Below are 144,179 nucleotides of genomic sequence, written 5' to 3'. Positions count from 1 at the left end.
CTCATTATAATTAGGTCCAACAGCCAGATAAAACTATTGCACTTAAGCCTGACAACTGAAGGTCATGTTCAAAGTTGGAGGGTGGACATAGCAGAACACATGAGATGGAGTTCCTATAAAAGCTTTCCCTTACCCTTTAGTGTTTTAACACCCACAATCCATGTTTTGGAACTGGTTATTTGTCTTAGTCCTAAAGATGCTGAAGCAAAATCAGCCCAGCCTGGGCTATTCTCACATTAGAAAGAAAAATGAGCATTTAAAAATTAAAAAAATAATTATAATTATTACACTTTATTGAATACCTACAAGTAGTGTAGTCTAAAAACATTTATAGGCAGTAGGGAAGCTTCCCCCTGAGAACTCAAACCTTCATTATAGCAAAGATATTAAAACATATTAAAAACTCTCAATAAATCTAATTTTTGAATTTTGAAAGGGATTTGCTCATTTTTTATCACAATACTCTTTTCCAGATAAGTCTATGGAAAGCTTAAAGTCTGTGAGCACTGAGCCTAAACTACTTAATGAATAAAGTGCCCTGTCTATATCAGGTGATTTGCCAAAGTTGCCCCTTTACAATACCCTATAAGGAAGAAAGCATCTCATTAATTTTAGAAATGAATAAACTATGCTGAAAGAGCCTAAGGAACATTCCCAGGGTCATCATATTAGTAGAGCAGAGTCAAGATCCAACTTAATCTGCCCTCAGAACCTTGATCTTCTACCTTTCAAGGAAATGTGGGTCTTCACACACCTCCTTAACCTATATGGGAACCTGAACATCTAACCAACATTTATTGCCCATAATTCAATAGTAAATTAGTCTGGGTATCTGAATTTTGATGGAGTTGTCATATCTTCTCCTAAGTTCACTTTAAACATTTGGGCACATGGAGTAGTTTTCTCAACCTTACACCCCCCTCTCCAGCATGTGGCCTGCATGCTTTGTTAAGGGAAGGCATAATGACATAAGCAACACAGAACTTTTGCTAACCTTAAATGCAAAGTTCCTAGGCAAGAGTCAAGTGGAGCCCCATATTTCTGTAAATATAATTCTACTAAGTTAAACGTAAAATTTTTATGTGAAAAATCATCATATGTATCATAAATTGAACCGTACAATTATAATCATGGTGCTATAAAGCTACAAAACAGACTACCCTGGGTGGAAGGAAGTAATCCCACTTACCTCTGAAGAGAGATGCATTTGAACATAGAGGGGTAAGAGGAAGATGACCGTTTATCTGAGGAAGAGAATCATTCCCCAGCAGGTGAGAAAATGTTAATTCAAAGAGACTATGTCTCTAAAAGACTTTAGCAGAATAAGATATGTAATATCTATGTTTCCTTTTAAATTGTTAGCTATAATTTCAGATTTCAAGTAAAATATTGCAAGAACAGTACAAAAAAAATTCCATAGAGCCTTGACCCAGATTAACCAAATGCAAACATTTTATTTTATCCCTCTCTCTCATTCCTTCCACCTCTCTTTACACACACACACTTTTCTCCCTCTGAATTTGAGATTCTGTGGGCAAGAGATCCCTTTGCCCCTACATATACTAGTGAATATTTCCTAAAACAGGGACATCTCTTAGATAACCACAATACAATGATCGAAATCAGGAAATTAACATTGATGCATACCATTATCTAACTAACAAATGTTATTTATATTTTGCCATTTAAATCCTTCGTAGGAAAAGACAGTCCCAGATCATGAGTTGTCTTCAGTTATGTCTTTTTAATCCTAGAATAGCTTACCTGTATTTCTCAGGTTTTATGACATTGATATATTTTGAAGAGCATAGGTCAGCTCTGTTTTAAGATTTGGTTCAGGTTTACACTTCTGGCAGGAATCAGTGATGTTGTGTTTGTCTCCATGCACTGTACCAGGAGGCACTTGATGGCAATTTGTTCCATTAATGGTGAATGTTTAACTTTGATCATGTGTTAAAGTGGCAATTGCCAGTTTTCCCTACTATAAAGCTAATCTTTTTCCATTTATAATTAGAAAGCATCTTGAGGGGGAGATATAAAGCCACTTTAAAAATAGTACTTTAAATCCCAGAAATTATATATCAAACATGCCCCCTTTTTGTTCTCAGTAGGATAGTATAAGCTATCTATATCTTGAATGTTCAAGTTAAGAAAAATTCATTATATCTGGAACACTGATGTGCCTTACATGATATTAAGTTAGTACATACCTATTCTATCTAAAATATAAACTTTTCCCTTACATTAAGAACAAAAATGACCCTAAAATAGTTGCTTAATGAAGGATAAAACATTTCCACTTTTATAGTCGTTGTTTTTGAAACTATTATCCTGCTCATCTACAACAATTTAGATGGCAACTGATTGTAATTCAATATGTAAGGCAAGATCTGGTAGTATTTTCTAAGAAATGTTTATCTTGAAAAAGTGCCCATTGGCACATCTTATCCTACAGCATTAAATATAAGCTAATTGCCTGCAGAAAAATTCAACATTGGAGATGGTTCAGAATGTGACCTCCTGTTGGATAAAGTAGCAAAACATTTGCTCACAGACATGTTTATAGTTAGACCCCTTCAGAAATCTCATTACTAAAGAAATCTATAAATTTTGCAAAGATAACTCCGTTCCATGGAAAATGGGTTAGAGGGGGGAATAGACCATATAGGGGGCTGTTGCAGTAATCCTGAGAAGAGATGATAACACCAATTCAAGATATCATTTAGAGGATGCATCAATAGGAATTGGTGATTGTTTTGATATAAGAAGAGTAGGATTCAGAGAGCTGTCAAGACAATCCTATGGATTCAATTTGAACTGTGTGGACAAGTTGCTATTTACTAAAAGGGGGAGAGACTAGGGAAGTAGTTTTGCACATGTTGCTTTTGAGGTGCCTTTGAGGCAATCCAGTGGATATGTTCAGGAGTTCTTGAATGTACAGGTGTGGAGCACAGAAAAGAGCTCAGGCTGGACCCATTGAGCTAAGTGCCCCTGTGTGCTGACATTAATCTGGTACTTTTTCTTTTTTCAATTTGCTTATACCAAATGGAAGTTTTTTATACTAACAACCATCATGCGAAACAGATGAAGTGAGCATGAACCAGTTTTACGGTACAATGCAATACTACTCAGCAATTAAAGGAAATATTACGTTCAGCATATGTTTCATATGAATTTGATATGCATTATGACAAGTGAAAGAAACCAGAGTCAAAGGTTACATACTGTATCATTCCATTTATGGCTTCCTGGAAAAGGCAAAAATAGAGATGAAGAACAGATCAGTAGTTGTCAAGGGTTAGGATTGGGGGGAGGATTTGACAACAAAGGGGCAGCATGAGGAAACTGTTTTGAAGGGAAGGTTAATTGTTCTGTATCCTGACTGTGGTTTTGGCTACAAAGCTCCATGCATTTGTCAAAACTCACAGAACTGTACAAGTAAAAAGTGAATTTTAATGTGTGCATGTTTTTAAGTGTCTATTAAAAGGATTGGAAGCCAAGGAGTGTGCTTTAGAAAGATCACTCTGGCTCCAGTGTGAAGTATGAATCAGACACATCAAACACTGGGGGCATGAGATCAGTTTGGGGAGCTGGTGGATTAATCTGGTAAGATATAGCTACGGCCTACACTCGGGTAGTAACGGTGAGGATGAAGGGAAGCAGATAGCTTTGAGAGACACTATGAGGTGAGAAATGAGATAATGTTCATGTTTTTAACTTGAGCAAGTGGCTAGTGAGGTCATTCACCAGGAGACAGCTGGATATGAAAAAAAAGACTGTAGAGGAAGGGCAGTAGCTCAGTTTGGGATATGTTAAGGTTTGCAGTGTAATTTTAAGTTTCTAGGCAGATAGTCACATGGTGTCACGGCTAAGGGAAAATACTTGTATTCTAGCCAAGTAATGGTGCCGAACAGTGACATAATCCAACCATATTTATATAACTGACATTTCCAGGAACCCAAAGCAGTTCATAAAAAATGCAAAGTGTATATTTTCAACTCCCTTAATTATTCCTCCTGGAGACATTTCCAGTTTGGGACCTGAAGCCTTTGTACTAGTACATTAATCTGTTGTCCACACTGAGGTGCAAAACTGATGACTAGCGTATGCATAACAAGGGCGATGACTGCATTCCCTACAGTAGCTTGAATCTCTCTTTCACTTGAGCCAGTTATCAACTTCACCAAGAGCAGGCTCTTCTGCCTACAGCAAAATAATTAAAAAGCCAAGTAGGACATATGTTTCCCGAAGTCCTTGAAAGCCCTTCTCCAATCATGGGAGCTAAAGGTAACCTTTAATTTTACAGCTCAAGGACAATGAGGAAAAACATATCTACCTATGTCACATATTTCTCAGTAGGCTTAATTATGTTTATGCTACTTACTACTTAAAATGACTGGTTGGATTTTTGTTCTCATTAGTGCTGGAAGAATTGACATTGATCCTGCCCTTAAGAGCTAAAAATACTAATTTTCCTTGCTATCTCCTCCAACAAAGCAAAAATAAGACAGGAAATCCTAGAGATTCTCAAAGCCACAGATGACAATACTTTCTCCTATGTTGTTTTGAATCCTTTTAATTGTTTCACTTGTAGAGATCTGATCTTTAAGAACATCATGTTCCTTGAAACGTGTGTCTCCTGTTTCTGTAGAGTTCTTCCCTATCCTGGACACACATTCAGAATACAAAAAATAGCAATTTATTGTGATGTACAGTAATGAATATTAAAAGGTTCTTGGGTTTGATTTACTTTGAGTCAATATTTAAATATCCTTTTCTCCTCTTATGGTCTGCTCCATTCTTCACCCTAACCCACACACAAATCATTTTCTTTACTTTGGTGTCTTTTTCTCTCCCTCCTTGACATGTTCCTAAAGGCAGGAGGGACCTGCTATAAATGCTAGAGGATGAATTAAATTCTTCATGGCAGGTGTTTTCAGCATGTCTGGGGGATCCATCTGAGTCTAAGAGGGATTCAGAGTCTGCCTGAATGTGATGAATTGGTGGTTTTACTGACCCTTCTGGAAAGCAGTTCTTTGTGAGGAAGTGTGGAAAAGGGAACATGATGCAGAGGAGACGATTTTGTGTGCAGATAGGCTTATGGCAGAGGGGAGAAGTGCAGTAATTGCAAGAATAGGATGATATCAGGTGCCTAGCACAGACCCCAGGATTCAATCTGATTCCCGGGAAGAAGGAAAGTTGTGCAGCAAATTCATAGTGTACTGAATTCTTGAATGTTTTTATGAGACATAGGACCTAAGCAGGGCTACTTTGCAGCCAAGGTAACCAAGTTTATACCTTGACTTAATACCCTAACAGCTTTTTAAAAACATCACCAAACAGAATTTCAGAATATTATTCTAGGGACTCCATTCTCATTTTTTATAATTTTTAAAGATATATATTTTATTGATGTCAGAGAGGAAAGGAGGAGGAATAAAATACAGAAAGATCAGTGATGAGAGAGAATCATTGATTGGCTGCCTCCTGCATGCCCAACACTGGGAATCAAGCCTACAACCTGGGTATGTGCCCTAACTGGCAATGGAACCATGACCACCTGGTTCCTAGGTCAATGCTCAACCACTGAGCCAGGCCAGCTGGGCTCCATTCTCATTAAAAAAACAAATAAATAAAACTAGATGGTTGAGTAACATTTAACCAGGTGAAGACTTGAAAAGGTGGGAGGATATTTCAGGCAAAACACATGGGCTGAGTAAATGCTTAAGAAAGTGCTCAATGTTTGGTAGAATCTCAAGTAATTCATTACTATTATACTTTGAAGTGTGAAGACACTGAGCAGCAAGGTGTGAATGGGCAGGTCTTATTTGCTGTCTAAAAGCTGGAATTCCACTTTGTAAACCAAGGATTGCCAATTCCTGTCCACTAACTGTGGCTTTCTGAAGAGCTGTATAGAGGAGGAGTCTGGGTTTTGTTGGACTCATCAGGAATGGCATGATCAGAGGTAAAAAAGAGAGTGATGGTACATAGGCCAAGTTCTGATGTTCCTGCTTTGGCTATGAGAAGCTATTGAAAGTTCTTTGTCTCTGGCAGATATGGCCTCAAATACATGCATTTTATACCAACAGTATATTTATTAAATCTGTCCCATTTTTCTATATCCTGAGAAATCACTGATTAATATTAGGTATTATGTTTACAGCATTAGTTTTGTCCTCCTGGTTCTGTTGAAGATTCTACAGAGGCTGAAATATACTGAGTGGCCAGATTATTATGATCTCTGAACGCATAATAACCTGGCCACTCAGAGTGTGTGTGTGTGTAGGGTGTGTGTGTGTGTGTGTGTGTGTGTGTGTGTGTTCAGGCCTGGTGCATGAATTCGTGCATGGGTGGGGTCCAGCCAGCCTGGCCAGGGGGAGGGGACATAGGCGGTTGGCCGGCCTGCCTGTTGGTCGAACTTCTGGTCAAGGGGACAATTGCATATTAGCCTTTTATTATATAGGATATAAACTGAGTGGCCAGATTATTATGTGTTCAGAGATCATAATAATCTGGCCACTCTGTGTATATGTTGATTTAGCCAGTAACATTGGTCAATTTATTGGTACAAGGTTTAACTAATGCACAACCATCTATACTCCTTAATCATCTCATCTCAATATGATCTATAGCTTAATGAGTCTCTCAATGGCTGAGTTGATATTGACCTACCAATTAGCAAGTCACATTATCACCTTAGGAGCTAACCTCTGATTCTTTGTAATTCAAGTCATCTAGACTTGACTTCTTTTTTTATGATTTTTCTTGGGCTTTCCTGAGATTTTTAAGCCAAAGAAATATCTGTACTTATATATATTCAATAATAAATTAGCCAAATTTAAAAAGAGAGAGAAATTTACATTATATTATAAAAAAGAATTACCTTCAATGCTATTATACAATGCAGATGCCAGATAATCAATAAACATGACTTTGAGGTATAGAGCCTGGGTAGTGAGTTGAGCAATGGCATATTGAAATATAATAAAATTTAAGAGAAAAATAACTGATTTAGATTAGAAATACCTGGATATTAAATGTAAAACCTTAGTTTACTTATATCATCATCAACACATATACTAAGAACTGATCAAAAACCCATTTAGAATAAATCTCTTCATAATTACATAATTAAACTTTTATGATTTTAGTATTTAATAAATAAGTGCAAATTTTTCAATGTTTTAGTAGCCTTTCCTTTCCAGCCATTTAATTACATTTATGGCTCTCCATTAAGTCATCTGTTTCTCTTACATTTTGGTGCACAAAATTGAATATAATATGACTGCCTAGGCTGGCAAAATTTTGATATTTTAACTTTTAAATTTTCCTCCATTCTTCAGATACACTTATATTGCCAATAGCTTTCAAGAATCTTGAATTTGGGAACTGTATAGACAGTTCCCCATTCTTTTGGTTCACCATTCTTATCACATTTGCTTTCATTCTAAGCTTTTCTCCAGCAGTATCAAGATAGCGGTCACTGCCCAAGCATCATGTTCTCACATGACAGTATGCCAAAGAGGGAAAAAAATGGACAATGACAAAGTGTATCTTTCTCCAGTTTTATCAAGGAAGAAGCACTCTCCAGGACAATCCCCAGATAACTTATTTTACTTCTTATTGGCCCCTAATGAGTCACTTGATTACTGGTAGGTTCAGAAAAGAATGTGTAAATGAGTACCTGGCAAAATGAATCGGTTTGCCAAGACTAAAATAACCAATCCATATCTCATCCCTTTAATCTAAACACATGGCTAATCCAAACAAAGTCAGGGTTCTCTTATCAAGAAAAAATTCAGGAATAACTTTTAAGTAGGCAACCAACAGTTTCTGACACACTTCCCTTCAAGAAGGGGGAGAAGAATATGGATGTGATGGGTTTTCTTTATTTAGAAATTTGGTAGATAATACACAGTACTGGAATATGAGCAAGTTGGAATTGGGGAGAGAGATGATTTTCATCCTTGGACATATACACTTTGAAATGCTTGTGGTGCAGTGAGGTGGATGCATCCACACAGAGAGGGGGAAATATGAACTAGCTTTCAGGGAAAAGTTGTGTGCTGGAGAACAACGTGAAAGCCATCGGTGTATTTGATGGCAGTGAAAATCATGGATTTGAATGTGATCATCTGGGGAAGTGCAAAGAGAGAAAAGAGAAGGGAAACTAGTGTGGGATACCAGTATTAAAAGGATGAAAAGAGAAATTTAGACCCTAGAAGGTAGCTCAGAAAGTGAAGTCAGAAAGATAAGAGGAAAACCAGGTCACTGTAACCTCATGAAAATCCAGAAAATATTTGAAGAAAATATTGAAAAAGAGTGCCAAATACTATGGAAAAGTCAAATGAGATGAAGGTGGAAAATTTAAGTGATACACTTGGATAGTTAGAATATTATTGTTTGGCAGTAGCATTTTCAATAAAATGATTAAGATAAAGCCAAATTAAGTGTGTCTAAGAATAAATGAGACCAAGGAAAAGGATAAAAGTGTTTAATAAGTTATACATATAAACAGAGATACATAAACAGAAAATGTGGTTATCCCTAAGGTTTTTAATCCTATATAATAAAACCCTAATATGCTAAGTGTCTGGTCATCCGGTGGTCCATTCAACCAATCAAAGCATAATATGCTAATGATATGCTAAGGCCACTCAACCACTTGCTATTATGTGCACTGACCACCAGGGGGCAGACGCTCCAACCGGTAGGTTAGCTTGCTGCTGGGGTCCGGTCAATCAGGACTGAGTGAGCCCTCCCACAGTCCCTCTCCAGCTGGCCAACTTCCCATGTCCCTCCCTGGCCCCGATCATGCACTGGTGGAGTCCCTCAGCCTGGCATGCACCCTCTTGCAATCCAGGACCCCTCAGGGAATATTGGAGAGCCAGTTTCAGCCGGATCCCGCAGGCCAGGCTGAGGGGCCCCACTGGTGCATGAATTTGTGCACCGGGCCTCTAGTATATTAATAAAAAATAATGAAAACTGTAGAAATTTTAGGCAATGTGATCATTTTCTATGTCTTTTCAGACACCTCTTAAATTATCTGTGGTGTCTAATCTTTCTATGTGGACATATGCATGTATTTAATATGAATTCTTTAATCTCATAAATTTAATCTGGAATTTAATCTTTTTTTTAAACTCTGTGTTTTTGTTTTGTTTTAAATATATATTTTTATTGATTTTAGAGAGGAAAGGAGAGGAAGAGAAAGAGAATACATCAATGATAAGAGAGAATCATTGATCAGCAGCCTCCTGCATGCCCTAACCTTGGCATGTGCCTAACCAGGAATCAAACCATGACCTCCTGGTTCATAGGTCAGCACTCAACCACTGAGCATCACCAGCTGGGCCTGGAATTTAGTCTTAATTACAATCTTACTATCTTCTTGGCCTTGGGTTTTACAGTATGTCCAAGGTCACACATCTAGTTTGTAAGGTAATTGGACTTCAAATTCAGGTCTGACTCCAAAGCCCACATTCTTCATCTTTGTGACTTCTGATATGAATCAGCTCCCACTTTTATCAATGTCAGCTTGACTTCAGTTTTTCCACATGAATCTACCTACCCTCCCTTCCATAGCACCAAGACCGAATAAAGAACATATGAGAGGAGATTGGATAGAGGTCCTTGGGTCAAGAATTCTTCCAAGAGGTAGGAGTAAAAGGGTTAGTGCCCATATTCCTTAGGATGAGAGGTCCATCCCTTCCTCCTATTCAAGCATGCCCCTTCTGGAATTTCTAGCCAACTGTAGCTGAAAAAGAGATAACCTAATATACAGAGAAGTTCTCTAGCAAAGGGCTGTAGGAAAGAGGAGTGCAATTAAGTGGTGCCAGTAATATAAACCAACCATATGCAAATTGTACAGGCCATGCTATATTCCTTGTGGAGGCCCTGCAAATAGCCTCATCTGTGATAATAAGCAGTATATCAATTATGTTATCATCAGAATGAAAAATTTGGGGACAGAAATCTTTAAATATTCATTTGAAGTCAACCACTCATATTTTAAATGGTCTAGATGTGTAATGCATGGAACTGTTTTGAATGGAAACAGCAAATAAATTATTACAAAGCATTTCAAAAGAAAAGGGATTGCGATCTTAAATTTCAGCTATTTTTTATAGGTTTTCCACAGCCATAGGCTTGTCTCTTTTGCATTCTACTTTCCCTCTTCTGCTAGTGAAGAAACAAAACTGACAGCAGCGAATGCCAGGTCCTTTGAGCTATTGCTTTATAACAAAGCAATTTAGGGAGGCAGACAGAGGATGGAGTCAACTTTTATGAGAAAGTTGCTCATGTTTTCCTCCAATACAACTTTTCCATTCAGATGTTTTATGACAACTACCGTCTCTGAGGACTGACTGACTACGCAAAATTAAGACTGGTATTTTATAAGACTTCCCCTATTACTTAATCACTGCAATCTGACAGTAAAACCATCTGCCTACAACAGGCCAACTCCACAAACTGCTCAAGTCCAGAAGCCCAAAGTCTAAAAGGACTCGCTGTTTTATCCTGGGATGCCAAATTTTCTTTTCAGACAGACTCTGTGTCTGAATTTTCTTTTGTCATCAATGACATGAAACTTTTGGCTATTCTTTTCTCCACTATGGGCATCTAAATTTTTTTAATCTGATTGGTTTGATATTAAATAATGGAATAATCATCAGAACTGCTTAGTATGACATTGGTCTCACACTTGGTCACCTGTTGTTCTATAGTCACAATAACAAGAATTCTCAAGATTAATTGAGCTGTTATGCTAGACAGTGTGCTTTCTATGCAATTTATCTTCAAATGTGCACAAGAACCTTACCAGTAAGAACTATTATGGTCTCCATTTTACAGAGGAAAAAACTAAGGCATAAAGCCATCCATTAAGCTTCCAAAGTCACACCGTTATTAATGGCAGTGGTGGGACTCAAATTTAGGAGACTTGAGATCAGATTTCAATACTCCTAACCCTTATTACAAGGAAAACGGAAGGTATCAGTTACAATAATGAATGAGAACCCTCACCTAGAAGACCATTAGAATGGTTAATGAGTTAATGCAACAGCAAGAAAGGGGGCTAGTGAATATTTATTTATTCTCTTAAATATATATATAAGAGACAGCCATTTTTTCACTTTCATTTTTGGTAAAAGTCAGCATTTTGGGGGGGGGGAAATAAAATTAAATGGTTGACTTTACGTCAGAACTATTTTAAGAAGACTAAATCTTGGTAAGTAGAGTCTGTTATGCTAAGCACTTAGAAAATTTTCCAATACTTTACAAAGGAGAAGTGTCTGTGCCCAACTCATTTGGTTTTTAAAGACTGGACAGAAAAACATATATGCATTTTGTTTCCAATGACACAGTTCATAATTATGACATCTGTTTCCCAAACTGAGGCATCATAACCTGGTTAACAGGCTCTTCGTGTCACATTGTTATGAACTAATCCATTGAAGGCCCATCACTGACCCACTGACCCGATTGTTCCAGGATGGAACAACTGAATGAGCTGAGAGCTATGGTCTCTGAGGTGCCCAAGCTTCATCAGTCTGTTTCTGTTTCAATGGAGGCACTTTTGAGAATGGAATGGACACTATTAATGATTATGACGAGTCGACAGATACAAAGCTCTGGACATTCGGTTACCCTAGCTAAAGCCCACTCTCTGACCATCACTTGGTGCTGCCACTGTCTGTTGTGGTGGGAGAGTAAGCCCTTTCTGGACCTGGGCTGCTAGCAAAGGAGCTTTGGATAAGAGTGGGTGGGGATAAAGTGCTGAGTTTCATTAAAGAGATAAGATGAAAATTCCTATTGGGACCATTTTTCTTTAAATGCAAAACCACTCCAAAACTGGACTGGCAGGTCATGGTTTATGAGTTTTCCTGCAGTTTGTACATAAATCCACAGAATACATATGGACATAATCAGAGTGAGGCTGGTAGAAGCTGAAGGGATGAAATCTGTGTAAAAACAAGAATGAGAAAGTAAAAAGAAACATGGAAATTCCTGCAGAAGGGAAGAGACGGAGCAGTTTAAATTATAAAGAACAGATTTAGGTTTCTGCTGTAGTAAGTTTATTTTAATATGGTACATGTGGAAATGAGAATGACGAGACTAATCACTCAGTGCTGTGGGCTTACAAATCCCAATAAATAGCCATGCATATTGGCTTCACCTGGAAAGAAACATAATTCAGAAATTGGAAGCTTGTTTGGAATTCAGCCTAACTCTAGACACTGCGTTGTTCCCTCCCATGGGCAACAGGATCTCCTTGCTTCCTGCTCTGTCATGATCAAAACTCACCTACCCTCTCTGCCTTTGTTCCCTTCTGTAAGTCATTGGCTCTGCCCTTCCCTGCTTCTGTGGGTCTGGCATTCCGCATCTCCAATGCACAGGATCCAATTTGTTCATTAATCCACCATCCAGTAGAAAGCTCCCGCTGGGAGGAGTATTTGTGTCAGAAAACCTAATATGTTTCCGGTTAGCCTGCAGACCAGCTGTCTTTAGTTCAATGTCTACCCTTTGGCCAATAGCCATGACCAGACTAATGGGATCACTGCAAACAGAACGCAGTTACCCATGGTGCTGAACACCACACTCTCCTGCATGTCCTACCACCTCTCTGGCTGCTCCTTGGGTTCTTTTTCAAGCCTATGCTCCTCTGTCTAGGCATTAAAGGTGGGAATTCCTTGGGGCTGAGCATTAGGCCTCTTTCTCTTTTCCCACTCCTTTTTCCTTATATAATCTCTATCATGCCTATGGCTTCAGTTCACATACATGTGCCAAAAATTTCCAAATGTGTATCACTTGCCCAGATCTGCTTTTTTAGCTCCATATTTGATATTTAACTATCAACTTGATATTTCCACTTTTATGTCCAGAGGCAACTCAGTTGGGACACATTCTGGACTTAACTTATGCTCTTCTGCCTCAAACTTGTCTGTCTTCCAGTCTACCGTTTCTTCCAGGGCACATCATTCTCCATTCAGCTGCAAAAGCCATAAACTTAAGAGTCATCCATGACATATCCTTCTAACTCAAAACAATTTTAAACCTGTTCTGTCAATCCCACTTCCTCAACATCTCCTAAAGCCATCACTTTCCATGCTCTTCACAGCCACCACCCTAGTTCATTCTACTATCATCGCTCTCCTGGACCACTACATAGCTCTCACATTGGTTCCTCTCATCTACTCGAGCCCCTTTCAATCGACTATGGCCACTACAGTTATAGTGAACTTTATAAAACGCAACTCTTATGATGTGATCCTACAACTTTAAAACCCTTCGGTAATCACCTATAGCTCTTGGATTTGAAATCAACATGATATTGAATGAGAAAAACTAAGTTGGAGGACTAACACTACCCTTCCTACTTCAAGACTTACTATAAAGCTGCAGTAATCAAGACAGCATGGTATCGGTGAAAGAATGGACAAATCAAGGGAATAGAACAGAATGTCCAAAAATAGACCCACATACATACAGTCAACTGATCTTTAACAAAAGAGCAATGGCAATGTAATGAAGCAAAAGTAATCTTTTCAACAAATGGTACTGGAACAATTGGACATCCACATGTAAAAATAATATTAAATTTAGACACAGACCTTACACCCTTGAGTTAATGAATAAGAATTAAGTCAAAACTGATTACAAGTACAAATGTAAAATGTAAAACCCTTAAAAGATAAAATAGGAGAAAATCGAGGTGACTTTGGGTATGGTGATAACCTTTTAGATATAACACCAAAGGCATAATCCATGAAAGAAGTACTTGATAAGCTAGAAATGAGCTATTAAACCATGAAAAGACATGGAGAAACATAAATGCATAGTACTCAGTAAAAGAAGCCAGTCTGAAAAGGCTACACACTGTATGATTCCAGCTATAAGACATTCTGGAGAAGGCAAAATGTGAATACAGTAAAAAGATCAGTAGTCCCTAGGTATTGGGGCAGTGGGGAGGAATAAAATAGGCAGAGCACAGACAATATTTTGGGCAGTGAAAATAATCTCTATATGATACTCTAATGATAAATACACATTATACATGTGTCCAACCCATGGAATGTATAATACCAAGAGTGAACCCTAATGCAAATGATGAACTTTGGGTGATTATATTGTGTCAATGTAGGTGCATCAATTGTAACAAATGTAACACTTTAAAGGCATATATTGATAACGGAAGAGAATATGCATATGAGGGTAGGGTATATATGGAAAATCTCTATATCTTTCTCTCAATTTTGCTATGGACCTAAAACTGCTTTTAAAAAATTAAGTCTTTAAAATAAACTTATTGAAAAAAGGCAAATATCTCCAAGAAATAATCAGCTGATCATACACAGTATGTGATTAAAAAAAAACAACACAACTATAAATGGCAAAAAAAATGTATAATCTCACTAGAAAAATTTTTAAATCTGTTAAATAAAACAATAGGATATAACTTTTTCCCTCTTCTATTGAAAAATACTTAAAAGAATAAGAATACCTAGTGTTAACATAAGTGTTAGAGAAATGGCTTCTCAAGAACACTCTACAATAATGGCAATAAATTGGTATAATAATTCTGGTAAGCAATCTGACAGTATATGTGTCAATATTGTAAGATGTGTGTCATTTGACCTATAAATTTAATTTGAGAAAATAGTCAAAAAAGTATTTTAAAAATTATCTATATATATATATAAAAGCCAAGCAACCAGAATTCTGGAACCACCAGAATGACCAGTCGCTATGATGCATATTGCGGCAGGCCAACAAGCCCAATCCGGAGTAGGGGAGGGAGGAAGGAGTGGCCAACTGCCTGTGGCCCCTCCCCCCAGCTGGCCCGGCCCCTGATCCCCCCCACATCAGGGGAGGGACCAACCAGAAAACCTCCCGTGTCTCCTCCCTTCCGCCAGCCCGGCCCAATTGGCCCCCATCGGGGTGGGCTGGCCGGACCCCACCCATGCACGAATTCATGCACCGGGCCTCTAGTTAGGAATAAGGATGTTTATTTAGCATTGTTGACAACAGTCAAAATTCTAAAACAATCTGAGGTTACAATAATCTATTTATATAAAAGCCTAAGCGACTATTATGTCCGAACGACTGAAACGACTAGTCGACCAGTCGCTATGACGCACACTGACCACCAGGGGGCAGATGCTCAATGTAGGAACTGCTCCCTGGTGGTCAGTGTGCTCCCACAGCCAACCTTTCACAGCCGGCCAGCGACATTGCCATCTGGCATCCGTTTCTTCTGTGCCCAGCCTGGCAACCGTCACCTCCTCTCCTGACCCCACTGGGGCCTTCAGGCCCCAGCCTGGGATGGGGAACTAGGGGTGGGTGGCAGTGGACGTGGCCCCTTTCCCAGAGGGGCCAAGGGCTGGCTCCCTTCTTGGGGCCAGCGGCCAACCTCCCACACCCCTTCCCTCCCCACAGCCGGCAGGCCCCAATCGGTCCAGCCCTGATTGGCCCTGAACACCGGCCAGGCCTAGGGACCCCATCCATGCACGAATTCATGCACCGGGCCTCTAATAGAATAAATAAATAAGGCAAAACTAGTCTATGGAAAATTCTGTAAACCATAACTTTTTAATGTTGAGTCTAATTAGTGACATGAAAGATATCTGTGTTTTATTTGGTAAAATGCATATTAAAGAATATAATTTTCTATACATCTGTATCTACCTGTCTATAAATGTTTATATATGCATCAAAATCTCAAGAACATTTACCAAACCCTTAATTAACAGTAGAAATTTGGAGGTAATGGAATTATGAGTAACTTTCACTTTTATTTTCTATACTATTTAAATTTTTAAATAAGCATTATTACTTTTATAATAAAGCTGAAAAAAGTCAGACTATACACTCAGTTAATAGTTTTTAAAAGCATAGAGATGTCCCACTTGCACTTATATCAAAGCTATATTGTCCTACTTGTGTTATCTACTGTTCTCAAAACTAAACATTTCTATGCTTTGGAGTAGACTTCCCTTTCCAAGAATAGAATGATAACTCTACCATGCCATCTAGTGTTAAGAACTTGTGATATCTTGAGAAAATTTTGCAACTCAAACAGATTATGTATTTCAAATTTATAATTCTATAGGCAATTTGAGCCAAACAAGTACTTTTTTTTAAAGGACACAGATTTATCTTGAGTATATAGTTAGTCCAAAGTCCACATTGCAAACTTAGAGCTATGTCCTTTTAATTAAGTTGTAATTGAAGACCTCACAAAAGAATATTGAAGAGCCAATATTATTAAATATTTAAACTGGTAAAAGAGGGGAGTGACTCTCTGCCCTGGTTCTCATCCCTGCCAACCGCCCTCCATATACACACACCTACCACTACTAGCATCACCACCATTCCCTACAAAGGTTTAGGATCAACCAGTTTCTTTAAAAGGCCACAAAAACAGGGATTTTATTTGCATATATACTCACTACCTATTTATTTTTGCTAAAAGGGTAGAAAATAAACAAAAAAGATAAATAGCAAGATCATTTTCTTTGGTGTTATGGACACAAATCAGTACTCAAAGGAAGTTGATATTCTGTTGATAGCTTGGCTCATGACTCATCTATAATAATAAAAGCATAATATGCTAATTAGACCAGATGTCCTTCCAGACATCCTTCTGGACAACCTTCTGGATGAAGCCGGAGCTGCGAGGGAAGCCCGGGTCCCGGGTGCTAGAGGGAAGCTGGTGCCAGAAGGCGTGAGAAGGAAGGCCTACCCTTTCACGAATTTCATGCATCGGGCCTCTAGTTTGGGAATAATTCAATTAATAAAACCCTAAGTAGGGCTATATGTAATCACACAAAATTATTTTAGAGTACTTATATTCCAGACTGTTTTAAGTGTTAGGAAACTATACTAGGTGTGTGAAAACAATACTCTTAAAAGATAAAATCTCTGATATCAGGGAAATTTTGGATTTGTAATTTTCTTAATTCAACAAGACTTTTTTTCAATTTGAGACCATGTGCCGAGTACCTTAAAATGTTTCTATCCTATGATGAATAATTTTGACTTCTGGGAGTTTACACTAAAAATATATACAAGAAACTTATCTAAGCAATTTGTAATAATGGGAAGTTGGAGACAACCTAAATGACCAAAAATGAAAGGTTGGTTATGAACCATTCATGCAATGGAATACTATGCACCCATTTAAAATGAAATATCAAAGCATTTTTAATAGCTTTTGCAAATATCTATAATGTCAAATTAATAGGAAACTCTTTAGATAATTCCAGTGCTTCCAGAAAGATAATGTGATACATTTTAATGTGAACTATTAACTGGACAGCCAAAAATTCAATATTTCATAGTGAAAGTTTCTAAAAAAATGTATTATTCTCCTATGTAATCACTTGTAACCTACTGGGAAATTGTCTTTAAAAATACTTTATTTTGTTTTCATGCCTTAAATGTAAGTGAATTTGATCAGTTCTATTGAGTTGGCCTCTTTTCAGATCATTTCACCTTAGGATAATTGCCACTGTGTTAAGAAACTATTTAAAAAGATCAACATATCAACAATGTGAACACTCCTTTAATAAAAGAGTTATGCATTATTCCTTTAAATGATCTCAACTATGTCAGAAGAAAAATGAACTTATTATTGGGTGATCAATGTGAATATTAACTGTAGCAGTTTAATAAATTCTGCCATAATTAGAGTCCATAATATATATTTATTAACCTGGACCTGTGACAGATAATGAAAACAACTGGAATTAGGAAATTGTTGAGCATTCAAATAATGTCTGGTGTTGTAGCATGTTGGGAATTGATTGGCTGTTTAAAACCCAGGGATTTCCTTGGGCATTTAACTCCAGGATGAAAAAAAAAATCTAAATTGAAATGTTAGGAGGAAAGTGCAGAGCTATAACTGCTACTTAAAAAAGAATTCAATAGCCTAAAAGTCCATACTGTAACATCTAAGTCAAATAGTTTTGAAAAATTTATAATAAAAATAGTTTAATTCCTTTAAATATTAATTTTATACCATCTATAACACTTAATTATTAAACATGTAAATTTTAAATATGTTGTAAATATATTAATATATAAATACATTCATTATTCTTTTCTATATCTAAATATATTGCATCATTTCTATTATGAAATATCAGTGTTAAAAAAGAAGGAAATTCTGCCATTTGCAACAAAATGGATAAACCCAGAGAACATTATGCTAAGTAGAATAAGCCAGACAGAGAAAGACAAATACCACATGGATGCATGGTATCCTTTACATGAGGAATCTTTTTTAAAAAAAAGCCAAAAATCACAAAAAAAACAGAGAGTAGAATGGTGGTTGTCAGGGGATGGGGAAAAAAAGGAGAGACTGGTTGAAGGGCACCAAATCTCAGTTATAAGATGAATAAGGTCTCAGGATTTAATGTATAACATGGGGACTACAGTGGATAATATTGTATGAGATAATTAAAATTTCCTAAGAAAGTATAACTTAAGTGTTCTCACCAAAACAAAGTGTCAGGTGATGAATGTGTTAATTAACAGTGGGATTCTTTTCACAATGTATGCATATATCCAGTTATTACATTGTGCCCTTTAAATATATTACTATTTTATTTATCCACTAGAGGCCTGATGCACAAAATTTGTGCAAGGGGCTCGGCCCTCGCAGGCCCGGCTTTGTCCGGAAGGTCATCCGGATGGTCGTTTTGCTGTTCGGTCTAATTAGCATATTAGCTCTTTATTATATAGGATTATATTCAGATAAACCTGAAAAAACTTAAAAGAGTTCAATATTGCTAAGCCTTATTCAATTTCTCTATGGAGAACCATTTTAAATCTTGGTTTTAAAATAATATTTAATTTTTAAATGTATACTGCTAATTAATTCATAATGATTTATTTGAGAAAAAATAACAGTGCATTTTAAAGTTTCTATCAGAAGTTGTGAGGGAAGTTGAGAAAGAAAAATGACTGAGCCCACATTTTTGGTAGTTTTCTTGAGAAAACATCCAAAACATTTTTAAAGTTTCATTACAAGCCATATGTCAGTACAAACCAATCTTTTAAGGAAGATGTGAAGCTATCCATTAAGGTCATTCTAGTTGCAGATAACAGTCTCCAAAAACTCTCCAAAGGAGACAACTTAAAAGTAAGTAGGTGAGCCCTGGCTGGTTTTGCTCAGTGGATAGAGCATCGGCCTGTGGACTGAAGGGTCCCAGGTTCGGTTCCGGTCAAGGGTATGTACCCTGGTTGCGGGCACATCCCTAGTAGGGGGCGTGCAAGAGGCAGCTAATCGATGTTTCTCTCTCATTGGTGTTTCTAGCTCTCTATCCCTCTCCCTTCCTCTATGTAAAAAATCAATAAAATATATTTTAAAAAAAATAAGTAGGTGACTTTGCTGGCTTTGCTATTCAGTGTAATGATAATTTATACTTTGAAATATAATTTTATAAAACAGTGTGAAAGAACAGAGGTGCTGCCACCCCAACAATTAATAATGGCTCCACAAACACACACAAATACACTAAAAGGCAGCCCTTAGCTACAATACTACACATGCTATGTTATTTCTCGCTACTAAGATTGACCAAATATTTACCTAAGTTCATGACTCTGCCTATCAAAATACCTTTTAATTTTTAACTTTAAAAAAAAACAAAAACTATTAGCAAACTGAAAAGAACTTAATGGAGATTTCCAGAAAGGAGAGGAATCTGAATCATGGGGTATTTCTGTTACTGCTGCTATTGCTACTTTTTGAGAACAGAGTTCACTTTTTTAAAAAAGTGTCCCATTGCCCTGGGTGGTATGGCTCAGTTGGGTGAGTGTCACCCCATGCACCAAGAGGTCGATGGTTCCATTCCTGGTCAGGGCACAGGCCTGGGTTGCAGACTGGATCCTGGATAGGGGCATGCAGGAGGCAGCCAATTGATGGTTCTCCATCATCGATGTTTCTCTCTCTTTCTCTCTCTTCCTTCCTCTCTTTCTCTAAAACAAATAAATAAATTAGATAGATAGATAGATAGATAGATAGATAGATAGATAGATGATAGATAGATAATGTAAAATAAAGAAAATCCTTTATCGCCCTGACCGGTTTGGCTCAGTGGATAGAGTGTCGGCCTGTGGACTCAAGGGTCCCAGGTTCGATTCCGGTCAAGGCCATATACCTTGGTTGCGGGCACATACCCAGTAGGGAGTGTGCAGGAGGCAGCTGATAGATGTTTCTCTCTCGTCGATGTTTCTAGCTCTCTAAACCTCTCCCTTCCTCTCTGTAAAAAATCAATAAAATATATTTTTTAAAAAAAGAAAATCCTTTATCAAAGGTCTTTGTTTTAAAAAACTTTTAAATATTAAAAAGTACCTATTCCCCTGTTTTTTTTTTTAGGGATTAATAAAGTTCAAAAATCATTAGTTATACCCATTAAAAATAAACAGTGAAATCCCAATATATAAAAACCCTGGGTCCGTCACATCCACAACAACCGGAGGCTTGACCAACCGGAAGTCAGTCCTGTAGTCAGTGCTGGGTTGTTGTGGTGACCCAGCACTGACTGCTGCGGCTGCAGGCGCGGTGACCCAGCACTGACTGATGAGGGGGCTGTGAATCAGGCCCGGAGAGAGGCCTGAAGAGAGAAGCAAGGTCTGATCCATAGCCTCTGTGGCAGCTGTTGATCAGCACTTGCCTCTCTCTCTCCCAGTCTGGCCAGTAGCTGTGCCTCCATTTCTCTCCAGGCCTCCACCGGGGCTGCTGATCAGCCTCACCTTTATGATCAGGCCCCATTGATAGGCCCAGAGATGCTGACTGGCATAGAAACTGACCAATCAGAACCAAATCTCGGTGAACTGTAAGGAGCCAATGGCTGCCTATGAGGCAGAGCTTTTGACACTGACTGGCATAGAAACTGACCAATCAGAACCAAATTGGCCAGCAGAGGAGGGCAGTTGGGGACGAGATCAGGCTGGCAGGAGAGGGCAGTTAGGGGTGATCAGGCCGGCAGGGAAGGGCAGTTGGGGGCGAGATCAGGCTGGCAGGGGAGGGCAGTTGGGGGTGATCAGTTTGACAGGGGAAAGCAGTTGGGGGCAAGATCAGGCTGGCAGGGGAGGGCCGTTGGGAACGATTGGGCTGGCAGAGGAGCAGTTAGGTGTTAATCAGGCCAGCAGGGGAGCAGTTAGGGGTGATCAGGCTGGCCGGCAGAAGCAGTTGGGGCAATCAGGCAGGCATGCAGGCAGGCAAGCGGTTAGGAGCCAGCAGTCCCGCATTGTGAGAGGGATGTCCAACTGCCGGTTTAGACATCCGGCAGTCAGACATCCCCTGAGGGGTCCCAGATTGGAGAGTGTGCAGGCTGGGCTGAGGGACACCCCCCCCACCCCGTGCACGAATTTTGTGCACCGGGCCTCTAGTAGGAAAATAAAGAGTGAAAAATATGAACAGCCAATTCACACACACACAAAAGAATTCAATCAACATAGCAATCAATTTTAGCCTCATTCATAATTAGAGAAACATGATTCTAACCAGCTGTATGCATACAAATTGGCAAATATTTAAGTAGTATATTATATAGGATATGGGAAACCAAGTACTCTCATATGCTATTGATAAGAATATATAATTAGTGGAGTCACTTTGGAGGACAGATTTTTGGATCTGGTAATTTCACTTTATTCGAAATTTCCTTTTGGAAATACCACAAAATTATGCCAAGATATATATTTATACACAAGGATATTTATTGAAACACTGCATGTGCTGGAGAAACTAGATATATCCTGAAAGCTCCATGAGAGGGAACTGGTTTATAGTTTAGTGTCCATCCATCCATCCAATGTACTAGTTTATAGCCATGGAATTGATGTCCCTGGGAAAAATCACCCTTTTGTGGGACCTAAGCCTCTTCAAACAAATGTGTACTTTATAACAAGATGAGTTTGGTCAACAGGCTACTCCCTATATTAGTGAGTCTTTCAGAGGAAGTTGAAATTCAGTGATAATTCAGTTGTTTAAATATTTAGGCAGATGCCATACTCACAATGAAACTGCGCATGGGAAGATAGTTGGTTAACTGGTCTAAGGTCATGAAGGTAAAAAAGGATGAGGAAATCTCCAATCACAGTACAGGGTTTACTTTCTCTGTTACATCTGAATAGAGAGAAACTGAGGAAAATCCGATAGTGCTGGAGGCAGCTTTGCCACTGCTAAAAATAAAATAAAATAAAATAAAATAAAATAAAATAAAATAAAAAGCCACAATTGTGTAATTGTCTTGGTCGAAATGAACTCTTTCCTACTTAGGGGGTCACTGCATCTGTTTCAATAGAGGTGACAGCAATGGTGAAAATAGACCCAGAGGAGCTGCGTCCTGGAAGATGTAGTTTGTGTCTGCATGGTTCTAACATAAATGTTAAATTTATCTTTGAGACTCTTAGTTGGTTGAATTCAAACTAGAAAAGACTAAGAAACCAATTGTGAAGTGTTTTTTTTTTAAATATTTTTGTTGTTTGTTTTTACTTAATTTAGGATTTATCTGGTCCTAAACTTGAACTTGAATCTTTACTCCCAACATCCATACCCATCCATTTTCCATATGTAATATGGCAGCATGTGGGATGACCAAGCTTTCCATCACCAGGACACAGGACTTTCAGTATGAAAACCACGATAATCCTAGGCAAACCAGGACAGTTGGTCACACTAGCTGCTTATTGTTCATTAAAAAAAAGTTCACAGACCAAGGTCTGCCACCCAGGAAGCCGGATGCTTGGTCTCATTGCTGTGCTTGGTCTCATTGCTGAGAACTGAGTAGAAAAAACTGCAGGAAAAAGCCAGGAAGAGAAAAGGACAAGGGAAAGTGCCTGGCTCCCTGATGGTTTCCTGATTTCTGATTTCGGTGATAAACGAGGACCAGCTGCGATCTATTCTTTTAGTTACATAAAATACTCCTGTAGAACAGATTGTCTGGGCTTTATTTATTTATTTCTTGTTTTGGTTTAAATTAGTGGTGGCAGGTTCCTGTTAATATAATATCCATCACCACCACTGATTAATATAATATCTATCACCACCCCTGGCCAAATAAGTTTTTTAAAAAATTTAAATCTCATGCCCTACTGATGGAGGGTCAGTAGTATCATATTTGAGCACCGAAGGGAGCATTATTAATAGTTTCTGGAGCAGTAGCAAGGCCTCTCCATTAATGCTTCAGCAGGCACGGCACTAATGGAAAAGTGCTGCCTAGTTTCCAATTTTCTTTGTTAATGAGTACACTTCATTCTCAGGCCAACAATGACTCGTTCAGATTCCCTGGTGCTGGGAAAGTTCTAATCTAAGTGCTATCTTGGTTGGTCTTGAAATCACAGTGCAGATACATGCTTAGATGTCCAGGGTTGAAAACAGATTAATAAACTAAAACTACAAAAAAAAAAAAGTACACAAATGTTTAAGAAAGTGTTATCCCTAAAGTCTCAAGTACAGGGTACAGTGATATGTGAGGCAAGATAAGAAAATGACAACTTATGAAAATCTCAGAGTCTGCCTGAGCCCTGAGTTGCCTCAGACTCATAAGGGATGAGGGAAGTTCTCATCCTTGTCCCTATTTCCCGAGTTGGACTAGCTGGGCACCTGCTTTGGTCTCTCTCATGGGGTCTGAGGATAGTGAAGTATGAGTCAGAGACAGTCCACGAGAAGGCCCCAAGAGGCTGAGAGAGCTCCCCTCTTCCTGGAATATGGAGAGCAGCACGGTTTTGCAGTAATGATCAATCATGAATCACACCACTTGTCACCACTTTCCAAGACCAACCCAGTTTACACCACTATCTCCTCTAACGCTCACAGCCAAGTGCCTCCCAATAGTCCCCGTTTCCTCTCTGGTCTCCCTACAATCAGCTCCTCACCAAATAGCCAGAGTATCACCTGCTGAAACCACAAGTCAGACTGTTATTCTACACTTTAAACATTCTTGATTCTCCATTAGATTCAGAATAAAACCCAAACTCCTTACATTGGTTTACAAAGCCCAACGTACTCTGGTCCCCGTCTCTCTTTCTCCAACCTCAACTCCTACCACTTTCCCCCTCGCTCATTCTGCCTTACCACTCTAGCTCTGACTGTCCTTGAACACACTACATTTATTTTTTTAGGGATTTTGCAGGAGCTGTTCCTTCTGCCTAAATTGTTCTTACTCCAAATCTTTGCAAAGATCTTCAAAGAGGTCTCAACTGCCATGTCCTCAGAGAGAACTTTCCTGCTATCCTATCTAAATTGGCATCTCTGCCCTGACCCACTCTATTCCCCTTACCTGCTTATATTTTTATATATAGCGTGTATTTTCCTGACAACTTATACGTGTGTGTGTGTGTGTGTGTGTGTGTGTGTGTGTGTGTGTGTGTGTGTGTGTGTACCATCTATGATACACACACATATTCTCTGGGTCTGACAAAATAAGTCACTATTCTAGGTAAAGGGGAGAAAGCAGAGTGTCAAAAAGATGTCAGTTTGAATTTAAGTTGTTGCTGATATTGTCTTTCTTCCTCACTAGAATAGAAAGTCCATGAGGGCAAAACCTTATCTTCCCAAACACTGCCGTCTCCCCAGTTGCTGGCACATAGTAAGGCAGTAAGTTAGTGAGTGGGTGAGTGAATGAATAGATGAATGAAGTAAGGAAGAAAAGAGACCTAGGTTCAATTCCCAGCTCTTCCACTTCTAGGCTGTGTTACCTCTAACAAGTTGTCTAACTTCCCTGAACCCTAATTTTGTTCCTCTCTAAAGTGAGCATGTTTACCACCTCCTCTAATAATATCATGAGGAATAATTGAGATAATTTAGGTAAATCTGCTAGATAGGAGACTAGAACTTAGTAGATATTTAACAAATGTTTCTTTGCCCTCAGTCATTCCTCTACCTTTCCAGAGATACCAAAAGCAGTGTAAAGTGAGGCTTTACAAGTCATCAGAGAAGCTACTGGTTATGCGCCAGGAATTCATGAGTCCACCCAAGCATTGAAAGTCTACTGTTTTTTCAGTTAAGAGTTCTCTGTCTCTGTATGATCCTTAAAAATGCAAATGTTCCTGGAAGAGAATATTCATAATGTCATCTTTGTCTTCATAAAAATAATTTTTCAATGACTTCTCTATGACTAAACCCCTATAGAAGCACAGAAACTAGCAATGCCAAAGATCAGCTTCACAGATGTCTAGAGGCTTTGCTTAATCTAAAATCATGGCCTGAATAAAATCAGAATCACAGCTGAATTGTCAGAGCTAAACCAACTGGTTGTTGAACAGGAATGACTAAGGAGATTTGTCTTAAGCATGGACACACTCAAGGTTGGCAGATTTGTTGCTACCAGATCAATAGGTATCAATGGCGAGAAATTCCCTACTGGCTAAGCCAGAAACAAACTGAATTATCTCATTGGCAAGAGGAATGATCATATTCAATTAAGCTAGTGTTGTTTCATTTGAAAAGACCTTCAGATTCCTTTAAATTTAGCTAAGTCCCACTATGATTTGGCCTGTTACCTATGCCTTTCATTTTTCTTTTACTCCTAAAGATAGAAGAGAGAAACTGGCTACAAATAGCTACCCTCTTCTTTCCACCATCCCTTTCACAAAGAAAGCACTGAGACAAGCTCATCTAAGCTGTTCACCAACCAACCTGCTATAGTCTGAGTCTCTACTGTTGGTACCCTCTCATTTCACAAGTCTTTAGTGACCCTGAAATACCTCACTAGCCCTGTCTGTTCTGGCCCCACAGAGTCTGTAGCTTAAAAATGCCAGGGCTTCCTGGATCACAGAGAATTTAAAATCAAGAAAAAGTCCCTGGAAGCCTGTTAGCTTGTGGATCTGTAACACTGAAGAATTTCAAAGCCTTTCCTTTTATTCATTTAATCTTCCTCAATGATATGCTTCCCTTCCTCACCCCCATCTGCTACTCCCAACCCAGATAAGCTTTTCAAGTTGAAAGCCCTTTTGAGAAGAAATAAAATTCTATCCTTTTATAAAATGTATTCTCTTCTGGTTGCCAACATATATTTTAATAGTCTATCATTCCCAAGTGTGTGCAATCATGGGTAGATTTTTACTAATCAACCTGATTTGGCTGAGATATTGTAGATTTTATTCCCTTACACATTCTCTGGGGCAGTTTTAGGCCCACATTCCTAAAATGAATGGCTCTTGATTCAATAAACACACATAAATAAGACTGATCTTTAGATAAACATAAACTATTATTTTTAGAGAGCATAACGCTCATTTTTTACACACCCATACCTGAAGTCCAGCCAAAACTGTCTTCTTTCTTACAGAAATCGGTGCTGCTAATATTTATTAAAGAATTCTAAATCAGGGAGGGAGGAATGACCTAAAATCTCATCAGTGTCCTAAATTCTGCAGTAATTTTAGAACCATAATTTTAGAATATGAGATCGCATTGAGGAGCTAATAATACAACTAAAACTTGTTGCTATATTTCCTAAGCCTAGATTAAGGGTTTCATAAGCAAAGAACATCAGAGCTCTAGAAAGAACTAATTATTACTACACCATTTGCAGGACAACCCAGATTAATCTTCTGTTTTCAGGGGCCACCTTGTCCTCTCTATATCCTAAAGGTAGAAGAAGTGGGAACGAACAGTAAAGTCTTGTTTAATATCAGCTTACTTCAATGGTTTAACATAAAGGGGTCTATTTTAATTATTTAATAGTTTTTAAATGTTTAAGTCATTCTACACTAAACAGCTAGATTTATGTCCCCCGTTTTCTATTTTTATCATTCTCTTGATGGGGAAGAAAAGCATTTTGTATCAATGACACCTAGAAGCTCAAAATATAATGGTCAAGATATTCCTCATCTCTGGTGGATTTGCATGTCTTATACACCAAGGCTATTCACAGCGATGATTCCCTCTTAATTGTGTCCTAGAATTGAAACAGAAATCTATCAGACCTGGGAGTCCTAGAATGGCCCCAAACCTTAAATATATCATAGAATCTTCTCTGGGGAATGTCCTTACCTGCTTATAGGGAGATGCCTGAGTGTCAGAATCAAAGGGTTGATCTTGCTGTTCTGGTTCTGTGTGTAGAAAAATGGGACTGCCAAAGGCCAAACCCATTTCTCCCTATTTTTCTGTCCCAAACACTTAAATGGAAAGAAATTCTGTGTGTGTGTGTGTGTGTGTGTGTGTGTGTGTGTGTGTTTGTGTGTGTTCCTACATTATTCGTTTAGAGCAGCATTTTCCATCTAGTCTCATACAATGCTTGGTTTATGTGGCTAGAGGGGCTGCATCCCTTGTGCTTTTTTCATGGTTCATATCAGCATATTCAAGGCTCTGAGAAGTTCTGCAATGAAAGCCTTGTTTGTTTAAAAATTTCCAGGTAGATAGTACCTGACCTGTGTCTTAACATTTTCAAAAGATCTCCTTTGCTGATGATGAAGAAGAGGAGAAAAAAACATGAGATAGCTCCTGGGGTCATCATTTATTTAAAGGTCTTCTAGAGAACTCTTGTGATGCCTCAGGGATAACCATACTCCATTCATTGTTTTCTCTAGTTTCAATTAATGTTTTTAAACTAATGAGTGCTTGCTAGAGGCCAAGCACTTTGCTAGGATTTGAGGGTAAAAAGTCAACTTCATTTCTACTTTCAAAACAATAGCTCAGTCTGAATGCTCACTTGTCCGGTAAGGGCCCTTATTTAGAATGATGAAGTTATCCTTGTTTGTTTCTGGAAACCCTCATTTTCCCCCCTTTAAGTGCTTTGCTATCTCCCAAGGCTCTGCCCTATAATGTCACTTGAAAAATAATTCATATTGATGTACATAATGACTAACCCTCTTTCCTTCTCTTTGCCTTTACCTACAATTTGTCTTTCCCAATAGACTAAGAATGTACCATTATAGAAGATACACAATGATATATGTAAGTATTGCCTTTTAAGATATAATATTTTTTAAAGAGGATGGGAAACGATAATGTTTAGCTTAAGATATGAAGCCTGCAGCAATGATGGCTCAGGCTATCAGACATCTTAACTACCTAATGTCTTATATTTATTTTGATTACAGAAGCAGAAATATGCTAACAGCAATACAAAGTAGGTATAATGATAAAAGTACAGGTATGTCCTGGACCAGGACAGAAAGTGAGAATAGAAAGTGTTCAGTGTCATTTAATTGGAAACCAGAATGATCAAAGACAGTTCTTATTCTGCATGCCTCACTCTCTCTTTCAGGGACTACAAGAGTTCTAACTTCTGGTCCTTTCTCTGAGTTTGGTCCATCTCCCTTTCTCAGACAGCTTTTTCTCTTAATTGACCTTGCACATGGCTTAGTATGCTCAGCAGTCCTAACTCTATATCATAGTTTCAGCCCTCTACATATCCCCAACGAGTATCATTCTTAGTTCTTTAGTTCAAATATGAGGAAGGGAAATGGAGAGAGAGGATGTGAGTCAAAGTCAGTTCATCTTTTTAAACTAAGCCATAAAATTTGCTGACAAATCAATGCACAGGCAGGTACTGGGTAAGGCATTTACTCTGAGCCCAATTATTTGGGCCCAGAAAGTGCTTAAATCTCAGGGTACATAGGGCTGTCAATATGGGATCTGGATAAGACAGAATGTTCAAAAAGACTCTGAATAAAGGCAGTGATGAAACATTTTTAGTGGACCCAGCTTATGTATTCTTACCACGAAATATCTATAGGTTGTAGTATGATCAACCCTTTCTCTCTTCCTTCTTTCCAATCATTACAGATTTTCTTAGCCCAACTTCCTTCCATTTTTGGCTTGCCTCTCCCAGATCATGTTTATTCTCTTTTACTTTAAGCCCTCAACCTTTAGAACCTAATTAGTAATGAAACAAAATAAAATCCACATGGATCATCTCATGACTATGATTGCCCACTTCTATAGCAATCATGGTAAGAGGGTGCTCAGACAATCTCCATCTGCCATGGCACACCGTGACCTTAACATTAAGTACCATAGAGACAAGTGGGCAAAGAGGATGGGCTATTCATAAACACCCTTCACAACAGATCCAGAGAGGAGCCAAGGGGCCACTACACAGCCCTCTTTTCAACTAATAAGATTGAACTGGCCCTGACTCATAAAAATGTAATTTGTTTTCTTCTCTACACCTACCTCATCTCTTTAAAATCTCTATCTCCCTTTATCTTTCTCTCTCTCTCCCTCCTCCCAGTATATTAGCCCTAACCTCAGCTATTGACAAAGAAACAAATCATTTTACTACTGATGGCAAATTGTCGATTTGTACACGACAGACAGTATTTCAAGAAACTATGCTATGGAAGATAGAAACTAACATCTCCCCTGTTATAAAATTCCCTTATGAAACACTCCACTATTCCACAGATCCAACTATCCTATGGTTACATCCCAGACCTCATATAATAGTGATGTAGTTGATGACATGGAAAACTTGCAAAATAAATATTACATTTTGCCCTTCAGAAACAACTTTTTGATGAATAGAAACCTATTGAAATATTAGAAACATGGTAAACAAGAGTGGAAGAAGCACTCAACTAGGTCTGCTGGCTCTATTATTGAGTCTGGCATTGACTGATCTTGTGACTTTGGACAAATTGCTTAACCCTGCTGGGACTCAGTTTTCTCAAAAGTCAAGTGCTGACTTATATGCTTAAACAAACACTCTTGGTTGCCAGGAGTCATTCTCTCTCCTCCTTCCATGCTTGCAGAGCTTATTTTCCAGCATAGATGCTGAAAATGACCATTCTCACTTCTCCAGCCCCTTATGTAGCTAGGACCTGGGCCCCTGCCAGTCTTGGCCAATGGAAACTGCCTGGCGTCTTCAGGGAAATGTTTTCATCACTAATGAAAATAAATTTTCCTCCTATGCACCTTTGGAGTGGTGGTAGCTATCATGCAACTTTGACATGGGAGCCTCGAGGATTATAGAGAGTCTGACCCAGAGCCCTGGCACTTTTGAGCTGCTGAATTACCAACCCTAGAAGTCCTTAAACAATTTCTCATTCCCTAATTCATTTTTATTTGGGTATTCCATCATTTATAGCCAAAAATGTCCTTATTGAATAGATGCCATTATCTATCTCTAAGGTTCCTCCCAGCTTTAAGAATATATAATCCAATAAGAAGGGGAAAAGAGAGAAAAGAGAGGAAAGTTTTCCAAATTGCAAATATTGATTTGAAGGATCAATAGTTAAGAGACTTCAAAAAAGAGATACTCCAATAGGTCTGACTTATATAATTAGTGAGAGTAGAGAGCTTCTGATACAATGTGATATGACTTGGAAAGCACAGAGATGAACCTATTCCAACCATCTCCACTGCCTTTATGCCTGATTAGGAAAAGGAGTGTCTATACTACAAACCTCTCATTGACTGCCCATCATTTGAGCACCCTTCCTATTTTAGGAATCTACTTTCCACTATAGATGTCAAAGGGAGATTTGCCCTCTTCCTAGCCCTGCCAGACAGAGTAAGGGAAGATGCTAAAGCCTGACCAGTTGAATGCTCCTACCCAGGATTTTAAATCTTGGGGTGTGGAGATGAGGGATGCTAAGGTAATGCTCAAGTTATTGGTGGCAGAATCCTTTGCCTTGACAGGGCAGTGAAGACATTACCAATGGTGGGTCCCCTTCAGACTATTTCCATGGTGTGAATTTGCATAATAATTCCTGTTACTTTCTTTATTTTCCCCATTCAGATCAATATGATCGTTTGATTTCTTTTTATCTTTCATCTATTTGAATCTTGTATTTTTCCAGTCTCCCTTGGTGCTGCCTATATTTTGAGCCTGGTTCTCCCACCTTCCAAAAACTTCTGGGAGCGACCCCCAAGATATTTCAAATAAATTGTTTTATGGTTTTGGTAAATCAGAGCTTGTTTTTGTTTGTCACACCCACAAAACCTGACTGAAGAGTCAAAGTCATTAATGTGAAGAAATGTGTCCTCAAAATTCTACATTTCATACGAAATTGTGAAAATAAAATTCAGAAGGCTAGCTGAAGCTTTGGAAGAACATCTGGAGCTTTACGATACCCTCTGGCCCCACCCAGGAGAGGAGTATCAGTCTTGGGAGGCACTGAGGGAAGCGAGTTCATCCTCCCAGGAGCAACCCCAAGCATCTCTGCGATTCCCCTTCCTGCAAACAGCTTCCCCCAAAGACTTTTGAACAAGTGGCCATTCTGGGCATCAGCAAACACTCTCATTCCTCACTTCCATCTTTCAAGGAGAGCTGTGGTTGTCCCTCAGAAGTGTTTCTGACGTCTAATTGGACAGGTGGGTGTTTGAGAAACATGGAGTAGAATAGGATTTTTATTAAAAGTAACACCTGAAAATTGGCTAAAAGAAAGAGGCCTACCCATTTTCCATTTATGGTGGAGTTGTTTTCCTATCCTCCAAAGACCAGACTTCCTGCTGCAGTTATAAAAACAAGCAACAAAATTAAAATAAATAAAATGAAAGGAAAACACAAATGAGAGTAACATCAAAACAAAGATAATGTGTTCATTACAGGCTAATACTGTTGGTTAAAAACCACACACAATGAACAAAATAAGAGGAAAAAATGTTGTTAAAAAGAAAACGGGAATCAGGACAGTGAAATTATAAGATAGTGAAAGAAAAATACAAGAATCAAATAGATGAAAGATAAAAAGAAATCAAACGATCATATTGATCTGAATGGAAAAAATAAAGAAAGTAACAGATAAAAATAAAAAGATAATATGAATCCCAAAGGAAACACTATTTTGAAAAACTAATTCAAAATAAGAAAGTCTAACAACTGTTGCAACACTCTACATGGTGTGCTTATGTATGTATGTGCGTTAGTGTGTATGTGTTTTAAATAAAACTCCATTCTTAGCTAAGATAAAGAAAAAATAAACAACTGACGCAGGCAGCAAATATCAAACCAGTCATGAGCAGAGGACAAGGGGACAGAGAGCAAAGCCAAGACCATCTATAACTCCCCGGGATAATTATCTTTTTCAATCTTATCCAATTAAGATGATACATTGGCTCAGAAAACACAGACTCAGCAATCTGGCAAGCGTATAACTGTCTTCATGTTTGCTTTTGTTGCCTTTGGAAACCACTCTCCATATGTCGCTAAGAAGCCAGTCACTTCCGTATTAATTATCTTATTTAATTCCCTCAACAACTCTGGGGAGGTTCAGTGATTCTCAAACATCATCCATATACTGTGAGTTAGTTTCCTGTGGCTTCTGTAACAGATTTTCACAAACTTAGTGGCTTAAAATAATACAAATTCATTCTTAAAGGCTTAGAGACCAGACCCCAAAATGAGTCTCAGAGGGACAAAAATCAAGGTGTTGGTTGGGGCTGGCTGGTTCTTTCTGGGGGCTCTAGGAAAGAATTGTCTCCTTGCCTTTCCAGATTCTAGAAGCTGTCCTCATTCCCTGGCTCAGGGCCCTGCATCCAAATGCTTTTTCTCCCTCTGCTTCCATCAGCACATTTCTTTCTTCCCTAATTCTTATTTTTTTTCCTGGTTCCTTATGATTAGAAGGACCCTTATGATTACATAAGCTCCATCTAGATAATTCAAGACAATCTCCACATTTCAAGATACCTAAACTAGTCATATCTACAAAGTCCCTTTTGCCACATAAGAAACATTCACAGGTTCTGGACATTAGCAGGGGGACATCTTTGGGACTTATTATTCAGCCTACCACAGACTGGTTATGTCTGACTTTCCTGCGGGGTGGGTAGTTAATAGTATTATGCCAACATTCATTCCCCAGTTTTATGATTCTATTAAGATTCTGTCATCTATTCACATCAGGAGAAGTCAAATGAGGGGTATATGTGAACTCCTTGATTTTGGCAATATTTCTGTAAGTCTAAAATTAGTGGGGAAAAAAACAAGACAGTATTATTAAGGATGTAAACACCACCAACAAAAAGTTTTCTGGGGGGATTTTATTAAAAATAGAGAGTCCCAGAATTATAGAATCACATTCTCTAAAGACAGTGTGGCCCTGTTTCACAGGCCATTTTGAGAACTGCTAACTTGAGACTATGCCAGTACTATTCAAAATGGGGTCCACTATCAGCCCCATGACCTGAAGTCTTTCAGAAATACAAATTCTCAGGCCTACTCCAGACCTACCTACTGGTTATTCTCCCAGGCATGGGGCCTAGGAATCTTGTGTTTTAACAAATTCTTCAGGTGATTCTTTAGCACAACATACTTTGATAAGTACTGGGTTGCACACTTTTAAACCATGGGCTGTAACTGTTATTATCTCCAGTTACCTCCAGCTGGAGATAACTAAGGATCAGTTAAATGAGAAACTCAAAGGCAGATAGCTACTAGTGCCAAAACTGGAACAAAATTCCAGGTTCTGTTGAAATATTCACCAAATTGGCATTTAATGCTGATATTTCACCTTTTAAATTGATGGCACTAAAGTCTTTCCAAAAATGAAAATATACTATTCCACATGGATCAATCATTAAGATGAGCAAACTATATTTATTTAACATGAATGAAGTAGCCTATTACTATCAGAGGCTTGTAGGAATGAGAGAAAAGCCAGCTTGATGGTCAAGGGAAATCTGTTATCATAGCTCTTGGATACACTGACCCACCATATATTTCAAAAATTCCAATCCAAATAGTCCTCCCTTGAATTTTCTTATACCTGAAAGCATATTCTTTTCAGAAATAACTTCCCAATAATGAGACCCAGAAAATATGATTATCTCGCTTAGCCAGTAATAGCCAAGGAGGCAGGGTCACGTGTGTGCTGGAAGGTAGAACCCGTTTCCAATCTGAACCCACCACCTGCTTCTTGGGGCCCAGGACATTCAAAAAGACTTAGAGAACAAAGGGCAATTGGTAATGCAACTCAAAGTGAAGGAAGAATATGCCACGCAGAAAGCTCCCTAAGAGGCTGACCATCAGGCAGCATCCGAATGTCATGTCGATGTCACACCTGAAGGATCTGAGCATCTTCTTCAGTACCCCCTCCATCCTGGTCCACACTGGGTGGAAGAAATGGAACTGCATGATTGACACCCACACCAGAAAAGAGGCAGGGCCTAAAGAGAGAGAGTACAACAGGTAGAAATTTAAAAGCATCCTCAAGCCCTGCCGACGAGGCTCAGAGGTTGAGCATGAACCAGGAAGGAGGTCATGGTTTGATTCCCAGTCAGAGCACATGCGCAGGTTGCAGGCTGGATCCCCAATGTGGGGCATGCAGGAGGCAGCTGATCAATGATTCTTTCTCAGCATTGATATTTCCATCTCTCCCTCCCTCTCCCTTCCTTTCTGAAATCAATCAAAATATATTAAAAAATAAAATAGAATCATCCTCAGAAAGAAAGAATTCTCCCCCAGTGACCTTAAGAAGAGTAGTTAACAACGAGGGCTCGTGGGGTGGGAGCTGCGAGGGCCTTCACTTGCTGGGGAGGGTGTGTGGAGAGAGCAGCAAAGCCACTTACACACTCTACCCCACCTGCGGATTCCATGTAAGTTATAAAATACAAACCCAACCTGGGTTATGTTTTTCTGGACTCGGGTGTGCATGCCCAGCTGTTAGTAAGGATGTGTAATAATGAGCTGAACCCTCTTCCTATCCACAGGCAGGGACAGAACTCTGAGTGAACAGGGGAGTGGGGCTGAAGTCCTGAGCAAGGTTTGGCACGAGAAAAATATTAATTTCACCTAAGCCAGAGGGGGCTCATGGAATGAGCCCAAAGCCACCATGTGGCCTCAGTGCCAGGCCATCTTCTTTCTCCAGACACCAGAAGTTGGCTCTGTATATTGTGTGTGAAGCTGGTCTACCGCTGGCTCCAAGCACTTCCAAATGCTAGGGACCCTTTAAGGCTTGCTTATTTCAGATGCACATTTTCCCAGCCCATGAAACTTCTGGCTACAGAGAAAGCCAATTGATTTTTGAAGGGACAGAGGTGAGGGAAATAAATCCGAGAAATGATTCTGGGTCCTTGTTGACTCTGGTTCAGCAACTTCCATCATAACCACCTACATAGCCTGATTGGAATTAATTTCAAAGTGCTTTGTAAAGCACTCAAGTACTTAGCGGCTCTTGCTGAGGAATGGAGGCTAAAAGCCTCCGAGCAGATTGCTAGGAAGGGAGAGGCATACTCTGGCCGCTATCTGAGCTGGCCTGCCGTGCTGGCTGCCTTCCAGACTCCCTGCTTAGATCAGGACCTAAATTTGTCGGTGACCTGTTTTTGAATCGCTGGTAGAAGCAGTTAATGTAAGCCCAGTGCTCTTAAGATTTTTAGTGTGAAACTTGCCTTTAGCCTATTGTGTTTCTCATATCTGTATTTTCTAAAAATTAGCCTGTGTTCCTACCTATTGTCAGAAGTGGGTAATAGTGTGGGGGCAAAAGAAGCCTGGGAGAAATCCAAGCAAAGAACACGAAATGCAGTTCCCTGAATGAGCTCAGGCATGTGCTACTATCCGACTCCTGCGGATAGTAGGGCACATAAGCAAGGGAACATCAGAAATCATTGAACTGGTCTGATTTCATTCAACACTTTGTAAGCCATAGCTCTGCACTGATATTGAGAACAAATCTCCCCCGCCCCCCCCCCCCCATGATTGAGACACTCTTTGGTGAGGTGTTCAATGCCTACAATTCTAGAACAGGGTATACAAAAATAAAATACACAGCAACTGCCCCCCACCCCCCGCCAATGCACAGTCTAGTGGAGGAAAGGCAAGTAAACATATTTACAAGCCAGTGTGATAAATGCCACAATGGAGCTAAACCCTTGTGCTGTAGAAGCAAAGAAGATGGGCAGCCAATCCAGAATGACAAGAGCTGGGAGGAAGGTCAGGGGTGGAAGGGTACTTGGAAAGAGTGGAGAGGAGAGAAGAAGGGAGGGGAGGAGAGAAAAGGATAGAAATCCTAAACTACTAAGGCACTGATTTCCACACTCCAATGGGCAGAAAAATCACCACAGAGCTTTTGATACCATGCACATTCCCAGGCCACTCCTCTTTACACACACACACACCCCACCTGAGTTTATTAGTAACTGGGACCTAGGTGGGTCCCAGGAATCTGATTCTTCACAAGCATCCCCAGATGATTCTATTTCAAGTGATCCGAAACCCCATTTTGAGAAACTCTTTACCCAAGCCAACCCAAGATCACCCCAAAGTGGGCTACTCCTGACCTGAAGTGGACAACCTTGCCAAGTCATGACTTTGTCTATCTTTTCTGCCCCCTTTCAGCTGCAATCCTCTCAAATCTGGCTCCTCTGCTCCCGGTCACTCGCACATCCTCCTGCAGGGAGACATGCTCTCTGGAAAGTGCACCCTGTGCAGCCCAATGTGAGGTGAGGGTCTTGAGTTACCATTCTGGGATGAATTTGCTTTTTAGCCTGCCCTCTGAAGAACAAAATCCTTTGTCTTTAATTGAAGGAAAGTGAAGCATCTTCAGGGAGGCAGGGTTATTTGTGGAAGTGCCAGGAATCTTTCCCAGTGATCACCTTGAAGGTGGCCATTTATTCAGCTTATGAGAACTTGAAACCCAGAGCTCAGGACAGACTTACTCTTTGGAGTGCTCACTCTCTCCACACTTCCTGTCTCTTACTAGCACATGAGATGCACAATGAATGCGTCTTCATTTTTTTGTGGCCCAATGAGTTGTATGCTTTACTCCATATTTTCAGGAGGTCTAAGAATAACTTCTGATAATGAATGCCCCAGGTTTTCTCACCAAATCCAGGGTCCTTGAGAAGGCCTGTCTGACCCTGAGGCATTTAAGAGGGAAAAGGGAGCTTTAAAGAGATGGTGGCGACAGGAGCATTTTGTAAGAGAGTTTACATTTACCACCAAACACCAAAGGAAAAACAACTTGGAACACACAACTAACTGGGCACTACTTATCCAACTGGATTAATCCTTTTTCTTTGGAACCTCCAGTGACCCTTTTCTTTTTTGCTTCCCTCCAATCCCTAATGTGTTCCCTGACTCTAATGTGTCCATCTTCCCAACCTCTTCCACTTCCATCTTTTTCCTTCTGCTCTTGCTTGCACAACACTGCCCAGATCCTCCTTATAGCTCTCCTGGTGGTCCAAAGTAACTGGCTCAGAACTAGCCTACTGACTCTGACCCATCCCACAGTGAGTGTCTGCAAAACATGGCTCTGTCAGGTGACTCCTCTGCTCAGTGGCTCCCCAACACCTGCATGAAAAATCTTCTCCAACGTTGGGACATAACTTCACTGTATGCAACAGCCAAACAGATCCCTATGCTGTTTTATTTCCAGGCCTGACTCAAATATTCTTCTCTTTAGGGGGTGGGTGATGCTGCTTTTGACATTATTTTCAAAAATGTTACAAGTGCACATGGTAAGTATTCAAACAGGACAAAAATATGAGGAGATATATCTGTGTATATATACTCCTCCCTTGTTTAAATAAATAATAGCATATTATACCACTTGCACTGGGCTTTTGTCATCTAATAATATCTTCAAGGTTGATGTTTAATAATATCTTCAAGGTATATCAGCTCTATAGATAGATCTCCCTCATCCTTTTTAGCAGCTGCATAACATTCCATTATAAAATATGTCAATTTATTTAACGAGTACTCTACTAATGAATGATTTGATTGGCTCAGACTTTTGCTACCAAAACTGCTGCTAGATTATTCATTCTAGCTCTAGTCAGAGGCAGATTCACAATGACACTCATGAAGCTGAAAGTGTTCCTCATTTGCATGAGCCCTTTGGTATATTGTTTCTCACAAAAAGGGAACCAAAAGATTACACGTTTCAAGAGCCTCAGAACTTGGATCATCACATGGAGGTAGGACATATTTTCTATGACAGCAGAGTCAAAGTGCATATGTATTTTACATTTTGAATATGGTGGCTGAATTCCAAAATCAAGTCTGTAATCCATGCTGACGAAAACTCTTCCCACCTCCATTTCCATGAGCTTCTATGGACACAGCTGGTGAGATCTATCCCTTTGTAACTTGCTTTAGTTATTCAGGTTATTGTGTTACCTTCTTCCTAGGGCTGCAAGCACCTTGGAGTCAGAACTTAAAAGTCTTCCATCTCTGTTCTGCCAGCACCTAGCATATGGCCTCCACACAGCAGACACTCAAAAATTTGTTGAACCTGCTTGAAGCCTCTTTTGGATGTGATGTATATCACAGTCAGTCAATTAAATACTTACTGAATGAGTAATAAAATGCTTCTGCATCACCTTAAATACAATTTGATTTTAGATTCCATTCATGAAATACCAACTCTGCCAACTTTGCACATTTAATTTATATGCTCTCCTTTCCATCATTTAAGTCATGTGAAAATAATATACAGAGGTATCCTAAGGCCAAAGGCCTTATAAATATTACCTTATATGTTCTCTTCCCCCTCTTTAATATTAATATGAAGCCACTGATACCAGAGTCTAAATAAAACCTTCAAAGAATTCAACTCTCAAATATGAAAAAAAAAATCAAAAGTTTATTAAAGCCAAAACACATGCTGGATACTGCTTTCTCATTATTTTCAGAAAGGGTCTACTGCTTCGCCAGAGAGACAAATTGGGTTTGGTAGACACAGTTGGTTCTTCATAAAACAGCACTGGGTACTAGAAGTTTTCTATTTCTTCACAGTGCTTGACAAACAGTCCCAAGGCATTCAAGTTATGCTGACCAGAGAACATGCAGGCATTAAATTGGATGGGGTCTGTAATTTCTCATTTTCAGCAATATAAAGTTTGGCAATGTTGGAATCAGTGCTGAAGGCATCATTTTTTTTTCTTGATCTAATTAAAACTTATAACAGAGAATCCCAAAACTCCATTTAAACATTACCATACATTAATCTTAGCCTCTTTGACTGTCATTAGATATTCACTTGATGCCAGCTCAGCTAGTTCCTCCATGCTTCCTAAAATCTGTTTTTCTTCTTTCATTAACCTCAGAAGCTCTCCAACTTTGATACGCATCATAATCACCTGGGGAGTTTATGTAAAGCACAGCTCCTTAATACCATCTCTACTGTGTCTGACTCAATCACTTCTCTAGGCCTTGCTCCTCAAAAGTTAGTCCCTGCAACATAGCCTTGACATTACCTGTGTTTAATTTTCACATGTGCTATGCTAAAATATCCTCACCCCACTTTCTCTGACATAGAGAAACCATTTATGGCAAATAGAAATGGTCAAGTACAAGAATATTCTGACAATGATTCTGAAATACCATACATGTTTGTTCCAAGAAAGTATTTTACAACTATGCCCATATTTAAATATGACAACTGCGAATATATTCCTGTTGGTGAAAATACATACCAGAAAATTTGATGCTTATTGAATCTGGTAATGGGAAGAGATTTGTGTTTCAACAATAGTACTAAGCTATAAAAGTGCACCTTGCATGGGGGAAAAGTTCCTTGACACTATTAGTTTAAAACAAAGAGGGAAAAAAGCTTTGTAGTGAATACTGTGTGGTTGCCTTTCAACATTTGTCTCACCTTTTCCAATAATATACCACAGCCCATGTGGTTTTTCAACTTGACCCTGGTTAATCTTAATCATGAGAATGTACATGGCTTAGGAAACCACACTTAACCAAGCAGTGCATAGCATTTTTCTGCAGACAGAGGTTAATTGAAGAATGGGCTCTTTAAGATATTTCTCTTTCTCTGGATGCTGCTGTAAGAATATGAGGCCTGAGCCCACCTAAGCATGAGGCTGACATATTAAATCAAGAGTATTAAAAAATGAAGCCCAAATCTCTAGAACAAACCTAAAGCCTGTGCTACCTGAGGACATCCAGTTGCCATATTTTATGAAATTTAACATGCTATCCATTGTGACACATGGCATTATTTTAGGCACCACTCAGCATAGAACAATACAGTCCCTACGACATAATGCTTTCTTATCAATTAGCTTTTGTTCAAAAAAATTCTAATTAAAATAGTACTTTTAGACGTATTTAGGCAATAAGTTTTATTATACCTCCTCCTTATACATCATAATAAAGGATGCATGGAAAACAAATTTAAGTTCATCTCAAAACTTCTTCACACTCTGCCTGGCTCAGTCACACTCAGTAGAGCAGACAGGTCCAGGTTTTTTTATACACTCTCCGCTGTGCCAATAAGACCACCAACGATGCATTTTTAAAAAGAATGGTCAACAATTGTCTTCAGGATTTCCTTCCAACCCGATGGCATCCATTCTTCAACTATTGATGTGCAAGTGGAGGCAATGACAATATCACACCCACAGTCTGGCCAACAGTGATTGTAAGATATAGTGGCAATTAAAACATGGAAAATGTACACCTTAAAATCACTAAGATATAGTATTTGTGCCAATGTCCTTGCTGCTGCAGTGGATCCTGTCAACGTGAGATTATGTCCCCTCAGAGGCGATCCTGCCTCCTGCTATCACTGACTGCTAATTGCATCGTTAGAATCAGGTCAAACAACTGAAGAGGTGCAGCCAAGTCAAAGTCTGAGTTGAAGGATTTCGTGAGGCAACGGTGATTTATTGTAAGAATGGTGAAGCATTGGTGAAACTTTACACAGTGCTAGAAAGCAGTTCTTAAAGGGCCTGGAGACTGGCTGGCAGTAGGTATTACAGCCTCATTATAATTCATTGTCCAACACATCCAACCTGACCCAGTCGTGTTTGACATTGTTTATCATAATGCAAGGGGAGCTTAGTATCATTGGTTTAGAAAAAGGCAAAGTTCTAAGAAAGTTCAATACGTTAATGCTCTGTGCTCAGGGTCATTAGAAAGGATGGGCATGTGTCTTGCAGAGAGTATGAGGCATGGCAGTTGAAGAGAGCCGGTGAGCTATCTTTATAAATTAGAATACAACTGAAGAATAAATATAGTCAAGTCAATAATACTTTTGCAAGAAAAATAGAGCCTCATCTTGACACTAAATATTCTCCAAAATCAGTCATGTACAGTTAATGAGTTCTCAGCTTGAGTCTTTGTATTTCCATGTTAGTCCTCCTTTAAAATAAAACACTTTAAAAACCCTCAAATATATTTTGATCTCTAGAGAAGAAACAACAACAACAATAATGAAAATAAAATAACACCTATCATGTATTGAGTTTTTTGTATGTGACAGGCACACTATTTTATACTTAATATACATTGTCCCATTTCATCTTCACTTATAGAGAAGACACTTTTAATATCACCATTTTTAGAAGCTTGGAAATGCTAGGGAACTTGACAGAGATCTCCAGCTGGGAAATGCAGGAGCCATGAGTTAAACCTGGTCTTTCGATTGCTCCCTTAAGCCTGTTGCTTTCCATTATTACCTCACTGCCCCTCCTCACTAATTTGTAAGGTGACAAAATAAAGCCAGGAGTCTGTGCTGAGAATTTCCATGCAGATCAGAATGGTCCTTTATTCAATTTTCACCAGTATATTGGATTAACCTATGTTGATTTAAATATATAGCTTATTCAAATTTTGAAATTACTCTTGCAGACTGGGGATATGTGAGAAATGGATGGAAGATGTATAATTTAGCCATTGAGTAAAGGATTGGAAATTTTTAGATATTTTCTTCAAATTTATACTGATATTTTCATTTAATTTTCAATAATTGATAATATCTGATTGCATCTAAGTTTGGATAAAGAGAAAGAATCAGAGAATAGTAATATCGGTGATTATAGACACATAGATATAACCTTATAATTGACTTTTGAGGACCTTTAACATATCTCTCAATAGCAATATTCGGGGCTGCCTATGTGCATAAAGTCAGGCAATCTTGGGTTCAAGTTCTCACTACTGATTGTGTGACTGACCTTGGTCACATTACTCAACTTCTCGGACTTTAACTCCTCTATCTATAAAACAGGGAATAATAATGCTTCCCTTTCGGTGTTGTTTTGAAGTGTAGAAATGGTGTAGGTGATGTGCCTTACCCAGTGTGTAAAACACCCTTTTATTTGTGTATTTACCCACTGAATATTTATTGAGCACCTACTATATTTCAGTCACACGTCTAAGTATTAAGGATCCAGTAGTAAATAATCAAATAAAATAAGACACATATCCTGCCCCCATAAAATTTATAACTTTGTGAGGAAAACTACATAAAATTTAAAAATCATACAAATATCTGTAAACTTACAACTGAAAGTCTGCTTGGACAGAACAACTTAATTGAAAGAATTCCCAACAGCCAAAGCTCGAACAAGTTGAGAAAAAAAAAAGTCATATGGTAGTCTAATCCAATGTATAAAATAAATATCCATGAATTCTTACTGATTTAAATAAATGATTAAATAATAATTAAATAGTTCAATAGGATAGAAGAGACAACTTTCCCATGTAGAAGAATTCCAAATTAATTATGTAGATACTATACCCTAAAGCAAGGGGACCATAAATTCCCACTCCTTCAGTGTATGCTGTGCATAGTAACTTCCTTCCAAAGAGTGCAGCATGGTAAGGAGAAAATAAAGAGTAACTTCACAGTAGAGAAATCTTATAAACACTACTTCAGCCAGAGGATCAAGGTCAACATCAACAGTCATAATCATATTGACAGTATGCACCCTTGATGTGATGTGATTAAAACTTTACCACTTTACCACTGTCATCTTAGAAAAAATCCACAACCCCAATCTAATATCATGAGAAAAACACCAGAGAAGTCCCAATTCAGGGACATTCTACAAACACTTGATTAGTACTCACAATTATCAAGGTCATCAAAACAAGCAAAGTTTGAAAAACGATCACAGCCAAGAAGAACATAATGACCAAATATAATATGGTATCCTGGATAAGATCCTGTGATAGAGAGAGACTATTAAGAAGTAAAATTCAAAGAAATCTGAATGAAGTAAGTAATTTAGTTAGAAATAATGTACCCATTTTGGTTCATTAATTGCAATCAATGTACCATACTTATATAAGTCTAGAGCGACCCACAGGTTGAGAACTGCTAGCACGGTCACCTAAGACCATCAGAAAACACAGATATTTACATTACGATTCATTAACAGTAGCAAAATTACAGTTATGAAGTAGCAACGAAAATAATTTTATGGTTGGGGGTCACCACAACATGAGGAACTGTATTAAAGGGTCGCGGCATTAGAAAGGTTGAGAACCACTAGTCTAGAGGCCTGGTGCACGGGATTCGTGCACTGGTGGGGGGGGGGTGGTCTGTGGGGATCAGCCCGCTGTGGGAGTGCCACTCATTCTGGTCAGATGAGTGGCTGTGGACCTGTCCTCTGAGTGATGGAGTAGGCCTCAGTCCCGTGACAGCCACAAACTCACTTCCCAGCCTCCAGGGTCAGCTCTGCAGCCTACAGGCATCTGGAGGAGGCAGCAGGGAACAAGGAGGCAACAATTGCATCCTGGATTCCTGCCCATTGCCCTGGGGTTTGCAGCAGGAGCAGCCACTCATCCTGGTCAGCTAAGCAGCGCTCCCACTGTGGTAGTGCACTGACCACCGGAACAGCTCCTGCGTTGGGCATCTGCCCCCTGGTGGTCAGTTCGCATCATGGCACTGGTCGACCAGTCGTTCTGGTCATTCTGCCACTCGGTCCGTGGGCTTTTATTATATAGGATATTAATAATAAGGGAAACCTGGTGCTGGACACATGGAACTCTATGCATTGTCTTCACAATTTTTCTATAGATTTAAAAGTGTTCTAAAAATAAATTTTATTTTAAAGGAACACTTGTAAAAGAAATATAGAAAGTATTTGTTCTAAACTTTGATAAGTATTCTTTTAAATCTTTTTAAATGCTCCTAAAGAGAGGCATATGGACTGGATAGAACAGGCAATTGCTAGATTTGACTTTTTTAAAAAAAAAATGTATTGATCAATTGATTTTTATTTATTTGTTGGTTTTTTTAGAAGTGGGGGGGGGGCAGGGAGAGAGAGAAACATTGGCTTGATATTTATGCATTCATTGTTGCTTCTTGTAGTTACCCTGACTGGGATTGAATCAATAACCTTGGTGTATAAAGATGATTCTCTAACCAACTGAGCTACCCAGCCAAGGTCTAGATTTGACTTCTGACTTTGTATGTATGTAAATGGTTTTCCTGAGGCAGGACTGGAAGAACTAAGTTTTGACTCATTAAAAGAGTTGCTATGTTTCTATTCTGATAAATTGTGCCTGTTTTTAGGGAAAACAAAAAAGGATCTCCCTTCTTAGCCAGAAATGTATACTACTAGATTGACTAATAAGGGTTAGGCTGGCCAAGGGCCAATTGCCCTCTAGCCTGAGAAGGAAACTAACAGGTATTAAATGTTTGTGTTCTCAGCACAGTAGCACACCTTTTAAACAGAGAATCCACCTCACTTATCTTCATAGCATTTTAGAAGATGAGTATGAAAACTCCATTTCCCAGATGATGAAACTAAAGTTCAGAAGTTATGTGGCAGACCTGTCAGAACTCAGAATTAATTAGAAAGCTTTCTGGCTCCCTGCTTTTTCTATCTGACCTGGAACAATAGCTTATTTTGTATGATAGCTCTAATGAGATGAAATCATTTAGAAGGCCTGCCCTAGCCACAGTTATATGAGAATGTATAAAGTTCACAGAATGGTGAAAATGTCAATCTACTTCCCTGCTAATAATTTTTAAAAAAGAAAAACAAATCCTCTGGCATAAAGTCAACAATCAGATGTCTGAACTCAAAAGAACTCAGGGAAGTAAATCTTGCTGAATTAAGTGTGTCTTTAATTGGTGTTTTGGTTGAGTGTCCCTTTTGCAATAAACAAATCCACAATAACTGCCATTAACATGGAGCTCGTTTTTCAACCCAGTGAACAGAACTGGGTGAGGCTGTGGAGTCTGGTTGTTTTCTTTTCAGTGGTGCTCTGTTGTGAGAAGGTAATGGGTTAAAAGTAATTTGTGTAGACAGGCCAGACATTTCCAGAAACAAAATCCAGAAATATTTTAGTTGGCCAAAGCAAACACAACCTGGGATGCCTTTTATATCACGAGCTGCCTTCCTCTCCAATTCTCTCACCCTAGGATTCAGGCATAACAGTGCAACCCTGAGCCCAAGCACACGTTTTAATCCATGTTTTGACACAAACTGAATATACTATGAGCTCTTACACTCTCTCCTTTATATTTCTGTCAAATAACAACATAAAGGAACCTCCATCCCCTTTATTAGTAAATCTTCTGGATATTGAACTGATCATTGGAACTTATGTTTACTTCAATAACCTATTGAACATTCATTGAATACTTAGTGTGTGCCAGACAATGGGCTAAGCACTTTAAATTCCATTACTGAGAGAAGGAAATTAAGCATCAAGAATTTAAATAATTGGCCCAGTCGGTGTGGCTCAGTGGTTGAGTGTTGGCCTATGAACCAGGAGGTCAGGGTTCGATTCCCCATCAGGATTCATGCCTGGGTTGCAGGCTCCATTCCCAGTAAGGGGCGCACAGGAGACAGCCAATCACTGATTCTCTCTCATCACTGATGCTTCTATCCCTCTCCCTTACCCTTCCTAACTCTGAAATCAATAAAAACATTTTTTAAAGCATTTAAATAATTGCGCCAAGATGTCACAGCTAGTGAGTAGGGGAACTAGAATTTAATTAAGCGGGAACTGCAGCTTGAGATCCCAAATGCTTAGCCACTGCACCATCCTCTAGACATGGCTACTGACCTATATCATCTCCATGAAGTCCAGGACTGACCCCACAGTTCAAACCTAGAACCAAGTTCAAAAGTCAGAATTCAAGTTTGGGCATACCCCAAATCTAAAACTTCTCCTCTAAACTGAACCTTTCACTGGCCTTGCACGGGTTGCTTTCTGGGACTCAGTTTCTTCAATTATAAAATGAGAGGGTCAGACTAAAGGCTTTTACTACTCTCATATTCTCTTTTTCTTCCTTCCTGCTCATGGGAGCTTCTGATGTGGGTCCACATGAAAGCCACTCTGAGCTTCCTGCTGGCCAAGAGCTACAGCCCCAACAGTGCACTTAACTTTCAGGAGCTTATATTACAAAAGAACCACAGTTTTACTGCTGGAAGGAAGTTAATGCTTAAAAGATGCTTATGATCATCCAGGGGGGGTCAAGGGCAACAGCCTTCTTCAAAGTCTTTTTTATAGTATAACTGCCATTTATATGACAGGAATGAAATTTAAAGTGCCCCCCCCCCCCTCTAGCTGCCTTCTCTTTTCTTGACTTATCCCTATTCCAACATATCAACTTCTGTTTTATTGAATATCTCTTTACCAATAAATTTATTTAGGACACTCTTTATCAATAATAGTATATAAATTTTAAAATAATTAGTATTATAAATAATACCTACATAAATTCTTATTGTTAAAATTCAAATAGTGAAGTGAATACTTGTAGTTGCTCCACATTCTTTTTTAATAGCATTCTCTTTTATGAATTTGAATGTCTATCAAATATCTCTGAGGCTAATAATCCTATATAATAAAAGCCTAATATGCTAAGTGTCCGGTCATCTGGTGGTCCATTCAACCAATCAAAGCATAATATGCTAATGATATGCTAAGGCCACTCAACTGCTCACTATGACGTGCACTGACCACCAGGGGGCAGACACTCTGACTGGTAGGTTAGCTTGCTGCTGGGGTCAGGCTGATCAGGACTTAGCGACACAGGCCAGACATGCCCTGGAGCCCTCCTGTGGTCCCTCCCCAGCTGGCCAATCTCCTATGTTCCTCCCTGGCCCCAATCATGCACCGGTGAGGTCACTTGGCCTGGCCTGCACCCTCTTGCAATCCGGGACCTCTCAGGGGATGTTGGAGAGCCAATTCCAGCCTGATCCTGCAGGGCAGATCAAGGGACCCCACTGGTGCACGAATTCATGCACTGGGCCTCTAGTTCTTAGATATTATCTGTTCTGAATTTGTTGCTTCTATTTTGCAGAGTTGCCTTTCCTCAAATGTTACTGACCTTGATGTCTGTTCATTTCTCAATTTTATCTTTTTTGTTTGATTATTACCAAATTTCTAATGTTGGTTTCATAGTGCCCTGCTTCTGGCTACTATAAATCTGCTCTATTCAAAGTCTACTGACTTAAATGTTAATCTCATCTAAAACATATACTTTCTTAGAAATATCTAGAATAATGTGTCACCAAATATCTGGGTACCATGGCCTAACCAAGTTGACAGATAAAATTAAACCATCACAAAGGCCCCTAATTGGATGCAAAAAATCAGAGACATAAAATTTTCTCCCTAATAATTAAGTTATTATGTATATGAGAACATCTCATTCTAGAGATAAAAGCCTCATGAGAGCAGAGATGATGACTGCTGGCTCCAATAATCCCAGTATCAAATGTGATTCATGTATTCAATGAAAAATGTTTCTTTAGCTGAAGCCCTTGACCAACTTCTTGTAGTGGAAAGGACTAGTAGCCCACTCCAACTCTGTTCTCATAGTAAAAGAATTCTGATCTTATTTGGGGAAGCCCTGGAAGAATAACTCCCCTAACTAGTATATAAGTAAGGCCATGTGACCAAATTTTGGCCAATAAATTGTAAGCAGAAGTGTTGAGTGGGATTTAGAGGAGAATTTCCATAAACAGAAGGGCATAGCTTCTAAAACCCATTTACGCATCCTGCAGTCTGGATTTCAGGTGTGATGTTGAGTTCAATCAGGGTCCAGATACAGGAAGAAGCGGGTAACAATATAGCTGAGGGCAGGAAGGAGCCCAGGTCCCAGATAAAATCCTATAGCCACCAAGCCAGACCTCACTGCGTCCTTTGGATTTATTTTACATAAGAAAGAAATAAACCTATATCTTGTTTAAATCACTGCTATTTTGGGTTCCCTTTTTATATGAATTCAAACCTAATTTAAATATATATAATTTCCATGAAAAGACCAAGACATGTGCATAGAACATAGTACATTCATATACAGGCATAGCTGATCTCACAAGAAGGAATAGAAATCCAAAGGGGGTAAAAATAATAAGGAAAACAAAAACTGGCAGGTGCTGATATTAGTAACCAAGTAGAGTGGACCTCAGTAACCATGTGGGGATCTTGGACCTGAAAGAAGCCTGGCATTGGTACTGGCATTTGTTTTGGTATTTATTGGTATTGGTATTGGTATTGGTATTGGTATTGGTATTGGTATTGGTATTGGTATTGGCATTGGCATTGGTGTTGAGCCCCTTCATAAAGTCAGGTTTCTTCAATGGAACTGGCACCACCCAAAATGAAATCTAGCTCAGAAAATATTTGCCAACTGGAAAAGGGAAATGAAAACGGAATTTGTCTCAATCTTAAATCTTGATGAGATAGATATTTATAACCTGATATTTATAACCACTGAAATTACCTTATGCAAGTTTTAATGTGTGTGCATATATATACCATATATATACCATTTATGATATAAATATATACATATCTTATATGATGTGTGTACATATGTGTATATACGTATATATGTATGTTTATATATGTATATATATGTGTATATATATGTATATATACTAGAGGCCCGATGCACAAAATTTGTGCAAGAGTAGGCCTTCCTTCCCCCGGCTTCTGGCACCAGCTTCCCTCTGGCACCTGGGACCTGAGCTTCCCTCGCAGCCCCAGCTCTGTCTGGAAGGATGTCCAGTCTAATTAGCATATTATGCTTTTATTATTATAGATATACATATATACATATATATACACACACATATATATATACCAATATATACATATATTGGTATATATATATTGGTGTATATATATATGTGTGTATATATATATATATGTTCACATATATAGATATAAATATACATATCCTATCTAATAAAGGAGTAATATGAAAATTGACAGTCACCTCAACACACAAGATGGCTGCCCCCATGTAGTCAAAAATGGCTTCCCCCATGTGGACACAAGATAGCTGCCACAAGATGGCCAGCAGGGGAGGGCAGTTGGGAGGGACCAGGCCTGCAAATGAGGGCAGTTGGGGGTGATCAAGCCTGCAGGGGAGGGCAGTTAGGGGTGACCAAGCTGGCAGAGGAGGGTAGTTGGGGGTGACCGGGCCTGCAGGGAAGGGCAGTTGTGGGGGACCAGGCCTGCAGGGGAGGACAGTTAGGGGTGACCAGGCCTGCAGGGGAGGGCAGTTAGGGGCAATCAGGCTGGCAGGGGAGCAGTTAGGCATCAATCAGGCTGGCTGGGGTGTGGTTAGGGGGTGATCAGGCTGGCAGGCAGAAGCAGTTAGGGGCAATCAGGAAGGCAGGCAGGCGAGCAGTTGGGAGCCAGCAGTCCTGGATTGTGAGAGGGATATCCCAGATTGGAGAGGGTGCAGGCTGGGCTGAGGGACACCCCCCTGCCCCTGTGCATGAATTTCGTGCACTGGGCCTCTAGTATATATATATATATATATATATATATATATATATATATATATATATATATATATATATGTGTGTGTGTGTGTGTGTGTGTGTGTATCCTGCATAACCTTATAAATCCCAAGATACAAAATAATATAGAAAGGTATCCAGAGGAAGCAAATTAAAAATCTCTCTAGAGACACACTCCCCTCAATCCAGTTAGCAAACTCAAGTAGTCCAGGATTCCCACATATAAAAGTATCATTAATTGAAACCTCACAGCCTAAAATGACAAATCTACAAGGATATAAAAAAGCTTGAGAGAGAGTTGACAAACAACAAAGAAAAATTTGACCACCAATTATTTCAGATATAGTGATTATAATATACATACTATAAAAAAATTGTGGCATGATTCATGAAATAAAAGGTAGAACTGAAAGAAAAATAAACAAAAATGTACATACAGTCCTGTTAAAAAATAAAACTTCTAATACATATATGTACATTTACATATATATGTGTTCATTTTAATATAAATATATATATATACATATATATTTTTGGTGAAATTTAAGAACTTAATAGGTGGGTTCAAATGGGCTAAACAGTAAATTACACAGTATTGAAAGGGAAATTAGTGAACTGGAAGATATATCTCAAGAAATTGCCAAAATGTATATAACTAGAGAGGTAAAGAGATTAAAGAGAATGGTTTCAGGTGCAACAATTGAAGAAATGATGACAAAGAATATTAGAGAACCGATGACAGACATGTCTTTAGATTCAAAAAGCAGAAAGCCTATTAGAAAGTCTACATTTTAAAAACACAGATTTCTTAGTGGGAGAACCAGGATAAGAAGCCTGTTTACTCTGGATGGATCGTAATGTGATAGAAAGAGACCTGGGGATGAGACAGAAACTTACGATGTGCTAGGCACAGCACAAACACGTTTAATCCTAACAAAATATAATAAATTAGAGATTATCAGTCTCATTTTACAGAGGAGAATATTGATGTTCAAAGACATTACAAAACCTCAAATTACAGCGGTAAGGTTAGGGAGAGGTGGGGGAAATAAGAGATCAACCGAAGGACTTATATGCATGCATATAAGAATAACCAACAGATGCAAAACATTGGGGGGTGAGGGCATGTATGGGAGTGGGGTCGGGGGGGCAATGGTAAGATATGTACACATATAATACCTTAATAAAAAATATTTTTAAAAAAAGACATTACAAAACCTTCTAAGGTCTCTCAGAAAGTAAAAGGCCAAAGCCTACACTCTGTTCCACCTCTGTGCTGTTTCCTGCTATCAGGCCACTTTGCACAAATATTTAATCTCTTATTTCATCTTCACCTTTCAGTTCTATAGTGATCCATGATTCTTCAAGCACGTTCACATTTTGTACTGCCCCTCCCCTCCCCCCAATGTAAATGGGTGGTGGTGGTGAGCAAACCCTGCAGATGATCTTGGTTGGACCTTCCGACAGGCTAAAGTAGTTTCCAGATAAGTATATTTTAAGACCACATGGAACTAGTTTTCTCTTCGCTGGGATAATGGAAGAAGGAGAGCTACTAGTAAGCTTCAAGATTCCTTTTAAAACTGGTTAATATAAAATTAATATAGGTAAATATTCACTAAGAATTGGGCTAAGCACTTTCCATGCCTTCTCTCCTTTGAGTCTCCTGGGACATCTGTGGGGTAGGTATTGTCATTATCTTCATTTCCAAATGTGCGGAGAGCGGTTAGAAGACTTGTCTGATGTTAGGTAGCTAGTGAGTGGTTAGATGAGATTTCAATCCAAGCAATTGAACTTCAAAACCCTAGTGTTAGACATTATACCCTATCAACTACTAATACCAATATGGCTGTTGTGTTTTGGAAACTGCAAAGCACATTGGAAAGGTAAATTTCCACTTTGTGTAAGCCACAATGGACCCAAATTAGGAAGTGGGCCCATTAAGCAGCAGCCTCAGTTTTATATGAAAGTTAATGTTTTCTTCACAACAATCTTAGCATTATTTTCAGCTTCCTTTTTTTCATTTTAAAATGGCCCTGGCCAGTGTGGCTCAATTGGTTGGAGCATTGCCTCATACACCAAAAGGTGGAATACTTGATTCCCAGTCAGGGCACATACCTATGTTGCAGGTTCGATCCTCTGTCAGTGAGCTTACAGAAAGCAACCCATCGATGTTTCTCTCTCACATAGATGTTTATCTCTCTCTAAAATCAATTTTAACAAATAAATAAGTAAATAAAATGTATTCATGTATGCAATTAGCATTTTATTATTCTATTATTCTTAACACCCAAGTTATTTTAGCATTTATTAAGAAAATTAAAAGGATTGCCCTAATTTTTAGTTCATTGATAAATGGTTCCTTACTTGGTTGTAGAAAGTTTGAATTTGCTAACTTAGACCTGATTTGATTTCAGGCTATTGTAGTGGCCAGATCTAGTTTTACTGGAAAAAAATTAAGATGCTGCTTACATTGCTAGAAATTGCTAACTTCTCAGATTCTTTATTTAACCTGAATAATTCAAAATATCAATTGGTCATGAAGAGTTATGTAATTGTGCGAGAGGCAGAAAAGATTATGGTAATGCCACAGTTTTATTGTGTGTGTGTGGTGTATACAGTCAGGCATATGTATTTATGTGTTTTAACTTTGATTCCTCCAAAATGCCTCCTATCTTCTGAAAGGAAGATAACTACTTTTGTCAAAATTTAGTAAAATTACCTCAAGGAAATAAATAATGATACGATGATTAAAAGAGAGATTATGTAATAACAATTTCAAGAAATTATCTGAAAGTTAGTAGAAATTTTTCTGTGGGGATTATTCTCTTTACAAAATAGAGCACAGTACAGATTAAACACCTAATTATATGCGTTTTCTAATATTTATAAGGGAGAAAACTGGATGTGGCAACTCTAACTAAAATTGTTCTTTTTCAAAAATCAATATTTTCTTTTGGGTTGGTTAAGCTAAATAATATCGCTTTTAAAATACAAGAAGACATTTAAAAACTCTGATTTCAAAAACATTCATGAAACACAGGCATGACTATTCTATATAATAAAAGGCTAATATGCAAATAGACCGAACAGCGGAACAAACAAACAACCGGTCACTATGACATGTGCTGACCACCAGGGAGTGCCCACAGAACATGGCGGGTGCTGGCAGCAGGTGGCAGAGCACAGAATATGGCAGGCATCAGCTGCAGCAAGATGGTAGAGCAGGTGAGTGGGAGCACCAGACCAAGACAGGGTGCCAGACGCTGTCATCAGGGAAAGCCTCTGGTGGTTAATAAAAATTCTTTGCTCCTGTGCACCACAGTCCCACCTGGTGATCACACCTGCTGCCGATGCCGGCCCCAATCTCTCTGTGCCATCAGTGGGTGCAAGCAGCAGCTGCCAGCCCTGACCACCTCTGAGGGCTTCTCCACCTCCCCCTGCTCCTGAGGGGCAATCGGGGCAGCAGCCGCTGCTCACACCCGCTGACAGTGCCAGCACCAATCGCTCTGCGCCATTAGCAGGTGCGAGCAGGGCCAGTGCCGCCAGCGTGCGGGAGAGGCTGCCAGCAGACAGGGAACTGGGGGCCATGGCGGGAGGGGCTGGGTGGGCGTGCAGAGGATGGGCTGAGACCCGCCCCTGTGCCCACCGCAGCCTTGCAGCCCACAGTTCCTTTCAAGGTGCACAAATTGGTGCACTGGGAACCTAAGTGAAAAATAAAACGGAATGAGAAGTAAAAGATACTCAACTCATGTTTAAAGGGCAGGCCTGAGGGGTGGAGGGATATCTCACTAGCTGCCATCGTTTTTAGTCTAGACCAGTGGTCGGCAAACTCATTAGTCAACAGAGCCAAATATCAACAGTACAACGATTGAAATTTCTTTTGAGAGCCAAATTTTTAAAACTTAAACTTCTTCTAACGCCACTTCTTCAAAATGGACTCGCCCAGATCGTGGTATTTTGTGGAAGAGCCATACTCAAGGGGCCAAAGAGCCGCATGTGGCTCTCGAGCTTCGGTTTGCCCACCACGGGTCTAGACTTCAGGTAAATTCTCAAGTACTCATTTAATCCTACAATTGTGTGATATTGAAAATGTTATTCAGGAGAACCAAATGCAATTTTCTAAAGCACAAATAGCAAAGGGGTGTGTGTATGTGTGTGTGTGTGTGTGTGTGTGTGTGTATGTGTGTGTTTTGATCAGTTCAACACTAGATGGCTCTAGTTACAAAACTTTTTAAAAGTCTAAAATCCTAGGCTATGACATTATGAGAACAGATGGATTCTAACCCACAGACTCAAATTCTGCTATCTTTCAGAGTCTTGTAGGCATTAAGAATAGCATCCAGCTTTTAGGTTTGAAATGCTGTGAATCTCTAAAGAGCAGGCATAAATCCTAGAAGTCCTCATTCACAGAGTAAAGCAAGAAGCATCACGGACATAGACTGAAGCATGTAGATTTAATTTGCTCTGTAATGAATGATTCTACTCTGTGCTCTTATGGAACTATGATTTATTTTTTCAAATTATTTTCATATGCATACATAAATTCATTTGGCCATCTCAGTAGTCAATGAGGTAGAAAAGGGAGGGAGATGTTTTCCTCATAAAAGGCAACAACACTGAGACTCAGAGAAGAGGCAGAAGTGCGCTCAAGGTTACATAGCTCATAAGTGAGGCCATTAAGACTAGGTTCCTCAGGTGCCAGATTCAGTATCAAAGCTCTTTCTACACAATAGACAAGGAAAGAGAATTGGGCTTTTGCCCTACGTAGTGTGTCTGATTTGGCCCTTTCATTCTTTAGAATGTTTCCTTCAAGTTAATTAAATACCCAAATCCAACCACCCAACATCAAAAATGAATTTTGAATTCCTAAGAAATTGAAAATAGTAAATAAACCTTTTATTAAGTTAGGTGAGGAGGAGGATGGTTGGGAGGGACATTTTTTACATTTGGTCATCTCTGGCTTTGAATTGTATTTTAGTTTATTTTAAGCTTTATGTTTTACCTAAGCCAGCAATAATCAATGATTTTTTAAATAATTTATATACTAGAGACCCGGTGCATGAAATTTGTGCATGGGGGGATGTCCCTCAGCCTGGCCTGCACCCTCTCCAATCCGGGACCCCTGTAGGATCAGGCCTAAACTGGCAGTGGGACATCCCTCTCACAATCCGGGACCGCTGGCTCCTAACCACTCACTTGCCTGCCTGCCTGATCACCCTAACCCCTCGGCCTGCCAGCCTGATCACCCCTAACTGCTCCCCTGCTGGCTTGATCACCCCTAACTGCCTCTGCCTTGGCCCCTGCCACTGTGGCTTTGTCCGTAAGGAGGACTGAACGACCGGAAGATGTCCGGTCTATCCAGTCTAATTAGCATATTACCCTTTATTATTAGTATAGATTTTATTTTTTATATTTTTATTGATTTCAGAGAGGAAGGGAAATGGAGAGATAGAAACATCAATGATGACAGAGAATAATTGATTTGCTGCCTCCTGCATGCCCCCTACTAGAGATTGAGCTGCAACTGGAACATTTGCCCTGACCAGGAATCAAACCCTTACCTCCTGGTTCATAGATTTAAATGCATACATTAAAAAAATAATTCTAACCTAAGCATATTTTGATTTTATAAAAAGAAGTAACTAATAGAATGTTGTATGTCAATTATAACTCAATAAACAAAGGAGGACAGGCATTGTCATCTTACGACAAGTTATTCTCAACTCTACACCCAGAATACACACAAGCAAATCATGTGGCTCACCTTCTTAAAATAGTGACTTCCTATTACCCCAGGATAACACTGAAAACTATGTGTGGGCCTCCACCACTTTCCCCTCTGCCCCTCACAACTTGACTTCTCTGCCAGTTAATTAAATGTGCCAAACTCACTCAAACTCAGGGCGTCCACATGTGCTACTTCCATCTACTAGATTGTCCACCCTCCCATCCCTGACATCCCTCAGTCCTCAGTTGAAATAACTGACTTTCTAGAAGACTTTTATCAACACCCCCCGTCACCCCCACCCCCCAGTTTCATAGTAGATTAGGTCCATGTATCTTATGTTGTTTAGCTTCCTGTACTTCTTTGTAATACTTGTTACAACTAAGTTAATCATTGGGGGAGTATTTGCTTAATACATATACCCCATATCTGGCTTGTCAACCACTAAATCCCTAAAGATTAACAGAGTATTTTGTAAGTTTTTCAAATTGTGTTCCCTGCCTGGCCGGTGTGGCTCAGTGATTGAGCATCGACCTATGAAACAGGAGGTCAGGGTACTATTCCAGGTCAGGGCACACTCCCGGATTGCAGGCTCATCCCCTAGTGGAGGATGACATGCAGGAGACAGAGAATCAATGATTCTCTCTCATCACTGATGTTTCTCTCTCTCCTCCCTTCCTCTCTGAAATCAATAAAAATATATTTTTTAAATAATAAATAAAATTATGTTCCCCAATAAATAAAATTTACAACCAGTACACACATACAGGTAACTGAAATAGAAGTTTCATGAACACTTCATACACTTTCTAGATGCAATTCACTTGACATTTTCTATTCTGTTTTGGTTTTAATATGTTGTACACCAGAGCTCTTCCCAGCAAATGTAGAATGTAGACTTTATATCTTTAAACGTAGCATTTCTCTATTCTTTAAGAAACAGTTACTACTGGGATTCAAGCTATCAACAATGGCCTTGGCTCTTGTATAATCCAGAACGTAACTGATTATTATGCTTTCACAGTTGCTCATTCTCTTAAAATCTGAATGAGCAACTTGTATAAAAAGCATGCTTGTCCAACCTGATCTGACCCTATTTGCTTGGTTATGTAAATGCTTTGTGTATTTTAGTTTTGTGAGCTACCATTTAGCTACATACTTGACCTGAAAATCCACACTTTACTCCATGTAATACAGCGATATAAAAAGTGTGAAAAATAACATTCTCCTAAATTCCCTTAATCTTAATATCATTTTGGCATAAGCAGAAAACTGGGAACTAATGTAAGAAAAAAAGCTTAGGTAGCCAAATTGCCATGAGTTCTACTTTTCAAATATATGTCACTGAGACAGCTTCAAAATATTATTCATATCAAAGTGTTTAATACAAAATTCATTTTCATTTTATACACAAACGACAGCAGTAGTTTTGTAGATTCTGTTTGAGCTGTAGTGACCCAGTTATCTGGTCAAAGGGCTGCATGGATGCAAGAGACAGGGTGAGTTAAAGTTTAACTCCCAAGAATTGTAAACCAAACCCAAAGCCACTGAACCTTTGGAGTTTGATATGATGATTAGAGCATAACAGAGTGACACGTTGAATTCGCCATAATCAAGGAAACCTTTTCCGGGCGGGGATCTCTGAAATCACTCAGGTATGGTCCATGTGTTTTTGCTTTTTCTATTTCAAATCTGTCAAATTGTACAGTGTGGATCAGTGCAACGCGGTGAAAACAGCTTTTACCCTCTTCTACTACAGAGCCTAATTCAGGGATTTTTCTAGTTTGTTTGTATACTATGAAGCAACCTGAAAACAAAAGAAAATATTGGGGTGATCATATCATCTCAAAATGAGATGGCGGCCAGCTTTTGCTCCTTAATTTAATCATTGTCTGAGGCTAAAAAATGTAGATTTACCACTCCGGGTTCAAGAGTGGGACTAATGCTTCCGAAATGTTTATTTAGCAATAACCAGACAGCAGAGAGTTGTGGCTGACTAAAGAGAAATAGTATTAATGTCACTGGCCAATTCTGAGTTCTCTGTATGGGTCATAATTCCTATCATACTTAAAGTCCATATATTCGGTTATCTCTTTTTTCTCCTTTATCCTGTACACCCAAACAAACAAACAAAACCACCTTGATGAATTCTTGCTATTTCCTATGCCATTATTGTACTAACCAAAGGAATGCCTTATGCTTTCACTTTTCATTTTAGCAAAAAAAAAAACAAAAAACAATCAAATAGTCATAGAAAATGGTCGGGATATTTTTGTTTGTTTTTTTTTAAGTATATTTTTATTGATTTTAGAGAAGAAGGGAGAGGGAAAGAAAGATAGAAACATCGATGATGAGAGAGAATCATCGAACGGCTGCCTCTTGCACACCCCCCACTGGGGATCAAGCCCACAACCTGGGCATGTGCCCTTGACTGGAATCAAACCCGCACCCTTCAGTCTGCAGGCCAACATTCTATCCACTGAGCCAAACCGGCCAGGGTGAGAATGGTCGGCTTTGAGTGTGTTAAATCTCAGCCCTGTGATGGCTGATTATTAGATCCTTTCCTCTCAGAGTGGTTGGGGTACCTGTGCTGCTGTGGATATATTTTCCCATGATCTTTTTGTTCACTCCAAAGAAAAGATGATTCACAACCAGAATATGCTGGTATTTTATCTAAAAAATAAATCAATCAGGGCCCTTATCAGTATTATCCCATTCCTACCAGAAATCTCCAAAAAAAAAAAATGATTGAAATACTTTTGTTCCATGATTACCAAAGGAAGTTCCAAGGAGAATGGGTTTCAAGTTAAACAACTTTATCTACTACAGAACTTTTCTGTTGTGTGCTGTGTGTCTCCAAGAAGATGAAGAACATGTTATTTGTGCAGGATTAGTGTTTTGCAAAACATACATCAGCAAATTCAACTCTAGTTATAATTTAGGAGGAAAGATGTATTGGTCTGGTCTGAAACATTCTTTATCGTATGTGCTGAGATGCATACCATAGGCCTGAAAATGAAAGTGATCTCACCTATTTGTCAAACCACGGAGGCCTCCCCTGCCAAATACAGAGTAAGAGACAAATGACTTACAGGTTCATTGGAAAGAGCCATGTTTTCTGGAATCATGTTAATACTGCCCATCTGAGACAATTCTCACATTTTACTGTTCCAATTTATTATTCATCAAGTGTAAGGGCAGGGGGGAAATAGTCAGCAAGAAAAAAAAATTGGTTGTTAAAGGCAAATATAAAATGACATAATGGATATAAAAACACTGAATATTCCATTATTATTTCCAGCCAATACCACATTGGTTTGGTGTCATTTCAAATACATTTCTTATACTATATTCAAAGGACACTAATAAATGAGGCTCCAAAAAAAAAAAAAGTGACTCTATTGTCAACTAAGTTGATAAAACAGTGGCTACACCAGGTCTTGTTCCTACATGAGTGTTTTGAGTAGGAATAATAATGACAGGCATGTATTAAGCACCATATTGCCAAGTGCATTTCTCAGTACTTTCCATGCACGTCTTCCATGTTACTCTTAGAAAAGCTATGTAAGGTGGATACTATTATAATACTAGAGGCCCAGTGCATGGAATTTGTGCACAGGGGTGTGTGTCCCTCAGCCCAGCCTGCACCCTCTCCAATCTGGGACCCCTCTCACAATCCAGGACTGCTGGCTCCCAACTGTTTGCCTGCCTGCCTTCCTGATTGCCCCTAACCATTTCTGCCTGCCAGCCTGATCACCCCCTAACCACTCCCCTGACAGCCTGATTGATGCCTAACTGCTCCCCTGCCAGCCTATTTGCCCATAATTGCCCTCCCCTGCCAGCCTGGTCACTTCTAACTGCCCTCCCCTGCAGGCCTGGGTTTCCCCCAACTGCCCTTCCCTACAGGCTTGGTCACCCCCAACTACCCTCCCTTGCAGGCCTGGTCCCTCCCAACTGCCCTCCCCTGCTGGCCATCTTGTGGCGGCCACGTTGTGTCCACATGGGGGCAGCCATCTTTGACCACATGGGAGCAGCCATCTTGTGTGTTGGAGTGATGATCAATTTGCATATTACTCTTTTATTAGATAGGATAGAGGCCTGGTGCATGGGTGGGGGCCAGCAGGTTTGCCCTAAAGGGTGTCCCGGATCAGGTGGGGGTTCCCTTGGGGCGTGGGGTGGCCTGGGCAAGGAGCTTGTGGTGGTTTGCAGGCCAGCCATGCCCCCGGCGACCCACGTGAAGGCCCTGGTATCTGGGATTTATGTATCTTCTATAATTGAAACTTTGTAGCCTTGAGCAAGGCCAAGGCAGGCCAGGGCTCCGGAAGGTTGGCTTCCTCCATTGCCAGGGGAAACTCAAGCCTCCTGCTCTTTCCAGCTCCGTGGCTGCTGCCATATTTGTTGGGATTTATTTGTCTTCTATAATTGAAACTTTGTAGCCTTGAGTGGAGGCCTGGGCTGGCCAGGGTGTGCGGAAAGCTTGGCTTCCTCCATTACTGGGGAAACCCAAGCCTCCTGCTCACTCCTTGGCCGCAGCCATCTTGGTTGGGTTAATTTGAATACTCTCTCCTGATTGGCTGGTGGGTGTGGCTTGTGGGTGTAGCAGAGTGATGGTTAATTTGCATATTGCTCTTTTATTAGATAGGATTTTACAAGTGAGAACATTGAGGCTCTAACAGGTTTGACATCACCCGGTTCGGGAGTGGCAGAGCCAGGCTCCCCAGCCAGATGGTCTGACTCCAGAGCCCTAAGCAAGTAACCACTGTACTGTATTCACAATGACTGGGCATTTACACTGTGTGTAAATATGTTCATTCATTGTAAATATCTAGGAGAGTAGGCAATGTTTGGTTTCCCAAGCTTAATTTACAACAGAACATCCTCCAGGAACACCTATAAACGTCTCTCAGAAATGATATTCCTCAGAACACAGATTAAGAAAGAACAAATTATTTTTATAGCCCATATCCAACATTCACAACAACAATTGATTAAACCATCACTGTTGAAATCATCACAATTAAAAAGGGACCTTACAGTCTAGCCTTCCCATCACACGGGACCAAACCTATCTTCAAGACGTTCAAAATTAATTATGGCATAAACACTGGACTGTTTTCCTGACAGAGCTGAGTTGGGATGCCTGTACCAAAACTGCCTAGGTTTACAGCCTTGGCCATAATATTAAACTTCTCTGGATCCCAGACTCCTCACATATAAAACAGAGGTAAAATCCACCCCATGGAATTTAGTGAAAATTAAATGAGATGATATAGCAAAGCAGATAGCACAGTACCTAGCACACAAGAAATTCAGCAAAACTCTCTTCCCTTTCCATCCCTCTATTTGTAACAACCTCCAGAAAATGTCCTAAAAATTTCTGAACCTACCCATTAGTTTCTCTTTGTCAAAACATTGCTAATAAAAATTTAAAAGTTGATCTTTATGATACATAAATAATGAAGCTTTGATTAGCCACAAGTACTAACTCTATTCCATTTATTAGGAGAAAGAAACAACCTATACTTTTTTTTATTCTAAACAAAACAAGAGAACAATATCCTTTAGAGAATGTTGCTCAAGAAAAGTCTTAGTTAAAATCCCAATTCCCTTCACACTGAAACCCGCGAGTCACCCTGTCACTGTGCGTGTTCATTTCATCACACAGTCAGTTGGTGTTAAAAATCTGTTTCAATAACTCATTTAAAATATTGCCATCTCTCAAAAAGCTGGGTAGTGCACTGGGTACTATTGCACAATGGTTTTCATTACCTTATGCGCCTCTAAATGACTCAATAAGTTCAAACAAGACAATATTGACTGACAGAGGATAAACACCATTTTATCTCGCTCATGGAAACAGTAACCAGGCTCCTCTCAAGTGCAGTTCTGCCCGTCTGAACGCCCCCCGGGAAGCATCTGGGAAAGGAGCTCACGGCTGCAGTGGCGCTCTGCATTCGCAGTCACAGGCCCATCTGCTCCTGGCCCAGTGCGGTCCAATCCAGGCCGCTATGAAGAAATGTTTTCTGCTCATTGGATCAGGAAAGCTCCTTTATCGTCTTATTCCATCAAACCCAACCCAACTAGGTTATCAGCATTTAAAAACTAGATAGCCTTTTTAATACAAAATTTTATGTTCGGTATTTTTGATTGACCCAAAGCAAAAATTAAAATATTTTCTTCATAAAAATGCTTGTCTTGACTAAAATATGCTGGTATCTTGAGCTCTCTAATGTGAATTTTTTAAAGGTACATAAACTAAGATTTTTTTTTCCCCTCATACAAATATGTGTGTGTAATTTTATATATGTAGGTATTAAAGATCAGATGGAAAACATTTTTCAGGTTTTGCTTATTTCAATAGGGTTTGGTCCCTGATAATATCTAGAGGGAAGTAATGATAAGGATTAAGATAGCTCCCTCTAGTTTGCAAGGTTATGTACAATGTTCTGCCCAGTCAATAATATAGCTGAAGAGAATTAGTACCTTATGATTTGTCCAGATGAAATGACTAAGTGAACAAATTGGTTTACAATTCCATAAAATACCACTTTCAGTGATGTGGTAATGTCTTCTCTTCCCCCAGCAGTTCAAAAATGATCCCTGTTTTGGGATGCCCAGTTGGCTTAAAGAACATCAGATTTACACCGCAGAATTAACTACAATAGTACCTTGTTTCTATAGAATATTCTAGTTTGCAAAGTATTTTACACCGAAGAATTTGTTTAGATTTTTTTAATGCCAACGTTTTTCATAGTCAATTTAATATGCCTAATTTCTTCAAGGGAATTGATTCCTTATTCATCATTCCACTTGTACTAAGTTAGTTAACTGAAAGATGTTCTCAGCTAGAGTACATTAGCCGAGCTCTTTTTATGTAGCAAAGTGCTAATTATTTAGGGAACCTTCAACTACTGTTCTAGACATTAACCAATTTGTTAATAAATTAAGAGATTAGATGAAACTCTGAAGAGAGGTCCTAAGGATCCACATGGAAGGCGAGCAGAAAACCAGTCCCATGCAGGTCTCAGAAGAAAACAACCCTAAGAAGGTTTAAGCCAGTACAGATGCTGTATCTAACATAAAGAAGTGAAGGAAATGAGGATTCTACAGTATCTCCCAAGAGACTGGCAATGTATTGTGTATAAAGGCAACTGCTGCTCGCTCCTGTTAACTCACCTTTAGTATTCTATCCAACTCTTCTATTAGGATTGTGTTTAGGACTTATCTTTTCAGCTGGGGCCTTCTGCACAAAGCAGATTGGCTTATTAAATGTACTTAATGTCTCCAGTTACTTGCAGTTGAAGTCAGAAATCAGAACCTGAGACCACAAAGGGGGAACTGTTGGCACATATAAATGCTTATCTCAGCAATCCCCTTTCTCGAAGATCTATAACAGTGACTCACAACTCAGGCATCTACTTTGAACCAATTAAAATTGGCACCTACGATGATGATAACAATGGTGTTAATAATAGCTCTTACATCCTTGAGTAGCTCCTGCCATGTGCCCGGCACAGAGATCAACTTGTTTAATCCTGTGGAAACCGATGGAACAGGACCATTGCTATACCAATTTTCCAATAAAGAGGTTAAGACTTAGGGACATGGAGAAGCTTTCTAAAGTGACAGTTAATAAGTGGGAGAAATAGGAGTGAACTCCAGCAGCCTGGCACATACCACCCTGGAAACAGGGTATAAATGGAACACTGAGCAGCACCGAGTCTTAGACCGAGAAAGAAACTTTCAGGTCCTTTATTTAACAGAGAAAAGCTAAATGCCTCCCCCAAGGGTGAAAGAGACTTTTTGTTAGGGTGGGAGCTCTAGTGCAGGACTCCAACCCTCAGGCAGGCCCTTTCCATCATACCACCTCCCGCTGACCCGCATTTCTAACTCAGGCTGCATTACACAGTTCCGGGGAACATGGACAGGCCCTCCATGGTTAAGAGGAATAGTCCCTTCACTCTGAGTCCCACCCTTTGGCTATGCCAAGACTCACAGACAGACACAGACAGAGACTTGGTTAAAGGAGACCCGTTTGGTGACTTTGAGAGCCTGCCAGGTCCAGATCACAGAGGAAGCATGTATAGGCACAGACACCGTGAACATAGCGAAGGCATCTCCGAAAATACACAGCAATTGCCATGAATGACTTGGCAGCCCGACACCAAAATCCTGCTGGTGTCTGAGGAGGACACAGCACCTCCCACTTGCAGGACACACCCTACTCCCCAGGGAAAGAATAAATGGGCTGCTAGGTCTCTGAATGCTGAGGGAGCCCCATATTTAAACTGACCTAATTTGGAGCTTTAAATTTAGACCCAAAGGCTCTGAAATAGGAGCTCTGCCAGCCTCAGTAGAGCTATTCACTTAGGATAGTAAGAGTATGTTTTCAGAAGTTCCTTGTTACAATACATTGATTAGTGGGGATGCGGATATGAGTGGTAGGGGTACTCAGGAACACTTTAGCCCAAAGTCACTTAGCAGGAGAGCCTGGGAAAGCCTTGTGGCAATGGTACATGGGACAAGTAAAGTTTTGATGGTGGCAAAGAGAGATGTAGAGAAGAGGTGGCCCGGTGTGGAAGTGTCATCGGTAACCCGAGAATATAAGGTATTTGAATAGTAGATATTTGTCTGATCTTTGAGGAAGGATTTATTTAACTTATTAAATAATTTTGATTTATTACTAACGTCATTTGAGCGCCACACTTATCAGATATTAATTCTCCCATGTCTCTGACACATTATGTAAATTACTTAAGACAGGTGCATTAACAAATTGGAATCATCCAGAAAATGCCACTGTATGGCTCCTTAGGATATTTGAAGATACGAGGAAAATCCTATAATGTCTAGAAACTCTTATTATTACTTGCCTTTCAAATAAGCCATGAAGCCAAATATTTCCCATAATGCTTATTCCTATCTTAAGATTTCAAAGGATTTCCTAAAGCCCAATGAACCAGAGCTCTGATTCATAGTGTTAGTATGGCCAAGAGGGAGATCATTCCAATGTTAAATCAGGAAGCTGTGGCCCAGAATGGCTGGGCTGAAATCCTGGCTCCACTACTTCCTAGCTATGTGACCTTCATCAAATTATTTAACTTCTCTGCTTTCCCTTCTGTAAAATCAAAGTTGTGAGAATCAGATCACAAGTTACACATGAAGTGCTTACAACAACACCGAGTAAGTAAGTGTGCATAAACCTTAGCTATTGCAGCTATAATCCTCATCTTATTTCTGTAATGATTACATGATGCTTTACCAGAAGAAAGAGAGGCTCTGAGGTCAACATGTAGAAAGTGTTTTTTAGACTGGAAGTCAGGTGGCTAAGAAATTCACTATCTCCACCATTGGCTTGTGGTGAAAAGTTGGAACAATTTCTCCTTGACTGTGTTGCTGTCTTTCCAAGGCAGAGATGTTCTCTATCACAGACAGAGCCTCCTAATTAAGTTGGTCTAGAATGATTTAAAGGAACCTGGGTAATTTGTAAGGGAAGCAGAACAGAAATCAGAATCCTCACATTAGGATGCAAATCTCTCCAGCTCTGCTAGTTTGCTAGTTTCAGCAAAAACCATCCAAGTACTCAGAGCCACTTATAAAGATGCAGACAGTTGAAGAATAGCATGAAGTCATATCACCTGTCCCCAAACCAGTCCCCTGCACAAGCATGGCACCAGACCTCTGAGGAGAGACTTATGTGGAGAGAAGCTAAATGGGGCATCAGAAGGGGCTGGTGTCAGTGTCCATTTCAAGGGAAGTGATTAGAGGAAAGGGCACCAAGAAGATCCCTTGGAATTATAATGTTAATTTACCTATTAAAATTTAACTTATTGACTCCCAGCTTAAGTTCAACATTGTCCTAGCTGCTGTGCTGGATACAAAGATATATTGTACATTTGTCCCTAAAATCAAGAAACCTTCAAAGGGTTCCCCCGAGCTGCCATCACAGTCCCAGAATAACTGGCCATGCTCTTCTCCAAGGATGCTTACTTTGCTAGAAAATTGATCTTATTTCCAATACTAAATTAGGAGCTCCTGAAGGGCAAGAAAGTGATCCTATTTATTTGTCAACTCTCAGACCAAACAGTGTTATGCATATAACCGATGACAATACTACTTGTTAAATGAAAGAACCACCTAAATGGAAAACAAAGGGGAGAGGTAAAAGATAAACATTATTGAGTACCATGTACCAGACTCCGTGCACTGATTCTATCTTTTTGGATAACTATAACAACTCTGTTATCCCCAATTTCAAAACGAAAAAAACTGGGATATGATTATATAACTTGACCCAAGTTTGCAAAGTTCTTATGGGTTGGAACCCCAACATTTGAGCCTATGTCAGTTTGAATCACGATCCCATGGTTTTCCTATGGATACCTTACTACTTGTGAATCAATAATGAACAACACAGAGAAAAATATTGTGTATTTTAATATTATTCAGTGAAACTAGAAAATTAGGGCCAAAAATGTCTGTAGTAGTCAGAGAGGCTATATGAAATTTCCGTTCTGTTCAGCAAATACAAATGAAGTGTCTACTAAGCACGAGGCTCAGTAATAAAAGCTAGAGCTAAAAAGATGAGTGTATGTCCTTGGGGAGGCTATGGCCCTATCTCTCTTCATCCTCATCATTACAATCATAGTTCTGCCCTTCTTTCCCCCCAACTATCATTAAACAAGGATTTCTGCTTCTAAACTACTCTTAACAAAAGTCATGGAGTCATCTTTTTAAAGTACACCAGGTCCTATTAGCATTTTTCCATGCCGATTTCAGTGACTTCATAATAAAGTAAGAATATTCTATCATGACAATACTAATTTAATTCTTGCCTACCTAACAAGCCATATCTGTTGTCACTTCCTCCTGATCCCCCCTCCCAACTTTCATTCAACATTCTAATTATACTCAACTTGTCAACCATCCAAGCTCTTTTCACTTCCTCCTCTGTCTCCTAGAGTCCCTTCCTTCTCCCTTCTTTTCTTAACTCCTCACCATCTTTCAAACTGTCTGTAGAGATAAGGTATACACTGAAAATTAATATAGGGTACAAAGTTGGGTAATTTTGGTAGGGGATGAAATAGAAAGTTGACATTTGATAGTTATGAAATATGGAGTCACTAAAATTCTCTTAGTAGAAAAGTAATATCAAATTAATATTTTAAAAATTAACCAGTGTTATATATATATATGGTCTTAGAATTAGAAAAGATTAGAGGTTGAATAAAGATAACAATCTAGGTATTAAATGATAGTTGCATAGACCACAATTAATGGCAGTGGGAATTTGAAGAAGGGCAAAGCATCAGGACTTAGTGGCTGACTGGAAATAAGGAGCAAGAATTTAGTAAGGCAGTTTATGCCAATGCATGTAAATTAGCATAAGATCAGTAGCATATAACTGACATTTTTAAAGGAAACATAATAAGGCTGCCTGCCTTTCACTGCAAGTCTCAGATTGCTTCAGGGTCACTGCAATATAGAGCTTTAGATCACTGAATTTAGAAAACTTCATTCAATGATCAAATATGTTTATTAATTAGTGATTGGCAGTCTTGGTGAGAATGGAGTTTTCAATTTAATTTTTTGAAACGGATCAGTGTAAACCATATCCAAGGACAATCTCAATGAGGAAAATAAGTTCCAAAGGACAATCTCAATGAGGAAAAAAAGAGAGACATAATAACATGAGACCAAGAATTACTGAAATACAAGACATCAGGTTTCTATAATCTGTCACATAAATGATTGGTTTCAAGATTATTGCACAAACGTCTGCATTGGAGCTGAAGGATATCTAAATTGCATGCTGTGATTACCACTTTCAAATCTGTACTTCAACTTAGGAATTAAATATATATACAAAGATTCCCTGGCTGGGTAGCTCAGTTGGTTAGAGTGTCATCCCTATAAGCCAAGGTTGTGGGTTCAATCCCCGGGTAGGGCACATACAAGAATCAACCCTGCATAAATAAGTAAACATGTATGCAAAGAAATTTTCCTCTCATGAGGCTATGCCATTCTAGAATTTCTAAGCTCTGACAGTTCTCTTTCCCAGGTATCTTTAAGAAAGGCAGGCATAATGGGAAGAGTTGGGTATCATAACTGAGTGAAGATAACACAACAGCCATCTGTAGCCTGGTCAGTGCAAACCAGATCCAGCAACTATCTGTCTGTCTGTCTGTCTGTCTATCTGTCTGTCTATCTATCTATCTATCTATCTATCTATCTATCTATCAAAAGAGATTTGTTATAAGAAGTTGGCTTATTTGATTATAGAGGCTGAGAAGTGCAAAATTCTTCAGTCAGCAAGCTGGAGACTCAGGAAAGCCAACAAAAGACCCAAGAAGAGCCCCTATTTCAGTTCAAGTCTGAAGGCCAGAAAAGAGTGATGTCCCAGGGCAGGTGGAGCTCCCTCTTACTCAACATGTTTGTTCTAATCGTTTCTTCAACTGATGGGATGAGGCCCACCCACATTCGGGAGGGCAATCTGCTTTACTCCGTCTATCAATTCAAATGTTACTCTCATCCTGATCTCCCTCATGGACAGTCAGAATAATGTTTGGCCAAATGTCTGGACACCCTGTGGCCCAGTCAAGTTGACACATAAAATGAATCATTACAGCATAACTCTAAGGGAGTAGAAAGCTCCTCATGTTTTCTAATTTTAAGGCTTTCCATTTCCTCCCCATCACACACTTCCTAACACATGCATGGTTTCCATCTGCTACTAAAATTTTCCAAAATCCCTTTTTGGATTAAAAAACTGTCAGTATTCATCTCCCAATCTTCAAAGTCACCAAGAACAGGTCATTTATGAGAGTTTCTGTTTCAGAGTTTCTGATATTCTTATCCAAGTTGAGAGCAGAGGCTGAAGGATTTGTAGAGGAGTGGTGGTGTCAGAGCGGGTTACAGAAAGAAAGGGGTGCATAGGGAAGTCTTGTGTGATATGCTGCCAACACTGGCCACCAGGAGTGTATTCACCCTGTGTATATGTGCACATTCATATCCACTCATGTATGCCTGAGCATCCATGCATACACATCCACATAACCACACACACCCTGATGGAGCATGCGTGAATTTTTCTCAGCCAGGCAGATTATAGAAAGAAGAATGGAACTCTAGTTACAGGACAAATGGGAAACAAGAACAAGGGAACCCAAGACTGTCTGGGAGACCAGATGGGCTCAGGCACAGAACAGCTCTAGACTTGCACTGAGAGATAATCAGGAAAGCAGAGTTAGGGCCAGATCATGGCAGGCACTGAATGTCAGACTAAGGGAATGGACTCTTTCTTTATAGTTAGTGATGAGCTCAATGAAGGTTTCTGAGCAGAATATTAGAAGGGACATTTTAGGGAGACTGAACAGCAATGGTATGCAAAACAGAGAGGCAGTGCCCCCAGGTAGTAAGCAGTGAGGTTTCATTGGCACCTTGGCTGAGCTCAGATTAAGTCCAGTAATGGAAGAGGGGGTGAGGGATGGAGGTAGGGCTGTGAGAGGAGCAACAAGCAAGTATACATATGTAGGGGAAGCAGGAAAAGGTCCAGATCCAGACTTCAGGGGGAGCTCTACTGGAGTTTGTTTGGATAGGCAGTGAGGACTTCAGCAGTAGGGATATAGATTTGCTCAGACACTTCTCTGTTACCTTGACCTAAGTATCAGTTCTTCCCTCTTCTAAAAGCTATCCTTACTTTTTACTCTAAATACTTTCTCTACCTCACAGCTTCTGCTTCCCCTTCATACACAAAACCAAGGTAAGTCATAGTTTTATGCCTACAGGAGTAATATGAGTATCTTATTGGTTGGTCCTCGTGGACACTGAGTTGAAAACAAATCACTTCAGCCAGAATCTAGGAAAGATGTATAACCTTTTTATTGTTGTTATTTCAAGGTCGGTATTTCTAAATACTAGCAATTAGGAAAAATTTATTCATTAGAAATGATGAAAAACTAAACAATTATTAGAAATTTTTTATATATTTTATTATTCCCCCTTTTCTCCTATAATCTACCTTCCTTTTATAGACTTTTGTTAAAATTTACTAAAATTTTCTAAAAAATTTTATGGATCCATCCAATAGATGGCAGGTAGAATAAATTCAATTACTCTCCATTGTTTTGTTTTGCTTGACATGTAACATGCACAGGCTAGAGCTTCATTCAGCCGTTCTGCACTCAGCTGCATTCTATCTATCACCTGCAGAGGTGATAACATACCATTTCCTGGGCCCCACTCCAAACCAGTTAAATCGGAATCTCTCTAGGGGTGGGGAGGGTGATGCCCAAGTACAGGAGATAATAATGGGAGGCCAGGTAGGGAGGGAATCTGTTCTTTCTCCATAGGTCCTGCATCTCATTCCAGTTGGCAGCTGGCTTTGACTGAAACTATTCTTAATCCTTTAGTGCCAGTTTGAAGTATGTTTTGACAGGGGTACAATATTTTGAGGATAAAGCCCTCTCTAACACATGCACGGTTAGCAAGGTATTGCAAGTCACAGGAATTCACGCAAACTGAACACACTCTGAGCAGATTGCAGTGAACTTGTTTCTCAGAGCATGATAAAAATAGAGGAAGGAGAGATTTAATAGAGTGAATATTACTTGCTAAAATTTAGCAATGTTTTCAGTTCAGTCTCAAAGTCCTATTTTGACAAGACCTGCATAGGTTAATGCTTCTCTCCTGTCTTTTCTTGTATAATTTCCTGTGTCAAGCTAAATTCCAGGGATTTAAAGGCTACTTGTTGACATTTAAAGGCAAATAAATGATAAAATGTCTTCTGAGGCAGGTAAAATGTACCTCTATAATACTTACTTAATGAGACCATGCTAAAAATCTGGAGGCATTTCTACTAGACCATAAATGCTGCAATATTTTTAGCAGACTTTTAAAATAATAATTTTTTATTCTATTTGAAATTACTTATTCCTCAAAACAGAGACTTCTAGCTGTCAGAATTATTTTGCAAGAATGATGATCTGTGGGCCAGATGAATGTGCTTAACTTTCCCAAGAGTGTGTATATCTTTCTTTTAAAATGAGATTGTGTGTGCTTCCTGATATTGAATCATAAAAATTAAAAATTTTTTTAAAAGTTGGGAGAACATGGCTCTTCACCACCTGCATGTTTATAATGCCCTGATTTAATCCAGATGTGTGTTGTGTGTGTACATGCAAGTACATAGACAAGGACCTAGCCTATATTACCAAGTGTTCAGTATATGTTAGCTACATCTTGTTATTTGAAATCTTTTCAAAATTTGCCACAAAAGACACAAAAATCAAAATATCTTTGTTTTAATTTGCCTTTTCTAATCACTGAAGATGATGACCATACATATTTAAATGACACATTTACAAACTATATTTTTTGTGTGTGAATTTACTGCTCATGTTCTTTGCTCTTTTGTTCACTGATTTGTGAGTCTCTATTTTTTATTTTAAAGTACTCTTTGCATATTACAAATAATTCTCTGTATCTGTGTAAATAGCAATCACTTTCTCCCAGTCCTCAGCTTCTTTTTATCTTTATTTGCCATTACAAATGTTTGTAACTTTTATGTAGTCAAATGTGTTCATCTTTTTTATTTATGGCTCTTGATATGCTTGGATAGGAAGGCCTTCTGCTTCACAGGACTACAAAAATATTCTCCCACATTATCTCCTAGTAGTTACACAATGTTTTTAAAGGTTAATTCTTCAATGCACTTAGAATTTTGGGGTATGTTGTAAGACAGTATGCCAACTTTATCTTTTTATCAAATTGTGTAAGATATATGATTTAAAATACCACCTATGGGAAAATTCCAATATAAACAAAACAATGGGTCCAGATTTTTTTTCTATCACATTAATCTATTTGTCCATTTCTGTGCCTGTTTTAGTTTTAACTTTTGATTAGGCTGGTTCCAAATAATTATGTATTTTTAATACATTTTGTGGCATTTAATCCACATTTTTTTCTCCCAAGTGAACTTTAAATTAAAAAAAACAAACAACTTTATTGTTGAAAGCATTACATATGTCCCCTTTTTTCCTCCATTGACCTAATCTAGCCCGCCCCTGCCGCCCACCCCAGGCCTTCACCACCCTATTGTATGTGTCCATGGATTATGCATATATGCATACAAGTTCTTTGGTTGATCTCCTCCCACCCACCCACCCAACCTCCCTCACATTCCCCTGAGGTTCCACAATCTGTTCCACGCTTCTATGTCTCTGGATCTATTTTGAACTTCAGAATCAACTTTTCTAATTTCAAAATAATTTTATTAGAACTTAAATTGGTATTGCATTAGATTAATAATTTGGGAAGAACTAATATATTTCCAACATTTATCCAGGCTTTCAGATCCTTGAGTAGAATTTTATCATTTTCTTCATATAGATTTTGGATGTTTTGCATTAAGTTTATTCATATTTATTTTATTTATACTGTTCAGATTTTTTATTACGTTTGTTATTTCAGTTTAAATAGGGAACATTTATTTTATAACTGTCTTTTTGTAGTATTCTTTTATTAATTCTAATAGTTTTGTATAGTTGAGTTTTTAATGAAAATGCATGATTGCAATGTTTGACTATTAAGCATAATATTTGCTTCATAATCCTGATAGATGTTCTTTATCAATATAAAAATGTTTTATTTCTAAATTACTATGAGTTTGGGCTTCTTAAACCAATAGTGGGGGTTGAATTTTGTTAAGTGCCACTTTTACATTTACTGGGATGTTCATATATATTTTCTTCCATATCAATGAAGTAAATTAAACTAATAGAATTACTAATATTGAATAATCTTTATATCCTTGTAATAAACCCATCATGTTATTGTATTTTAGTATTTTGCTACTTTGTTCTATACAGGTCATATCTATAGTTATATGTGATGTTGGTTGACAGTTTCAGGTTTGTGATGTGTGTGTCTGGCCTTGTATCAGACATACGATAAATAAGCCTACAGATAATTTCATACATTTTCCATTTATCCTATGCTTCAAAAGGCTTTATGTAACAAAAGAAGTATTTGTATTTGTTTCTTAAATGATTTATACAATTTGCCTAATAAAACCATCTGGACCTTGTATTATTTGAGAGGAGAGCATTGAATTTTTCAATATAGTTTATTATTCAAATTTTTAACTTACCCTTGAGGTAATTTTGAGAATTCACACTTTAGATAATTGTCTACTATATCTGTATTTTTCAATTTATTGATAAAAATACTTTTCTTTAAAAGTCTATCAATCTGTGCTTATATTCATTTCTTTTTTTTTTTTCATTTTAAAAGTTCTCCTTCATACCTTGTCGAGATTGCCAGAGGAGAAGCGTGCTAAGTTGCCAATCTTTTCAACAAGCTCTTACATTTATCAAGTCTACAGATTTTTCTGTTTTTTTTTTAACTTTATCTTTGACTTATTCTAATTTCTTTAGCTTATTTTGTTCTTTTCCTAGCTTCTTTAGTTTAATGCTTAGTTATATTATATTCAGCATTTTTGTTTTGTCTTCTAATAAATGATACAGTTTCCTCATAAAAGAATCTTGGCCACATCACATCATTTTTTATATGACTTGTTATCATAGACATTCATTTATTAAAGTAATTTAACTTATCTTTTAATGACTAGAGTAAGAGTTATATATTTTAGAAAGCTGAAAGTAGCCAAATAAGAATAACTATAATTTGTTAATCCATCACCTAGATACAACTAGTTAGCCTTTTATAATCAAAGTCTTTATGAATATAAAAATTAACACCAATGAAATCAGACTATGCCTTCTGTTTTGTAGCCTTCCTTTTCTACTTGATTATATTTCACAAATTATCTAAATCATTACGTATTCTACTATAACATTTTTTAAATATTTTTATTGATTTCAGAGAGGAAAGGAAAGGGAGAGAAACATTAATGATGAGAATCATTGATCAGCTGCCTCTTGCACACCCCCTACTGGGGATGCCCTGCAACCTGGGCATGCACTCTGACCAGGAATCAAACAGTGACCTCCTGGTTCATAGGTCGACACTCAACCACTGAGCCACACTGGCTGGCCATAACATCATTTTTATTGGCTGCAATATACCACTACTTATTCAAATATTTCTTCAGCATTGAATATTTATGTTGTGTCTATTTTACATTACAAGCTCCATGAGAGACAAACACACACAGGATCTTAAGGATTTTTCCAATAAAAAAATGAAAACAGATATAACTAACTAGATTAATTATTAAAGCCATATGAAAGAGGTTAAGATAATGCATTCAAAACTATATCTCTCTTCATCTCAGACAATTGCTAGAAGTGAGAATAACCATTCATTCAGAGAACCACAGATGATGGCTAAGATGAGTCAACCACAGAAAGAGATAAGGAACAAAAAAGGAATATTTATTGAGCACCTTTGGTATACCAAGCATTATGCTAGGTGCTCTCATATCCAATATCCATGATCTTATTTATTTAATCCTTTGTTTAAAACAAAATAAAACTTCAAGTTAGGTGTTAGTGTCCCTATTCTTTTCTTAAAATAGGAAACGGGATCTCACAAAAGTACAAATTCTGGTGGCAGAACTAAAATTTAAATGCAAGCCTGTCCTTCCCTAAAACTGTGGAACCTTCTAATGTAAGATAAATATATCTGCTGTGAATTTAGTTTATTTTGGGCCTTAACTAGGCCCAAATTGTCCAGGACCAAATTAATTCATGATTCATTACTAATGCTTTAATAACACAAAAGGATTCTGGTTAATTTTTTTGCTGATATATATTGCTTTGAAAAATAAGATAGCACATATTGGGACTTTGTGTAATGTTTTTATGGCTACATTTTGGAATTTTATGTATGCATATATTTTGTTAATTATGCTATGGTTCATGATGCATGGCCAAATAAAGAACTATCACATTAATTTACTTCCAAAATAAGATCAAGACCAATTGCAAACATTTTTCTAAAGAGAATAATAGAGCTAACTAATACTTCTTTATCAAGTAATGCAAAGTAATATTTTCTCAGCACCATTTAGGCAAGTGTGTAACTTAGGTAATAAATCCTTCACAAACCATTTCAATACAATCTGGAACTCCTTCCATGTAAAATTGCCAAGAGATACCAGAAGGCTCAAATTCATGATAAAACCACTTGTTGGTTTTATGCATATTGCATAAGAGTTATGTCCAGCCTACATCATGCAACGTCAGTGAAGAATAACACATTGGGAAAGACTGGGTTTGGTTTGGAGAGGTCCCAATGGCAAACATCAATTTGCAGTGTATATGGGGCACATTGCTAGTGCAAGCCCTAACTTCTCCCTGCTCAATTACAAAGGAACACCTCTCCTCTGCTTACAGCGTCAGAAACGGTCTTTCTGCCCTAGCCAGTGTGGCTAAGTTGGTTGAGCATCATCCTGCGCACTGAAAGGTTGCTGGTTCGATTCCCATCAGCTCACATAATCAGGTTGTGATTTCAATCCCTGGACTGATCAATGTTTCTCTCTCACATTAAGGTTTCTCTTCTTTCTCTCTCCCTCTCCCTTCCTCTCTCTCTAAAATCAATAAAAACATATTTTTAAAAAGAAAAGAAACAGTCTTTCTTCCCATTCAGTTTCCCTATTTATCCTCTGTAGAAAAAATAATCAAATGAAATAAATAAGATAGAAACTATAATATTAACAAAATTACTTCACTTTCTAACTCTAAATTATCTTGTGCAGTACCTGAGATGTAGTGGATATTAAATTAATGTGTGTGACCTTTTGGTTAAAGTTAAGAATAATTACTTCATTTAATTTTTAACCACGAGATCTAACTTCAGCTCTCCGTCTTTATCCTTCAGCTTCTTTGTGTTCTTCTCTGTCATTCACGATTACCATTTCTGCTTGGCTTTTCCAAACAATTCTTTCTTCACTCTTTAATTGTGCTTTTGCATCATGGACTTCTCTTATCTTTGTCCCATGTCTTGCCCAATTTACTATGTTGAGAGATGTTTTTTAAAAAAAAAAATACAAAAACTTGTTTTCCCACTTTTTCTATTTCCCTAGCTGCCAACTTGGGTTCCACTAGGGCAGTGGTCGGCAAACTGCGGCTCGCGAGCCACATGCGGCTTGCGAACCGCAGTTTGTCACTCTGTTGACTAATGAGTTTGCCGACCACTGACCTAGGACATGAAAATCTGCCAGCATTGCCATAACTTCAGGCAAATCTACATAACAAATGTCACTCAAAATCCTCTCCCCTTTCCCTTCTACAACTTAGTTCTCTGTGTAGGACCAATTTTTATGGACAAAAAAGTGCTTTTCTTCTTCAGAGATCAGGGTTATAATTAAAGAGCAGCACATGGTATCCCCCTGATGGGTCCAGATTTGGAAATGTTGGATTTAAAAAGCCTCCCACCTGATTCTTCCAGCTTTCTTATCTCTGTTTCCCTGACTCCCTGAGCCAGGACCCACTGGTCCCTGAGGGCCTCAGGGTCAAAAGTCAGCAACAGTAGCTCTGACCTTGCCCAACAGTGAACTCTGGAAATTTCTATTGAGCATTCTCAATCAGGTGCCGAGGTGAGCTGCTCATTCCGTTCCACCTGTGATTTCAGGAAGGTAGAAATCATGAGCCCCCGACAACTTCTAGCTCCTTTTTCTTGACCACATAGGCACTAAAGTTGCAACTATAAAACCAAAAACATGTTAAGAAGAAAAAAAGGGAATGCAAATGTCAACTCTATTTTTCAATCTCTTTGCTTTCCTGAAATTTTACTCTTCTGTCTCTCACACAAAAGTGGTAACATATTCGTAAAGGCAGAGCAACCTTTCAAATCACTTTCTCACATAAAGCAAGTTCATTCCAGGACAGGATTTCCCGGAAGTGACTACAATTAGAATACTAAGTATTAGGAGATCGGATGCAGATTCATTTTACTGTAATTTCTAAAATGCTGATCCAGAGTCTCCTTTTTCTTCCACAAATATTTACTGAGCACTTAACATATGTCAGACTAAGCCTTCTGGGCAAACAAAGATCAGTATAGTAAGTCCTCACTTCACATCATGGATAGTTTCTTGGAAACTGTGACTTTACACAAAATGACTTACAATGGAACCAATTTTACCACAGGCTAATGGATATAAAGAAGAGCTGTAAATTCCCACAGCATATTTCTAGTCACAAAAGCAACCAAACTTCTAAATAAATTCCCAAGCCTTCTAATAGTAAACATAGAAATAAATGTAAGTTACATTGCAATCAAGTCTAGAAGAATCAGCAGGGCTACTGCAGTGGAGGGAGGAGATGTGAGAAAGGAAGGGAAGGTCATCCCCAGGAGAGAGCCCTAAGTGATCAGAAAGGATGGTAATCCCCAGGGCATATGAATGACACTGGATGGGATTCTCAGATCTAGCCCTGAAGAAACAGTGTATCACTCCAAGGACTTGGGACTTGATCCTCCTTTCCCTGCAAGTAATTCTACACCTTGAAATTAGAGATTAAATAGAATCATAATTAAAATAATAGCCAACACTTATTGGGAGTTATTAAATACCAGGAACCACTTTAAGTATTTTAAATGTATGCATATTTAATCCTCATACTAACCCTGTGAAGTAGACACTATTATCACCCTAATTTTATATATAAGGAAACTGAGGCTCAGAGAGTTTCCCTTGGGATAGATGCAGAAGAACAAAAGATGGGAACATTTTTATATAGCACCCATGGTGGTGAGTATAGATTTGAACAAAATATTCCTTTGCTAAGAAAAAAACCACTGTCTTAGAGGACTGGGGAGACATTGATCACAGATTAATGAAAATTATTAGAGCTGAAGAGGACCCCCCAGGTTTTTTATATCATTAGCCCTGCCCTCAGGCCATTTTCAGAGTGAACATAAGGAAGAAGAAGAAAGAAAATTATACAAGGAGACGCTGTCATCTCCTGCAGGCCCTTTCTGGGATCACCTTGATATTCCTCCACTGCTTTTCTCCTCCATCATTTTAGTAGTAACAATAGTAAGTCATGTCATGTCAACATGCTTGTGTAGGCTAGTCCTAAAGTAAACACTCCATGGATGTTTTCTCATTTGATCTTCACAGCAGCATTGTTCACAGCCTGCTTGTTAGCCAAGTTACAAGTGAGGAAACTGATGCTTGGTTAGGGGTGGGGTGGTGTCCTGATTATTTTCTGTAATATTGCCTGTGATCTTACTCCATCCAACTTTCATTCCTTTGCCCCTTTCTTCTCTCAGCCACTCCCACCTAGACAACAGTACTGTTCCACCCATCAGTGGAATTTTTTACTGAAGAACCTCTGAATTGAGAAGCTGAGGTGCTTGATGATCAATCATATTGCCTCTCTATTTTTCCTTTTTATATTTTACATGCCTATGCTGATCACTATATACCTATGCCTAGCACTTACTATATACTAGGAAATCTTCCAAAGTCCATTCAATATATTTACTCATGCAATACAATGACCCTCCGAGAAATACCGTTACCTCCTCAGCCAAGGACACTGAGACACCAAGAGGGGAAGGAACTTTCCCAGAATACACAGTAAGAGTCAGAATGAGGATATGAACCCAGAATGTCCTGCTCTGGGATCTATGTTCCTATTCAGGCTTCATCTTACGTGACTTAGCAGGACTAGCACACCTGATCACTCAATTGTTCCCCCAAATCCTTTCATCACTTGGCTTCCAATGCACCTTTCTCACCTGGTTCTTGTCCTACCTTTCTGGCTGTTCCATCCCATTCTCCTTTGCTAGTTCCTCCTTATCTCCCTGACTTCCAAAAGCTGGAGTGCCCCCGAAGATCAGTCCTTGGACCTGTTTTCTACACTCAGTCCTTAGATGACTTCATCCAATTTTACAGCCGAAATAGCTCTATGTAAATAGCTTACAAATCAATATGGCCTGTCTGGAACTCTCCCGTAAAATTCAGACTCATATATCTAACTGTCCACTCAACAACTACTAATGGCTATCTAATGGCATCTCAAAATCAACGTGCCTATAGCTGATTCCTGCTCTTCTTCCATGAACTTGCTGCTCCCAAACTCAGTTAATGACAACTCTGTTCTTCCAGTTGTCTAGGCCAAAAATTGGGATGTCAACCGTGACTCCTCATTTTTTCTCACAACGCATTCATTTGTAAACTATATCCAAGATTTGACCATTTTTCATCACCTCTCCCCACTATCACCACTCTAGTTCAAGCCATTATTATCTTGCCTAGATGTTGCAATAATTTTTAACTGGTCTCCATGCTTCTTCCCTTCACTCCCCTGCCAACTTGAGTGAGAGGAGTGAGGCACCACCTGGAATGTAAAATTTAAGAAATATCAAAACTCAGTAATCAAGACAAATGGCATTTTAATGTAATATTTTAAAAATGTGTTTGTATTGATTTCAGAGAGGAAGACAGAGGGAAAGAGAGATAGAAACATCAATGATGAGAGAATCATTGATCAGCTGCCTCCTGCAAACCCCACACTGGGGATCGAGCCCACAAACTGGGCATGAGACCTGACCAGGAATCAAACCGTGACCTCCTAGTTCATAGATTGATGCTCAACCACTGAGCCATGCTGCCAAGCTGTAATATTTTTTTAAAAACTCATAATTTAAACTAGCAAACTTTTAAATAAAAACAGGACCAGACCCTGTGTTTGCATTACTCACCTCCTTTTCCTTACCTTAGCCCCAGTGCCACTTGACTCCCTTCAATGTTCTCTCAACAGTTACAGTGATTCTGTTAAAACTTAAGTAAAATCTTGTCGATTGTCTGGCTTCACTTCTCAGAGCAAAATCCAAAGCCCTTCTCATGATGCAGAAGGTCCTACGTGACCTGGTCCACCATTATCTCCCAAACCCCAACTCCCACTTCTCTCCTCACTCACTCAGCTTCATCACCTCCACATAGGCCTCCTCACTATTTCACCAGCAAGCCCCTGCTCTTGCCAGGCCCACTGCCTTGAATGCTCTCTCCCAACTATATCCCTCACTTCACCCAGTTCTCTTCCCAAATTCACTCTTTCTAGACCACACTATCTAAAAATGTCATCCCCCCCACTTCATATTTCACTTATTTTTTTGTCCACAGAAATTATCGTAAGCACACTGTATATATCATTATTTTGTTTATTGTCATAACCACTTTACAACTCCATCAACTACTATAAAGCTGAGATTTTAGGAGAGAGGGGTTTGTGTTGTTCTCTGTTATATCCCTGTGTCTCAAAAAATTCTTGGATAATAGTAAGTATTCAGTAAATAATTTTTGAATGAATAGTGACAAATAGTCATGAATGTTTTCCTTTAGCTCCAATGGTCTTAAAGCCTGCTATATATAGGCTTTGGATCTATTGCCTCAATAAATTACGTCAGGAACTATCTGTAAAATGCAGTTGCCTGAGATCTGAAGAATTCACAAGGTGCTAAATTAGATAACATATTGCAAAACCTTTGTTTCAAATTGACCAATTTTTGAAACAAAAGTTTGACTTGCCTAAAAAAATATTTATCTGGGATTCAGGTTCAATGTTGGGAGAGCGAGCTGTTTTTGAAGATCAAGTTTCTCTTACGGCAAATTCTGAATTTTATTTCAATGTTCTGATTTCCAATGACTTGACATTATATTAAGATGCCATAGAGATTTTCTTAGTAGTTTCAGAGTGAATCTATTATGTAATCAAAAGGCCTTTCTGATGTAAAATATCTTTGATCCCCTTTGCTAATTATTAACCAAAACTAAAGATAGGTGTTGTAAATAAAATTTGTTTCTCCATGAACTGTTATCTTTTGATAGAAAAGATGAAGTTCAGCAAAGGAAAAATCTACAACTTGGCCAAAAAACAACAGACTTTGCCTGCTAACATCTGTAAGACACTCATGACTAACCTCATCAGACCCCAAGTCCATTTATGGCCTCCTTGCTTTTGCAGGTTAAATTCAGCACTGTGGGAGAGTTTGAGTGTGTCCCGATGGAAAAAAAAACACAATTTTAGTAACATTTGGGAACAGGGCAAGCATTAGATTTTGTCTTAAAGGCTAATTTTCTTTATAAATCTTCAAAATCCTTTTTGTAGTTTTATGTTTTTAAGATGATTTATATTTTTTGTAGAGGTTTTATGACTGTATTCACCAGCAGGTTGGGATTATAGAGTGAAAACAGGTCTTGTTTCCCCCTATCTTGTAGTGTCCAGAGAAAGAGCATTTATACTAAACTGTGTCTATAAAGCTACGTGTCCCTCCCTGGATTGCTACACATATACCAAATCACCACTTCATTCATAAAGATTCCCTTCAATTTGTCATAGCCAAGGTATGAAGTCAGGATTTCTTTTTCTTTTTAAATCACTACATTTTGCAAAGTACAGATACAGAAACGGGTATGTTAGCCTACTGCCCATAAAACTCAATGCCCTAAAACTGGTCAGGGGATGGGGCTGACATACAGACAGCACTAAGGAAATACGCCTAAAGAGAGTGAATGAGTGAAGACTGAATTAATTGACCTGGGTCAGAAGCAAGCAAGAATTATTAGAAAGGGCAAGGGCAAGCATGGCCATGCTTCTGTGAAGAGCATAAAACTGTCTGTCCCTATAACAGCTAATAGGTATTATCTCTCTGGAATCTTGTTATTTCTTTCCTTTGGTTTTCTTAACTTTATTGAAAATGTTGCTTTCTAAATGATGCTCGTCTATTAGTTTGGGCATTTTTTAATTCTATTATTTTGATATATTTTAATTCTACATTTTACTGAAATGATCACCTCAGGTTCTGCATCTTTTTTTGTCACCTAATTTTTGGCCCAGTTTTCTCTATCATTAATGGTTCGTTCATTCTGAATCTTTATTTTATTCTTTTTGCATTCGGAATTTTTCAATGACAATCAAAATCAGCACAGATTATCTCAATATGCAGGACAAAAAAAAAGTTTAAAGGACCTAAAGTCAAACACATTAGATTTGCATTTAATTCAAACCATCATAAAACATGTTTCCACTGTCTGGGTTGGCAGAGCACATTAAGCAGAGTGGAAACCCAGCACAGAACCTTCACTGAGCCATTCATGCTCTAACCCAGCAGGTGCACTCCGATTGTGCACATGGGAGACTTCAGAACCTCACACCACTATAGCAGGGACCTTCAGCATGGCCATATCCTTGCCTTGGAAACCTGTGAATTGCAACAACCATCACATTTGAAATGGGTTCAAATCTGTACCCAAACAGAAAGCATAGACAATAAAATGCTCAAATTGCACCTTCATATCTACATAAACCCGGACATATATAAACTTTCATAGTTTCTTAGATTTTTACAAAGGGCTTTATGTCCTCTACTGAGTGGTCTGTGTAGTACATGATCCAGATGTTAGCAAGCCCTTTCAACATCACTCAAAAGAATCTATTATTCCTCTTTTGTTAAAACCCAGGTGACATTTTTATTACATAAAGTAGTTTGCAAGAGGACTTCTGTATTTGCCCCCAGTGCATTCTGTTCTGCAATTTATCTTTGGAGAATCTATATACATACACTGAGTGGCCAGATTATTATGTTCTCTGAACGCATAATAATCTGGCCACTCAGTATACTTCTCTTGAGTACCTCATTTATTTGATATCAAAGGTACTATAAATCGTGCACCTGATCGGTTTTCCCCTTTGCACTGGCTGATAGAAAGCTCAGGGCAAATAGGTGGTTGATCTCCAACAAAAGTCTAGAATACTTTTGGTACCCATTTGAGATACAAATACACTGAGTGGCCAGATTATTATGCGTTCAGAGATCATCATAATCTGGCCAGTCAGTATATAAAAGCCTAAGTGACCATTACGACCAGTCCACCAAACAACCAGTCAACTGGTTGACCAGTCGCTATGACAATGCACTGACCATCAGGGGGCAGACGCTCAATGCAGGAGCTGCTCCCTAGTAATCAGTGCGCTCCCACAGCCAACCTCCCGCAGTCTCTCCCCTCAGCTGGCCAACCTCCTGAGGTCCCTCCCCCTGGCCAGCTGGCCCTTATGGGCCCCGATTGGCCTGATTGCTGGCCAGGACGAGGGACCACACCCGTGCACAAATTTGTGCACTGGGCCTCTAGTAAGTAGATAAATGTCTTAAACACACAGAATAGATAAATGAAGCTAACACTCTCAGGATCCTGATACCTTATTCTGGTTGACTGATTGAGTAATAGTGTCCTCCTTCCCACATCTGTAAGGACTATTCTGCATATTCTTTTAATTGACAAGAGCTAATTTGTATCTGAGCATTTGGTGACATTCCCAGGTCACTGGATTGAGAATTACTGATCTGCATTCTAATTGGAGACAGGATACTACTCATTTTTGAATTCTAAATTTCAGCTAAAATTGAACATTTTTAAAATCTCTTCCTTAATGAGGATATGTAACTGGCCTTGTTTGTGTCTGGCTGTTAGTTGCTCTAACCTGATGTCTCATTTGCAGAGAATGTTTCCTAAAGATGTCCTTCATGAGAAGGGCAAGTTTGGACTTGGCAACAGCAATTTACTTAATTTATCTTAAATTTGGTTTCAGTGAGCAACCCTAATTAACCTGATTTTTTGCTGATAATCACTCTCAATGGAATCAAATCACAAATCCGGGGATGGATTGAGCGGCACCCAGAAGGAAGCAGCCCTTCGCGCACTGGTCCAGCGCACAGGATATAGCCTGGTCCAGGTAGGAACTTCTTATGACGTCTGCTGAGACCCACAGAATTCAGTGCTGAGACATGGTACTCACAGTGGGAATGTGAGTGGTCCCGAGATGCAAAATGGGAACAGTCAGTCATATAACTCTTTAGGTGGGGGAGGAAGTTGCATCATTTCAGTTTTGTAGGTGACCCTGCAGGTGGTGTTCTCTCTACGCTGGGTTATCAACTCAACCTTAACTTATCATTTGAAAGCAGAATCAGTGTCCACAGTCATAGAGACGATCACAGTTTTTAAAGGGAGTATTAGTATATGAAAAGGCAGCTGGAATTTGCCACCCAAAGCTGTCGGTGAAGTAGAACCAGACCAGTGTTTCAAGAATCATCAGAAAACAGACAACCTAGGCACTAACCTTCGTTTCCAGAGAGATCATTGCAAATATAGAAGGACTTATAGGTGTGGGATAGAAGGACTGACTGTCTGGTCAGCCTAACTATTCCAGTTATTTCTCTTAACATCTACTCAATAGTTTAGGACAATATAGTAATTTTTCTCCATGTTCATCATTTTTTTAAAAATCCTAAATTGTCTATTCATAGATGTTAAGAATTACCTGTATATAATTAACTTTATGATAACCTCCTTTAGAGAGCTTTTGCTACCTTAAAAAGCAAGCTAGTATTAAATGTAAATGATCTTATTTGAAGAAATAATGTTCCTCTTTTTACAGTCAGGCAAAGTATTGTAATTCTCAGCGATTCAATTGTCGTTCACACCCACATAATTTTCCAACTGAATCCAATCCGTGTGTTGTTATAAGTACCAGTGTCTACGTGGATAACAATAAAATAGTCAACAGTGTCCCTTTATGGTCCTTTGTCAGATTATCGCAAAATGTACTACATTTAGTTTTCAATTAATCTTATAAGTACTGGCATGTTTTGTTCTAGATAATATAATGCTCAACGTTGTTTCTAATTCTTCATCCTAATGAGAAGTGTTTAGTTAGGCTTAAGATTTCAGAATATATTATTTCATGGTAGACTTTTCAAAGTTTCATTTAAGTCAAGGGCAAGGGAGATACTAATGTATTACTAGGGTTTTTTTCATTCATTCAAAAATATATATTATATACTTACTCTATATTCTAGACATCGTGGATACAGAATTAAATAAAACAAAAATCATTGTCCTTAGGTGCTTAAATAGCTAGCTAGCACTTACTAAATGTGAGACATTGTGCTTACTGCTATATGTATATTAACTCAATATTCATAGTAATTCTATACCAGTATTATCCTCATTTCACAGAAAGCACAAAGAGGTTAAACATCCCACTTAAGGATCTGCAGTCACAAGCTGGGTTCTTAGCCTCCAAACTGTTCTGCTAAATTGCATTTCCACTAGACCAGTAGAGAGGAGCTGACTGGGCAGGGCCGACCATGCCACCTAAGGGCATTCAGAATTTATCCTTTGTGCAAATGAATGTTTTTAAAGGGCCCCAAGCAGGGAATAACTTATAAGGATTCCTCTGGCTGGTTGAGGAGAATGGGTCACTGGGCATCCAGAATTCAAACAGGAAACCAGTTAGGGATTCAGATGGTATTCCAGATCAGGCCTGGGCTAGGGGCATTCTTTCATTTAATCTTTTCAGTTCTGTGAGGTGGAGATTGGTGGTCATGTTTTATAGATGAGGGGAAGGATGGATATCTGGAAGCTTTGAAGACCTCAAAGCAAGTACCATTTCTGTCCAACATCTGATTCAGCTGAACTTCTAAATCCAGGTCTTACATTTGGTTATTTAATGGTACCTCAAATGCATATATTCTCTCACCGTGAAGTAGAGAATATCCTATTTTACAAATGAAGTAACCAAGGCTTAGAGGCCACGACTTGGTCTGTTCAACCCCACCCTTCCCTGAGTTTCTGCAGGCGCCCATGTGCCCCCTGCTCCCCACACATCTCTCTGACTGAGGCCTTTCTAAAACACATTTGACTGTGTGGCTCAGAGGCTGGAAACATTTTTTTTTTTAATCCTCACCATGGATATTTTTTTCCATTGATTTTTAGATAGAGTGGAAGGAAGGAGGGGAGAGAGAAATATCTATGTAAGAGTGACACATCTATCGGTTGCCCCTCACCCATGTCCCAGCAAGGATGGGGATTGAACCTGTAATCGAGGTACATGCCCTTGACTGGAGATCAAACCCATGACCCTTCAGTCCGCAGGCCTACACTCTAACCACTGAGAAAAACCAGCCAGGGCTCAAAAACCTTTCAGTGGCACATTACCATTCAGATAATTCATGCTCCATGGCCCTGAATCTAGAGTCTTCTGATCCCCAAACTGTCTGTACTCCATGCTTGATCCCTCAGTCTACCTGGGACACTTCTACTCATTTTTTTAAGACCAAACTGGTGTTGCCCATCCGATCCTTTCCTATCTAGCAAGCCAAGTGCTGTCCTGTCAGTGTTCCACAGAATCTTTCAGCATGGCTTGAGCAGACTGTAACTGACAGAGCACCTATGGCCCTTCTCCCGAGTGGGGAAGGCTCACTGTGGCAGAGGGTTCCCTTGGTCAGCATTCTGCCTGGATGCACTGGCCGCTGGAGGGCTCCCTGGGGTTGGCCAAGCTCTGGAGAGAGGGAACGAGCCTCTAGTCCAGCTCTGTTGACTATGGTCTGCCATCCACACCCTTGGCCTGGGCACGAATATGTCTTGTACTTTAAAAAACTCTGGAACTTCTTCCTTCCTTGCTGTTTTTTCAGGTCCAAGAGGATCCCTGCTGTTTTCTGTTTTGTGTTTATACATTGTATCTAACAATAAAGCAAGAGGGAAAATATCCTGTTGCATGGCATGGGGGCAGGGCGTAGGGTGTGTCTGAGCCCTCTGGGACTAAGGACACCACTGCAACTCTGGGTGGTGCTGATTCTGTCCACTAGCTGGGAGGCCCAATCCACACCTGCAGTTACGTGTGCAAGACTCCACCTCTGTCTGGTTCAGTGATGCTCACTAGGTCCCAGGCCCTTCCCCAGGGCACAGGAGCTGTAAGCAGAAAGGTGACGGATGGTTAAGAGGTCCCTCCTCCCATCCTGGCTCCCTTCGGGACTACAATTGAGGAAAAGGAAAGTAGCGTCCCGTGTCACTGATCCTCTCCCAGCTGCCCTGGCCCGGATGCAACAATACGTGGCATTTACCAAAGCATGTCTAAGTAACAGTCAGGAGGACAGCAAACTGCTCATCAGAAGGAGGAGTCCTAAATTCTGGTAAATGTATGTAGTAAGTATAAAACCGTAGCCTGAAAATGAATAACCTAGAACCACTAGAATGTAAGTCAAAAACAAATGGTGGAGTAAAATAAAGAAAACCATATAAAATATACACAGTGTGACACCAATTGTATAAAGTTTAAAAAATGCAAAATATGTTACAGTCCATAGAGATGTGAGCAGTTGGGTATAAACTAATAAAGAGAAGCAAGAAACATACAAAAAAGGAAAAGGAAAATTCCCTGCCATCAGGAACCCACAAGAGCCTGCTTCTCTCTCTTGTGTCTCCATTTGAGTTGGCTGCTCCCCACGGGGCCCACCGTGGGGGCGCAGCTCCTTGACCTTGCCCCTTGCCTGCACATCTCAGTGTATTAAAAGTATATTCACAGGAGCTCATGCCTGGTGAGATCATGGCAATCCATGGCTTGGCGCCGGCTGGAAAGAGCTGTTCATTTTTTAATACTTAAAACAAATTAGTCTAGATGTTTTTATCTCCAAATTTAATGTGCTTTAAAACTGACTGATTGAAACATTTCTGTGCCGACTTCTCCCACATAAAGTGGTATTTTATAATTCATAGAGAAAATTCCATAGAGTTTACAGTCTACAAAACGGATACCCTCAGAATAATTTTTTAACATCTGATTAGTACAGTTGAATAGGAGGGATTTTCTCCTTTTATAGTCAACCCTTCCATAGATGTTATAAAATCAAATATTGTTCTTAAGTATTTTTTTTAAACTTCTTTGTATCTGAAACATTCATGCAAAGACAGTAGTGGAAAGCATCTAAACCCTTTTGAAAAGCAACTTGCCAATATTGACATATGAGTATTCCCCTTCTGTAAGCAAATCTCTAATGATCCAAAACATAATGATAGAAATGTATATAAGGCTAGTCTGACATTATTTATAATGCCTCAGCAATCAAACCTAAATGTATAAAAGGAAGGAAATTAATAAGGTCTGAATATATAATCAGTACCTTCAACAAGCAGACTTTTATGAGAAATAATCCTAAAACAATATAAATTGTCCATTTAATTTTATTCTGGTCGCTGGTGCTTCCTTTTCCCCCAGATAAAACTTGAGGCACATCTCATTCCTTTCCTGGCAACTTTCGAGTAATAAAAGAATCTCCACTAAATAACTAGGTCTAGTCCAGTATAAAAAAAAAAAACAACAACTTTATTCAAAGTTACAGCCACTTCCCTTTCACAATGATGTTGAGGTGCGGTGCGATTTCTTTTCTGTTTTCCTCCTTTATGCTTTCAGAAGCATAGTTTCCTACGCCCGTTTGCTAACTATAATTCCTGACTCAGAGCCGAAGCAGAAGAGAGCGATGAAAGCAAAGGGGAAGGGACAGAAAAGTTTTGAACTTGACTGATACTGACATTGGGCTCTCTGGGCCTGGCAGGCATGTAAAGCTCATGGGATACTTTATAGGATCCCCAGAGACATTCTTAATTCCATGGTCGGGGATCTCTCACCTGGCTACACTCTCCTCTGGCTGGCCACTGTCCTAAGCCTCAGCCTGCTGCTGCAGAGCTTTTGAAACTCTAAGCAGCTCTCTAGGAGATGGAAAACAACTCCAGATTCCAACATAGGGCCAAATCCAGTCCCTGGAAACACACACACTCTCTGACCCAGCAAACTCTGGAAGTGTGAATGACACAAGGACCCAGCTCTCCTTCTCGCCAAAATCACAGCAGCAGGCCAGCCCACTGCCCACCAGTAGCTAACTCAGCAGGCAGTTAGACCCTCCAGCCGGTGTGTGCCCAGAAGCAGAGAATACCCACCAAGCTCTCAGACCCCTTTTCCCTGCCTTAGGTAAGTTGAGTATCACCTTGCAATTCCTTCCAGTTAGGGGTAACTAGGCTTCACAACATACCAGCAGTGGTCTCCAAATATCTTTGAATAAGTTCCAAAACTCCTCTCAAACTCTTCAATTTCTTTTCTAAACCGCAGCGTAGAAGGAGGCCGTGAGGTGTTCAGTTAAGAATGAAAAACAGTTAAATAGTTTTCTCTACATCTTTGCCCTGTTCAGTGGTCAGTGACCTGGCTTCCTATCCAAATCAGAGGCCAAAGGAGACCCACTTTATCTGAATATTCTGTCACAAATGAACTTGTATTCAGTCATTATGTGATCATTTAAAACAGTCTGCAGAACAGAAAATTCTAACATTATTACAGCCATGTAAAAAGCTTACAAATAATAGTAATTTTTTAAAAAGAGACTCAAGCAGCCCTGGAGATCATTTTACAAACCTCATGTTATGATTTAAGAACACCTGCATTACAGCCCTAGCTGGCAATGCTCAATGATTAGGTGCGGTGCATCAGCCAGGTCAAGGGCAGGTACCTGGGTTGCAGGTTCAATCCCCACTCCCCAGTCAGGGTGCTGTGGGAGACAAACAATCCGTGTATCTCTCTCACATCAATGGTTCTCTTTCTCTCCTCCTCTCCCCTCTCCCTTCCACTCTCTTTTAAAATCAATGGGAAAGCCCTAACTGGTTTGGCTTAGTAGATAGGGCATCAGCCTATGGACTCAAGGGTCCCAGGTTCAATTCCGGTCAAGGGCATGTACCTTGGTTGTGGGCACATCCCCAGTAGGGGGTGTGCAGGAGGCAGCTGATTGATGTTTCTCTCTCATCGATGTTTCTAACTCTCTCTCCTTCTCCCTTCCTCTCTGAAAAAAATCAATAAAATATATATTTTTTAAAATCAATGGGAAAAAATATCCTCAGGTGCGGTATAAAAAACAAAAAAGAGCATCTGCATTATAAAGGAAAAGGCTTTATCACTTAAAATGTTTTCAAATAAAATACCCCTAAAAAATACAGGGTCAATCTGCATATTACTTTGATCTTACACATATATTCAATTACATTGAGAAAATGTTAATAAGGATTTAGACCACACATTAATAACAGTAACAAAATAATAGTCAACATTTATTGGGCACATATTCTAACTGCTTCATGTATATTAATTCAGTTAATCCTTAATACCAATTGATCATCTTCAATTTCCAGATAAGGAAAACAAGGCACAAGGAGGTTAGGCAACTTGTTCAAGGTTTAAAGGCTATAATTCCAGTGCTACTGGCCCACATTTCTGACCAGACTTACAAAACTAAGAGCTGCTATAATATTTTCTTTAAAGTTGCAATTTTAGAGGTGAGCCTATTAGGGCATTCTAAAAATATTTTGTTGAGCCTAAACGTTGTAACATGATTCACTTTAAACAATACTTATTTGTTGGCAGAATGACTATTACATCAGAAATTCTCCAATAATGTAGAAAGCTAAAATTCTAAAACCTAGTTATCTAGATAATTGGGTTTTAAATAATTCTTTATTGTTGAAAGTATTACATATGTCTCCTGTTTTTCCCCCCCATTACCCCTTCAGGCATCCCCTTCGCCCCGACCCCCCGCCCCTCGCTTTAGGGTGCTGAAGGCCAGGTTCAAGCATTTTTAACAAACTGAAAAGTCTCTGCTATTTTTGGCTGCAAAGTATTGAAAACCACCCAAGACTTCAAATCAGAGACTGACAGAGACTGGTCTCTATCACACATCCAAATTATGTGGTCTTGAACATGTCCTTTAACCACTCCACAGCTTAATTTCCCACCAGACTGGCTGGGCCACACCCCCACTCCATAAGCCATGATTTTGTAATTCTAGTATCTGCTCAGTCTAATCATTAGTCAGCAAACTGCACTGACTGATTGGAAGAGGAGACCAACAGGTATTGAAACACAGCCTCAACCTCTTTGTAATTTAGGAAACATCTTTTAGCCTTCTCTATATTTCATTCTTCCTACTCTGGATTGGAGGAAAGATTAATATTAGTATCAAAAAAGGGGGGCAACATCAGGTTTATTTTTTTTTAATCTCTGTACAAAAATGAAAATAAACATCTTAAGTCAATTCAAGGAGCATACCCATAAAGTGATCTTTTCAAATTTTATGGTATTCACTAAGCTAGGGTTTGAAAGTACATTACAGTCTGATATTGAATGTTGAATACTTGCAAAACAAGAATTAAAAAAAAAACAGAGGTGATTAATTTGTGCTTGCTTATCACTAGCAAGACAAATACAGCTGTCAAAAATAGAATTTTGCAGGTTACTTAATAACATGAACCAGTCTGATACAATACCTACTTGTTTAAAAATATACTTTGTGATATCATCTTTAAATAATTGGATCACTGTGGACAATGATAGCTGAAAATTACTTCAGAGAGTAAAATAAACAATGCAATTCCCTGCGAGTAGTAGACATTTAATAAATATTATTGATACAAATTGTGTGGCCCTGGCCAGCATGGCTCAGCTGGTTGAGAGTCATCCCCTGCACTGGAAGGCTGCCTGCTCAATTCCTGGTCAGGGCACATGGCAAGGTTGCAGACTTGATCCCCAGTAGGGGGCATGCAGGAGGCAGCAATGGATGTTTCATTCTCACATTGGCATTTCTCTCACTCTCCCTCTCTAAAAAAAAAAAAAAAAAAAAAAAAAAAAGTCAGTGAAAAAAAAAAAAATCTTAAAAAAAAGAATGTGATGTTGACAAGTTAGCTTTCAACTTCATAGCTTGCCTTATGCCACATGGAAATATTTTGGAAGTAAGAGTGCTGCAGTGCTAACTTGTAAAAAGTCTTTGTCTCCAGGCAATGAGATTATGTGTAGTGCCCTCTTTCCCTACTTTTTAACTCTGAACTGTACTTCTCAGATTTTCTAAAACTAGTATATATTTCTTTGAGAGTCAAAGAAAAAAAATCACATTGTGCTGATCCTTTCCTCACGAAGTCATCAATGATGTGAGTCAAACACTCTGTGACAGGCGATGCTCCTTCCATCTGAAATCTTCTCATTAAAACTAGGCAAAGTAAAAGGGGAGTAAGCGGTAGGTGGAGGTGGGCAACGGGGGGAAGCGGGGGCGGAAAGGGACTTTGCTTGGGGTGATAGGCTCACAAATACACAGTGCAGATGATGTTTTATTGAGTTGTACAGTTGAAACTTGTATACTTTGGTGAACCAATCTCACCCCAATAATTTCAATTAAAAAAAAAAAACTAGGCAAATGTTATATATTTTATATGTTTTATTGATTTGAGAGAGGAAGGGAGAGAGAGAGAAATATTGATCAGTTGCCAACAAATGTAACCTGAGGGGACCAAACTAAATAATCTGATCATAGGCCCAGACCAGGAATCAACCCGGTGACCTTTCAGTGCATGGGACAAAAGCTGAGCCACACTGGTCAGGGCACAAATAGATTTTTTATAGATGTATTTTCAGAAAACTTTCCACCCAGTGTGGGGTCAGTTTAAACTATAAATTTACTACTACTAAAGCTAAATATATGTTTAATAAACATCATCCTGAAATAGTCTGAATATATTTTTAAAGTAGACTCAGAATACTTATAATTCTAAATTATTTAAAATATGGTGTATATTAGCACTGTTTCTCCAGTTACCCTATTGATAATCTATTTTCTAAAAAATAATTCAACACAATAAATTTTTGTCAGTATGATAGTACCATTGCTTTCTTTTTAAAGGAATTGTTAAACTTTAATTTTAGCTTTCAGATACATTAAATGTCATTAATTTATATTAGACTATGAATGTACTACATCAAATTTATCATAATTGGAGTTTTTAAAATACCAAATATGCATTACTTATTTTGCATTGCTTTTGCAATTTGTAGCTTTAAACTTTAATTTCTTTATCTTCATAATTGAAAGTATTACAGATGTCCCCTTTTCTTTTCCCATTGGCCCCCTCCATCTCACCCCTCATCCCTCCTCTCCCCCACCTTCATCACACTATTGTATGTGGCCATGGGTTATGCATACATGCATATAAATTATTTGGTTAATCTCTTCCCACCCACCCTCACCTTCTCACTGAGATTCAACAGTCTGTTCCATGTTTCTATGTTTCTGGATCTATTTTGTTCATCAGTTTATTTTGTTCATTAGATTCCACATATGAGTGAAGTCATGTGATACTTGTCTTTCTCTGACTGGCTTTATTTTGCTTAGCATAATACTCTCCAGGTCCCTCCATGCTGCTATTGTTTTCTTAATCCAGGGGTTGTCCTTGGTAAACTTAATCATTTTTTGTTTTTCTGTTTTGTTTCTTTAGTCCCTACTATTGAACACAATGAATTGATGTTAGGCCTTGACATGATGCATTTAAAGTAGTTGCAATGAGGATTAATTTATCCAAAATTTAAAATGGCAACATAAGCTGCTTTAACTGTGTAATACAGATGTGGGCGCTACCTTTCTACTTAGGGGCTTAAACCTGACCATACTCTGATCTATGGTGTGAGGATGTATATTTAGACATAAGGATGTTCATGATAGTGAAATTTATGATGTTTAAAAATGAAACATTCTGAATGTCCAATAAAATATTACTAGTTACATAAAATCCTTATATTTTCAAATTATCCAGCCATGTAAAACTGATTTCAAACAAAGACATGGAGAAATATCTAAATTTCAATGTTTACTTTAAAATCAGAATGTAAAATTTATATAAACTTCCAAATAATATTTTAAGAAGTTATTCACACAGTAAAAAATATTGGAAAATAAAATGTAAATCTCTGATTTGGAGTAAGTTTTTCTTGTTTGATACTCTTTTTTTCCAAATATCTTTTCTTCTTTTTTTAAGATAATTTTTAAATTAAAAGTGCTGAAAAAAATGACAACCATTATATATAAGAATGTTATTTTTTAAACTTTCTATAATGATGTGGATTATTCTTTATAAGGAAAAATCTCATAAAGTAAAAAATAATTTTTTTAAGGAGCATACATTTAAGAGAAGAAAAAATGGGAAATGTTAATAGATAACACTGTATTACTATAGTTGGATAATAGGTACCAGGTTCATTAGGCTATTCTTTCTCATTCTTTATATGTTTGAATGTAGTTTATTTCGGAGTTAGAATAGCCCCATCGTTATACAATTCAAAAGAGACATAAGCCAGAGGTCTGCAAACAATGACCCAAGATTTAAATGTGGCTACAGTTTGTTTTTGTAGTGACTGAAGGCTCTGAATGTTTTTCACATTTTAAAAGGGCTATTTTTTTGAAAGCCGAAAATGTCAACTAGCTGGCCTTTTACAGAAAAAGTTAGCTGACCACAGCTCTAATTCTTATTCTATTACTCTATGTTAGAAGCTAATCCACAGTTTTTAAAGAAAATTTCTTATTACTGCTTAACCAAAATGTTTGTAAAATGCACAACACCTTTGAGCAGTGAAGACAGTATGTCTTAAGTTCAAAGATCCATTAAGACTCACAGCAGATAAAGAAAACAAGTGGGCTTCATCCTTCTCTTCCTTTTTGAATTGGCCATCAGCCTCCATTCCCTCAAGCTAGGAACAAAATTCCTAGTCTTTAATTCCTACCCCTCAAATTTTGCTTTCTATGCACGTTCTTTTAAATGGAGTTTCCATGCAACCACATTATTTTATTCTAATGTGTTCAATTCCTCAATGAATATGTGCAAGATCATAGGTACAAAGGGTGGTGCTAGATTGACGTAAATCCAATTAGGTTACACTCCCCTCTTCTAATGTTACCCCAAATTAAGTTAAACCCCCCATCTCTCTGGTTTGGCACTTTAGTAATTTTATGTAATTAAACTGCAATTCCCTCCCTAAAGTAAGGCAATAAAAACAAGTGACTTAGGACCTCCGTGTTTACAATCGGCTTTATCTAAATTAGCTCAGGATGAGGCAGATGGAAAAACGCTGTGGCATTGACATTCTTTTCCAGCCACTACCCGAAAATCCTGGGGACAGAAATAGGAATTTGACTTCATGGTAAAATATAGCTCCTGGGTCCCACATTTTCTTCTATTGCCTGTTCTCACCACCTGCCCATGTCCCTGCTATCCAAGGACTTAGGTCATTCACCAAGTGCATGAATGCCAATTCTTTAAATAGGTAGACTAAGCATGAGAACAGGATGGGATGAGCAAATTATCAAAGGCATGTGTTTCCCTAAACTTATCACCCCAGCCACCCACAGGCCAACTTGGTTTTAAAGCTCTTAAGAAGCGTAGCTTCTATGAGCCGGAAATGCCACCGCCTGGTGTGGAAGATGCCACATGAAGGAACAGGCCTGTGAATGCTTTTGTGGAAATGCGTGTGCCTGACATGTGATGGGAACTGCAGCATCCCAAGCAATAGAAATACCTCCCAGGCACTATTTTTCGACGGCAATGGACTTCTCCTCAAATAGCCTAAATAGACGGTTGGTTTTATATGAGATCTTCAAAATAAAGTTCAAAATCTTTGCAAACCATGAGGTTCCCCCAAAACTAGAAGCACATGAGGTCTTCTACTTGATCAGCCTAAAAATCAGTGTGGACTTCATGACTCAAAAACACAAAAGCATGGACAGTTCTTCTGCACTTTAGACTTTGCTTAAAGCAACTTAAGGATTTTTTAGAGTGTTACCTCTTTAATATAGAGCAGCAACCAAAAATAAGTGACTCTTCATCTTCAGAACCTAAAAGCTTACCACTGTGAGATGCAAAGACAGCTTTCTAACATAGACTAAGGAGGGGGAAAGTGACATCACAGAGCCACACAATTAAGAATGTGCAAGGACTTCAACATGGATCTTTTTTAACACTGTTTCAGAGGTGCCTGGAGAGAGCTGCGAGGAGGTTACACAGCATTAAATAAGTTTGAATTTCATACTGAGAAAAGTATTCCACTTTTAATTGTTTCAAATACTCAGATGAGGAAAGTCCGTGGCTGGAGGTATGCCTTAAATACCTCTCCAGCCCCTGCTAAGCTTTTTCAACATAGAGAGCAGGACTGGGGCTCAGCTTTTAGTAGACAACAATGTCTAGCTAAAATGTAATCATGATTTCCATGTTTTGTAATTGCTTTTATTATTACCTTCTATTTATGGGAAATGATACTGATACTCTACTTACAAGAATGATATATATTTCCTTTTCTGCATACGTTTCTTTAAGTAGTTAATGAAATAGGTGCTATTTGGACATGCAATTAGAGATACACTGATTTTTTAAAATCTCTATAATATATTTTTTAAGGATCCTATTGACTAACTCACAAAACATAAACATTTTCCCACATTTTAATATGGTGTCAGAGTCTGTCTCCTAACACCCTCACAAAATCTTTGCAATCACTGGTATCCATAGTGCATATGCCTTGCAAATATTGTAGAAAAAAATTAATAAGCTTGATGCCCACTTCCACAGTATATGTTAAATAAACTCTGCTTTCTAAAAATTCCCAGTCTAAAATAGACTTACCAACATTAAGTCAGTGATCTTAACAGAATAGGAAGGTGAACAAACTAAGATAATTATCTATTATAAATGAATATTCCCTATAGCCCTGTGCTATTGTCCTCAGGCAACAAAAATGTCATAAGCAGAACCAAGGTAAAAATCACATCTAAGACTCCCTTTGGAACATCTTATCTAAGGTCTTTTAGACTTGCCTTGAACCCTATCACATAATGAATATATAGGTGGTATGCAGATGAAAAGTCATAAAAATAATGTCTAATAAGGATTTGTATTTATTCTTACAATCCAATAACTGGGAAAGTACACTGTCAATTCATGAACTGCAATAGATTAGAGTCGTCCAGAGAGACACTCTCAATGCATCAGCACCCACTGTGAGCACAGTCCCCAGGCGTTTGCCTTAGAACCACTGTTCCGAGTATGGCCCTGGTGACCGGCACGCTATGAAGGCTAGAAGTGCCACCTGGTCCGGTATATCGCCCAGCACCTGAGAGAACAGGAGCAGAAAGAAATTCATAGTCACTGGAAAACGGATAGGACACCTGAAAGCAGATTAGGAAGGGAAGATACACAGATTCTTCCCTCTGGGCAAGGAAAAAAAACAAAGAACCAAAGAGAACCATAAAGATGATTACAGATTTAGAATAATGGTTCTTTGGGAATTTTATAAAGGAATTAAAATTACTACTCCTGGGGGGAAAAAAAGCAACCAGACTGAATGAGGGTTCATTCATTAATGTCCTTGCAGTTTAGGAATGAACTCATTTATGGGGGACAACAAACCATCTGGTCTTCATGTTCAACCAAAAAGTAGGTGTAACACACAACATGCAGAACTGTGAGGCTGGTAAGTGTGAAAGCCAGCATGACTTTTGAACAGTATATATGCCACAAAGTTTACGAGATCAAGAATCTTAGGAGCTTTGTTCTAGTGTTGTCTGCAATAAATTAAACCAGTGTGACTTCAGGCAACTCACATTAATTTCTCTGAACTCAGTTTCCTCATCTGTACAATGAACATATAGGATTAATATAAAAACAAGAGAAAAATATTATCATGACTACAAGCATGGACTTGGGATTCAAAAAATTGTCTTTGTCACTTACTGCTTGTACAAATCTGGGCACATTATGTGCCTTGGAATCCTCATCTATAAATGGAAAGTAAGTAGTATCATCCACATACCATCAACCAACCATATTGAGAAGATTAAATAAGTTAATACACGCAAAGCACTTAGCACAGTGCCCAACTCAATTAGGGTTAGCTGTTGTTTTAGCAGGGGTTGTTTTTGTTTTTGTTTTTGTTTTTGTTTTGGGGGTTTTCTGCTATTGTTAGCATTATGTGCAAGTAGTAGAAGCTAATTTTGGTTGATTAAGCGAAAATGGGTTTATTAAAAGAATATTGGTTCACAGAACCAATTGATTTCAAGAACAAGATTCAAGGAAAAAGCTTTCAGGAATGAACCCCAAATATCACAAATCTTGAATGACATGAAAATGCATCCACAATCACAGAATGCTCAAAACTAAAGTTTGTGTCATTAGAATTTTTGCACCACAACTCAGTTTTCCTTTATTATAACTATGGCTATCCCAGCTGCAAGGAGAAGTAGAAAATCAACTATCAGGCCATTTAAAATCTGCAGAAGAAGGCTGTTCTGCCCAGATTCTCCAGATGTATAAAAAAAAAAAAAATCAGATGCCAGGTGGCCAAAATGAACTCAATCTGTTTGACTTTTACGCTAAGATTTATTGCTTGGAGTCATTTGTTAAAGGTTGTGCGATTTTATTCAAGGTCAAGAATAAGGTTTACATAATCCTTTAAAGACTCTATGGTTCCATCAGGAAAGGCTTAAAATATCTGGGGACAGAAGGAACTTCCAAATACCCTTGACATATAAACAGAGTTACTGGGTAGGCTTGGTATCCAATATTTAAGTTAAAGTCACTGGATTTATCGTTAGCATTAGGTCATCAGTTTTTAATTTCCATAGTTGAAGATTTTCACCTATACATATTTGACTAGGGAGAGTGAACGGTTTCCAAGTCTTCAATTGGGAAAATAAAATTTCTCAGAGTTGAATGAACATTCTCTCATGGAAAAAAAAATCCTATATTATTTCTCTCTGAACTATTAATACATTTGGGCTGCTGGAGTGGGGTGTGCATTCCACAAGAAGGACATTAGCCAGGAAGGGAAAGAGCAATTATAATTGGGCTTTATCTATTTTAAACTCAACTATTAAAAAAAATAGTGCCTAAAATACTAGCAATCCAGCTCCCAACTGTCCTTTCTGAGCAACAGACAGATATGCTGACCCCATGACTAATGCCCAGTGCCTGTCTCAACCCAGCCTGGAGCTCCACCATGGTGCATTCCAAGCCCGGTGGGTGGTTCATGAAGCAAATCCCCCCCAGTGCGTGAACCTTGCGGCATCTCTGAACAAGTCTGACCCTTTGGGATCCCAAAAATATTCTTGGGGAATTTAATTCAAGTGTTTATAGAAACCACACAAAGGCAATTAAGAAGCTTTCCTGCCCAATCCTTTTGGCTCTTAAGCAGATGAATTCTCCTATACACATGATTTGCACAAAATAGTTTGGTGACATTTGTAGCAATTATAGCAAGAAAGGTGAAGGGAAAATTTACAGAGGTCATTGTGTTCATTGCCTATTTATTTTCAAACACACAAAGCTTGTCAAGTCAGAAATTCTGGTATGTTACTATTGTGGGATGAAAATTTGGTTTCCTCAACCGGAAGAATAAAAATAATGTCACATTCATTCTAAGTTGTTTCCAATAATCCACTGAATAGTATATGTCTAGACATTTGAGATATACAAAAATGGCCTGAGGGATCACCATCAACCAACCACATGGTGAGAGCTGACCCAAGGAGGCGGGCCATAGTTTGGAAATAGGAATACGTCTCCCTATAAGCAATAAGTATGAGATATTCCCTCCCCCCAAAACATTGTGTAATAAAATAATTGGAAATTGAAAAGGATTTTAAATGCAACAGAGAGGTTTCAAGTTAATGGCATGATAATTTTTTTCATAAATAAATATTTAAATGTATGGATCTGTTATAAGTGATTAGGTTTCCATGTAACACAGCAAAAAAAAAAAAAATGTAGCTGATGGACTTTGAAACCAGCCTGCCTGAGTTCAAATCCTGACTTCAGTTCCCAACTCAGCAAATTACTTAAATCTCTCTGGGCTTCTGTGTAAAATGGGGATAGTAACAGTCCAGAACCCATAATGGTGTTTGAGGATTAGAACAGTGTCTGGCTGTATAGGCATTTGTTAGAAGGTAAGTAAATAAAACATTTAATATGTCTCCAAAAATATGTAATTTATACTTTTCAGGGCATTCTTAGTTGACATATAACTCATTGGGTTCTTAACTTTTTAAAATAAAAATATCAAACATTTCATTTCTTTTATTTCTCAGCAATAACAATTATTTGCTACTAGATAATCCTGCAAGAATACAGGGAAGAAGAAAAAATACAAGAACTCTTGAGGCAAATATTTAAATATTTAGTAAAATTAAAAACATCCAGTCATTTAAAGCAAAAAGTAATCAAGGCAAGGTAGATCACCCATCTGACATCTTTTTTTTTTTTTTAATTTAGAGCAACATAATATAAATTACTAGGATTAAAAATGTGATCACAACCACAGACATCATTGAAATACTGTGCTCTAAAAAGCCTTGGTGCCAACACATAAAATAATTGAGAAAAGAATCAAGTTGGTATATATAAAGATTTATCAGTGAAGCAGGAAGCTGTTTTACTTTGTTTCAAACAACAATTATTGTACAAAACAATATTTCCGTTTGTAAATGTTTTGTATTGATTTCAGACAGAAGAAGTGAGAGGAAGGGATAGAAATATCAATGATGAGAATCATTTTATCACCTACTTCCTGCACACCCCTACTAGAGACTGAGCCCTAGGCATGTGCCCTGACCGGGAATCGAATCATGACCTCCTGGTTCCTGGTTCATAGATTGAACGCTCAACCACTTAGCTACACTTGGGCTGTTGTTGTTTTTAATCCTCACCCAAAGATATTTTTATTGATTTTTAGATAGAGAGGAAGGGAGGGTGGAGAGGTGGAGATGGGGGTGGGGGGGGGGGGCAGAAAGAGAGAGAGAGGCCCTACTCACTCCAACCAGGAATTGAACCAGCAACCTTTTGGTGTACAGGACTATGCTCCAACCAACTGAGCCACCTGGCCAGGGCACACAACAATGTTTTTAAACCACCCACATATCTTTTTTAAATATGTATAAAAAGTATTTGGAAAGGAAGTGCAATTTTTTAACAGTAACTACATCTATGGATGGGTAGGGTGGTGCATTTAGGAACTTTCTTTTTACCTTATACATTACTAAGTTTTTTCCAACATGTATCATTTTATAGTATAAAACATTTAAAGTGTTATTTGTAAAAGTTAGTAATGCATATTGATGTCTGGTCCCTTATAGTTTTCTTTCTTCAAAAATCACACACACACAATGGTAACGAGTTCTGGCTATGCCTAAGTGTAAAGTAAATTTACCTTTTTCCAGCAGTTCGACAGTGGTGGATTAGGCCTACACATCACATTGGACCGAGTTACTTTTAAGTCCCTAACCTTTAGAAAAACATAGCTGGCATTGCAGAGAAGCACCAATGCTATTCCTCCCCAAATAAGGATGTCAAATTAACCAAGGATTTGTTAGGACAAAAGAAAAAATAGAAACTAATTCTATTTGGACAGAGAACAGCATTATTCCCCACAAAGAGATCCAACATTAGTAAACACCTCTCACCATTTTGTCAGCTTTGAAAATAGATTTAAGTCCCTCACCAGCTACGCCCCAAATTAGCCAGCCACTCCTTCCAACAGTAATCTGCACAATGTTCCTATTTAGGGTCTTGTGTTGCCTTCCTTGGCATATGAAACAACCGAAATTCAAGGACACAAGAAAAGAATTAATAACCAAGAAATATATTATCACATGCCAAGCGCAGTACCATATATATCTGATGCATTCTCTCCTTGAATCAAAAGCTGATATTGTCCTCACTGTGCTTATGAGAACATTGAGGTTCTGAGAACTCATCAGTCCAAGGCTCCTCAGCTAGTGAATCAGAGCCAAATAGTCCAGATCCAAACACTTACCACCATACCACACAGCCTCCACAGTGGATCCGAAGGATAGTCAATCCTTTGATGAGGTGATTTTGAGTGACACCAGAAAATAAGGACCCCTTATATTTGTTCAGCACTTTATCAGTTTTCACATGCTCATGTCAAGCAAGCCACTGAAGCATGGAGTGTGATATTAAAATCCACACAAAGAGACTTTTATGGTTTTCACACCCTCTGACCAGTCCACTATTATTTGTCAATGTTAAGTTTGTTTCTTACTGTGAATAATTCTGAAAAATAATTGAGAAGCTTGGACTAAAGATCTCTTGTTTTCTTCTGTCCCCCATTCAACCTCCCCTGAATTTGCAGGAAAATGGACAAAGAAAATATGGGGGCCCTCCACCTGGTTGGGATGCTGCGCCCCCAGAAAGGGGCTGTGAAATCTTTATTGGGAAACTTCCCCGAGACCTTTTTGAGGATGAACTTATACCATTGTGTGAAAAAGTGAGTCCGTGTTTAGATTTGCTTCTATTTCAAGGGAAAAGTACTACTGTCTTCACTTTGCTTCCATGCTCATTTCTCCTCATCAGTGATGATGTCTTCCAATTGCTATTCCTCAAGCAGATAAAACCTTCCTACCTGCAGGTGACAGCCTCGGCTCTTCATCCTTTTACTGACAGCTTGACATTAGCTGCTACTGAGGTCATCGCTGATGACCATCAAATCTATATTTCATACCCCGGTCTCCACTGGCATGCCATTTCCTGCAAACTCCATGTGCCTATCAATATAGACTAACACTACAACAGCCTGTCTAAAAACAGATATGGCTTTAACTTGACATGTTAATATGTGTGCAACATTTTTACATAAAAATAATAGGGAGGTTTGTCATAGCTCAAAACTGTGTCTATTATGTATTGGTGCAGAATAAAAAAATTTCGACAAGTTTGAATTTCTTGTCCACCCTAATGGATCAATAAAATTAAGTATATAATTATTAAGGTTCTCAAAGTAATTATGCAATTGTTAAGGGATAAACTTCCTCAGTTTTCATTCCAAATGATATTTTGTTACTAAATCCCAATGAAATGGAAAATACAAAATTCACAGTTATTTTCAATAATTTACCAAGTGGTGTTTAAACAACCACATTCCTAGAAAATTCAGTAAAATGAGTTTAGCTGCTTATTTCCCTAAATGCCAAAACCAGTTGTGTGTGCGTGTGACTGTGTGTGTGTGACTGTGTGTGTGTGTGTGTAAAACTCAGCCTCAGAACTGTGTCTAATTTTATACATACAATCCCCCTTGGGCTGTGGCCATATTATGGACTTAATCCTATAGAATCTTATACACTAAACCTAAAAATGAGCAGCAAGAAACACCTGAAACACAGAGGTGAAACATGTTGAACTCTTTCCCAGTGAGCCCAGAAGAAATAGGTGTCCCTCATTGAATACCTTGGGGTGGTCAGGGTGGGTGAGACTGAGATGAGAGGTAACCAACCAGTGTGTAACAGCATATGCTTAATGATGCTTCTCCCCACACATGCCCCTCATATCTATTTGGGCCACCCTTCTTATAGCAGCCAGCAAGCATGAATTCCTGAGCCTGTATTTCAGGAGAACATTTGGAGTATCAAGTAGTATATTGGCAAAGCAGAGTGGCTGTAGCCAGAGATGTAGTAAGTACCCTCCTGCATGGAGGTCCTGGCCCTGGTCAGCTGTATTAAGACCAGCCTTTACCTTCAGCCTACAGACTATGAAATAACAGGGCTCCCCAGATTATCCTCTGAAACACATCGTCTGTATTAATTTTGACGTAAGTGTGGGAGAAAAAGTTAGGTAAGAAGATTTAGCAAGGGTCCAAATTAGTGTTCCTGGTTTTTCTTTTAAGTAACTGTGACAGAGTATTACCAAGTAAAGATAACACTAAGGAGACTTCAGAGGCCAATGGAGAGGGCAAGGACGAATCTATCAAGAAATTGTACTTCTGATGACAAATGTGTTTTCAGATCCCTAAAAACTGTGTATAAATCCCCCAGTAGTTGTGTGGTGAAAGGTCATTTGCTCTGTCAACAAATATATTCTGTTAACTCTGGCTGAAATGCCACTTGTATACTTTTTTAAAATTAACTTCCCTTTGCCCAGGAGTCAGGTAATGGATCCAAACCCCACATGTGCAAACCTTTCCACCTGGGATGCAAATGCCAAATATGGCAGTGTCCGACTTCAGAAAGCTTAGTGTGTATGTGTGCGCATGTGTGGTCATTTGGAAGCACAAATGCATAAATATGAATTTCTCATTTTCTCTTATTTATAGATTGGTAAAATTTATGAAATGAGAATGATGATGGATTTTAATGGCAACAATAGAGGATATGCCTTTGTAACATTCTCAAATAAACAGGAGGCCAAGAATGCAATCAAGCAACTTAATAATTATGAAATCAGGTAAGCAGAACAGACACCCCAGAGCCAACCTCACCTGCATCCACTCTGCCTTGTTTCAGTGGAACCTGCCAGAGAGAGAACCTTTCTTGTAGAGAACAGCCTTTGGTTTGCTTTGACCAGGGGAAAGATAAAGTTCTCATCTGGAAAAGACCCACAGTTGTCAGAGCATCCTTCTCCTCCTCAAATATTCATGGAGCATCATCTAAATACCTGGCTCTGGAGACATGAAAATCAAGCCCTCGGCTTTTGAGAGATGGCTTTTCTTCTCTAAGCAATTCTAGGGAAGGTGCCTGACAAACGCCACATTTAGAAATAGAACATGGAGCCTCTAGGCTCCCCCTGCTGGTAACTGATAGCTGACCAGCCCCAAACTATCAAAAATAATAATTTCTAAGATCTAGTAGCAAACCATTTTTTAAAAGTAAAGTTTAAAAAGAAACCGAAAGATTACTTTGTCAACTCTTCCCTTCTACCCTACTCCCAAAAATCATGTTCCTAGAGCGACAGAGATGAACCTGTCACAGATCTGATCCGTGGTCCTTGGTCCTTCAGAAAAGCAGAGAAGGCAACTGGGACAGTGGCCCAACCCTCGCCAGAATACCTGCCGCACATATAAGCCACTATTTCCAAGAACTCAGCATTCTCCCACTCACCTGGGTGGGTCTTTTCAACCGTGACAAACAAGGGGTTTCTGTTAAGGGAACTTGGACCATTTTTAATAACTTTGTGTTATTACAAAAGTCACACAGCCTGATTCGCAACACACACACACATACACCAAAAAAATCCTACAAAGTAATAAAAGTTAAACCATTCCTCCATAACCCCATTGCCCAAAGATAATCACTATGTTGATTTTTTATTGTCTTTTTGGATTTTCTATAGGTTTAATAAAAATGGCCTTCTCACATATTTAATTTGTAGCCTTTTTAAAAAAAATCCCGCAGCATATCGTGAACTGCCTTTTTAAATCAATAAATATGCTTCTACATTAGTACGTCCAATGACTGTAGCGCATTCTTTTTTTTTTTTTAAATATATTTTATTGATTTTTTACAGAGAGGAAGGGAGAGGAATAGAGAGCTAGAAACATCGATGAGAGAGAAACATCGATCAGCTGCCTCCTGCACACCCCCTACTGGGGATGTGCCCGCAACCAAGGTACATGTCCTTGACCGGAATCGAACCTGGGACCCTTGAGTCCGCAAGCTGACGCTCTATCCACTGAGCTAAACCAATCAGGGCGACTGTAGCGCATTCTATACTGTGAATGCCCGTCTTTTGTTAAATAGTGCTTCTCAGCCAGCAGCATTATTGTCCACCTTCGGGGACATTTAGAAAATGAGGAGGCATTTTTCAATGACCTAACGGGTAGCTACTGGCATTAAGTGGGCAAGAACCAGGGTGACAACTATAGTATGGTACACAATGAGGAAATGAAGGGCCCCAAAGTCAGTAACATCTCAGTTGAGACACATTAAACGAGTCCCATATATTGGGATATTTTTGCTCGTTTCCCATTTGGAGGCAGGTTATCTTAAATAACAACCAATATCCTTACACATAATACTTGGTGCTCATCTGTTTCCTAAGATCCCTTTCAGAAGGGGCATTATTTGGTCACAGATTATGCACACTTGAGATGTTTGACACATTTTGCCAAATGTTTCCCAGAAAAGTTTAATCAACCTGCCAAGGAAGGTGTACTTTGACTTGCTATTAAGCAACACGATTCAGTGGAAGAAACAGGAATTGAACTGAGAACCCAGCAAGTCACTTAATTTCTTGGAGTCTCAAGTTCTTCATCTGTGAAATGGAAAGAACACCTCCGCATGCCTACAGGCTCCAGTGGAGGCCAAGTAAGATAACATGTAAAAATCTGTTCAAGCCTAAGGGACTATTTTTAATAGCAATCATGTCAGAATAGCATGCCAATTTGTATGGAAAAGAAGAGAGCACCAGTGGTTGCAAATTCAAATACCTTCAGGGCCAGGCAGAGACCTGAGTAATGTGGGCAGGTATAGAGGCCTCAGCAATGGGGATGTTTAGGGAGGAGTGAGAATTGACAACGGGTACATCCACATCTAATCTAAAGAGCAGATGCTACTCAGCTTCAACCTTTTTTTTTTTTCTTTAAAAATACAGAGCAAGTCTGGCCAGTGTGGCTCAGTGGTTGAGCGTTGACCCATGAACCAAGAGGTCACTGGTTCAATTGGTTGCAGGCTCCATCCCCAGTAGGGGGTGTGCCGGAGGCAGCCAATCAATGTATCTCTCTCATCAATGATTCTATCTCTCTATCCTCTCTCTAAAGATCAATTAAAAAAAAAAAAAAAAGAAAAAAGAAAAAAAAAACAGAGATCCAGGGTCCACAGCAGCCTGCCCAAGCCTTGTGATCTCATGTGGAATGCAGTGTACTTTAAATTATATATATATATATATATATATATATATATATATATATATATATATGAAAGAGAGAGAGAGAGAGAGAGAGAAAGGGGTGGGGAGTCAATGTTGACAGATTTTCCAGTTTCTCAAAAGCAGTCACAACTTCCCCCAAATAGTTGAATCACTGTAAAGACCAAACATCCCACGTGTATAGGTCATATCAGGTGCAAGGCCATACTTTTTCAACTTCTGTTAATCACACATGGGTTCTTGCCAATCAAACATGTGCTCCTTTTGCAGAAATGGGCGTCTCTTAGGGGTCTGTGCCAGCGTGGACAACTGCCGATTGTTTGTTGGGGGAATTCCCAAAACCAAAAAGAGAGAAGAAATCTTAGCAGAAATGAAGAAGGTAACCGAAGGCGTTGTGGACGTCATTGTCTACCCGAGTGCTGCAGACAAAACCAAAAACCGAGGCTTCGCCTTCGTGGAATACCAGAGTCACCGGGCTGCTGCCATGGCCCGGAGGAAACTCCTCCCAGGTTAGCAACCCCCAGCTCACACCCGAGTCTCCCACTCCATCTGGCCTGCCTCGGCTGCTGTGCTCCCTAGCAAAGGAAACAAGTGTTTGTTGTTGTTGTGTTGCTTGTGTTATGTTTTAAACTCTTTATCCTTCTTATCTATCTCAAAATAAATTAAGTCCCCTAAAGTTTTCACAGAATGGGTTCTGATTCTATGCATTAAGTCTAATTTCCACACATCAGAGAAATTTAGAACTTTAAGCTCCAGCAATCTTATCATGAATCCCTAAAGTAAAGAATTTTCTTAAAATTAAATAATCAAGTTATTTTTATGGAGATATTTTGTGATCAGGTTTATTAGAAATAGGGTGTGTAATTCATTACAATGTAGAAATAATAAATCTTCAAAGATACATTATCCCAATGACAATGAAGTGATGTTCTTTTATGACTCCTAGTATCTAATAATTTCTGCATAACTTGGAGGAACAGACATAATAACTCTCTGTAGACAGGGAGCTCTGTTAGGTGCTACAACCATAGGGTAAGTCCCATTTGGGTAATAACCATTGATTCCTAAATGTAAGACCCCTACACTAGACTGCCTCGGTCAGATCAACTTAGAAAATAATTGTTGAAAGTCTTCCTTTTAAAATATTTGCTCAGACTTACACAGAGTAAGGTATTAAAATGAATTAATATTAAAATGAGAGGATTTCCATAACAACAGACTGGGGCCATAACATCAGAATCAACTCTTCTCCTGAACATGATGGGAGAGCTTCCAGAATTGAAAACCAAATAACAAAAACACCAGAACTTAGGTTGCCCTCGTACACATTCTTAAAGACAAAACAAACCAACAGTAGGATTAGCCCGCTAGAAATTTCCAACATTGAAGATGGCTTCTGAGTGGGGGGAAGATTTTTTAAAAGAATATTTTCATAAAGGCAGCTGAAAGTGAAAAAGATGAGATGCACCCTTCCCCCCCAAAAAAACTGCTGAGTCTGTTAGAGAGGTGCATGTTTTTAATGTTGAAGTTTCCATTTACTTTTTGCTCACTACCCAGTGGTCATGTCATCTGACTCACAGCTGCATAGAATCACTAAAGCTCCTCATGGGGCAAACCTAACCTCTCAGTGACTGGGACTTAATATGTTGCTGTCCTCTTCAACTCCTCTCTTCTTCGAAACCAACAATTCTGCCACTGAAAAGTCCCCATTTCAATCCTGTTCTTAGGACACCATTATAATTTAACACAGATACCGCCCTCCCCCCACCCACCGCCCCACTTAGATTTTTTTTTCCAAGGTCTCCTAATTATTCTCCCATTTCTGCTCTCTCTCTGATGTACCCCCAACCTCTGCCTACTCCATCCTCAACATTACTATGAGATTAGCATTCCCAAAATATTGTACCATCCTTTCCACAAATTCTTGCAAACAGCAGAAATCCAATCTCTATCTGTTGATAGGAAGTGGTTCTCAACCTTCCTAATGCCGCGACCCTTTAACACAGTTCCTCATGTTGTGATGACCCCCAACCATAAAGTTATTTTTGTTGCTACTTCATAACTGTAATTTTGCTACTGTTATGAATCGTAATGTGTTTTCCGATGGACCCTGCTAGCAGTTCTCAGCCTGTGGGAACCCACAGGTTGAGAACCGCTGCTGTAGAGCCTAAGACCATCAGAAAACAAAGATATTTACATTACGATTCATTAACAGTAGCAAAATTACAGTTATGAAATAGCAACGAAAATAATTTTATGGTTGGGGGTCACCACAACATGAGGAACTGTATTAAAGGGTGGCGGCATTAGGAAGGTTGAGAACCACTGGGTTAAGGGGTGTCACTCACTTGTCAGTTCAAAAGCATTCACCCACCCCTTACTGCATATGAGATAAAGAGTAAACTCTCAGCCTGCCATTCAAGGCCTGCCATCCATGACCCTAGTCCTTTACAACCATGTTTTCTACCTTCTACTTCCCAATAAAAACTCCCTTTTCTGGCAGGACAAACCTCTCAATGTCCTAGACGACACCATGCTAATCTTTGTCTCCTGGGCTCCTAAGGAGATCCCCTTCCCCTCTGCTAACTGATGATGCTCAAAGCCCAGCTCAGCCACGTCTCCCTTGAGAAACCGGCCGCCACTCTTCCAGCCCACATGGGTCACTCTCTCTCTTTATTCTCTGTAAAGGAGATGTGTACAATGGTTCTGGGACTGGGGGAGAGTGACAGTGAAAGAGAGTCCAGAAAGGAGGAAAGTTTTCAAGAGCCAGACAGCCAGTGCTCCTAGAGATTCAGAACTTCTTGTTCGCTTCCCCTCTCTTAAAAAAATACAGCATATGGACCCACAGAAAGAGCGGCTGTCTTTACCTGAGTGGAGCTGACGGAGTTAGGCAGGGCTGAGCAGCTGGGCTTCAGAAATTCCCAAACACGTTGTGTTGCATCCACTCGAGGTCCTGACTTTTCTCTCTGGATTCTCAGTCCGGATCCAGAAAGATGGATACTCACTCCTTCACTCTCCCCACCCACTGCCTGACTTTATCACGTTCAAGGCAGTACCCCCTCGCCCTCATCTCTTTAAATTGGCCTCAGCTGAGTTGAGTTTTATTCAGCTGGAGTTTAGGCAGCCTGCCTCATCAGCAGATCAACAAGATGGGCCACAGTGGTGAATTGCCAGCCTCAGCAAAAGGGGTTCATTTCTACTGAGGCCTGAGAGCAAAATCTATTATCCATTTGGACATTCTACCTATTACCCCACCATAGATTCAACAACAACAAAGGATTTCTGGACAGCCTGGTTTTAAAAAATAAAGAGGTCCTTAAAAAACATGATAGGCGCAGCCCACGGGAAGCTTTTCCTTCTTAATTGATCCAGACGTGGAGACAGAGAAAATTGTCTAAAGTGATGTACTGGCTCCCCAACCACCTACCTCCTGTTAACAGTGGCAACTCTCGTTTAACAAAATACATCTTTGCTGAGATATGTATGGAACAAAGTTGTCACATCCTACTCAGACATTACCAAAGAATAACAAAGGATGCTGGGGGCCGGGGGAGGTCTAACCGTGGTTCGCCCGAATCAGAGTCACCTGGAGGGCTGGCTAAAGCAGATTGCTGGGCCCCACCACCAGCATTCCTGATTAAGTAGGCCCAGGGTGTGGTCTGATCATTTGCATTTAAAACAAGTTCCCACGATTCTGCTGCTCCCGAGGTTACAAGTCTAAAGCAATGATTGTCCATCATGAGTTGCAAATTTGAAACACCCCAGGAGGTTTTTAAATAATACCAGTACCCAAACCAACCTTTAATCAATTAAATCTGTTTCTCTGGGGCACTGGTGTTTTAATTTTCCAGGTGATTCTATTGTGCTGCTGAATTTGTTGATCCATTGCTATGTCTATCAACTAATAATACTAAACATTCACCTGCATTGGGAGATAAATAGGACTACGTAGGGACTATTCAGTATGGAAACATTTATTAAACATCAGTAACATACCTTCTAATCTAAATGACAAGGGAGCCCTAGCCAGGTGGCTCAGTTGGTTGAAGCATCATCCTGTACACCAAAAGATTGTGGGTTTGATTCCCAGTCTGGGCACATACGTAGGTTGGGGGATCTATCCCTGGTCAGACACATACAGGAGGCAACCAATAAATGTCTCTCTCTCTCTCTCTCTCTCTCTCTCTCTCCCCCCCCCCCCCCCCGCCCCTCTGCTTCTCTCCCTTCCTCTCTAAAATCAATAAAAAATTGTCCTGGAGTTGGGTGGAGAGGGGAAAAAATGGGGGACATCTATAATATTCTCAACAATAAATCTTTTTTAAAAAATCAAACAAGACCTCCAAATTTCTGGGAGGTGCCAGTAAGTCTTCTACCAAATTGCTTCAGTGTAAGAGGAAGCCTACAAACATCAGCTTAGATCAGTGGTCGGCAAACCCCGGCTCGTGAGCAGTGGTTTGCGGCTCTGTTGACTAATGAGTTTGCCGACCACTGTCATATACTACCCTTTACGTCTTTGCACACAATATGCCACAATTGCCTAATCCTCACAGCTTCCAACTACACGGTAACATTTAGTCTAGTCCAGTGGTCGGCAAACTCATTAGTCAACAGAGAGGCAAACTCATTAGTCAACAGAGAGGCAAACCGCGGCTTGTGAGCCACATGTGGCTTGCGAGCCGCTGTTTGCCGACCACTGGCTTAGATCATACTCCAGAGCTAGGCCCTCTGATGCCATCCCACCTACAGTGACCATGTGGAAGGGCTTCCTCAGGTGAGGCCTGTTTCATTGAAGTTAACTCACCACTGTCTCACCTTCACTTTCGAGTCTTGAAATTGGAAATAGTTCAAGATGGAATAGCCCGTCTCCTCAGATGAAGCTCAGATTATGGGAGGCCAATGGGGTGGAAGAATACTGTGTTTTAAATGAAGATTTTAATTTAGCAGATGGTAACAAGTAGATGCTGAAGTTTAAATAAGTATAACTGTAAGCAGCTCAGTTTTAATTTATAAGATCATTTCTTTGTCAGATAAAAAGATTTGTCTTCCGCTGAAACCGGTTTGGCTCAGTGGTAGAGCGTCGGCCTGCAGACTGAAAGGTCCCAGGTTCGATTCCGGTCAAGGGCATGTACCTTGGTTGCAGGCATGTCCCCAGTAGGGGGTGTGCAGGAGGCAGCTGATCGATGTTTCTCTCTCATCGATGTTTCTAACTTTCTATCCCTCTCCCTTCCTCTCTGTAAAAAAAAATCAATAAAATATTAAAAAAAAAAAAAAGATTTGTCTTCCTATTTTATTTCCTTCTTTCAGTTTCCTTCCTTCCTTCCTTCCTTCCTCCCTCCCTCCCTCCCTCTCTCCCTTCCTTCCTTCCTTCTTTCCCTTTCTAACAAAGTTTTAAACTCTGAAGGAGAAATTTAACTTTGGCTCGGCAAAGACCAGCCTTAGGTAATAAGAAGCTTGGGTCTGAGGTGCAGTTTGAAACATGTTGTCTATAGTATAGAATTGTACACCTGAAATCTATATACTTTTATTAATCAATGCCACCCCAATAAATTAAAAACAAAAGATAAACATGTTGCCTAAAAGCAAAAAGCCAGGTTCCAGAGATATGTATGGTATTGATGGGTATATGCAGGAGCTAGGTCGACTCTCAATCTGCTCCAGGGGGTAGTGCCAAGGCCCCTCTCCTTGCCCCTCTTAGCCCAATTGATTGTTGGAGCTTTAAAGCTTGGGCTGATCAGCCAAGCCTGCAACCCTAGGAGAAGCCCCAGGAGAAAACAGGAGCCCTTTGAGCCTGATGGAGTAGCCGCCTGAACTATGTTATCAATGTCTGCACCTGAGATTTTACCTGACAGTCCTGAGTCCCCTCTATGATTCCTTCCCAGGAGAGAGAAGGCCCGGGGAGGTCTCTGGCACTTTGGCTCTCACAGGGGTCCTCAAACTACGGCCCGAGGGCCACATGCGGCCCGCCGAGGACATTTATCTGGCCCGCCGGGTGCCGCTGCCTGTCCTGCTTAGCAGCCGACTCATCCCGGGCCCACAGTGCACATAGGAATTTGTTCATAGTTTTTTTTAAAACTATAGTCCGGCCCTCCAACGGTCTGAGGGACAGTGAACTGGCCCCCTGTTTAAAAAGTTTGAGGACCCCTGCTAGGATGTTGAACTGTCTGCCCTACCTAAAACAAACAGACAGACAGACAAAACCATGATTTGTAGTCATACATATATGACTCCAAAAATAAATAAATAAATAATAAAATCAATAAAAACATATCCTCTGGAAAGGATAAAAAATAAAATAAATGACATCGGAGATTCTGAAAATTTTATACCCAGTTCAGGTTTCGGGCTTGATCCCCAGTAGGGGCATGCAGGAGGCAGGCGATCGATGTTTTTCTCTCACTCTCTCAAATCAATAAAAATACATAAATACATTTTTAAAAAGTATACCCAACTACGACACTCAGGGTAGGTATTCTGAGGAAAGTATATATACATGAAAATAACCACATACTGTATATCAAGAGGAGAGGGCATTATTGAATTTTCATTCACAAGTGATAAACTAAGTCTCTTATATGCATCATCTTCTTTTGTTGTCTTCACAACATCCCCAATAAGGAGGTACTTTTATGATCCCAGTTTTACAGTTGAGGAAATTGATGCCTAGAAAGATTATGTTCTGCAGCCAGGATCACTGATCTGATATTTGAACTTGTCTGATTTCAAAGCCTATGTTACCAGATTACTCTCCAGCACTGACTTCCACAGGGATGTTCATGGAAATCACTGCTTCCCATACTGCCTCTCCCTTCTGTGCTTTTGCAAATCTTCAGGCTCATGGATTACTTAACCATGGTACCAGGCTAGGAAGGCAAAATCAGTGTACAGAACAGTGGTTCTCAACCTTGGCTGCATATTAAAATGAAACGAGGTGCTTATAAAAGTCCCGAGGCCCAGACCACTTATTCCAGAATTGAGGAGAGTCCAAGGGTCCGCGATGAGCTGGTAAAGCTTCAACAGCCAACTCCCAGGAAAAAATCAAAAGCCCTGACTTGTAACATTTGCCAATTTCATGGTATTAGCACTCCCACTGTGGCTGATTTCAAGCTACCAAGGTGATATCCACTGGCTCACACAATTCTGGAAATGTAACAATCTATTCTTGCAAACAGATAGGAGCTGGATCCAGCACACCACTGAGAGGAATTTTTTTAAAGCTCTTCCAATGTGGGGCCACAGCTGAGAACCACTAGGCTACAGAAACCAGAGTCACCTGGGAGTCCTATGGGTCCTGGGATAAGGGAAACAGCAAAGTCTATGTAAAGCCTGGAAGAGGAAGGGAAGGAGTAGAAGGGGACAGGAGGGGAGGGAAGGAAAAAAAGTAATGAAAGAAACTATCTCTGGGAAGCAATGCAGAACAAGGTACCTAGCCAGCTGGGGTAGCAAAGGCCAGGGTCTCTAGCATCAGCTAATTCATTAGGGTGAGTCTATTCTTCAGGTTTTAAAATGTCAATGCCACAGATGCTTTCATTGACTACTGTGCAAAAAAAAAAAAAAAAAAAAAAAAGATGCATTTTGATTGAAAATAATTGCCTCCCATGTGTAAAGATTAAACAACTAAACCTTTACCAATACTGAGAATTTCTGATTTTGTTCCCTCAAGCTTTTTATTGCTTCCGGAATATAGTTTGTTCTGTAACAACTAATATAAAGCAACAAGATTTCAATCAAATTTGAAATTGAGCCGACCCTCACCCTCCTCTCATGGCTTCAACACAGATCTGTACTGTGTAGGGGTACAGGGCGTGACTAACACATAACAGGAGCAGTGAGAAGTGAAACAGATCCTCTGGAAAGCTCATTTCCTCGTCTATAAAATTGAGAAAGTCATTCCCCTCCCCATAGAGATACCGTGAGAAGGGACTGAGATGGTGTATGAGAAACACATAATACAGTGCAAGACATTCAATAAACTGCAATTTATAGGGAATTCAACAATATACGTAGGCATGGATAACAACTAGCCTTTTGAGAAGAGTTCAGGTTCTCATTATAGAATTTTCCATTGCTCTTATGATCCCAGTTTACAGTTGTCTATAGTAGTAGCCAGCCAAATTTTTTAATTTGGTTAAAAAATTGTTTTTCTCCAGATTCCCAAGTTGTCCATGTTCTGAAAGAGAGAAAACTCAGAGGGAAGACAGTGAGTGGATCAGAGTCCTGACCAAGTGAAATAGACACAGGACAAATGAGGGATGCCTGAGCCCTCCCCACCTGTGTCCATGCTCCATTTTTTGGACAGCTCAGTGGTGGCAGCTGGCCACACAGATTCCAATAGCAGCAGAAATACTTCCTAGTGACCTTTATAGTGTTTCGTGAAGCCAGACTTGATGTCTGAGCCCTACATCCATTATTTTCCCTTCTCCCCCTTTGCCATCTCACCTCCAACCTTCACCCTGTAGGAGCTGTTCTAAGACCCAACTTGCCCATTGCTGCCTCATTTCTGTTCAGGTTCAAATCACATCCTAGTTTCCTTTATACTCAATCATTACAATAAGCCACTTACAATGCAGAACTCCCTTCTAGCCAGCTCCTACATTTATTTGGAATGTCTGTTAAAATAAATAATCTACTCTTTTAATATTGTTCTTCTTGTTCAGTTAAGATATCCAGGGTCAGTTCCATGTAAAAGGCCATCAGTCTGAACTGAGATAATGTTGTCCTGATTTCTATATAACTAATCACACTTGTGATCCTTTCCGTAGGAAGAATTCAGTTATGGGGACACCCCATTGCAGTAGACTGGGCAGAACCAGAAGTAGAAGTTGATGAAGACACAATGTCTTCAGTGAAAATCCTGTATGTGAGAAACCTAATGCTGTCTACCTCTGAAGAGATGATTGAAAAAGAATTCAATAATATTAAACCAGGTAAGACATTACCATAGAAGATTACTTGTTCAAAACATATTTTAAAAACACTTGTGCTTACAATGACTTCCATAATTTCAAATAAGATAGCTTCCATTTATCATTCTGAGAATTGCATGCAGACTACTAAAACTACACTTATACCTTTAGATTAGAAAATAGGGACATATGGTCCTATAACATTTATCAATATTATAGTTTTACATTTATCTGTGTGATTACTTAATGGATACATAGTTCCATCACTAAACTATAAATTCCATGAGTTCTTTTTGCTCTTGTTGTCTCTTCAGCCCCTGTCTTTGTGGCTGGAACATGTTAGATGCTCAACAAATATTTACTATATTAATGAATACATGGCCTAATCTAATACATGGTTTCTCAGTCTCAGTACTCTTGACATTTGGGGCCAGATAATTTTTACTTGTGTTCTGTCCTATGCACTATAGGAGATTTGGCAGCATCCCAGTCCTTTACCCACTAGATGCCAGTAGCAACCCCCATTATGTAATAACCAAAACTATCTCCAGACATTGCCAAATGTACTGTAGAGGGCAAAGGTGCCCCCAGTTTGGAATCACTGGTCTCATGGAATATGATTGTGAGTTTAGGTTCATAAGTAAGTAGGTGACGATTAATTCTAGAAAACTCATTTGGGCAAGAAGAAGAAAAAGGAATAGAGGGAAGGTGGAGGGTGATAATTAGCTGCTGCTCATCTTATCAGTACTTTTCAGTATCAATCTGAAGTCATGAAATTGACTCCCCATCTCTTTTTTTCTCATGTAAGAGCTTCAACACTGAGGCAGGTAAAGCATTTCAAGAAACAAAGTGCAAACAAGCATTTCCCAACGTCAGTTCTGTAGAACATTATTTCTCCAGACTGTTAGCAGATGTTACTGATAAAAGAGATTCATAGTCAAATAAGTTTGTAAACACTAGAAACAACAAAAGTAAACAGATTTTTTTATTGTGGGACTTATCAGAGTCCTTAACCTTCTGATAGGCTTTGAAAATCTCTGAAAAAAGAGATAGAGAATGCTGGATTTCCCAAATATTTGGACCTTGCATCCCGTTTTTTTGGCAGACCATCTTGTGGGATTACTGTGTCTTGGAACACACTCTAGCCTAAGTGTATTACTGTGTTAACACCTTTCTAGAAATGAGAATTTTTCTGTCTCCAGCAGTAACTCTCTAGGTAGTTAGTTGATCAACATAAGCCATAGTGCCATCATATTCAAACTGCCTGAGAATACCCACTTCACATAGTTCTGTTGCCTGGGTTCCGTGTCAGGTGTAACAGAATAAGCTAATTTTTTCTAAAGGTAATTGGTAAGGATGTCATTTCTCCCTTTTCAAAGATTCACCAGAGATTTGTCTATTTCCAGCATTCAGGAACTCTGCCTTCCATGCCATTTTGGTATATGGTGTCTCCATACCACTAGCTATCAATCCAGAGACTGTGAAGGACTGACTGCCTCATAGAGCTAGCAAATGGCAAATATAAGATTTGAATTCAAGTCTGGTTAAGAGCTTGTTCTTAACAACCCTATGACTCCCAAGCTCCATCCCCACTCCATTTGCTCACTCATTCATTCAACTGTCATTAGTTTAGTAGCTCCTCTATGCCAAGCACTGAGGGAGAACCTAACAAGTGTGGTGTGTGTGAAAGGAGTTTAAGATGCTCCAGAAGAGTAACAGGAATGACAGTCTACTCTTGGGGTGCAGAGAAGACTCATGTTTAGCAGAAGTGACATGTGAGCTGAGACCTGAAAGTTGATCCAGTCGGGGGCATAGGAACTGGCATTGTGTGCATAAATAATACTTACTCACCACCACCCCACTTTGTGTTGATTTTCTATCTTCCCAGAGCAAGTAATACCTCTTAGTTTTATCTACTGAAGACTTTCTTAGAAAAGGACAGGAATGTGAAAATACTAAAAGGCTGCTTCCTTTTGGTTACTGATTATCAGCTTTCCAAGTCTGCACATTGAAGAGAGACACGTGCCCAGGCCCTATTAATTATATGAAAACAATCAGTGAGTTGCAGAGGGTGGAGACTAGCAGACACCTGCTGTATTGGAAAGAAAAAGTCAGAGCCAACTAGTTTCCAGTGGAAAATATGAGATTAGATCCCTCAGAGGAATCAGAGCATTCCCTGCAAATATTTGATCATGTGTTATTTTAACCCTGATTAACCAGAAAACAGTACAATGCCACTCAGAAAAATAAATGGCAATCAGAACAGAAACTGGGGGCTAAAAATGTGTGTTCTTCCCTAGTGTAGCCTAAGGGTATTTGCTGAAATTCTGATTCTAGGCGTTCTTCAGAATCTGATTTTCCAAACAGTTTAACATCAGAATCACCTGGAGGGCGTGTTAAAACAGATTGCTAGCCGTGCCCCCTGAGTTTTTGATTCAGTAGGTCTGGGGGGGTGGGTCCAGGCATTTGCATTTCTATTGAGTTCCAGGCTGAAGCTAATACTACTGGTCTGGGACCACACTTTTGAGAATCATGGCCCTCTGATAATCTTCCCTTTGGATTATAGGTGTGTTTCTCTTCTGATAATTTTGTCTTCTGACAAATTGATAATAAACAAAGTCATATTTTTCCAATTATGGTTTCAAAGAGTATTCTTTATTGCTGATGGGTTACCACTGATATTTTATTGCCTCATCTTCTGCCCAATGATTATCAATCAGTAAATAAATTCCTATACGCCAAGGAAGGAATACAATAAAGTAGCCATGTGGTGAATACTGTTGTAGAGAAAAACAGCTTTTATGATAACAAACTCTCACTTTCTCATTTGTCTGTTTTATGAGGCTAAATTTTCATATATCCACATTTCCAAAATCAGGTGTGGGTGGACATTATTGCTCAAAAATGCAAGCTGATTTCAACATCTGCAAGATGAATTTTAGGACACCTAAATCATTATCATCTGAAATGCCACCCAGCTAACGGGGATGATAGAAGTCGGAGAGTGAATTGACTGATAATATGTGCTCATTCCATGACTATTTACTGAGCAGCACAAGGCACTCTGGGGAACTGGGTGAAGACTACCCCAAGATGCCTCTGAAGCAGATGCTGCCCTCAAAGTGCTAAGAGTCCAGGAAAACCTGGATGGAGGATGGCACTGATGAATAAATGAATCAAAGACGAGAAGGGTAAAGGTCCTCATGGCCCACCGCTTACTTCTCAATGACTAAGACAAGCCATGGGGAAGAGTCACAAGAATTAGCCCACCTGGCACTGAAGGAACAAAGAGACCATGTGGGAATTCAGCTAATTACATGTCTCCTGCTTCATGGTTTCAGCTACCTTTATCTTCCAGCTTGACAAGACAATCGTGCTCTGTACAACCATTGTCATAAGAAGTCAAGGGTTGAGTGCCGAGGGGAGAGAGAAGAGAGGACTGCAATGTTTTTAAATGATCCTTCCATTACAGCACTATCATTATCCCAAAGGAAGACAGTTTATAACAATAAGCCATATGGTAGAGCAGAAACTCTGATTGCTTTGTGACTTTGGATCTAAGGGGATAATTGAACTTTGATAGTGGAGGAAGAAAGGAGGACCTATGGCCTCTTCTGGTTCTCCCTGGCATAGGGACCCATCCTATATAGTCTTTAGAAACTAAGCATAGCAAAAGAAAACATGGTCTCTGAAGCTACACCCAAGTGAGTATACTAGTAACTAACAGGATAGCAACACGCTAAACTGCAAACAAGTTAATGTTAAAACAAATTTCCATCTTAACGTCACTCTAGGCAAAAGTTAATTTTTAAAATTGGGCAACCAACAATATTCTTGAACAACAGGTTCATGATGATACTTTCACTCTGTTTATAGGTGCTGTGGAGAGGGTGAAGAAAATCCGAGACTATGCTTTTGTGCACTTCAATAACCGAGAAGACGCAATTGAGGCCATGAAAGCTTTAAATGGGAAGGTAATGTAGACAAAGAAAAAAAATGTACAGATTCCATCAAAGTATGGTGTGGAAATTTTATTCAAAAGAACAATCCTGCAAGTCTACCTCACTCAAGTTTTCTGCAACACTGACATGGCTGCCTCTGTTCATTTAAGATGAAAAAAGAAGAAAGTGATGGAAAAGTATGATAAACATGTCGCTTGCATGTCCAACTCTATCTCTAATTTTGGCTGACTTGGGCAAGTTGCTGGCGCTCAATTTCCTTAGAAAGAGGATATTGGGGTAGATTATTTCGAGGTGTTTTTCACCCATTCCAATTTTCACTCATTACTTTAAAGAGATTATCATCTTTGTAGTGCAGTATTTTAGAGGCTGATGATCAGGAAAAAAATGTCAAGGTAGCTGTTATTCTGCCCTTAACGTTTGATCTTCCAACTCTGGAAAGCTTGGAACTACTTCACTTGCCAAGAATAAGGTCTGGGGGAAAACTAACTTCTATATCCTTACTTTTTTTTTTTTTAATATATTTTATTGATTTTTTACAGAGAGGAAAGGGAGAGGATAGATAGCTAGAAACATCGATGAGAGAGATACATCGATCAGCTGCCTCCTGCACACCCCCCACTGGGGATGTGCCCGCAACCAAGGTACATGCCCTTGACCGGAATCGAACCCGGGACCCTTCAGTCCGCAGGCCGACGCTCTATCCACTGAGCCAAACCGGTTCCGGCTATATCCTTACTTTTGATTTATATGTAGAAATCAATATATTTACTTCAATCCAATACACATTCAAGAACTTCCATAGGCCACTTATCATGCTAAATAATGTCTGGGATACAAAAAATATCAAACCAAAGATGTTTACCAAAGAGCTAAAAGTCTGCCAGAAGAATAAAACAAGTCACAAACATTTTTGCAAAGGTGTTCACAAAAAGGATGAGTGGTTCATAAAGAACCAGAAAATCTTCATGAATATGAGAAGAGGGCTGACCTGGTCACCCCTAACTGCCCTCCCCTGCTGGCCATCTAAAATATAAAGCCATGAAAATTGGGCAGAATTTTAAAAGAGAAAAAAAACTCCAACACATGGAAAAGGAGAGGCAGTCTTAGACAGAGGCACAGAATTTAAAAAGAGCAAGTTATGATTTGAGAACAGTAAAAGCAGACCAATTTGGTGAGAACATAATACATCAGGCTATTTTACCTGTTGGGCTTCGCATCAGTCGATCCTAAAAGGACACAGATGGCAAAGGGACTTATTACAAAGGTGTGAGTGCAGAGTCAGAGAATCAAGATATAGTGCAAGAACCTAGAGCTCCTGGCATTTCTTAAGTCAAAGGGACAAGGGCTGGAGAAGTAACAAGAAACTAAAGCAGAGAGGAATGTGTAGAGCAGGTCTCTGAGAGAAGTAGTGATCTTTGGTCAAGAAACACATCCAGGCTTAGCTGACCTCTCAGAGAGGGAGCAGAGGAAGAAATAGCCAGAACTCACTGTTAGCTCTTTCTCTTATCTCCTGCCAGGACTCCCTATGGGCCAAACCCAATCATAATCCAGAAGGCCCAGGAGCCCTGAAGAGGACTCCATGTAGATCACCCCCCACCCCAGGGCAAAGAGGCTGAAGACCACTGGGGAGTAGGCCCTTCAGACACAGTGGGGCCTCGGCATAAGAGCTTCTCCAGGACCTACAAAAATGTTTGAGTACTGCGAGGAAAAGTATTGACTTTAAAATAAAAAAGAAAACTGAAAAGCAAAAAATTAATGCATATTTAATACATGTCTATGTAGCAAAACATTATCATCATTGATTATTACATTTAATATCATAAAATGATTATTTAAAAGAATTTGCAGGTAAGTTTTTTTCAATTTGAAAACATTTCTAAGTATACAAATGATTGCTGAAAAGGGGGGATATTCTGAATTAAGTGCTAATTTATTATTATTTATTATATGATCATTAAACTAACTGCTAAGTTATGAATAATTGATAAATAATTCAAACTTTGAAATAATTACAATGAAAACATATTCAAACTTTTTCCAGTTTTTAAAGCTATATATATTTATAGGTAGATATTTTCATAGAAGTAGATACATATATAGTTAAATAGATATTCAATATTATTATTAAATATACACTAAATATTATAATTAGATTTCACTATAATGTGGTATAAGTTTTTCTAAGAACTATGAAAACTTTTGAGTATGCATAGAGATATTTATATTTTAGAGGCCTGGTGCATGAAATTCGTGCATAGGGTGTGTGTCCCTCAGCCCAGCCTGCACCCTCTCCAATCTGGGACCCCTTGAGGGATGTCCAACTGCCTGTTTAGGCCCGATCCCAGTAGGATCGGGCCTAAACAGGCAGCCGGACATCCCTCTCACAATCCAGGACTGCTGGCTCCCAACTGCTCTCCTGCCTGCCTTCCTGATTGCCCCTAACCACTTCTGCCTGCCAGCCTGATCACCCCCTAACCACTCCCCTGCCAGCCTGATTGTCCCTAACTGCCCTCCCCTGCAGGCCTGGGTCCCCCCCAACTGCCCTTCCCTGCAGGCCCAGTCACCCCCAACTTCCCTCCTCTGCTGACCTGGTCACCCCTAACTGCCCTCCCCTGCTGGCCATCTTGTGGCAGCCATCTTGTGTCCACATGGGGGCAGCCATCTTTGACCACATGGGGGCAGCCATCTTGTGTGTTGGAGTGACGGTCAATTTTCATATTACTCTTTTATTAGATAGGATTTGTTAAGCAAGGTGAGGCTTTGAATATTTTGTGCAGTGGAGTAATTATCATATTTATAATTTAGGGAAATGAACCTACTAATAATTGAAATTTCATAGAATAGGAAGAGAGATGTAATTGCAACTAGTTAAAATGTTATTAGTCATCCAAATGGAAAGAAACAGGACTTGAACTAGGGTGGGAATGAGGTGTAGAAGAGAGCTGTACATAGGACTAAGGGGGGTGAATTCAAAGGACTCAGGAACTGATTGGATGTAGGGGTAAGAAAGAAGGATGAGGTTTTCATTATGGGAAACCAGAATAATACTGTTAGGGAAGCCAGGCAGGAGAGCCTATTTAAAGAGAAAAGTGATTAATTGAGCTTTGGATGTGATCATTCATTTATTCTATAAATATTTATGGATGTTCATGATGTACAAAAAATTTTGCTGGGCTTGGGATATACAGATTAATGAGATATTGTCTTAGCTCTTGAAATGTCTAAACCAAATAACTAAAATACAATGTTGAGTTTAAAACACTGTTGAATGGCAGAGGAATGCAAAACAAAATCTATCACAATAAGAAATCTGACTTTGCAGTGTGTAATTATTCTATTACAAAGGTCTCTTGATATGAAAGTGCCTATAAGCAGAGACCTATTTAGGTCTCTCATCTTCAAGAAAAGACTGATGATATAATCCAAGTTTACCTCATTCCTTCAATACTCCATTTCTTCTATTCACATGAATGACAATGTAACAGTTGAATATTAGCTGGATTCTCTGTGTGTGTGTTTCATTTGACACTGGCTCCTGCTACTAAAAAGTAGGTTAGATCCATGGAAACAGGGATAAGTTGCCCCAGAGACTGAACAACATGGTCAGGATGAATCACGAGCTCTATCTAGCAGACTTCAATGACCCAGGAGCCACTGAATTGCTCATGACATCAGATAATAAGGGTGGATGATTGCTACTGTGGAAGGGAATTTCTGCAGGAACATTTTATGTCATTTCTTTCATTTATATAAAATAGGAGACCATCATATTATTAGAAAGAAACCACAAAAGCTTTCTCATAACTCCTTGTTACTTTGATAAGGAATACATTACTCTATCAAGTATTTGTTGAGAGCTATCCTGGTCTCTGTGTATGACCGTGCTACAGAGAAGTGAGTCACTCATGTAGATCTAAACACTTCTATTATGTTCAACTATTATCCTCAGCTATTATCTGGAGCTGTTTTCAATGTCAAAAATTTGTGTCAGAATAGAACCAATTCAATAATTCTGGAGGACAAATTTTCAGGAGTTCTGGACTTGAGAAATCTCAGTACTATCCACCATCTCCTTTGTTAGTTACCAACTGTTCAGCAGGCCAAAAGGTTGCTTCCCAAGGAAGTACATGTGGGGGTCAAGGTAATGGCCTCAGATGTCTCTTCCTTGAGTAGTGCCTCACCTTTTAGGTCTCTCCTCCTTCCCAGTGAAAATGTACTTATTGTGTAGCAACTCTAAGGAGCAAGACCTTTAGTTGGCTAGCAGCCAGGAAGGCCCAACTGGGCTACCCATAACCAAAAAGTTAATAATTTATAAGATCTCTTTATTGGTTTCCTTTTATCTTCATTGTACTCAGCTATGTATTGGAGATTGTAATCTCCATAATTAACCTAAACTGTCTTAGAATTACATAATTACATAAACATGTAAACATGTAATTTAAAACATATACATCACATTAAAAATATTACATAATTCTGTCTCAGTGACTGTATTCAGACAATAAATTTATAACCAATATGTTCATGGAGGGTGGCCAATTTGTCACTGTAAAAGCCTGTTGGCAGCTTATGGGCAACTTATCAACTAACTATTCAGGGAAAAATTTAAATGACACATGCCATCAACCTATAGAGACAAGTACATATAATTAAAACAGCCAGCACACATAGCAGCAAATAGGCTAATACAGAAGGAGACCCATTACGAGGGCTCAGCCTCCCTTGGTTGTATTCATATATTTCTTGTTGCTTTTTCCTTGCTCTCTATAACAGGTGCTGGATGGCTCCCCCATTGAAGTGACCCTAGCCAAACCAGTGGACAAGGACAGCTATGTCAGGTATACCCGAGGCACAGGTGGAAGGGGCACCATGCTGCAAGGAGAGTATACCTATTCTTTGGGCCATGTTTATGATCCTACCACAGCCTACCTCGGAGCTCCTGTCTTCTATGCCCCGCAGGCCTATACGATTCCTAGCCTTCATTTCCCAGCCACCAAAGGACATTTTGGCAACAGGGCCATTATCCGAGCCCCTTCTGTTAGAGGTAATACTAATCAGCTCTTGCCTTAGAATAACTCCATGATTTCAAACGATTTGTATGGCAATAGCCTTAGACAAACTGGATGAGTCCACTGGGGGAAAAGAACTTGAAATTTTTTTTAAAAAAATCAAATATTTTTTCAATAGTTATCCTTCCATAGGAATCTTATTTCACATTACAACTGGTTGAGAAAACTTGGTCATAGCATAGTACAAATGAGTCTTTCCACACATTTGATCTTTGCATGGGACCCATATCATTTGCACAAACAAAATCTCAGGTCCACGATTGTTCACGTCTCTCTTATCACTGAATCACCATATTGCAGTCATATGTAACTTGTCACATAATTAAAACATTATGCATTTATAATCCAAAATCACATCATAAAACAATCCATACATTCAATATAAGTTGTCAACCAGTTATAATGTAAGCAAAAACAAACTCTACTCCAAGGGGGAAAAACACCTTTATAACAAAACAAAACAAAAAAATCAATGAATGATATTCATGGATGAAGGGTAATCAATTTAACATTTTTATCTTTATGCCACCAATAGGAAATCAAAGTAGCAATGTGGAAAACAAAAAAATCAAAATGAATCTATTAATGAAACTCAATAGAAATTTAAGCCTCACATGGACAGAACATAAAATAGAAAATGTTAATTTAAAAATGCTTTCAATGTTGGTTTTCCAACAGGTCATTGAGGATGGCATTATTGGGAAAACTAGAATTCATTTCTGACTTATTTCTCAATGACAAAATGCAAGACTGATATGACCACTGTATGTGGTTATATTATGCTGGGGTGTTTTTTTAAAAAAATACCTTCCCAATATTAATTATTCTACAGAAGAAATGTCAATAAAAGGTTAACTGAAGACAGAAACGGAAAATTTTTTCTCTGTACCAAATTTTAAAGTTGCTTATGTAATTATCAATAGCTTTGATAGTATTGCTTTCTTCCACAGATCATTTTTTAAAAAAAGAAAAACACCTCTGGTGAACTCTACCTTATGTTGAGTTTCATTACATTAGAATCCTAGGGTTTTCTATCCATCTTCAGGGCAATAATCAATGTGACTTGGGCTAACTTTTCCATTACAGTAAGATTCAGGGTGATTTTCTGGTGGTTTGATTCAGTTTAATGCCTTCTTACATTCCTAGAAATTTACATGAATGTACCTGTAGGGGCTGCGGGAGTGAGAGGACTGGGCGGCCGTGGCTATTTGGCATACACAGGCCTGGGTCGTGGATATCAGGTCAAAGGAGACAAGAAAGAAGAGAAACTCTATGATCTTTTACCTGGGATGGAACTCACCCCGATGAATCCTGTTACCTTAAAACCCCATGGAATTAAACTTGCTCCCCAGGTACGTGATGTTATTCCAGAGATAGTTTCTTTAGGTTGAGCCAACGTCCATTATTCTCCTTTCATCAAATGATTTGATTGGATCCCTACTTAGGTTACTATTTTGTTTTGTCTTGTGTGTTTTTTGTTTATTTGTTTGTTTTTACATAGATAAAGTGACCAGTCAACATAGAGTGCTGAGTGTTGTTCCATTACAGATTTTCTTTTTTTTTAATTATAAAATTTGGTACCTTAAATAATCTTCCACTGAAATGCAAAGATCCTGAGAGCTACTGAGAATATCAACCAGTACCTTAAGTAAGATAATATAAAGCCAAGACCTTAGTTCAAAATAAATGGCAATTTTATGTAAGCCAGGTTGGTGAGCAAATGAAGAATATTCATGACAGTCAATGAATGGACCATTTAGGACATCTTTTCTTAGAAACACTGTGTTTAAGAGAAAATACCGTGTCATCTAAGGTGGTATTACTCATATTAACTATAAGGCACCATCAGTCATATAAAATTAAGTTTTCTACTGTGATTATATGTGCACGATAGCACTATATGTAGTGAGTTTTTATTGCTTTCATTTCACAGTTCTAATTTTCCAGGTTTCTGCATGAGGCTGTATTTTTTATTATTAGAAAATTAAAAGTGATAAAAGTTGTTTTAGAATGGAAACTGAATAATAAACACAGTTAAAATAACACAAAACTGGTTCTAAGTTAACCAGTAGACTGTTCCCTGTGCAGTACATGCTGATCTCTCTGCAGAGACACTTGGGCTGAATAACCAATATCTACCTGGTAGTTGCTCAGAGTTACAGTTTGTATATTCGAAAGGAAAATTTTCTACTCTCACTCCAAAGGCATAGGCTCCAAATTTATGGAAGTAGCCTTATGATTGCAATTGAGTAGAAAAGTTGGTTTTCTAAAAGTTTATCTTGAGTATTTTTTGTAGAATTGCTGGCTTTCTTAGACACACAAAAATGTACATCTAAGGTTTCTGTTAACCCTACCCAGACAATTAAAAACAAACAAAAACTATCAGAGTGGTAAACAGCAATCATTTGTTTGTGCAAAAACTACTTATTGGGCATTCTTTAACATGTATTTTGTTAGTTCTAGTGATAGAAAATGGAATATAACACAATCCCTTACCATAAAAATTTATGTGGCACAGAAAAAGTAATCCAATTTAGAAATGGGCAAAAGACCTGAATAGACATTTTTCCAAAGAAACTATACAAATGGTCAACATATTTTTTTAAATGAGGAAATCCTGCCATTTGTGTCAACATAGATAGTCCTTGAGTATGCTAAGTGAAATAAATCAGACAGAGAAAGACAAATACTGTATGATCTCATTTATATGTGGAATCTTAAAAAAAAAAATCCAAACTCAAAAAAAAAAGATCAGGTTTATGGTTAACAGTGGTGGATGGTAGAGGTGGGAGAATTGAAGGGACAGGAGGAACGTGGTCAAAAGGTACAAACTTTTTTTTAAATTTTCTTTATTGATTAAGATTTTAAATATGTGTCCTTATTCTCCCATTACCCCCCACCTCTCATTCATGACCCCATCCCCCTGTTGTCTGTGTCCATTGATTAGACTTATATGCATGCATATAAGTCCTTTGGTTGATCTCTCCCCCTAACCACCCCCTCCCCTGCCTTCCCTGAGGTTTCACATTCTGATTGATGTTTCTCTGTCTCTGGATCTTTTCTTGTTCATCAGTTTATGTTGTTCATTATATTCACAAATGAGTGAGATCATGTGATATTTATCTTACTCTGCCTGGCTTATTTCACTTAGCATAATGCTCTCCATCTCCATCCATGTTGTTGCAAATGATAAGAACTCCTTCTTTTTTACCACAGCGTAGTATTCCATTGTATAGATGTACCACAGTTTTTTAATCCACTCATCTGCTAATGGGCATTTAGGCTGTTTCCAAATCTTAGCTATGGTGAATTGTGCTGCTATGAACATAGGGGTGCATATATCCTTTCTGATTCGTGTTTCTAGTTTCTTGGGATATATTCCTAGAAGTGGGATCACTGGGTCAAATGGGAGTTCCATTTTTAGTTTTTTGAGGAAACTCCATACTGTTCTCCACAGTGGCTGCACCAGTCTGCATTCCCACCAGCAGTGCACAAGGGTTCCTTTTTCTCCGCATCCTCGCCAGCACTTGTAATTTGTTGACTTGTTGATAATAGCCATTCTGACAGGTGTGAGATGGTACCACATTGTTGTTTTGATTTGCATCTCTCTGATGATTAGTAACTTTGAGCAGGTTTTCAGATGACTCTTGGCCTTCCTTCTGTCTTCTTTCGAAAAGTGTCTATTTAGATCAGTTGCCCGTTTTTTGATTGGGTTGTTTATCTTCTTTTTGTTAAGCTGCATGAGTTCCCTGTAAATGTTGGAGATTAAACCCTTATCATTGATATCATTGGCAAATATGTTCTCCCATGCAGTGGGCTTTCTTGTTGTTTTATTGATGGTCTCCTTTGCTATGCAAAAGCTTTTATTTTGATGTAGTCCCATTTGTTTATTTTCTCTTTAGTTTCCATTGCCCTAGGAGCAGTATCAGTAAAGAAATTGCTTCGGCATATGTCAGAGATATTTCTGCCATTTTTATGGTTTCTCATCGTATGTTTAAGTCCTTGATCCATTTTTAGTTTATTTTTGTGTATGGTTTAAGTTGGTGGTCTAGTTTCATTTTTTTTGCATGTATCTGTCCAATTTTCCCAACACCATTTATTGAAGAGACTGTCTTGACTCGATTGTATGTTCATGCCTCCTTTGTCAAATATTAATTGAGCATAGTGGTTTGGGTCAATATCTGGATTCTCTATTCTATTCCATTCATCTATATGTCTGTTCTTGTGCCAGTACCAGGCAGTTTTGAGAACAGTGGTTTTGTGTGTTTTTTTGTTTTGTTTTGTTTTTTTTGTATTGTTTCTTTTATTTTTTTATTTATTTTTATTTTTTTATTAATTTCTTTATTGATTAAGGTATCACATATTTGTCCTCATCCCCCATTCCCATCCCAAACCCCTCCCCACGCATGCCCCCACCCCCCTGTTGTCCGTGACCACTGGTTAGGCTTATATGCATGTATACAAGTCCTTTGGTTGACCTCTCCCCCTTACCCCCACCCTCCCCTATCTTCCCTCTGAGGTTTGACAGTCTCATCGATGCTTCCCTGTCTCCAGGTCTGTTTTTGTTCATCAGTTTATGTTGTTCATTATTTCCCCTAGATGAGTGAGATCATGTGATACTAGAAATACACTTATAAGAACCAAAAATGAGACAAGCAATAATGGTTATGCTGGGAGGCAAATGAATCAGTCTATAGTGAGTTTCTTTCTGGGCCAACAGTTCTTTTGAGTCCCAATTTCAATGTCAAACAGTTCCTTATGTGTACATGTCAGCGATGATATTTCAGTTCTGGATGGTGGACAAATGGTGATAATGCAGGTCCGACCCTCTCTGGTTTGGTCCTGGGCAACCTGCCGCGACGTACAGCTGCTGACTGCTATTATGGCGAGGCGTTGTCAGCGTCTTCCATCTCTGGACTGTTTCTCTTCTGTCTTCATGGCTGGAGCAGTCCTGTCAATTCCTCTCTGTTGCAGGAATCCACATGGTCTTGGAGTTGTTTTCTGAAAATATACAAATATATTCTCGAACAAAAGTTAATAAAGGAATCTTTTCTATAAATTTGACTTGGGATCCTTTTTCATTTTTTGCCCAAGCAATTTTCCTTTGGCTTGTTTAGACACCATGTGTGTTTTTCATGGGTGTCTTGCTGTTAGCATTACAAATGAAAGTTAATTTTCTAAAGTAAAAATTTTCTAGATATAATTTAATTACAGGGTATTTTTCCTTACATGATATTCTTCTACTATCCCCCCTTTTTTGATTTAAATATTAGGAGGCTTTTGGAAATTTTATAATGTAGTCTTGATAGTAATACAGCTTGAAATCTGGTATTGAGATCCCACCTACTTTGATCTTCTTTCTCAGGATTGCTGTGGCTATTCGGGGTCTTTTTTTATTCCAGATGAATTTTTGCAGAGTTCTTTCTAGGTCTGTGAAATACGCCGTTGGTATTTTAATGGGGAGTGCAATGAATCTATAGATTGCTTTGGGTAGTATGGACATTTTAATGATGTTGATTCTACCAATCCATGAACATGGTATGTTCTTCCATCTGTTTACTTCTTCCTCTATCTCTTTTTTTGGTGTCCTGTAGTTTTCCGCATATAGGTCTTTTACCTCCTTAGTTAAGTTTATTCCTAGGTATCTTAATTTTTTTGGTGTGATGGTAAATGGGATTGCTTTTTTAGTCTCTCTTTCTGTAAGTTCACTATTGGTGTATAGAAATGCCATAGATTTCTTGGCATTAATTTTGTATCCTGCTACATTGCCGAATTCATTTATTAAGTCTATTAGTTTTTTTGATGGAATCTTTCAGGTTTTTTTATGTACAATATCATGTCATCGGCAAATAAGGACAGCTTTACTTCTTCTGTTCCAATTTGGATGCCTTTTATTTCTTCTTCTTGTCTAATTGCAATAGCTAATACTTCCAGTACTATATCAAACAGGAGTGGTGAAAGTGGGCATCCCTGTCTTGTTCCCGTTCTTAGGGGAAATGGTTTTAGTTTTTGCACATTGAGTATGATGTTAGCTGTGGGTTTATCATATATAGCTTTTATTATGTTGAGGTATGATCCTTCTATTCCCACCTTGCTGAGAGTTTTTATCAAGAAAGGGTGTTGGATTTTGTCAAATGCTTTTTCTGCATCAATTGATATGACTATGTGATGTTTATCTTTCAATTTGTTTATGTGATGTATCACGTTTATTGATTTGCAGATATTGTACCATCCTTGCATTCCTGGGATAAATCCTACTGGGTCATGGTGTATTATCTTCCTGATGTAGTGCTGGATCTGATTTGCTAGAATTTTGTTGATGATTTTGGCATCTATGTTCATGAGGGATATTGGCCTATAATTCTCTTTCATTGTGTTGTCTATCTGGTTTTGGTATTAGGGTGATGCTGGCTTCATAGAAGGAGCTTGGAAGTGTTCCTTCCTCTTGAATTTTTTGGAATAGTCTGAGGAGGATAGGTTTTAGTTCTTCCTTGAATGTTTGGTAAAACTCCCCTGTGAAGCCGTCTGGCCCTGGGCTTTTGTTTGCTGGAAGCTTTTTGATGACTGCTTTAATTTCTTCCATAGTTATTGGCCTATTGAGCTGTTTAGATTCTTCCTGATTGAGTTTTGGAAGGTTATATTTGTCTAGGAATATGTCCATTTCCTACAGGTTGTCCAGTTTGTTGGAATAGAGTTGTTCATAGTATTTTTTAACAATCCTTTGTATTTCGGTGGGGTCTGTTGTTATTTCACCTCTTTCATTTCTGATTTTGTTTATTTGGGTCCTCTCTCTTTGCTTCTTGGTGAGCCTGGCTAGAGGTTCATCAATCTTGTTTATCCTTTCAAAGAACCAGATCTTGGTTTTGTTGATCTTTTGTATTGTTTTTTTTGGTCTCAATGTCGTTTATTTCCACTCTGATATTTATTATTTCCTTCCTTCTGCTTACACTGGGCTTTTCTTATTGCTCTCTTTCTAACTCTTTGAGTTGTAGGGTTAGGTAATTTATTACCATCGTTTCTTGTTTTTTGCAGTAGGCTTGTAGAGCTATGAACTTCCCTCTCAAGACTGCTTTTGCTGTGTCCCATAGATTTTGGATTGTTGTGTTTTCATTGTCATTTGTTGCCATGTTGTTTTTTATTTCTTCCTTGATCTCTCTGGTAACCCAGTCATTGTTTAATAGCATGCTGTTTAGTCTCCATGTGTTTGATTTTTTTGGATTGTTTTTTATTGTAGTTGATTTCCAGTTTTATGCCACTGTGATCTGAGAAGATGCTTGTTATGATTTCTATCTTCTTGAATTTGAAGAGACTTTGCCTATGACCCAACATATGGTCTATCTTTGAAAATGACCCATGTGCACTTGAGAAGAATGTATATTCTGTGGCTTTGGGGTGAAATGTTCTGAAGATGTCAATTAATTCCATCTGGTCTAGTGAGTCATTTAGGATTGATGTTTCTTTGCTGATTTTTTGTTTAGAGGATTTGTAGCCAATGGTGATAGTGGGGTATTAAAGTCTCCTACTATGATTGTATTGCTGTCAATCTCTCCTTTGATATCCTCCAGGAGTTTTTTTATGTATTTGGGTGCTCCTGTATTGAGTGTGTATATGTTTACCAGAGTATTTCTTCCTGTTGGATTGCTCCCTTTAGTATTATGAAATGGCCTTCCTTATCTCTTGTTATGTCCTTCACTTTGAGATCTAATTTGTCAGATATAAGTATTGCTACCCCAGCTTTTTTTTTTTTCATTTCCATTCACCTGAAAAACCTTTTTCCATCCCTTCACCCTAAGTCTGTGTGCGTCTTTTTTCTGAAGTGGGTTTCTTGTAGACTGCAGATATATGGGTCGTGTTTTCTTATCCAATCCGTTACCCTGTGTCTTTTGATTGGGGCATTTAATCCATTTACATTTAAAGTTATTATTGATAGGTACTTATTTGTTGCCATTTTTATTCTTTACCCCGGTGTTCCTTCTTCGCTTCCTATTTTTTTTTTTTTTTTTTACAGCAGACCCTTTAGCATTTCTTGCATTGCTGGTTTGGTGGTAATAAATTCCCTTACTCCTTTTTTGTCTGTGAAGCTCCTGATTTCACCTTCAATTTTGATTGATAGCCTTGCTGGGTACAGTATTCTTGGATTCAGACCCTTCCTTTGCATGACTTTGTATATTTCATTCCATTCCCTTCTGGCCTGATGAGTTTCTGTTGAGAAATCAGTTGCTAGTCTGATGGGGGTTCCTTTGTATGTAACTTTCTGTCTCTCTCTTGCTGCTTTTAAGATTCTTACTTTGTCGTTGGTGTTTGCCAATTTAATTATAATGTGCCTTGGCGTCGGTCTTTTGGGGTTCATTTTGCTTGGGACTCTGTGAGCTTCTTGGATTTGTGTGGGTTTTTTCTTCTCTATATCAGGGAAATTTTCTGTCATTATTTCTTCAAAGAGATTTTCTATTCCTTGCTCAGCTTCCTTTCCTTCTGGAACCCCTATTATGCGGATGTTGTTTTATTTCGTGTTGTCCCAAAGTTCCCTTAGGCTCTCCTCCTGCCTTCTAATTTTTTTTTCTAGAAGTTGCTCTACTTGGGTATTTTTTCCCATCTTGTCTTCTAGCTCACTGATGCGGTCCTCTGCTTCTTCTAGTCTACTCTTGATGCTTTCTATTGAGTTCTTTACAGCAGCGATGTCATTTTTCATTTCTTCTTGGTTCTTCTTCATTTCCTCTTGGTTCTTGCTCATATTGTCGAATTTGTCTTCCATTCTTTTCAGCCACCTTATGACCATTTCTCTGAATTCTTTTTCTGGAAGGTTGCTTGCCTCCATTTCGTTTACTTCCTTTTCTGGTGATGCCTGCTTTTCTTTCATATGTGGGCTGTGTCTTTGTCTCCCCATGGTCTCTCTTCTCTGGGTGTCTGGTTATGTAGTTCTCTCTCTCCTTATCCTAGGCAAAATCTGACCTTTCTGTGGTGGAGTGTAGAGCTCCTCTGAACCCGTGTGTTTGCGCCAATTGGGGAACGTTGTTCTGGTGTCTGGTTATGTAGTTCTCTCTCTCCTGCGTTGATTTAAAGGCACAAAATACAGCACTACCAGGTACAACACACAAGGCACTGAACAGAAATGTATTCACAATATTAATAACCCCAAATAAAGGTGACCACCAGAGAAAGGCAAATTAGGGGATAGGAGAGAAAGAAGAAGAGAAAAAAAAAAAGAAAGGAGTACCAAAATGAAATTTGGAATAGGAAGAAAAGTAAGAGAGAAAAGAAAGAGAATAAGAAAGAAAAGGGGAACAAATTATATATATGGGGAGAGAACTCCAATAGAACAGCCACTAATCCCAGCAAATGCCAGCAACAAGTACCTGGAGATGAATACAAACTTCAAGCAACAACTAATATCAAGCGAGGTGAGGGAAACAGAAACAACAAACAAACAAAAACAAAGCAAACAAAAAAAACACAACAAAAAAAAAGAATAAGCAAAATAATCTCACAAACAAGCATTAAAAATTGATATAATCAACATTCAAGCAAACAACAACAAAAGGACAAAGAGAAAAGAAATTTTTTGGATAGTGAAGACAGAGAAAAGAGAGGTGTGTATGAACTCGGAGCATGGGATTGGAAATTAGATATATAAGTAGGGTGAAATTTTAACAGGGGGTAAAAAGAAAGAATAGGGAGAATCTAAAGCAGGAGAAGGGTAAGAGAAACAGGACAACAAAAGGGGAAAATTTAGGAAGAGAGCGATGGCATAAAGGTAGAGTTGAGATAGAGTAGAATGATGCTAAAGGAAAGAGGAAAATAGAATGTAGAACACTAATCTCAAAGTCAAATAAAGAGAAAATAAAATGACACTTTAAAAAAATGGTAAAATAGTAGTAGTAATAATACTGATTGAAAATAAAAATGTAATAACTAAAAAGGTAAAATCAATGAGGCAAAAAAGAACAAAAAATTAGTTTCTTAAGTAAAAGATGAAAAAAAAATAAAAATAAAATGTGCAGTAGTGAAGGTCATTCACTTCCTCTATTGTTCTGTTTGGCACGCCTGTTTCCCAGTCAGGACAGTATTGCAGTTCCCTGAATTTCCACTGCTCCTCAGTGTTGTAAGCCAGTCCTGATTTTTAAGCAGGCAGTGTATCTTACTCTCTTGTATGCCTTTATTTGTGATTACACAAGAGGTCAATTTGTGATTCAACCCCTGGGTGGCTGTGTTTCTGGATTGACCTCTGGGTCTATAGGTCCTCTCTAGCCTGTGCTTAGATCCTACTTTCCCTGTGGCACTCGATACCGGTTTGTGGGATTGGACTGCCCCAGAGCTGGTTCTCCGACGTTCACTACCCGCTCCGACCCCCAGGTTCCAGAAAAACAACTTTCCCATACAGTCTCCTAGGGTGTCCCCAACTGGGTGATCCCATGCACTGGGCTCAGCAATCAGAAGCAAGGATTTAAAGAGGAGAAAGTGCAAGTGTGCAAACTCCAGGGATGCGCGTAAGTCTGCACAGTCCTTCCTTCCCCCCCACCCGCCGCCCCCTCTGCCCCCCGTGTCCAAGCAGCCAGCACACTTTTAAAATTTTTATGCTGTCCTTCTGCGTCCAATCAAAATGGGTTGCTTTTTAGAGATCCCCTCTGTTAGCAGCTCTGAGGACCCCCTTCCACATTCATGGATCATGCCAGCCCCAATCCACAGATTTTTCTAGGCACAGACTTCCCCCGGTCCCCCACCCCACAGTGCGCACGTTTCTCTGTCTTGCCAGGACCAGAGACCTCACCTTATCCCAGGCAAAATCTGACCTTTCTATGGTGGAGTGTAGAGCTCCTCTGAATCCGAGTGTTTGCGCCAATTGGGGACTGGTGCTCTGGGGTTCGCAGCTGTTCGGTGGGTGCTGCAGTTGTAGATTTTCAGGCTTCTGATAACATCCACTTTCCCCTTCAAGATGGTGCGGTCTCCGTGTCTGATCCAGTGGCTCTGGGAGGGAACCCAGCAGCAGTGGGAGCTGCCTGGTCAGGGGAGCCCCGTCCAGCAGTCCCCCACCTTCTTCTGGAGTATAGCTGTTCCTTAACTCACCAACAGACACTCCCCATGTGACCCTCAGCTGTTCTTTCTATCTGCTCCAGGACAAGACTCGGGACCCGTCTGTCTATTCCGCCACCATTTTCTTTTTTTTTGGTACAAACTTTTAATTATAAGATAACTAAGTACTAGGGATGTGATGTACAATATAATGATTATAATTAATACCACTGTATAATATATATGCAGATAGTTAAGAGAATAAATCCTAAGAATTCTCATCACAAGGACAGTAACTTTTTTCTTTTTCCTACTTTTTCTTTTTATTGCATTTGTATTAGATAATTGATGCTAACTAAACTTATTATGGTAATCATTTTTACAATATATGTAAGTCAAACTAATATGTGTACACCTGAAACTCACACCGTGATGTATGTTAATTATATCTCAATAAAACTGGGAAAACATTATATGGCAATTCAGTGAGAGGATACTTACACGTACACAGATCATTATAAAAAAAAAATCCAGTAAGTGCCATGAGTTTGGCACTCAGAGTTTTGCTCAGAAAACACAAAGCTAGTCACCCAATCTCCCTTGGGTTAAAACCCAAAATAAGAAACCTAATTAAACTACTAGGAAAACTAGAAATCTTCTAAGAAAATAGAAAGTAATGATCATCATAATTTCTGTAGAACAGTTCTGAGAGCTGCTAAAGCATGAGCTATGATCTCTGCTTTTAATATCAAACCCAGGTTAGAAACTGGTCATGCTTTTTATTAAGATGTGAGTAACCATCTCTATCAGCTAATGAAAATTATTTAATTAATTTGTTCCTGAATTTCTGCAACTATGGCTTAGAAACTGAAGACCATGTCACCCCAACCTTCACGATGAAGCCTCAAGAACTCCATAGTGGAGCTGTGAACTTCCAAGAAGAGCTGAGGGACACGTGCTGACCTGCAGAGTCAGCAGTTAGAGCTGCTACTCCGTTAGCACTGTTACAGAATATCTGCCAGTTAAAGCAATTTACTATTGTTCAGGAACTTCAGAGAATGCTTTGTAGATGACAAGAGATGCTACAAAACTGAGGATATTACAAGAAAAGTTAATAAAGAAGCTAGGAGCAATCTATAAATGGAATAAACTGGAAAAGGTCATGCTATTGCAGCTGGACTGGTGTTAGAACAAATGAGATAAGCTCCATAGGGGCTTCCTGGGACACTGTTCTATCCCAAAGAGTTGTTGTGTTTTTTTTTAGATCTATGCCCTATTTTGCACAGTTTATTGAATCTGCCAACTAATAGGAGTATCAGGGCTTGTGGGCCACCAAAAAAGGGGCTTCAAGATGAAGAAAATATGTGCTGTTAGACATGATTCAGTTTGCAGTAATGATAGAAAAAAAAAAACATGCAGGAAGCTGCTATAAACCAGACTATTGTAAAAATAACCAGAAGTGGTCTTTCGCCAAAAACATTGCAACTGTCAACACCCATTTATCAATCCTCATCAATAAATACTAACCAATTAAACTTTAAAACTCTATTTCTATGAAAATATAAAGTTAAACTTTATGATAAATAACATCAAATAAGAATATACTGTATCCTTAGGTTATTTTCTCTAGACCATTAGAAACAGAAGGATTGAAGATAATAATGAGTAAATCCAGCCACGCAGTGCTAGAATATCAAATTTTAAAATAGGGATAAATATATCAAAGAAATCATAAAATTAAACTATTGGTAAAAAGTTACAGCTAATGGACTAAACTAAAAATATGTAGACTAAGTGGTGTGAAAATGGTTTTCATGAATTAATAGACCTAACATTTTAAATAGAGTTCAAATTGAGTTCATATTAAATTCTGTGAGTCATTAAACCATGTGGCATTTTATATCTTTTTATATTAGCTTAAACTCTGAAGGACAGAGTTAAAAATCTGAAAGCTGGAGAAATAATGCAAATGTGACATTTGAAAGAAAAGTCTTTTTTTCTTTTTACTCTTGTAGATATTAGAAGAAATTTGTCAGAAAAATAACTGGGGACAGCCAGTATATCAACTGCACTCTACCATTGGACAAGATCAAAGACAACTATTCTTATACAAAATAACCATTCCTGCTCTGGCCAGCCAAAATCCTGCAATGTCAGTAACTTCTCCAAATTCCTAATCATATCAATTTTAGAATAAGAGACTCTTATAAATTAAGTGCATTTTATCACTATCTCAATAAGATAAATATTCAAGTCTTCTACCCACTCATTTTTCATTAAATGAAACATTGAGATGTAGAATTGGGATGTATGTGCCAACTATGAGACTGACATCTCAAAACCCCCAAATTTTGTGTAGACAATGAAAACCTGGTAGTAAAATCAACCAATGGAAAATTGCAGCTATAAAATTTAACAGAAATGAAAAGTATAACCCATTCTTTGATCTGTGTAGCATTTAGGTTGAACTGTATGACATAGCCATTTTATACAAAATAACATCATGCTCTGAGGTTTAAATTTTGGACCAATGATACAACCTCTCTGATAGTGGATATCACCTTCTGAATTTTACCTGGAGCCTGCATTTCTGCATTATTTTAGGAACCATCGTGTTTCACATGCACCTTAGAAAAGCCATATAATGAGTTACAAGTATGCTCCAGGAATGACATCAACCACCAATGTTCTAGGTCAATTCATAGATATGTCTACATGCATATATATTTAGAAACTTTAATGGCAAAGAGAATGAAAAATACCCACACAATACTCTGTCATCCTATCATCCTTAAAAGCTAACAGCCCCTTAGATGTTTACCTGTCTCAATAGCACGAGTTTAAAATGGTTACCCCTGACTGTGCTTTCCAGCCACGCTTTCACACCTCCGAAGCTAAGTGCCTACGTGGATGAAGCAAAGACATACGCAGCCGAGTACACCCTGCAGACCCTGGGCATTCCCACCGATGGGGCCAGCGCTCCCACTGCAGCAGCTGCTGCCGCTTCTGCTGCTGCTTTTCCAGGTATGAAAATATTGGGCCAGGAATGGCACCCTGCAGGGAGTGTCTTGGAAACCCTTCTTGGTACCATGGACTCATAGAGTTGTTTGTAAACTCCACCTACAATAAATGCGATTTACACCATCGGTGACCAAAAAGAATTTGCCAGATAAGTGAACCATTAAAGTCTGAGGGAAAAGAATTGAGCTGGGCAGCAGAAGTGGGTTGGGTCTAGGCCATGTGATCTTGAATGAGCCAGTCTCTCTGCATCTGATTTGCTTTGGTTTGGTTTTTACTTTCAGTAAGAACTACCTATTAACAGCTGATGTTTATCTGAGCTCTTACCATGTGCCAGGCACTCACCTAAATCCCCAGCATACTTTAGGTTATCTCAGTAACGCTCACGACGCCACAGAGGTAGGTCCGGCATAATGCCTGTTGTATAGATGAAGAACCTGAGTCCTGGAAAGATTAAGTCAGTTGGCCAAGGTCAACCAGCTTTTAAGCAATCCTTGCACTCCCTCCCCAAATCCAATCTTCAATTTTACTTTTATTACTTTGATTTATGAAAGAAATGAGTAGATTACATTTTTCTTAAATTATTTTAAGTCAAAAAACTGTGGGGGGGTGAGAGAGAGTCTTTCAATATGTACATAATCATATTGTTTTATCTGTTCTATAACTTCTGTCTGGGGCAGATGTTGATTGCTTGAAATAAAGTCTAACTGTAGATCAACAAGCCTTCAGGGTCACATTTAAATACTTTTCTGCATTTATTATATACCTACAATAAGTGCTGATAATTTAAAAAATGAATCCTCTAGAGAGGGGACCAAATTTCTTTTGGAAATATTTTCTCAGCATTCAGTTTGAGTAACAGAATGCTGAGAAAATATTTTTAAGTAATAAAAGTTTATTTCTTTTAAAAAATTTCATTCTGACTTGTCACTATATCCAGATACCCCCATAAGCCCAAATCAGAGAGTTCTGACTAGACCTAAAAATATGGATTCCTATTGATTGATTAATCCATATATTGGTTATATGAAGGTATGAGAACTCTATACCCCTCACATCCATATCCTTGGGCCCAATATCATTTTTTTATGTCCCAAAAATTCTGAATAGATACTGCACTCTGGCAGGTGAGGCTGAAACTAATGCTTCACACGTGAATGTGACCCTAATTCCAGCTGCCACTGCAGAGGGCACGGTCTCCCCTGGGCTGTACGAGGGCCACCAACCCTGGAATTGCATTCCATTAACTAGGGCGTTGATGTCTGTGCACTGGGGACATGGCCAGGACTTCTCAGTTCTTAAAGAAAGTTGAACCCCTGTCTTGCAGAAAACTGCACCCCAACAACCCCTAACAAATGTACTATAAAAATAAATGAGCCAATGTCAGGAGAACTTTAACGTTTGCTTTCACATTGGAAAGGATTTACTTTTCCCCAAGAATACTGTATCTTATCCATACTTATTTGCTCCTACAAGAAGCAAAAAAAATTTAGGGCATGACTGTGTCTTGGGAATACTTAAGAATTTAAGAATTTCTCACAACTTTATAGCGGGATCAAGCAGAGAATAATAGGCTTTGAGGGAAGAATCTGTTTAAAACACAAATACTTTGGTGCCTAAGAAAGTAGCCAAATTGCAAAAGAAAATCCAAAATCCCTAAAGGTAAAATCTATGCTACACACACATATGCATACATTACTTACTTACTTTAGATATTCTGTTTCCAAAATCATGAAAATAATTGTTAACACATTTCTCATATCCTTGGGAAATGTACCAAACTTCACTAGTGCATTAGTCAGCATTACTGCTCAAAGTGCAGGAGCCAAGGAGTGGATTCAATTTAAAAAAAATAATCCAGCCAGCTTCCAGCCATCACCTCCTAAGAAGCCACCAGAAAGAAATCAATGTGTTTGGGGTTGGGCCGACTTCCACAGCACATAAAACAAATGGGCTTCTGTGGGTGGTTTTTTTTGTTTGTTTGTTTTTTGTTTTTTGTTTTTTTATCAGATCCCTGTTTATTGCTTAATTACTTTTCCCTTTTTCTCATCATCTTTTGCAATTTTTGGATCATCTCAAATACCCAGTTTTGGTCTAAAACACTAACGGGTTAATATTGCTTTAAAGTAAGAGCTGCTATGCTCTCTTCTTCAAAAGTGATTACTAAGCAACTAAACATAATACTAAGCCCTAGCTGGTTTGGCTCAGTGGATAGAGCATCAGCCTGTGGGCTGAAGGGTCCCGGGTTCGATTCCAGTCAAGGGCACATGCCTGGGGTTGTGGGCTCAATACCCAGGAGGGGATGTACAGGAGGCAACCAATAAATGATTCTCTCATTATTGATCTTTCTATCTCTCTTTCCATCTCCCTTCCTCTCTGAAATCAATAATATGTAAAACCATAATACTAAGATGACAGCACAATATGATTTCCTTATAATTCAAAACTTGGTTTGCAGGGAGGAGCGGGGGAGGACAGGCAACCAAATACACCAAAGGTAGCTTGATGGTAGGGGGAGAAGATGTTATTTGCCCTTCAAGGTTAGGTCTAATTGTGGGAAGGCTACTTAGTATTTGCTTTCATGGTGCCATACTATAAAAACATGCTAAAACTATAAATATTTATCCTACTGGTCTACCCACTCCCTACATGTACTTCTCAGGTGAAAGCAATGTCTATCATTTCATTAAGGTGGGGGTGGGGAGGCAGCAGAAGCAGACCCACAGAGCCTCCCCCCCTCACCCCCCCACCCCCCGCATCCCTGCCTCCTTTATAAATGCTGAGACCCTCTGAGAAAGCTCTGAATCCCACGCTTTCATCCACTCAGCATCCTCTTAAGTTTGTGGACTCTATCCCCAGGGTTTCTAATTCTCTCAGTGAAGTGATTCTGCCACAGGTGCTCGACCTCACTTGGAGGAATGCTGCCCCCTAAAGGATGAAGTCCCCTGAGAGCACCTTTTAAAATGCACAGCTGAGAATATGCACATATTCCGAAAGGAAGACCATAAGCCAAAGGGAAGCCAACGGAATCCCTTTCACGCCGTTTTCTCTGCCTCCTCCTCCAGGATATGCTGTTCCTAGCGCCACTGCACCCGTGTCCGCAGCCCAGCTCAAGCAAGCAGTGACCCTCGGACAAGACTTGGCCGCATATACAACGTACGAGGTCTACCCCACTTTTGCAGTGACCGCCCGGGGGGATGCATATGGAGCCTTCTGAAGATATCTTTTTTATTTTATTTTAATAATAAGACACAAATCTATATATAGAAGAAATAAACCTCTAACTCAGTCCCCTAATGATCACACGTAATGCTTTTCTTCACGTAATGTCGTTCCTGAGATGATAGTTTCTACTAACTGTAGAATCGCCTTAGAACATTATTCCCAATTCAATCAAATGTTAAGGAGCCCCCGGGTGGCTCTTGCGAGGTTGCTGAGTGTCTTGGGAGTTCATTTACAAACGCTGATAGAGTGGAGAGAGCTTTTAACTGACCTCCACAGTCAGTGACAACAGAGAGCCAAGTTAACTCCAGCATCTTAACCTTGGCTTGCAGCTGCGTTTGTGATCCCCAAAGTCACAAAAGGCAGAGGGAAGGTGGGAGGATGCTTTTCAAAACATGCTCACCATTACCCATTAAGTGGAGTGTGTTCACAGGCTGGGGCTTGTGAAAAAAAAATGTCCAAGGTTTGATGAGTCAGCATTTGCAGTCTGAAAATTCCGCCCAGTCACTTTGTCATAGGTCAGCATCTCCCTGTCCCCTGCCATCCCCAGGGACTTGCTGGAAATCGGAGTGATATATTGCAGACCTGGTTAAAGCAATCCAGGCCTATTGTTTATTAAACTCATTCGCCCACCTCTTTGCCCCTAGAACTCCTGCCCTTCCCAAGCATCCCCACACGACAATAATCCTTCCAACCTGAAATGACTTTTTCTCATTTTAAACCTTTGATGTGCCCATATTGATTTATTTTCATTTCAGTCTTATTTTGCTCTTCTCCAATATCTTAAAAAAGGAAATCCCATTTATAGACCGTCACCTATGATACTTTTAGCTATTTGGCAAATTGGCTGAAAAGTCATTTAAACAAAGTGAGGAATGAAGATTTACTCTTATTTCTTTGACCTTTTTGCAATACTCAGGCCACCATCCAGCCTTCAGAGAAAGTTAAAGTAACTTGGTTCAGCCTTGGACTATCTCACCCGTGCTTATATTAAATCTGCCAGGAAATCCTCTACCTTCCCTTCCTTTTACTTCCAATAAGCACCGGACAGCTTCGGCAGAGCTGAGTGCTGTGGTCTTGGAGCCGTCACAGGAAACCTTACATCGTCACTGCTGATTAGAGGCTGATTCTCCAGACACTCAGCAAGGGTGTGACTTACCAAAAGCCCCTAGAGTCCAGGGCCTCTTCTCCAGGAACATCTGATAGGGGAGGAGGATGCTACAAAAGTCAGAATGGAGAGGAGTAGAAGGCACTACTTGTTTGCCATCCTTACACACAATTGCTTTTTGTTCCAAGCAGAAATAATCTAATTCCAACCACCCAATACCCATTACTACTTCTCAGGTCTCATCAGTGGTTTAAGACATAACAGTACTACAATTTCCATCTTTAAAAACCCCTTGGCCCTTGTAAAATTCTACAGGACTCAAGGGAAAACAGGTACAAAGGCATAAAAAAAAAAACCAAAACTCTTGACTGGAATTCTATGATTCAAAATCAGGCCAGATTCCAATCAAAATCAGATAAATTCCAAAAACAATTAAAAATCCTTGTCACCTTTCAGTTCTATGAACTCCAACCTGATGTCAAAAGCTTCGATGTTACAGATGGAATGTTGAAAGGCCTTTGTTTTTAGCTTTGAATTTTGCTTCTCAGACCCCCTAGGACAGTGGTTCCCAAACTTGCCTACACATTGGAAACACTTGGAGGAACTTTCAAAGCCAAGATCACACCTCATACCAATTATATTGGAATGTCTTGGGGTCGGTAATTTTGACATCAGTATTTTTTTAAAGACAAGGTGATTCCAATTATGCAACTAAGTTTGGGAACTGCTTATTTTTTTTCCCTTTCTATTTCACTTTTGTTAAATAGAAAAATGCAAGAAAAATTTGTCTAAATTAAAACAAAATAGCCAAATCATATTTTTACACATATTCATCTTAAGAAAATATGAATTTGAATATAACGCATATTGGCTACAAACTAATTCTTGGGTCAAATTAATTCTAAAAAGGAAAAAGTTCTCCTTAAGTAATGTGTAGGTCCAAATTTACACTTACCCACAGACCAGCTGTTATACTCAATGACAGTAATTGCATTGGGGGTCAGGCAAATTCCTACTCAGTTCAAAAAAAATTCCAAATTCCAAGAGCAAGAGTTGTAATTCTATTTAAAATCTTTTAAAATGAATGGAAAGGGCACTCTGTATGTCTAACCCATGCGAATTAGAAGGTTTCATCCAGAGGAATTTTAATTTAATCAAAATGAACAATTAGTAAATATAGGAATCTCTTTATGAGAAAAGTCATTATTCCAGATTAAATTATAAACGTTAAGAGTAAAGACTTAAACATACAATAATACAAAAATATCAAGAAGGTTACCACTGGAACCCCATCTCATTACTTTCTTGAGGAAAAACATAAGTATTCATGATGTTTACATCCTGAGGACTGATTTTATTCAAGTAAGTAGATGTGGTTTTATTTTTTGCTGAAATGTTACTTCATTCTAGTAAAATCTAGAGGATACTTCAAATTCTATTAGAACATATTCATAGAAAATGTCAATGTGTCTACCATATCATATGTTTGCATTTACTTTGCCTACGTTAATTAATGTAGACAAGTCCTGCTATAGTTTCTGAAAATTTAAAAATGGGATTTTGAAGACCAAGTGTAGAACCAAAGGTTTCCTTTGCATGATGTTTACATTTTTGGCTTTTAGATATCACTTAATACCTATCATACCTTGTGTATCAATATTCATTTTTCAGTTTTATTGCTTCCTAGAAATAAATTTTCATAGAAAATTTTTTAAATGAATCAACCAACCAAGCAATAATAACAAAATACCCAAGCAAATAATTTAGAAACATCCAGTACATTAGAATTGGCTTTCTAAATGTTGGTAATCAATAGCTTACTGAAAATTAAAATCAGGCAGTGTTACTTAGGAGGAAATGGAACAGCAGTGAGAGTAGATGTCTGTTCTCCTACCTGTAAAAAATGCTGCCTCTTCTCAAATTGCTGTACTTACTCTACCAACACATTAGTATAACTAGTAGACCACCTTTAACTGCAACAAAATGTAATTCTCTAGGTGACTAGTTTTCCCCTCCCACCCCTGCCCAAACCTGGTATCATGCCAAACCACACTATGTTTGGGTAACAGCACCCAAAATTGCTGCTAGAAAGCTACCTCATTTAAAGAAAGTAAGCTGCCAACAGGAGCTAAGAGGCTGAAGAATGTCAATCCCACTCAGGGTTGAGCAACGTCTCTGTCTTTCTGGTGTGACAATACGTCTGGGTATGCCAGGACAGTGCTGGCTTACATCTGTTGCCCCATGTTATAAATAGTTAAAATAGCTCCTCTCACTCTCAAATGTGTCCAGTTTAGATGAGAAATTATACAAGGACCACTTCATTATGGCCTTTTTAAAAAATGTTGTAGAATTGGCTTTATTCTCCCCAAAGCAGATACAGCTTGCTTCAACTAAAGATCCCAGCTACTCCTTTTTGCCCAGGGTAGGAGCACAGTGAACAGAGAGAGATGTGTCATCTTCTCCCCATGGTTCCCCTCAATCCACT

The 144,179-nt window shown here is 39.0% G+C and overlaps 1 protein-coding gene across 4 annotated transcripts; it reads left to right on the top strand.

Moving 5' to 3' along the window:
- Positions 1 to 56,660: 56,660 nt before the first annotated feature.
- Positions 56,661 to 140,663, top strand: A1CF (APOBEC1 complementation factor). 4 transcript variants are annotated; one of them, XM_080640028.1, is made up of 12 exons: positions 56,671 to 56,758; positions 82,667 to 82,810; positions 100,904 to 101,038; positions 102,857 to 102,987; positions 105,676 to 105,914; positions 114,165 to 114,329; positions 118,185 to 118,282; positions 123,044 to 123,314; positions 124,486 to 124,691; positions 136,362 to 136,498; positions 137,219 to 137,370; positions 140,430 to 140,661. In XM_080640028.1, the coding sequence occupies exons 2-12, from the start codon at positions 82,712 to 82,714 to the stop codon at positions 140,579 to 140,581; spliced, it is 1,785 nt and encodes a 594-aa protein (XP_080496154.1). In that variant the 5' UTR covers positions 56,671 to 56,758; positions 82,667 to 82,711; the 3' UTR covers positions 140,582 to 140,661. The 4 variants fall into 4 exon arrangements, with proteins under 4 accessions (XP_080496157.1, XP_080496156.1, XP_080496154.1 ...); XM_080640029.1 differs by having other exon boundaries at positions 56,685 to 56,758; positions 124,510 to 124,691; positions 140,430 to 140,663; XM_080640031.1 differs by lacking the exon at positions 82,667 to 82,810 and having other exon boundaries at positions 56,661 to 56,758; positions 124,510 to 124,691; positions 140,430 to 140,663.
- Positions 140,664 to 144,179: the final 3,516 nt, after the last annotated feature.

This window comes from Plecotus auritus, assembly GCF_963455305.1.
Source record: "Plecotus auritus genome assembly, chromosome: 9".
Taxonomy (NCBI): domain Eukaryota; kingdom Metazoa; phylum Chordata; class Mammalia; order Chiroptera; family Vespertilionidae; genus Plecotus; species Plecotus auritus.
Note: the sequence above shows the minus strand (reverse complement) of the source record. Positions and strands in the feature narration are given on the sequence as shown.

Excerpts from the sequence above, each read along its gene's own strand:
- A1CF (XM_080640028.1), top strand. The coding sequence starts at position 82,712 with ATGGAATCAAATCACAAATCCGGGGATGGATTGAGCGGCACCCAGAAG. Across the intron at positions 82,811-100,903 it reads CAGGATATAGCCTGGTCCAG|GAAAATGGACAAAGAAAATA; the intron begins GTAGGAACTTCT and ends CTGAATTTGCAG. Across the intron at positions 137,371-140,429 it reads TTCTGCTGCTGCTTTTCCAG|GATATGCTGTTCCTAGCGCC; the intron begins GTATGAAAATAT and ends CTCCTCCTCCAG.